This window comes from Ranitomeya variabilis, chromosome 3, assembly GCF_051348905.1.
Source record: "Ranitomeya variabilis isolate aRanVar5 chromosome 3, aRanVar5.hap1, whole genome shotgun sequence".
In the NCBI taxonomy this organism is placed as follows: Eukaryota; Metazoa; Chordata; class Amphibia; order Anura; family Dendrobatidae; genus Ranitomeya; species Ranitomeya variabilis.
Window position 1 is genome coordinate 512,003,243 of NC_135234.1, and position 144,179 is coordinate 512,147,421.

The 144,179-nt window shown below is 44.6% G+C and overlaps 4 protein-coding genes across 14 annotated transcripts in view; 3 read left to right on the forward strand and 1 right to left on the reverse strand.

Annotated features, from left to right (window-relative positions):
- Window positions 1-2,434: 2,434 nt before the first annotated feature.
- GTPBP6 (GTP binding protein 6) lies at window positions 2,435-61,871 on the reverse strand. 3 transcript variants are annotated; one of them, XM_077296909.1, is made up of 10 exons: window positions 61,368-61,864; window positions 60,805-60,942; window positions 57,008-57,078; window positions 54,527-54,657; window positions 49,023-49,093; window positions 27,845-28,003; window positions 27,528-27,736; window positions 26,334-26,482; window positions 11,317-11,466; window positions 2,435-2,740 (listed from the first exon to the last, which is right to left on the reverse strand). In XM_077296909.1, the coding sequence occupies exons 1-10, from the start codon at window positions 61,816-61,818 to the stop codon at window positions 2,617-2,619; spliced, it is 1,653 nt and encodes a 550-aa protein (XP_077153024.1). In that variant the 5' UTR covers window positions 61,819-61,864; the 3' UTR covers window positions 2,435-2,616. The 3 variants fall into 3 exon arrangements, with proteins under 3 accessions (XP_077153024.1, XP_077153025.1, XP_077153026.1); XM_077296910.1 differs by having other exon boundaries at window positions 2,571-2,775; window positions 61,368-61,871; XM_077296911.1 differs by lacking the exon at window positions 2,435-2,740 and adding an exon at window positions 2,944-3,111 and having other exon boundaries at window positions 61,368-61,870.
- Window positions 61,803-68,390, forward strand: MRPL43 (mitochondrial ribosomal protein L43). 2 transcript variants are annotated; one of them, XM_077296914.1, is made up of 3 exons: window positions 61,803-61,956; window positions 66,052-66,158; window positions 68,026-68,390. In XM_077296914.1, exons 1-3 carry the CDS (start codon window positions 61,895-61,897, stop codon window positions 68,253-68,255), a joined length of 399 nt encoding a protein of 132 aa, XP_077153029.1. In that variant the 5' UTR covers window positions 61,803-61,894; the 3' UTR covers window positions 68,256-68,390. The 2 variants fall into 2 exon arrangements, with proteins under 2 accessions (XP_077153029.1, XP_077153028.1); XM_077296913.1 differs by having other exon boundaries at window positions 61,809-62,025.
- A 21,708-nt stretch (window positions 68,391-90,098) lies between these two features.
- On the forward strand, window positions 90,099-116,348 carry LOC143818347 (uncharacterized). 3 transcript variants are annotated; one of them, XM_077299689.1, is made up of 8 exons: window positions 90,099-90,269; window positions 93,659-93,799; window positions 101,139-101,199; window positions 101,402-101,469; window positions 101,760-101,862; window positions 111,214-111,332; window positions 114,282-114,427; window positions 114,960-116,348. In XM_077299689.1, exons 2-8 carry the CDS (start codon window positions 93,719-93,721, stop codon window positions 115,060-115,062), a joined length of 681 nt encoding a protein of 226 aa, XP_077155804.1. In that variant the 5' UTR covers window positions 90,099-90,269; window positions 93,659-93,718; the 3' UTR covers window positions 115,063-116,348. The 3 variants fall into 3 exon arrangements, with proteins under 3 accessions (XP_077155804.1, XP_077155802.1, XP_077155803.1); XM_077299687.1 differs by having other exon boundaries at window positions 90,104-90,269; window positions 93,681-93,799; XM_077299688.1 differs by having other exon boundaries at window positions 90,104-90,269; window positions 93,681-93,799; window positions 101,145-101,199.
- Window positions 116,349-124,913: 8,565 nt separating this feature from the next.
- Window positions 124,914-144,179, forward strand: part of LOC143816487 (cohesin subunit SA-2-like) — a 122,578-nt gene continuing 103,312 nt past the window's right edge. For 4 of the 6 annotated variants that reach the window (XM_077296915.1, XM_077296916.1, XM_077296917.1 and 1 more), the window contains exons 1-4: window positions 124,928-125,059; window positions 129,575-129,699; window positions 137,140-137,206; window positions 137,682-137,825. In XM_077296915.1, the coding sequence (XP_077153030.1) occupies window positions 129,659-129,699; window positions 137,140-137,206; window positions 137,682-137,825 (252 nt within the window). In that variant the 5' untranslated portion in view covers window positions 124,928-125,059; window positions 129,575-129,658. Of the gene's footprint in view, window positions 125,060-129,574; window positions 129,700-137,139; window positions 137,207-137,681; window positions 137,826-144,179 lie in introns of those variants that run through there. The other 2 variants (XM_077296919.1, XM_077296918.1) reach the window with 2 other exon arrangements.

Sequence of the window (144,179 nt, forward strand, 5' to 3'; positions counted from 1 at the left end):
TGAAACAATAAGTTTTCCCTTGCTAATGCAAATGTAACTGTATTAAAGATGGCTGCCAGTGTTCATTCTTCACTTCAGTTTAGAATCTGAAGGGTTAAGTTTCATTTCTTCTGAAATCGAAACTTGGAAATAGAAAGAAGAGGAGGAATCCACCAGAAGACGTCCGACGAATCAGAGAGAGAGACTAAGCACTAGACGTATACTGCTTAAACCCCGCCTATTGCATTCCTTTTTAGTACCGTGTATTTGGAAAATAAAGTTCAGTTGCTATGACCGTGGCTGACACATATAGTCACATGAGCATGCACTGAGATTGAACCAGCTACCTGTCTGACTCATTCTTACCCGGTACCACATGCTTATAGTTTAATTTGGAATGACTGGTGAATGAGGATTTATTGTCGTTACGACCCCGACACCAGCGACCTGTGCAGTGGATCTGGTCTTCAACCTCTTGATAATCCAGGCTTTGGTCGCAGGGTGGATTTTTGGCATGTTGTCAGAGCTCAAGTTGCAATTCAAGTGAAGGTCTGGGGTACTGGGTTTCTTTTTAAACATACACTAATTAACTGATCATTTACTGAGCACAGGTGAGGATGTAAACTAGGATTGGGTGCATTACATGACCAGGCGACAAAACTTTTGTCTTGCCAAAATCTGACCAGTCTGTGTCCATTAACTGATCAATATTTCTGCATTGATGCCAATTTACTTTCTTAACCTAAACCACATTTTGGAGGGTTTCAGCTTTCAAAAGAATAATTTATACAACCAATGGATGTATTTAACGTCAGGTTATGCTTTTATTTACATAAAATGGCTAAGCAACATACACTCCCTGACAGAAGTTATCACAGCATAATACTGAAGTTCTATTCACTTTTGGCATACTTTCTTCATAGATCAGGTTACTTTAGTGTTGTGAAATAAAATTCTTAATTTTTTTTTTTTGAGGTGGGGGGGGGGGGGGGGGGTATTAAATCATAACCAGAAAATCTGTGTAATTATAGTCATATGAAGTGCCATTAATATGATTTTTGGACATTATTGGTAATTTATCCATCTGTATACAATATTGCTTTATTAGTTTGAAAACTAGCTTTAAATTACAGTATTTTTCAGATAATATGCACTTTTTTCCCCTAAAATTTTTGATGAGCTAAAGTGGGGGTGCATCTTATAATTCAAATATACCTTACCGGGTGTAGTGGACCGGGTCCCAGGGACACTGCTTGGGGGAGTCAAGAGTGGGGTGATGCTGCTTGGCCGCAGACTGGGAGAAAGGGGTGTTCAATGGTGCGGGGGCCCCACCGACATTTTGTGAAAGTCAGGAGTCCCAGCACTTCCATGGTGGATTCTGGGAAAATGGCCTCTGGGGGCATCACAGATGGAGATCTCAGCGCAGAGATCTTGTCTCCCAAGATCTTGTTACCGAGATCTCCATCTGCGCATGCGTCAACCACGGTGGCCATTTTCCCGGAGTCCATCGCAAACCATGGATGTGAGGGGCTCCAGGCTTTCACAAAATTAAACACCTACAGTGTCGCAGCTCCGCTCCAAACACCCCTTCCTTCCAGAATGGGATCCGCAGCATTACCCCACTCCTGTCTCCACCAGCAGCATCCCGGGGCCCCGCTTCACTGCAGTCACCACCCCCGGCTAGCAATAAGGCGCAATGATTATAAGAAGCACCACCATTTTACGAAAGTTTTTTTTCCTATTTTGCTCCCCAAAATTTGTCGTGCGTCTTATAAACTACAAAATACAGTACATACAGAATTACAGTATCTAAAAGATGTTAAAAGCGCATTGTATACACATGCCATACCCATGCTAGGTTGTACTTGCACGACACTCGTCCTAGTTTTCTGGATCAGACTGATTTTTTAATACACTAGTGTGCCTCCAGCCTAAAAGGAACACTCCAGCATTTTTTATTATTGTTTTCTGTTAGCAATCAATTCAACAATGTGTTTGTGCAGAGTGTATTGCCAGTCGCCATCTTCTGCAGTTTCCAATGCCGCTCCAGCACCAGATAAAATCATTTGTGACCTGCAGAGTCCCACAGCGTCTTTTGGGTGAAATGGAAGTCACTTTCTCAGCATAAGTCTATGAGACTCAGAATGAGGTTGGGAGAGCCTAACTGAGCTCGGGATCTTCTGCCCTCCACAACAGTACCAGTTCCATATGTGGCTCTTTTTATAAATGATTTGCCCACCCATGCTTTACAGACATTGTCAAAGTGAGTGATGACCATCTACATTGTCTATCAGTAGGTCTTTGTATGTTCTCCCCAAGTTTTGTATGTCTATCCAAACTCCGTGCAGATGTCATTGCTGGATTTCAAACACAAAGTCAGCGCTGCAAGGCTCCAGTGCTAACCCCACTGTAAAAACCATTCAGATACTTGCATGCAAAAATGAATAACATTCAGTAGTATGAAAATATTTTATTTATGGCAATGATGATAATTATCTCAGATATCATACAGCGTCCCATATTCCTGAATCTTCAGGGATCCATGCGGTGTTGGCTGCAGCTCATCAATAAATAGGATACTCCCTCTCGTTGTAGCCACGCTGTACTTGACTAATGTAAAATCCCATTACTCAGAGTTCATTTACAAAACAGTTTTTTGTATTTTCCATACATAGCACTGGTTATCATGACTAGCACATCCGCTGATCCGTCTTCTGGTAACACCTTCACTTCTTGTACTGAAGCCTCCTTGTACAGCCAGCTGTCAGACATATGCAAGACAGGTTACGTATTATTCTAGGAAGGTCTCCATGAGAATATGATAATCAGCATGTATCTTGAGGCGTACAATAAAACAACTACATTACTTACCACTTCTTATTATCACTGTGGAACTAAACATCCCAGAATTCCTTTTTTTGACCCTGACGAACTTCTGACAGCTCCACATAGAAGGGGCAACAGCACTCCAGGAGCAATAGTCAAAACAGGCACACGCATTCAGGCAGATCGGTCACGAAAGGTCACCCAAAGCCCAATTCATATGTAAATGATATATTATAATAAATAGATTGTCGAGACATTTCGGCCTGTCTTGGACTTTCTCAAGCATACCTATATAGGCACGGCAACCTGTGGATTACAATATATCATCACACTGAAAAAAAAGAAGGGCACACTCAAAATGGTTACACTTATGCTTGAATGACCTATCTGGTCTCCTATAACAATTTATTTAATCTAAGTAATAGCAAAACCTAGACGTCATAAATCCCCTTTTTCAAGACTGCATACGTCCTGAAGGCATTGCTCCCTTCACATACAGTGTCCCAGCTCTGTACATGAACCGCACCACACACCCTCAATATAGCGATCTCCTCGATGAATGTACTCACCAAGAGCCTAAGGCCTCTTTCACACTTACATCTTTCAGCTCCCGTCACAATCCGTCGGTTTTCGAAAATGCAGGATCCGGCATTTTCTCATAGACTTGTATTAGCGACGGATTGTGACGGACGGCCATCTGTTTCATCCGTCGTACACTGGATCCTGCGTAAAAAAACGGTCCGTCGGGCAGAGAAAACGTTCAGAGGAACGTTTTTTCTGCACGTTGGAAAATCAGTCAGCGACGCATCCTGCGCTGCCCGTCACTGGCTACAATAGTAGCCTATGGGCGCAGGATGCGTCGCTGACTGTGAAAAGCAGGAATCCAGTGATGGGTCCCGTCTTTTCAAAGAGAGCATGCGTGGAAGAATTTCCCGTCAGGGAAATTCTCTCTCGCTCTCTCTCTTTTTACTAATGATCCTGCCTATGCAGCATCAATAGTAACAAGATATGTTAAAAATAATTAAAAAAAAAATAAAAAAAAATCGCAATATCCTCACCTACCGGTGTTCCCACGTAGCGATGCTCCGGGCAGCTAGTGTTACTTCCTAGTAATACATTGCGAAATCTCACGAGATTTCGCAATGTATTACAAGGAACACTAGCTGCCGGGAGCATCGCTGCGCGGGAACGCCGGTAGGTGAGAATACTGCGATTTTTAATTTTTTTTAACCTGGTTTGTGTTGTGCATGCGTTTTGCGGAAAACCGCTGCGAAGACGCATACACAACAGGTGCACATAGCCTCGACGGGTCCGTCAGAAAGACGGGCCCAGTGCACACGTTTTCCACAATCTGCACAGGATCCATCATTTCAACGTCTTGACGGATCCTGTGCAGATTTGGAAGACGGAAGTGTGAAAGAAGCCTTAGTGATACCCCAGAGTGCCTACAGTTCCACAATAAGGAGCTATAAGTATTTTGTGTGTGTTGTAAAATGCCTTTTTGGGTTTTACATTCTGCCCTAGCTACAATGATTGTAAGAGAGAAAAAGCCCTTAGAGCAGATATAGCATTATATTGCACAATATAAACTGCATTCCCGGTTACAGAAAGTGGGGAAAATAAGTATTTGATACACTGACGATTTTATAAGTTTTCCCACATACAAAGAATGGATCTGTAATTTTTATTGTAGATACACTTCCAACTGTGAGAGACAGAATCTTATGTAAAAATCGTAAAATGTGATTTTCTGGATTTTTTTTAACCCCTTTACCCCCAAGGGTGGTTTGCACATTAATGAGCGGGCCAATTTTTGCAATTCTGACCACTGTCCCTTTATGAGGTTTTAACTCTGAAACGCTTCAACGGATCCTGATGATTCTGACATTGTTTTCTCGTGACATATTGTACTTCATGATAGTCGTAAAATTTCTTCGATAAGACTTGCGTTTATTTGTGAAAAAAAGGAAATTTGGCGAAAATGTGATGTGCCTAAACAGTGGAAACCCCCAATTGTAACTGAAACCCTAACCCTAGCCCCAACCCTGACCCTAGCCCTAACCCTAGCCTTAACCCTAATAAGAAAATGGAAATAAATACATTTTTTTAATTTTATTATTTTTCCCTAACTAAGGGGGTGATGAAGGGGGGTTTGATTTACTATTTATAGCGTTTTTTTAGCGGATTTTTATGATTGGCAGCTGTCACACACTAAAAGACGCTTTTTATTGCAAAAAATAGTTTTTGCGTCTCCACATCTTGAGAGCTATAATTTTTCCATATTTTGGTCCACAGAGTCATGTGAGGTCTTGTTTTATGCGGGACGAGTTGACGTTTTTATATAAATGTCTCATATTTGAACTACAGTTAGAATTCAGTAGGTGCATGTGCATCATTTGTATTGCGTTCGGACCATAAGCAGTGCTGGCTTCTTTTTTTTTCTTTTACATTGGTAAGTGGCTGACCACCACTGTTGCCGCGCACGCTGGGTTACGTACGCCATTCTTTGTGTTCTCTGTGATTGATAGGCTGCTGTTCACACACACACAGCAGCCCTGCCCTGCCTCAGGCTCTAGTTAATTTTGCAGCTGTGTCTGAGCCTGTCTCACCCTTTAACCTTGGTGCTGGTTTGGAGGTGTGGAAGCCAGATCTGATATGTCCGTACAGGACCTGATCGGCCTTCACCTACGCTTTTCCTTCCTGGCACCAAGGGAGTGATTCTGAAAATGCTCTAGGTACAGCTTGCATGTCATAGTAAAGTAATGGTGTCTTTCTTTTTATGCTTTTTTTATACATCTAGGAGGCCGTAATGGCACAATGTTAATAAAATACGTAGCGTAGGACTGCCCCATTATGAGATTGCCGTGAAGTGGCGGGGTAGCTCAAAAAATTGATCAATTATTTGCTAAATGTCTCATATTTGAACTACAGTTAGAATTCAGTAGGTGCATGTGCATCATTTGTATTGCGTTCGGACCATAAGCAGTGCTGGCTTCTCCTTTTTTTTTTCTTTGACGTTTTTATTGGTACCATTTTCGGGCACGTGACATTTTTTGATCGCTTTTTATTCCGATTTTTGTGAGGCAGAATGACCAAAAACCAGCTATTCATAAAATTCTTTTGGGGGGGCGTTTATACCGTTCCACGTTTGGTAACATTGATAAAGCAGTTTTATTCTTCGGGTCAGTACGATTACAGCGATACCTCATTTATATCATTTTTTTTATGTTTTGGCGCTTTTATACGATAAAAACTATTTTATGGAAAAAATAATTATTTTTGCATCGCTTTATTCTGAGAACTTGCTCTGAGCTGGCGCTGGCAAGCCACCTCCCTGCAGGACCCGGATGTAGCCCTGCGGCCATTTTGGATCCGAGGCCTGCAGGGAGGAGACGCTCGGTACAAGGTGAGCACATCTCCTTGTACCGAGGGTCTCAGGGAAGCACGCAGGGAGCCCCCTCCCTGTGCGATGCTTCCCTGTACCGCCGGAACGCTGTGATCATGTTTGATTGCAGTGTTCCGGGGGTTAATGTGCCAGATGTCAGCTGCGATAGTACTATCCCGTCGGTGGTCATACGGGCCCACCCCACCTCGACGGGATAATACGTCATATGTCAGAAAGGGGTTAATACACGTTTTATTGCATGAAATAAGCATTTGATACAATAGAAAACCGAACCTAATATTTGGTACAGAAACCTTTATTTGTAATTACAGAGGTCAGATGCTTCCTGTAGTTCCTGACCTTACAGAGCTCCTGATCTTTCAGGTTTTGGGGCTGTTGCTGGGCAACGATGAGTTTCTGCTCCCTCCAAAGATTTTTTTATTAGGTTTAGGTCTAGAGACTGGCTAGGCTACTCCAGGACCTTGCAATGCTTCTTACAGAGCCACTACTTAGTTGCCCTGGATGTGTGTTTTGGGTCATTGTCTTGCTGGAAGACCCAGCCACAACCCATCTTCAATGCTCTTAGGCTGCCGTCACACTAGCAGCATTTGGTCAGTATTTTATCTCAGTATCTGTAAGCCAAAACCAGGAGTGGAACAATTAGAGGAAAAGCATAATAGAAACATATGCACCACTTCTGCATTTATCACCCACTCCTGGTTTTGGCTTACAAATACAGATGTAAAATACTGCTTGTGTGACGGCAGCCCTACTGGGGGAAGCAGTTTGTTGGCTAAAATCTTGCGATATATTACCCCATCCATCCTCCCTTCAAAACGGTGCAGTCGTCCTGCCTAGGGTTGAGCGACCTTTAGTTTTTTAGGGTCGAGTCGGGTTTTGTGAAACCCGACTGTCTTAAAAGTCGAGTCGAGTGAAATCGGCCGACCACCGTGAAAAGTCGGGTTACGGCCAAAACACGAAACCCAATGAAGGATTTTTTTTTTCTTTTTTCTCTCTCTCTCTTCGTTTTGCACATTCCAAATCCCTACTGCGCACAAGCAATAACATGACGATAGGCGTTCACTCCCCTAAGACCTATGTCATCACTCTGCCCACGCTCATTCATTGGCTGTAAAAATGGCGCTAAACGCGTCATACGAAACGCGACTTTGGCGCCAAGATCGCGTACCGCATGGCCGACCCCGCACAGGGATCGGGTCGGGTTTCATGAGACGCCGACTTTGCCAAAAGTCGGCGACTTATGAAAATGAACGACCCGTTTCGCTCAACCCTAGTCCTGTCCCCTTTACAGAAAAGCAAGCCAAAGTATGAGGTTCCCCCACCAAGCTTCACAGTTGGGTCGGTTTTCCTGGAGTTGTATCCTTCTTTCTCCAAACATGGCGAGTGGAGTCGAAACCAAAAAGTTCTATTTTCGTCTCATCTGGATCCTTCAGATGGTCATTGGTGAACTTCAAACAGGCCTGGACATGTGCTGGCGTGAGCAGGGGGTCCTTGTGTGCCCTGCAGGATTTTAATCCATGATGGGGTAGTGTGGTACTAACGGTAATGTTTGAGACTGTGGTCCTAGCTGTCTTTAGGTCATTGACCGGGTCCTCTCGTGTAGTTCTGAGCCAATTCCTGACCTTACTCAGAATCATCCTTACCCCACGAGGAGAGATCTTGCATGAAGCTCCAGACCGAGGAAGATTGTCATCTTTTGTTTTTTCCATTTTCTAATAATTGAGCCAACAGTTATTGCCTTCTCACCAAGCTGTTTGCCTATTGTTCTGTACCTCATCCCAGCCTTGTGCAGGTCTACAATTTTGTCCCTGGTGTCCTAAGACAGCTCCTTTGGTCTTTGGCCATGGTGGAGAGGTTGGAGTGTGATTGAGTGTGTGGACAGGTGTCTTTCATACAGGTGCAATTAATACAGGCAATGAGTGAAGAGTAGGAGGGTTTCTTAAAGAAAATCTAACAGGTCTGTGAGCCAGAATTCTTGCTGGGTGGTAGGTGATCAAATACTTATTTCATGCAATAAAATGCAATTTAATTATTTTAAAATCATACAATGTGAGTTTCTGGTTTTATTTTTAGATTCTGTCTCTCACAGTTGAAGTGTACCTACGATAAAAATTATAGACCTCTTTATTCTTTGCAGGTGGGAAAACTTGCAAAATCAGCAGTGTATCAAATACTTATTTTCCCCCACTTTAGAACTTGATATTGGAATAGCTGTATAATCCTTTATGAAAGTTGCCCAGGCCAATATTAACATTAATATGATCACTTTATAAGTCTAATTGTAGCTGAATTCATAAAATGATCATTTTATCTACTCTGACAACCCTTTCCTAAATACGCTCCTTCCCCACAATATGGAATATATGGAATATAGTATCTGTTTTCGTTTTACAGACACCATTCCAGCGATGTCGGCACTGGGTTCGCGTTGGATTGTTATGCCATGTGAGCACTGCAACCAATCAATGGCCGCTAATGAGCTACTTCACTCATACTTCCTTTGCATGTATCTAAGATGAGAACTGCAGCCCATTATAAGTAAAAATGGCATGTGTGTAAAAACGCCGTACAAAAGGAGAGCCATTGAGATAATGCAGTTTCATATGGACATTACTAGTCCGCACCAAGACTATGCGATTTTCCCAGCAGAAAACAGAGCGAAGTTTTCTAATATGTTACTTACAATCTGCTCCAAAATTGAAGCAACAGGGAATCTGAGTAGGAATAACCCAGTCTGTAAGGTCTGCAAGTCATAGAAAGTTGAATAAAATGATACCTTGATATCGGAGATCAGATGTCTTATTCCTGAGAAATCCCCGTTTTTCTCAATATGTAAGTTAGCTGCTAAGATCTATGGGCCGGACATGGAGCTACCTGAAAATCTGCTTACAGCAGATTAGTTGTCAGTGGAATGTGGAGCTTGTAAAATCAGATGAGCTTTAAAAGTGTGTTTTGTTTTGTTTTTTTTTACTTACTTTCTGAAGACTTTTCACCATTTTGAGCATATTAAACAAGCCACATCATGGAATGGTGGCCACAGACCTGAGTAAAATGCGGTTTTTACTTTTTAGCTTCTCCTCTGAGAGATTAACTTGTAAAGTTTAGGTGATATTTTATGTTCTAGTTCTACTGGGCGTTACCAGAAATGTGTGTCTGGGGGCGAGTACTTCTTCCCCTGCATGAGGTTGACCTATCATAAACAGGTAGCGTTATGCAGAGGGAAACAGAAAGATTCATCCTCTCCTCACTGAACCCTGCAGCAATTGTGTAGAGATACACAACTCAGCTCTGCTGTACCATTACAAACACTTCCAGATTTCATCTTAAGCTACTTGGTGTTGGGGAGGATGAGAGCTGACAGCACAGTGAAAGGAGATCTTAAAAGGGTTGTCCACTATTAGGAAAACCCCTTCTAGATCTAAAGGTTTGGCCCAGATAAGAAAAAAAAAGCCTATACTCATCTCCTGTGCTGGCCCTGTTCCAGCAGTGTCGGCACTTGCGTTCCTGGGGCTCTCATGCGGTTGTTGTGACAAAAAGGGGTTGTTCTAATTGTGGACAACCCCTTTAAAATATATATTTTATACAGATATGCAGTCACCATTTCATGATGTGGTCAGTTTAATATGCTAAAAACTTGTGAAAGGTCTGTTTCTGGTGCATGTATTTGCGGCTAAAAATTGTCAGGTAGGTTTCTTCAAACATTTTGCAACATTTAGCTTTTACATGCTCTACAGGATGGGCCATTTATATTGATACACCTAAATAAATTGGGAATGGTTGGTGATATCAACTTCCTGTTTGTGGCACATTAGTACATGGGAGGGGAAAACTTTTCAAGATGGGTGGTGACCATGGCGGCCATTTAGAAGTCGGCCATTTTGGATCCAACTTTATTTTTTTTCAATGGGAAGAGGGTCATGTGACACATCAAACTTATTGAGAATTTCACAAGAAAAACAATGGTGTGCTTGGTAACTATTCTTTCATGAGTTATTTACAAGTTTATGACCACTTATAAAATGTGTTGAAAGTGCTGCTCATTGTGTTGGATTGTCAATGCAACCCTCCTCTCCCACTCTTGACACACTGATGGCAACACCGCAGAAGAAATGCTATCACATGCTTCCAGTATCTGTTATTCCAAAAGTCTAAGGGGGTCAAATCGGGAGACCTTGGTGGCCATTCAACTGGTCCACGACGACCATCATGATGATGCGTTGCCCTCATCATGTTGATATCACCAACCATTCCCATTTTATTTAGGTGTATCCATATAAATGGCCCACCCTGTATTTCCCTGCACATTTAAATTTGGTGTGGTCATAAATCAGCAAAGAAGAGCTTAGAAAAAGACAGATAAAAGTTAAAAACTCTGCGTCAGTCAGTCATTGTGGGCTAAATGACGGATTCTCGGTTAAAGGGGTTGTCCAGGCAAAATTAATTCACCAGTTGCTTGGTATGATAAAAAATAACAAATTAAGCTACACTCTCCTACCGACACTTATCGGGATCCAGCAAAGGTCACTGTGGTTTACATTTACACCGGAAGGAAGTAGCCTCCATTCTATGTGGCAGCAGGACTGCTGGGACCTGTTGATTGGCTGCCGTGTTCACGTGTCCTTAGCAGATTATTATCAACTCGCAAAGTCACCTGGCCACAACAGCCAATGACAGGTTCCAGCCGTACTGCTGCCACAGAGAATGGAGACTACTTCCTTCCTGTGTAAATGTAATCCACGAAGTGATGGACGAAGAGTATAGCTTAATTTCTCAATTTTTATTATCTCAAGCCACTGTTACATTTTAATTTTGCCTGTCCACCACTAACTCATTTTGCAGCCAACAATAGAGTGCAACACAGTGGCTATAAAAGGCAAACGGTGAAAAATAGTAATCAAACTCAACTGCAAAAATGCATTTACAGGCATTTAAGCAGTTTATTAAAAATGTCCCCTAAATGTGGACAGCTTCCAACACTAGATTTAAGCTCCTCAAAAATAATATGCAAGAATGTGATACAGAAATCTGAAATGAATGAGGTGCTAAATTTTGTGACCAGGCTTAGTCATGCTGGACCTACCATCTACTGGGATAGTAGAACATACCTTAATTGAGGACTTTCCAGGTTCACTCTAATCGTCACTATCAACCTCTCCGTATTGGTCATCACTATGCTTTGTACGCGTTGTTTCAGTTCATCTAAGCCAACACCAAAAAGAGCAGACACAGGTATGGCAGTATCACCGGGGTCATGGCTAATAGACACAAAAGAAAAGCTTTCGATTTTAGAATAATTCAATAATACTTATGGCAACAATAAGGGTTTGTTCACATGTTGTATATTTTCAGTGTTTCTTTTCTGCATTAACAGACCAGAGTGATGGCAGGAAAAACGCACGTTGTGGACGTGGTTTACAAGACATTTTTGCAGCGTCTTCTTTCATTCATTTTAACAAGTGAACAGCGCTGAAAGAATGGACACCATGCCTTGGCAAAAACACAGCTGGGCTCAAAATATGCATAGAAATAATATGCAGTGTGTACATGAGATTTCAGAAATCTCACTGGTTACGCTGCTGATGCAAAAGCTCCGTATTTTATGCAACAAAGAAACACACAGCAAAAACGCAACGTGTGAATTTACCACTACAATGTACTTACATTACGTGTGATAGTACTGAAATACATTGGACAAAAGCGTCACAAATGACTCAGGATAGATTTACTCAGTGCAGCATAAAGAGTAGTTTAAAAAAAAGTGAAAGTCAACATTTGTATTACTGTAATCAAATTCCAGATATGCCAGTAAGGATTAGTAAGAGAACTGTGAAATATATGGTCATGCCAGTCACCAAAGCAGCAGGGACCAAACCCCCATATGGGACTGGAAACTTGAGAACCCAAATTATAGTGCATCCATTATCTTACACCATTAAAGTAGGTACGTTTTTTTTTTGTTCCTGTAAACTGTCAATACTTATTTTCTAAGTATTAACAATGCATAATACACCAGGAAAAAAAAACATACCACACAGGCACAAGAACATGCGCTCAGATACACAGCATCAGTTAGTACAATTAGATGAAAGTTGTCCAAGCCAACGTCTTTTAGCAAGATTGGTATGTATGGAGGCCTCCTACCCCCTCACCTGACATCAATTGGGAAACCATCTGGTATGTATGGAGGCCTCCTAACCCTCACCTGACATCTATTGGGAAACCATCTGGTATGTATGGAGGCCTCCTACCCTCACCTGACATCAATTGGGAAACCATCTGGTATGTATGGAGGCCTCCTAACCCTCACATGACATCTATTGGGAAACCATCTGGTATGTATGGAGGCCACCTAACCCTCACCTGATATCTATTGGGAAACCATCTGGTATGTATGGAGGCCACCTAACCCTCACCTGATATCTATTGGGAAACCATCTGGTATGTATGGAGGCCTCCTACCCTCACCTGACATCAATTGGGAAACCATCTGGTATGTATGGAAGCCTCCTACCCTCACCTAACATCTATTGGGAAACCATCTGGTATGTATGGAGGCCTCCTAACCCTCACCTGACATCTATTGGGAAACCATCTGGTATGTATGGAGGCCTCCTAACCCTCACCTGACATCTATTGGGAAACCATCTTGTATGTATGGAGGCCTCATAACACTCACCTGACATCAATTGGGAAACCATCTGGTATGTATGGAGGCCTCCTAACCCTCACCTGACATCTATTGGGAAACCATATGGTATGTATGGAGGTCTCCTAACCCTCACCTGACATCTACTGGGAAACCATCTGGTATGTAGGGATGCCTCCTAACCCTCACCTGACATCTATTTGGAAACCATCTGGTACGTAGGGAGGCCTCCTAACCCTCACATGACATCTACTGGGAAACCATTTGGTATGTATGGAGGCCTCCTAACCATCACCTACCATCTATTGGGAAACCATCCGGTATGTATGGAGGCCTCCTAACCATCACCTGACATCTATTGGGAAACCATCTGGTATGTATGGAGGCCACCTAACCCTCACCTGATATCTATTGGGAAACCATCTGGTATGTATGGAGGCCTCCTAACCCTCACCTGACATCTATTGGGAAACCATCTGGTATGTATGGAGGCCTCCTAACCCTCACCTGACATCTACTGGGAAACCATTTGGTATGTATAGAGGCCTCCTAACCCTCACCTAACATCTATTGGGAAACCATTTGGTATGTATGGAGGCCTCCTAACCCTCACCTAACATCTATTGGGAAACCATCTGGTATGTATGGAGGCCACCTAACCCTCACCTGATATCTATTGGGAAACCATCTGGTATGTATGGAGGCCTCCTAACCCTCACCTGACATCTATTGGGAAACCATCTGGTATGTATGGAGGCCTCCTAACCCTCACCTGACATCTACTGGGAAACCATTTGGTATGTATAGAGGCCTCCTAACCCTCACCTAACATCTATTGGGAAACCGTTTGGTATGTATGGAGGCCTCCTAACCCTCACCTAACATCTATTGGGAAACCATCTGGTATGTATGGAGGCCACCTAACCCTCACCTGATATCTATTGGGAAACCATCTGGTATGTATGGTGGCCTCCTAACCCTCACCTGACAGCTATTGGGAAACCATCTGGTATGTATGGAGGCCCTCTAACCCTCACCTGACATCTAAACCTGCCTATGTGATTATATAGATTTGCATCACACGGTTAATGTTTCAATTATAGTCAGATTTCACATCTATGATGTAGGGGCACTCTGTATATGGATGTGTAATATATGTATGATGTTTATACATGCGTTTATATAGATTTGCATCAGGTTTTTTTTTTGTTATGTTTTATTTATGGTCAAATTTTTATAAACATTTTTGTTGCAAATTGAGTTTTGGTGTGGATTGGTTGTTCTTGGCAGGAGAGGTCAAGTCCTCTTCCACCTTAAAGAGGCTATTCACATTTAAGTTCCTACAATAGCACTGCACCGACTAAATGTTACTCCTTACGCCACCTGTCAGAGGCCTCTAAGGCCATGTTCACACTTTGCGGGTTTTACCGCGGATCCGCGGCGATTTTGATGCTGCGGGTCCGCAGCAGTTGCCATAGCGTTTACATTTACATGTAAACCCTATGGAAACAGCAATCCGCTGTGCACATGCTGCGGGAAAAACCGCGCAGAAACGCAGCGGTTTACAACCCGCAGCATGTCATTTCTTTGTGCAGAATCGCTGCGATTCTGCACCCATAGGAATGCACTGATCCGCTTACTTCCCGCATGGGGCTGTGCCCACGATGCGGGAAGTAAGCGGATCATGTGCAGATGGTACCCGGGGTGGAGGAGAGGAGACTCTCCTCCAGGCCCTGGGAACCATATTTCTGTAAAAAAAAAAAAGAATTAAAATAACAAATGATATACTCACCTCTCAGCGCTGCACGCGGCCGTCCGGTTGCAGGGTTGCTGTGCGAGCAGGGCCTGAGATGACGTCGCGGTCACATGACCGTGATGTCACGAAGGTCCTTCTCGCACAGCATCTTTGGAACCGGAGCGCCGCGTGCAGCGCCGAGGAGATCGGTACGTCAGAGGGTGAGTATATAACCATGTTTTATTATTTTTAACATTACTATTGATGCTGCATATTGCTGCATATGCAGCATCAATAGTATAGGAGTAAACCCGCAGCGGAAAATCGCAAAACAAACCACGATAAATCTGCAGGGATAACCGCAGCGGTTTTGCGCTGCAGATTTATCAAATCCGCTGCGGGAGAACCCGCAGAGGACGCCGCAAAGTGTGCACATAGCCTTACCCAGCCAAATCACACCTATGGCTTTTCACTGATGAGGGGCAAGCAATGGTGATGAATAACGTGCTGGGATAAGGAGTTATTCGAGCATGCTCGAGTGTCTTCAGCGTGCTCGAAAAATATATGTTTAATTCCCGACGGTTGAATGTCTCTTGGCTGTTCGACAGCCGCAACACATGCACAGATTGCCTGTTTGCTGACTGCTGCATGCGTTGCGGCTGTCGAACAGCCATGAGATATGCAACCGCGTGGACTAGAACATATTATTCAAGCACGCCAAAGTCACTGGGTTAGCACACAAGCATGCTCGGATAACACCTTATCCCAGCACGCTCGCTTTTCACTAGTAAGCAACTCAAAACACCCTATTATATTATCACCTTTTCACCCCAACAATGATTTCACATGCCATAAGGTAGGGGCACCCCATTACAAAAAGGAGATTTTTGTGTACTCACCGTAAAATCTTTCTCTTAGCCTCTAATTGGGGGACACAGGACCATGGGTGTTATGCTGCTGTCCACTAGGAGGCGACACTATGCATAATCTGAAAAAGATTAACTGTGGCTCCTCCTGTGCAGTATACACCCCTGGACGGCATCAGCCTTCTCCAGTTTTGTGCAAAAGCAGTAGGAGGAACATAACATGAATAACATAATTATGCCTGTAAGAAGGCAACTATGTACGAGCTCAAGAAACAATATGAGAACTCAACAGTTACAACAGCCCGGAAAGGGCAACAGGGTGGGAGCTGTGTCCCCCAATTAAAGGCTAAGAGAAAGAGATTTTACGGTGAGTACACAAAAATCTCCTTTACTCTGTCGCCTCATTGGGGGACACAGGACCATGGGACGTCCTAAAGCAGTCCCTGGGTGGGAAGCAATGGACGAATATTGTGCAGACAGGCCCGTACACTTAGGGCACCGCCGCCTGCAGGACACGTCTACCCAGGCTCGCGTCCGCTGAGGACTGGGTATGAACCCTGTAGTATTTAGTAAACGTGTGTAAGCTAGTCCAAGTGGCCGCCTTACACACTTGTTGTGCCGAAGCCTGGTGCCGAATGGCCCAGGAGGCCCCTACCGCCCGTGTAGAGTGTGCCGTAATACCGGCTGGAAGAGGAGAATTCTTAAGGCGGTACGCCTCTTGTATGGTGGATTTGATCCACCTGGCAAGAGTAGCTTTGGAAGCTGGCATACCCTTGTGGCCGCCTTCCGGAAGGAGGAGAAGGGAATCAGACCTCCGGAAGGACGCAGTCCTAGACACGTATATACGCAAAGCCCTGACAAGGTCAAGCGTATGCAGAGCCTTCTCCACTCTATGAACCGGAACCGGACAAAGGGATGGTAGTGAAATTTCCTCATTGAGGTGGAAGTCGGACACAACCTTCGGGAGGAAGGATGGGACCGTACGAAGAACTACCTTGTCCTGGTGAAATGCCAGGAAAGGCCGTCTGCAGGAGAGTGCTGTCAGTTCAGACACCCTGCGTAGCGAGGTGATTGCCACCAGGAAAACCACCTTCTGGGAAAGAAGGCGGAGCGGGACCTCCTTAAGAGGTTCGAAGGGTGGTTCCTGCAATGCTGTCAGGACCAGGTTGAGGTCCCACGTTTCTAGTGGTCGTCTGTAGGGGGGAACCAATCGGGAAACCCCCTGAAGGAAAGTCCTTACTTGCGGCTTGGTAGCAATGCGCTTTTGGAAAAGCACTGAGAGGGCTGACACCTGGCTCTTAAGCGAGCCCAATGACAGCCTGGCCTCCAGACCCGATTGGAGAAAACCAAGTACTTTGGGTATGGAATAAGGGAGTGGGATCTGGCCACGAGATTCGCACCAGGTAAAGAAAGCTTTCCAGGTACGGTAATAAATCTTGGCAGAGGCTGGTTTCCGTGCTCTGATCATGGTTCCAATGACATCTGCCGAGAGCCCTGCCTGGGTTAGAACCCAGGTCTCAAGGGCCACGCCGTTAAATTGAGAGCCCCTGAGTTCTGGTGGTAGAACGGCCCTTGTGATAGAAGATCGTGGCGGTCGGGGAGACGCCAAGGGGCGTCTGCTGTGAGTTGTACGATGTCGGCGTACCATGTGCGTCTGGGCCAGTCCGGTGCAATGAGGATGGTTGGAACTCCCTCTTGTTTGATCTTCCTCACCACTCTGGATATCAGGGGGAGAGGTGGAAAAATGTACAGAAGCTGGAACTGGGTCCAGTCCTGAACCAGAGCGTCTGCTCCGAGCGACCGCGGATCGTGTGTTCTGGCAATGAAGTTGGAGACCTTGGCATTGAAATGGGATGCCATTAGGTCCACATCCGGGGTCCCCCAGCGGAGACAGATCTGTTGAAAAATTTCAGGATGGAGAGACCACTCTCCCGAGTCTATTCCTTGTCGGCTGAGGAAGTCTGCTTCCCAGTTGTCCACACCCGGAATGTGGACCGCCGAAAGAACCGACCCTGTGTCCTCCGCCCAGCGGAGGATATGTGACACTTCCCGCATCGCCTGGGTACTGCGGGTCCCCCCTTGATGATTCACATATGCCACAGCCGTGGCATTGTCTGACTGTATCCTGATGTGAGAGGCTGCCAGTAAGTGATAGAAGGCCCTCAATGCCAGTAGGATGGCACGAATTTCCAGGATGTTGATGGGCATGGTCGCTTCCGCTGGGGACCACTTGCCCTGTGCCCTGTGGTGTAGGTGCACCGCACCCCAACCCGTCAGGCTCGCGTCGGTGGTCAGGACCTTCCATTGACCTGAGAGAAAGGATTTCCCCTTTGCTAGCGAGGTTGGCTTGAGCCACCAGTGCAGGGACCTCCTGGTTGACGACGTTAGCTGGAACTCCCTGTCGAGAGAAAAGGGATTCCTGTCCCAGGACTTGAGAATGGCTAGTTGGAGAGGTCTGAGGTGAAACTGGGCAAATGGGACAGCTTCTATTGCCGCTGCCATCTTGCCGAGGACTCTCATGGCAAACCGGAGATCGAGGGGGTTTGCGGAGGAGGGTGCGAACTGCAAGTCGGAGAGCCAGTGCCTTGTCCTTGGGAAGGAGCACTAGACCCCTGGAGGTGTTGAATAACATTCCCAGGAAGGTCAGGGACTGACTCGGGGTTGGTGATGACTTTTGTAGGTTGATTAACCAGCCCATGCGACTGAGAGTATTGGTTGTGATTGAGACGCTGAGCTTGCAGTCCTTGAAGGTGGGAGCCTTGATGAGTAGATCGTCCAGGTATGGAACGACTACTATGCCTCTGGAGTGCAGGACGTCCATGGTGGCTGCCATGACCTTGGTGAACACTCTGGGAGCCGTGGTGAGTCCAAAGGGGAGAGCCACGAATTGGTAGTGGTCCTGGCCTATTGCGAACCTGAGAAACCTCTGATGGGCAGGTATGCGTCTTGTATGTCTATGGAGGCGAGATATTCTCCCTTCTCCATGGACGCAATGATGGACCGAAGGGACTCCATGCGGAAATGACGGACCCGTACATATTTGTTGAGCTGTTTTAGGTCTAGTATGGGCCGTACGCTGCCTCCTTTCTTGGGAACTACGAACAGATTGGAGTAGAACCCTCGGAAGCGGTCGGTCGTGGGTACCGGTACTATGACTCCTGATTGACAAAGCGAGGAGACCGCTTGGTGGTAGGCTCGAGCCTTGGCTGGCGGTTTTGGGGGGACAGAGAGGAAGAACCGGTCCGGCGGGTTGGAGGTGAAGTCTATTTTGTATCCGGAAGACACTAGTTCCGTGACCCACCTGTCTTCTGTAATAGGCAGCCAGACTTGATGAAAGAGCAAAAGTCGGCCGCCTACTGGTGTGGTGTCTTCCGGAGTCCGTGAGTCATGAGGAGGAGAAAGTCTGAGATTTTCCTCCTCTGGGCTTAGACTGGCCTGCTTTTGACTGCCAGGTCTTGTCCGACCTTTGCGTCGATCGTGAGTTGTCCCTGCGTGGGGAACGGTTACGATTTTGTACTGGACGTGAGACGGACCAGCCGGAGGAATTCCGAAAGGATCGGAATCGAGTTTGGTTACGCTTCTTGTAAGTGCGTTTAGGTTTCAGTTGGGGAAGAGAAGTACTCTTACCCCCTGTGGCGTTGGATATCATAGTGTCCAACTGTTCACCGAAAAGTCTCCCACTGAGGTAGGGGAGGTGCGTGAGGGACTTCTTTGAGGCTGCGTCCGCTTTCCATTCCTGCAGCCAGAGGATACGCCGAATCGTGATGGCGTTTGATGCTATCCCCGCGACTCCCCTTGCTGAATCCAGAGCTGCATGGAGCATGTAATCTGCTACAACAGCAATTTGAACCGCTTGGTCCGACAGTTCAGGAGCGGATGCTTGGAAGGCTTGTAAATTCTTTGCCCAGGCCAGGATGGCCTTGGCAGCCCAAACTGAGGCGAACGCGGGAGCCAGGGATGCCCCTGCTGCCTCGAAAATTGAACGAGCCATGCGTTCTACCTGCCGGTCTGCTGCGTCCCTTAGGGTTGAGCTATCTGGCAGTGAAAGGAGGGTCTGTGCTGCTAGCCTGGAGACTGGGGGATCCACTTCAGGTGGATCTGTCCATTCCTTGGTGTCCTTCTGTGGGAAGGGGTACCTCGCCTCCAGATATTTGCGATTAGCGAATTTTTTCTCAGGCTGTGAAAGCTGTTTTTTAAGGATCGCCTTAAACTCTGGGTGGTTAGAGAAAACCTTAGGCGGCTTCAGAGGTCCTTCAAAGGAAATCTGATGTTCTGGGGCCTCTGGTGGCGGATCAGAAATGTCCAGCACCCAATGGATGGACGATATTATGTCCTCAACTAGCGCTGTATTGCTAGGAGGGATTGGGATCAGGGACCCCTCCGTTTCTCTGTCTGAGTCAGAGTCGCAGATGCCTTCTGAATCCTGTGTATCACTGAGGCGTCCCCTGCTGGGTGAGCTGGGGAGGAGGCCTTCTCTGGTTGGGGATTGCGGAGATCTGCATTGTCTGTCCCTGGAATGGGACGGTCTAGATGACCTGGAGCAACGGTGTCTCTCCCTAGAGGGGGATGACCATGTGCTATGGGATGACGCAGATGGACTTGATCTATGGATCCGCTTGCGTCATGACCTAGACGTGGATGTGCCAGGGTCATCTTGTTCCTGAGTCAAGCTCTCCCTTTGCTGGGTAACGGTCATAGCCGGGGCATGACCCTGCAGAGCCTGAAGCAATGTGGAAGTTAGGTTATCTATAGACTGCGTCATAGATTGCGATATCTGAGTAGCCCATTCCGGTGTGGCATTAGACACCGAGGCATTGGCAGGGGCTTCTTGAGGCTGTGACACAGTAGTTTGTATACAGTTCTGACAATGCGGGTACGTGCTACTACTGGGGAGAGCGGTCCCGCAGGCTGTGCAGAATGCATAATAGCAGTTCTGCCTGGTTCTCTTAGACCTTGAGCCCGGCATAGTGCACAGAGTGCAGAAGTGCTGCCAGCAGATGGACCTTACAGGGGTAGAGAACCTACAGGGGAGCCTTATAGGTAATATGGATTCACAGCTGAGTAAAGATAACCCAGCTGTGATCTTACCCCACCAGTGTACCCCTAGGTCCAGCGCCGAAAATCCACAGTCCTGTGCCCCCCGGAGACTGGCTGCCTGGTCCTGCAGACCGGGAGATGCAGGGTTAATCTGCAGCCGAAAATGGCTGCAGAGACAGAGGAGAGAGGAGGAGAAGGGGGCGGAGAGCTGGAAAAAGGCGGCAAGGCTATAAAAACCCCGCCCTTTCTGTCTCGATCCGCCCCTTGTATGACACTGTAGAGTGTCATATTTGTCATCCGGGGGGCGGGCCGGGGGGCGGAGAGGAGGCTGCTGCTTCAGCTAGGCCGAAGCCGGGGCCTAAATTAGATGCCTGAGGCCCAGAAGGGCTCCAGGCCGGCGCGAAAGTCCGGGAGGGGGTCGGATCTGAACCGGACCCCTCCGGATTTGAAGGCAGGATGGCGGTGGGGCTATAAGCGGAAGCCCGGCTGGGGTCCCCCTGAGGCAGTATAGAGCTGGTGCTGCCGCAGAGACAGGGACACAGGGAGCCCTGTGTCTGTATGTGCCATGCCTGCCTGCACTCCCCCCGGCCCCAACAGGAGCCCGCAGCTGGGCTGGGGTCCCTGGATGCAGGCGCAGTGTGCTGGCCCATTGCTGGGAGCTGTAGGATGCTGCCTGTACAGGCCCTACCTGAGGTGTCTCAACCTAATACCCCCAGAGGGGGATAGGGAGGGTGCTTTTGTCACACCTTCAGGGGCCTTTATCCTCGCCTCGACCTCAACCCAGAAACCAAAAGGAATTGGGGAAGGAGGGGGGTCTCGACTTCGAACCAACACCCGAGGGGTTGGGGAAGGAGCAGCATGGGGAATAGCCATCTCAACTTCAACTGGGCACCCCATAATAGGGGGCCGAGGAAGGAGCCATGCCGGGGGTCTCACAGGAGACCCTCTTTTCTTCATCTGTAATCCCGTCGGAAAACGGGAAACGGAGTAAAACGGAGTAAAAATCTTTAGGTGTGCCTTCCTTTGCGACACTAAGCAAAAATTGGAGAAGGCTGATGCCGTCCAGGGTTGTATACTGCACAGGAGGAGCCACAGTTAATCTTTTTCAGATTATGCATAGTGTCGCCTCCTAGTGGACAGCAGCATAACACCCATGGTCCTGTGTCCCCCAATGAGGCGACAGAGTAATATACTAGACATCTACTCTTATATTTTACTTTTTATCTAAATCCATCAGTGTTGTCAAGAGGTAACGCCATCTGTTTTTATTTAAGTGATTTTCAGTTCAGTTCTTTGTGAGCATTACTCCGGTACGCATTTGCACGCTGTTTTGTTTTTTTTAATTACGGTACATAAACTAAATGTTTGCTGCTCACTTATTTCAAGAGGTCATCAGTATTCAAAACTATTTGCACAGACACCTGAGGATTTTCTTCAGGGACATCACCAGTAGTGACAACAATCTGCCGGTATTTCTATATCAAGTTGGAACCATAAGGTGGTGATGAGCGAGACGCACTCCACGCTTTCCTTCTCTGAATATAAGGCGGTAAACCACAGTGCTTTTTGTTTGCTGTTTTCATGGGAGAGAAACTGCTGCCAGAAGAGTCGGCCGAGCTAAGTAGCTTGATGGTTTTTGCAACTGCACTTGGGGACACTTTCAAAGTTTTCCCAATTTTTCGGACTGACGGACCTTCATTTCTTAACCCCTTCATGCCGCAGCCCGTTTTTGTGTTTTCGTTTTTTGCTCCCCTCCTTCCCAGAGCCATAACTTTTTTATTTTTCCGTCAATATGGCCATGTGAGGGCTTATTTTTTGCGGGACGTGTTGTACTTTTGAACAACACCATTGGTTTTACCATGTCTTGTACTAGAAAAAGGGAAAAAAATTCCAAGTGTGGTGAAATTGCAAAAAAAGTGTAATCCCACACTTGCTTTTTGTTTGGCTTTTTTGCTAGGTTCACTAAATGCTAAAACTGACCTGCCACTGTGATTCTCTAGGTCATTACGAGTTCATGGACACCAAACATGTGTAGGTTATTTTTTATCTAAGTAATGAAAAAAAATTCAAAATTTTGCTTTAAAAAAAAAAACAAAAAAAAAAACTTGCGCCATTTTCCGATACCCGTAGCGTTTCCATTTTTCGGGATCTTGGGTCAGGTGAGGGCTTATTTTTTGTGTGCCAAGCTGGGGTTTTTAATGATCCCACTTTTGTGCAGATACGTACTTTTGATCGCCCATTATTGCATTTTAATGCAATGTCGCGGCGACAAAATAAAAAACGTAATTCTGGAGTTTTTAATTTTTTTCTCGCTACGCCGTTTAACGATCAGGTTAATGCTTTTTATTGATAAATCGGGCGATTCTGAACACGGCGATACAAATATGTGTAGGTTTGATTTTATTTTTATTGTTTTATTTTGGATGGGGCGAAAGGGGGGTGATTTAAACTTTTATATTTTTTTTCATATTTTTTAAAACCTTTTTTTTTTTCAAACTTTTGCCATGCTTCAATAGCCTCCATGGGAGGCTAGAACCAGGCACAACTGGATTGGCTCAGCTACATAGTTTGTAAGCTTGCGAGCAGGGCCCTCATTCCTACTGGTATCTGTTTTGAACTGTGATTTCTGTTATGCTGTAATGTCTATTGTCTGTACAAGTCCCCTCTATAATTTGTAAAGCGCTGCGGAATATGTTGGCGCTATATAAATAAAAATTATTATTATTATTATAGCAGCGATCATCAGATCGCTGCTATGTAGCTGAATTGCAGGCTTGCTATGAGCGCCGACCACAGGGTGGCGCTCACAGCAGGCTGGCATCAGTAACCATAGAGATCTCAAGGACCTCTATGGTTACTATCCTGACGCATTGCTGACCCCCGATCATGTGACGGGGCTCAGCGATGTGATCATTTCTGGCTGCTCGGCCGGAAGCGCCGGTTAAATTGCGCTGTCAGCGTTTGACAGCGGCATTTAACTGGTTAATAGCAGCGGGTGAATCGCGCTTTCACCCGCCGCTATTGCGCGCACATGTCAGCTGTTCAAAACAGCTGACATGTCGCGACTTTGATGTGGACTCATCGCCGGAGCCTGCATTAAAGGGGGAGACACGACATGCGCTGTACTAGTACGGCGCATGTCGTGAATGGGTTAAAGTAATGGTGGCCACTCGTTTTCCTTTAGGGTATCAGAGCATCAGGATTTGGTCAGGATTTTTCATCAGTATTTGTAAGCAAAAACCAAGAGTGGGTGATAAATGCAGAAGTGGTGCATATGTTTCTATTATACTTTTCCTCTAATTGTTCCACTCCTGGTTTTGGCTTACAAATACTGATGAAAAATCCTGACCAAATCCTGATGCAATCCTGAACGTGGACACATACGCTTACTTAGCTGCTTTTTTTCTTGCCATAATACAAATTCTAGCAGTCTATTCAGTAGGACTATCAGCTGTGTATCCACCAGACTTCTGCACAACACAACTGATGGTCCCAACCCCATTTATAAGGCAAGAAATCCCACTTATTAAACCTGACAGGGCACACCTGTGAAGTGAAAACCATTCCCGGTGACTACCTCTTGAAGCTCATCAAGAGAATGCCAAGAGTGTGCCAAGCAGTCATCAAAGCAAAAGGTGACTACTTTGAAGAACCTAGAATATAAGACATAATTTCAGTTGCTTCACACTTTTTTGTTAAGTATATAATTCCACATGTGTTAATTCATAGTTTTGATGCCTTCAGTGTGAATGTACAATTTTCATAGTCATGAAAATACAGGAAAATCTTTAAATGAGAAGGTGTGTCCGAACTTTTGGTCTGTACTGTAGGTCTTATTATATCTTCCAGATGACCACCATCTCAAGCAGGTAAGGACAATACATATGCGGGCGCTTAATATGTACAGGAGCATGAATGCATGCTTACATGTGTATAAGAATTTGTCTAAAAATGTGTATTTGTATATAGATGTGTGTGCCAATGCAAGACTAAAGTCTAAAAAAACATTCCTGTGTGTGGAAACATGTAAGATCATGCAAGCTTTCAAAGTGTATGTGTGTGATAAAATGTGCTTGTCTGCACAGAATTTGCGTAAGAAAAGGCATGTCTGCATGTGAAGAAGTAGGGGTGTAAACCATGCTGTCCTATACAGAAAGAGTTGCCCATGAAATGCTTGAGATTGGAGTCCTACGTGGCATCTGGAGCACGTGATTGAACTGCGGCTGCTAAAAACAATTACATTGAAATTTGATTTTAGTTAAAGTGCGTCTATTAAACAAATTGCTTATTGATGAATGGATCTTGTTTTTTTCTAAGGAGTTGGTCCCATGTTGTCTGTTGAGTGCAGCGCTCCCCAGTCAGACTTCCTGTGTGCTGGGGAACGCTGCATTCCTACTTTTTCAATCAGATCGTTTTTATTGAACAAAAACTAAAGATTTACCGACAATTTGTTTTGATGATGTCATACAAATGGATAACTAGCCATTTACTACGCACTTGTTCCTATCACATGCTTCACTATGCCATGCCCTTCAGAAAACATTGTTCAAAGAGCCATATGTGTACAAAGGGAGAGACCTGTTCGTCACCTTGAGAAGTGCGGAAAGAAGCTTTAACTCTGGCGTTTCTGAGAAAAACATGGCAGGCTGCAGCCAGATTCCAATTCCTGCTGCCATGGTTTGGGCAGCATGAATACAGCTACATGTTCCCTTTAAGTTTACTGAGCCATGTTCCATGAGCCATGCACACACACACACAACCTGTCCCCAAAAATATACAATGAAGGAAGGAAGCATTTGATCCCTTGCTGATTTTGTAAGTTTGCCCACTGACAAAGACATGAACAGTCTGCAAAATGCAAATAAATTCATATACCGGTAATTAATACAATGTGATTTTCTGGATTTTATTTTTGATATTGTGTTCAAATTAACCTACCCTTAAAATTATAGATTGTTCATGTTTTTGTCAGTGGGCAAACATACAAAATCAGCAAGGGATCAAATAATTATTGCCTTCACTAATATATATCTATCTATTTACAAACCCTATCATGTCAATGGTAAAAGTTACAGTTCTAAGAATGTTGTTCCCTAGAGATTAAACTGGACATATGTGCTTATAAATTTTAGGGTGGGTCCTTCTAGTTATACTTCTTCTGGTGGGCATTGGGCACCCCAGTCCAATAAATGGGAGTCATTCAAGCTTCAAATGTTTTTGATGACAAGAGTAGCGATTCAGAATACTATCTGGCAAGAATAGTGATTGCGTCTACAATATGGCGGAAGTAGCAATTCAATCTACAATATTCTTGGTGTCAAATATACCAGGATCCCCGATGTAATGGAGGGAAAACAATAAAATCACTGAAAGGGCTTTTCCATTGAAAACAAGTTAGCACCTATCCAAAGGATGGGTGATAACTAACCGATCGGTGGCGGTTTGATTCGAGACTGATTTTTGATCCACATTACAAAATAAGAGTGGCAGGTTGGATACCCGGCCACGACTCCATTCTTTTTCTATGGGGCTGCTGTAAAAAGCTGACTGCAGAGCTAAGAAGTCCTATAGAGAATGAATAGACCAGCAGTCGAGCATGAACACTGTTGCTTCAGTCTAAGATAAATGTGTCTCATTCTGCTGGTTGGTGCAGGTTCCAGTGGCCAGACTCCCACCAATCAACAAGTTATCATCTCTTGGATATGGAAGAACTTGTTTTAACAAGACAACCCTTTAAATATAAGTGCACAGAGGCAAACAAAAGCTTTGATATTTTACAAACATAAAAAATAAAATTACTTTTTAATTTCCTATTTTATATGAAAACAGTGAACTTACATTTCAACTAAATCAATTTTGTTATGCACCTCTATCATGGTTTCAAGGAGCTTCTGTGGAACCTTCAAGTTCTGGAGAACGGAAAGCACACTTTTCTTCTGATTGTCAGCTTCCGGGTGGCTAATATCTCTTACATGAATTAATAAATCCTAATATGCAAAAAAACAAAACAAAACACCAAGACATGATGAAAACAGAGCAAGTATGGACCATCTAGATGAGATCATGAAAATGGTCAATTACTACCGTGAATGTCAGTCTGTTTATAACCCTTGTAATTACAAATATATGAAAGATGGTATTCCAAATGATAGCATGTTGTAATATTGTGATTCATTAGATGTTTTGATTAATGGAAATTTATGAGGAGCAATTCCTGATAATTTATACATTATAAATGTATGGCAGTCCTAGAGCTGATCCAAAAGTTTTGAAGGACCTGCAGGTGGGAGGTTCACAACAGCTCAGATACAGCAGCCATAGACTACCAACATGGCTGCTAGACCAGACCGCTGCGAATCTCCTACCTACATGAATCTTGGGCACCGCTTCTAATTCGTAGGCCGGCACAAAGAACGTATGGCATTGCACAGGACCTACTATTTAGAAGAGACGCTGGGAATTCCTGCAGGTAGGATGATCACTGGGCTTCCCATGTGGCCACTGGACCAGGGTCCCGCTAATCTTTTTCATTATCTATAGCTCGTCCAATGGCTGAAACAACTACTCAAAGCCATTTTAATAAACTTCATATTATTGCTAATAAAAAAAAAACATTAAAAATAAGACTAAGCCATGGCTTTTAGCCTAGTGTTCAAAGGGTTGTCCACTTTTCTAAATAATTTTTATAAAAAGGCTTTTCGAAGATAAATGGATGTCCTTTGTGACTGGTTTATCAGCTGTAGTTTGTGCAGATTGCCAGTAACAAATTCTCTATTCTTTGCAGTGCAACTGCAAAAAAGAAGCAACATGGTGTTCATTACTACCAAAGTATACTTCCAAGTTTTTCACTGCTAAAGGCCATCCTTCTCCAGGGGCTAATAGATACAAGTCCTGACTGGGAGACCCACTTCCATGAACACAATAGAAATACTAACAAAAAGTTATACTAATGCTAAGACTTTCCAGAAGACAGTGGTGCCCAATGTTAAGAGTTTCCGATGCTGGACTAAGATCTACAAATACAAGACTTACTGAATGGATAACATCCTCCAGTGTGGCAGAAAAGGACTCTATCAAATTGTGAGGGAGCTGAGACAGAAATCCAATAGTGTCCACATAAATCACTGGCATACGGCAAGGAAGTAATCCACCATGTGCGGTGACATCAAGAGTGGCAAAGAGCTGGTTTCGTGGATGTAAGTTTGAATCTCCTGTAAGTGCTTGGATTAATGTTGTTTTTCCTGTAATTACACACAATCAGGATTTAAAAGCCTTTTTTAAATGCATACATCATCGGAACTGACCAAGAGGCCTATGCCAGCATTGGAGAGTACAATTACTACACTGACCGGAGTTCGTGTAGCCCATTACAGAGATAATTGGAAACTCTCGTCGTCTGCGCTGGGTTCTTAGTAATTTTCTCTTATTCCTCAACTTATCCAAAGCTTTTTTAATCCTCATTTCTCTTTCTTTTAAAAGCCTCTGCTGGACCTCAATGAAGGTTTCACCTGAACAGAAAAAAAATATCAACACTGAAATAATACAGTTAAATTAAGAAGTATTTCAATTACACGTGTTTTGCTATACACACACAAAGGAAATAAGTGAGAGAGTGAGTGTGTGTGTGTGTGTGTGTGCGTGCGCGCTTGCGTGCGTGTCAGAACAAAAGAAAAAAAAAAGTAGCAAATTGGACATCATTTCATACAAATTTCCGGACAAAATTGTTTTAACCGTCCCTAAATTGTGGATAAACAGCTTTGTTTCAAGCATGTGATGCTAGTTCAGATGCACCTGTGGCAAATAGTGAAGAGTACCTTGGGCATGCTCGGATAATATTTTCTAATCCCTGTGGCTTCATGTTTTGCGGCAGAAGACAGCCGCAACACATGCAGCGATTACCTGTTTGTTAGGCAATGCCTGAATATGTAGCGTCTGCCTACCACAGCGAAACATGCAGCCGCAGGTATTAGAAAGTAAAACCAGAGCACACCCAAGATACTCTGATAACAGCCGAGCGTGCTGGGATAATGAGCACGCTCATCACTAGTGGCAAGTAACAGATGAGGGCAATTATGAAAATCACACCTGAAACCACAAAAAAAAATAGGAAATGTTGCCTCAATCTTTGCATTGTGTGTCTGTGTGTGCCACACTAAACATGGAGAACAGAAACTGAAGTGAACAGTCTGAGGACTTGAGAACCAAAATTGTTGAACAATGTCAAGGTTACAAGTCCATCTCCATCTTGATGTTCCTTTGTACACTGTGCACAACACATATTTCACTGTTGTTAGTGGTCCTTTGTGGTTGGTAAGAAAAAGTGAAAAATATACTTTATATTTTTCCTTACATTGTTCCCTGATGGCAGCACAAAATTTTTTTTTTTTAAAAATATTAAGCACCATGCATTACAAAAGAAGGCAAAAATGAAGTGATAGAGAAAACAGGATTTTTGGTTGCTAACCGTAAAATTTGTTTCTCGGAGCCTTCATTGGGGGACACAGGAAACCATGGGTGTATGCTGCTGCTGCTAGGAAGTTGACACTATGTTCAAAAAAGTTAGCTCCTCCTCCGCTGTGTACACCCCACCGAACGGCACTGGGATAATCAGTTAGTGAGAAAGCACTAGCAGAAGCAAACATGTAAAAGAGAATAAAACACACAAACTCAAACTGTAATGGTAACTTCACACTGAACAACTTAACAACGATAACGATAGCGATCCGTGACGTTGCAGCGTCCTGGATAGCGATATCGTTGTGTTTGACACGCAGCAGCGATCAGGATCCTGCTGTGACATCGTTGGTCGGAGCTAGAAGGCTAGCACCTTATTTCGTCGCTGGATCACCCGCTGACATCGTTGAATCGGCGTGTGTGACGTGGATTCAGCGATGTCTTCACTGGTAACCAGGGTAAACATTGGGTACTAAGCACAGGGCCGCGCTTAGTAACCCAATATTTACCCTGGTTACCATTGTAAATGTAAAAAAAACCAAACACTACATACTTACATTCCGGTGTCTTTCGCGTCCCCCGGCGTCCGCTTCCCTGCACTGTGTCAGCGCCGGCCGGCCGTAAAGCAGAGCACAGCGGTGACGTCAGCGCTCTGCTTTAGGGCCGGCGCTGACACAGTGCAGGGAAGCGGACGCCGGGGGACGCGACAGACACCGGAATGTAAGTATGTAGTGTTTGTTTTTTTTTACATTTACACTGGTAACCAGGGTAAACATCGGGTTACTAAGTGCGGCCCTGCGCTTAGTAACCCGATGTTTACCCTGGTTACCCGGGGACTTCGGCATCGTTGGTCGCTGGAGAGCTGTCTGTGTGACAGCTCTCCAGCGACCACACAACGATGAAACAGCGACGCTGCAGCGATCGGCATCGTTGTCTATATCGCTGCAGCGTCGCTTAATGTGACGGTACCGTAACAGTAAAATACAGTAAACAGAGCTGTTCAACATGGGAGGGTGCTATGTCCCCCAATGAAGGCTCCCTGAAACAGATTTTACGTCAAGCAACCAAAAATCCTGTTTTCTCTATTGCTTCATTGGGGGACACAGGAAACCGTGGGACATCCCAAAGCAGTACCCAAGGGGAGGGAACAGTAGACAACTCCAAACAGGTCAGAGAACTCACCACCACCGCCTGCAAGGTCTTTCTACCCAAGCTGGCATCCGCCAAAGCGTAGGCATGGACCCTGAAAAAAAAAAAAAATTTGCAAACATGTGGACAACCGATTACCGCTCTGCAGAGCTGCAGGGCAGAGGTCCTATGTGTACCGCCAGGAGGCGCCCACTGCCCGGGTAGAGTGTGCCTTAAACCCAGAAGAAGGCGCTCTGCTCTGACCCGGTAAGCCTACAATTGCATCCAGATCCAACGAGCAATAGTCGACCTGTAGACCAGAAGGCCTCTAACGCACAAGCCCATGTTCTGAAAAGGGGGGGCAGCCTTAGCCGGAAGACGCACGTCGCCCTGACCAGGTAATCTGATGAGAGAGAGTGCTACGGAGGATGAGTCTGAGACGCATGAAAGGAAGGGAATCAAGAATGACGGACAGAGCCATGATGAGAACGTCGGCGAGCTACGGGAAGAGCACTGAACCTGTGATGCACAGATTGTGCAAAACCACTGTCACAGATTCTGCGAGACTCTGGGAGTGGTCGAGGGCCCGAAAAAGAAGACGATAAAATGAAAATGGACCCGCACCTTCCAAAACGCAGGAATCTCTAATGCCCTGAAGAAAAAGGGACATGGATAAAGGCTTCCATGGAACAAAAAAACTCCTGCGGTTCCCAGGAGGCAATTACTGAACGAAGAGACTCCATCCTGAAAAGTCAAAGACGGACTCTTCGGTTCAGCAGTCTTCGATCCACGTTCAGCCATGCGGAGTAAAATCCACCAGGACTGTTCCTGGGAGATCTACCCCTTGCGTCATGGAAAAGCTCAGAGGAGGATTTAAAGGAGACCTTTTTCCTAACTTGGCTTCTCTTGAAGGGAAACGAAAGGGAACGTTGAAAGTGCCGAAAATCACGTGACAAAGGAGAACGACACGGTTTAGCCTTAGGAAGGGGAGAAGGAGAGAGCTTGTCTCTCCGGTGGCCTCCTTAATAAATTTGGTCCAACTTGGGGCCAAACAGACGGAAACCCTGGAAAGGCAAGTTGGTAAGGGACTAGGATAAGTCTGCCTGCCACGCCTTAAGCTACATGGTCCTTTGGATGGCCACGATATTGCTGGGTGCCCAAGCAGCGGCGTCCAAGGAGGCGGATACCATGTTCTTCCCTGCAAGAGAAATCTGGTCTGCGGGGTTGGCCAATTCCTCCGGTCGCGCTCTAGAAAGAATGCCCCGACGGAGCAGCTAGCCCATGCGGCTGTAGACTATGCCACCCAGGTGGAGGCAAAGGCAGGGCAAAGTGCAGAGGCGGCCGCTTCAAAGGCTGACCTTGCCAAGGACAATGAGCCTGTCATTGGTATCCTTGAGGGATGCTCCATCTGGGAGAGGAAGGACCGTACTGATGGAAAGTCTGGAAACCGGAGGGTCCACAGTCAGAGAAGTGGTCCAGTTCTCAGCGAGGTCAGGAGAGAAGGGATACGACACCGAGGCGCTTCCCTGTTTAGAAGCAGCTGGTTTGGTTGTCCCATTCCTTGGAAAGTAGCTCCTCAAATTCAGTATGAAGGGCAAAGACCTTAGGAGTTGATTTCTACTGTCTAAACGAAACCACCTTTTCTGCGGGATTCATAGCGGTATCCTTAATGTTAAAGGTCTAGTTGACTGCCACGATGAAGCTCTGGACCATGTCTCTGCTATTAGAGGTGCGGTGAGAATCTGAGTAATCCTCAGACGATACATCCAAAACCACCATGGCTGACTCTGGGGAAGAGGACCGGGAAAAATGTCTGCTGGAGGAGGCCAGAGAGAGAAAGGGAGTGGGAGGAAGAAGTAGAACGGCCCTTGCTGGTAGGCACAGCCGGAGAGGCCTGCGATCCGCTAGTAATGGCGGAGGTAGGAAGAGACATACTATCAAGAGGGGACACCAGGGTCTGGGACACCCTGGTGAGGTCCATGACAGATTGGGACAGAGAGGTAGCCCACACTGGGATAGGGGCACCACTCTCTCCTGGGGCAGAAGGACTCCTGGGAAGCGGGCACAGGGGGGCAGCTGCAGTGCTGACAGAAGGGAGACGACTGACCTGAAGGGAGTTTACATTTATGTGAGCAGGTTGCGGGATGCAGTGACGGGACAGGAGGCAGAGAAAGGGTTAACAACTTTACGTAACAGGAGATACTCCACGCAGGGAGGTAATGGGTTAAACAGGGGAATAAACAGTACAGTTTGTAAAGAAAATTCAGGGATAAAGAGCAACAGATAGAGCAACGGCAGTTCTGTTGAATTCTGGCTGAATTCAGTAGCTCCTCAGACTATGAAGTCAATAGCGCCGGCAACGGCAGGCGCGGTGTCCTTTCCAGTGGTGTCCTGTAAACAACAATGCCTCGTCTTTTGGCGACAGCGGTTGGTCTCCGGTACCTTCCGCTGCCCCTAGTCCATATGCTAAAGTGGCTGGCAAGGGTACAGGCCACAGTCCAGTAGAACAGTATTGAAGCCAGCATATTAGGTATGTGGTAACAATTTATCGTGGCGAACCTCAGAATAATTCAATATGCTAAACGGACAAATAGGGGCCAGCTGCCAAAATACATACAAAAAAAGAAAAGAGAAAACAAGCAGCCATATGGTCCCATAAAAGATAAATATTTATTAATGAACATTAAAACACCAAGCAGGATACAGAGATGCAGTACAGGGAATAAATATACATTTCCTAGTGGCCATAGATAACGGGCCAGAAGAGCCAACCCACAGTCCGTGCTAATATAATTATAGAATATTTGGAGACAATACCCATACCTAATACCAGATATACATATATTCACAAGGCAAGTGCCTACGCATGGGAAGCATTACATGTCATGTTATAAAAATTAACATACAAAGGCACCACGGACAAAATGGGCAGGCAGTCAGGCCCGACCCCGACGCGCGTTTCGGAGCGGGCAGCTCCTTCATCAGGGGTCGGGCCTGACTGCCTGCCCATTTTGTCCGTGGTGCCTTTGTTGGGTATGTTAATTTTTATAACATGACATGTAATGCTTCCCATGAGTAGGCACTTGCCTTGTGAATATATGTATATCTGGTATTAGGTATGGGTATTGTCTCCAAATATTCTATAATTATATTAGCACGGACTGTGGGTTGGCTCTTCTGGCCCGTTATCTATGGCCACTAGGAAACGTATATTTATTCCCTGTACTGCATCTCTGTATCCTGCTTGGTGTTTTAATGTTCATTAATAAATATTTATCTTTTATGGGACCATATGGCTGATTGTTTTCTCTTTTCTTTTTTTCACAGTCCAGTAGAGCCCAACGTGGCTCGGCAAATATACACTGGCAAAATCAGGGTCTCCCGTGAGCGGAAAAGTATATGCTGGTAAGGTGGGTTACACAAGTCTATCCAGTACTCGGTTCTCTCTTTGCGGCACGTGCGCTGTACTCACGGTCATGAAGCACATGGCACCTCGATCTCTGTCAGATACTGGGCGTGCTGCAGTTTCCTCTCTATGCTGCGCGCTGCCTGTTCCCGCCAAGACTGAAGTGCTGACAAGCACTGGCGCGCTGCTTCTCCGGCGGGGTGCTGCACCCAATCTCCCTCTGGCAGTACGCACACAGTACTCACTAGCCCGGGACGTTCAACACCTCGCTCCGTGGTGACCAACCGGGCACACTGCACGTCTCTCCTCACAGTCTCTGTCAGTGGTGGCGGGGGAGCTCGAGCACAGGCCTGCACGATGCTGGTGCTCCCAGGACGGAGCACTCCTCTCCCTGGCTGCTGCTGATGCTCCCAGGATGGAGCACTTCTCTCCCTGGCGGCTGCTGCCCCCGGCGCAGCGGTCCCTCTGCAGACGGCGGGGCAGCCTCTCCGTGCGGCCTGTCCCGGGTTGCTGCCAAACTGCCCTCTGCTGTACACGCTTTCTGCTTTATCTCTCCCCGTCCCCCTAGGTCAGGAGGAAGGTCCAGCTTGTTTTTGCTTCCCTCCAGAAACAGTAGATCCAGCCTCGACAGTTCCGGCCCCGGCAAGCAGGTACCCGCGCTTCCTGTCTTAGCAGTGGACACTGCAGACTCCCACACAGCACGCTGCCACACCGATCTCCTCTATCCAGATGACTGATGAAGGTCATGTGTTGACCGAAATGTCTCATTTATTTCTGGAATTTCTTCACTCAAATTAGTTCTTGAACACACCTATACGAGTGCCAAGTACTTCTACATCACAAAGTGCCTGACAAGAGCAGAAGAAGAGGAAGTAGGAGAGCGAGAGCGCTCTCCTTTAGAGATATGCATGACAAGAAGCAGTCCCACTAACTGATGGTCCCAGAAGGTTAGGGGACAGAGAGCTGAGGAGAGTGTCAGTCTGCAGAGCAGAGATACTCACAGGAAAAAGCAGGTCCTGAAGAACTGCTCCCAGGCTTTAGTCCAGGAGAAACAAAGAAGGCTGCAGGGCGATTGCCGGAAAAGGGGGGCGTGGGCTAAAAAGCCTGCTTACTGAGTAAAGAGGCAGAGAAAACCTCTCAATGGAGCAGGGAGGAGTGGGCGGAGTTAACCGCCAGAGTCAGGAAGAGGTGGTGTCATCAACAGGCGGGAGAAAAACCCGCCCGAAGACACTGCGGAGGAGGCGGGGCCAAATGCCGGGACTAGGCCACGCTGAAGCCAGGGCCTAAATTAGTGGCAGAGGCCCAGGGAGCAGGGGAGGGCGGTGCCATGGCTCGGAAGCGAAGATCCAGTACTGAAGACCGTGTCAAACATTACACCGTCAGGTAACCACTAGAATAAAGGCAGAAACAGGCCCCATATACTGTAGAAACCCCTGAATAAAAATTTTTGGGAAGAGGGAAAGGGAGGGGGGGTGAGACTCATCCATCTTCTTCAATGTCTTATCTTCATCTTTCTTTATCCTCTTCTTTCTTCATTACTCGGATCTTCTCCTCTGACACCTCTGGACTGGAATCTGGCGGAGAGAGAGAAATAGAGATGTACTTTTCCTGAAGACGTCCAAGAATCTGAGTATGAGGGACGTCCATGCCTCTACACTACACGATAGGCTCTGGTGGCCGAGTGGGTAGGAGATGTGGGCCAGGACCAAAAACGGGTCATCTAAACACTTTTCTGTTTTAGGGGGTGGGGTCCTGACGACTAGACATATTAGAATACGGGGTGGCAGTACATGCCGTACTCCTAGTCTCTACGTGGGAGTACAGTTGTGACTGTTCATACTGTAGCCCTCCAGAGGTAAAGGAGAAGATCCATCTGAAAAGAAACAACGAACACTGAGGTAGATATGGGTCTAATAAAAAGACCGGTGTCCACCTCCTACTGACACGAAGCTAAACTGATTATCCCAGTGCCAGTCAGTGGGGGCGGAGGAGGAGCTAACTTTTTTTTGTGCATAGTTTCAGCCTCCTAGTGGCAGCAGCATACACCCATGGTTTCCTGTGTCCCCCCTATGAAGCGAAAGAGAAAAGTATTTTAACATTGCAACAAGAAAAACATTATGAAGCTGTTAATAGAGCATGTAAGTTAACACTAGAAAATGTGATTGGTCAGGATGAAAAGGGGGTTATAAGGGAGACTGGTCTGGTCATGAATTAACTGATCAAAAACTTGGTATCACTAATTAGACTGACTCAAAAGAATAAAGTTATTTATTCACATTGTTTCAAGTTATATAATGCATTATGGAAAAAATGTATGTGTGTCTGCTGTCGCTTGGAGATTGATAGTACAGCACAGGCACAGAAGGAATGTCATGTGCAAAATAAATATAGCCTCATTCCTTTTATAAGAGTGTATTTTGAGCCCTTTTCATGGTGTTTAGTCTGTGATGCTGATTGTAATGTCAGCACTACATGGTGATACCTAATAGAATTCGGTATCTGACAAATTAGCGGGTTAGTGTGCAATCTATATATATAATTGTCTAAGGGGTACTTCCGTCTTTCTGTCTGTCGGCAACTTCCGTCACGGAAATCCCGCGTTACTGATTGGTCGCGCCAGCTGCCTGTCATGGCTGCCGCGACCAATCAGCGACGGCCACAGTCCTATTAGTCCCTCCCTACTCCCCTGCAGTCAGTGCCTGGCGCTCGCTCCATACTCCCCGCAGTCACCGCTCACACAGGGTTAATGCCAGCGGTAACGGACCACGTTATGCCTCGGGTAACTTACTCCGTTATCGCCGCTATTAACCCTGTGTGACCAAGTTTTTACTATTGATGCTGCCTATGCGGCGTCAATAGTAAAAACATCTAATGTTAAAAATAATTAAAAAAAATAAAAAATCATTATATACTCACCTTCTGCCGCCTTTCCGGCTTCTCGCGACGTTCCGGTGCCAAGGATGGTATGCCAGAAGGACCTTCCATGACGTCACGGTCATGTGACCGCGACGTCATCACAGGCCCTGCGCGAGAAGGACCTGCCGTGACGTCACGGTCATGTGACCGCGACGTCATCACACCCCGGGACCGGAAGCTGCCGCCTGCACCGAACACAGGCGACAGAACTACAAGGGGCCCCTCGGAAGGTGAGTATATGTTTATTTTTTATTTTTTAACCTGTGACATACAGTACATGGCTGGGCAATATACAAAGTGGCTCTGTGCTGTATACTACGTGGCTGGGCAATATACTACGTCGCTGGGCAATATACTACGTGACTGGCCAATATACTACATCGCTGGGCAATATACTACGTCGCTGTGCAATATACTACGTCGCTGTGCAATATACTACGTGACTGGGCAATATACTACGTGGCTGGGCAATATACTACGTCACTGGGCAATATACTACGTGGGCTGTGCAATATACTATGTGGACATGCATATTCTAGAATACCCGATGAGTTAGAATCGGGCCACAATCTAGTCTATTATATATACCTCTACTGAGGACTGATATATTAACCCAGCAGAGGTTGGATGTTAGGCTATTTACACTAACCCTGAGTAGGGAAATTTGAGGTATTGATATAGGGTTCTAGTGTAATAGAGTAATTTACTTAGGGCTAGAGTGCAATAAGTGTCACTTTCCCTTTTCCTTTTTTGTTTTCAGTGTTTATTTATCAGTGTCCACTATCTAAATCAAAAGTGGATAGACTGCACATAATTTATAGTGGCCGTTTAAATTTATGTATTATATTAAAAGTTATGTTTTAGGTATTAGTTGTCCACCGCAGTCAGTGAATTTTTTATATAATGCATTATGGGCCAGATTCAAAATAACATTTGCGCCTGTTTTTTAACCCCTTCGTGACCTTGAGATTTTCCGTGTTCGTTTTTCGATCCCCTCCTTCCCAGAGCCATAACTTTTTTATTTTTCCGTCAATATGGCCATGTGAGGGCTTATTTTTTGTGAAGCGAGTTGTACTTTTCAACAATATCATTGGTTTTAACATGTCGTGTACTAGAAAACGGGAAAAAAATTCCAAGTGCGGTGAAATTGCAAAAAAAGTGCAATCCCACACTGGTTTTTTGTTTGGCTTTTTTACTAGTTTCATTAAATGCTAAAACATGTATAGGTTCTCTTTTATCTAAGTGGTGAAAAAAAATTCCAAACTTTGCTAAAAAAAAAAAAAAAAAAAAGCGCTATTTTCCGATACCTGTAGCGTCTCCATTTTTCGTGATCTGTGGTCGGTTGAGGGCTTATTTTTTGCATTCCAAGCTGACGTTTTTAATGATACCACTTTTGTGCAGATACATTCTTTTGATCGCCCATTATTGCATTTTAATGCAATGTGGCGGGACCAAAGAAACGTAATTCTGGCGTTTCAAATTTTTTTCTCGCTACGCCATTTAGCGATCAGGTTAATCCTTTTTTTATTGATAGATCGGGCGATTCTGAACACGGCGATACTAAATGTGTAGGTTTTTTTATTGTTTTATTTTGAATGGGGCGAAAGGGGGGTGATTTAAACGTTTATATATTTATTTATTTTTTCACTTTTTTTTTTTTACTTTTGCCATGCTTCGATAGCCTCCATGGGAGGCGAGAAGCTGGCACAACGTGATCGGCTCAGCTACATGAGAGTGATCATCAGATTGCTGCTATGCAGCAGAAATGCAGGTGTGAAATGCAGGTGTGCTACGAGAGCGCCGACCAAAGGGTGGTGCTCACAGCAATCTGGCATCAGTAACCATAGAGGTCTCAAGGACCTCTATGGTTACTATCCTGATGCATCGCTGACCCCCCCGATCATGTGACGGGGGTCGGTGATGCGCTCATTTCTGGCCCGAAGGCCGGAAGCGCCGGTTAAATGTCGCTGTCAGCGTTTGACAGCGGCATTTAACTAGTTAATAGCGGCAGGTGGATCGCGATTCCACCCGTCGCTATTGCGGGCACACGTCAGCTGTTCAAAACCGCCAGAGCCCGCATCAAAGCGGGGGTTCTGACCTTGGACGTACTATCCCGTCCGAGGTCAGAAAGGGGTTAATTGAATTTTACACCTTTACTATACTATACTATTTTTTTTTATTGGTTTTATTTTATGCTCACCACTATGGGCTGAGCTTTGAGTTTTCAGATGATTCAGTTGCAAATATACTCCAGTCCCCCCGAAATGATTTTTTTAATGTATACCAGTTATTTTGGTGAGATTTTTGCATTCAAAACATGCAACTGAAACACAAAGGGAAAAAAATAAAATATCGCATGCGCCATTTTTTAAGAATTTGCCGCCGAACACCAACAATAAATACCACCAGGCAGGTAAAAAAGAAAAGTGACTTGGGAAAAAAAGAGGGATTTTTGGTTCTTACAGTAAAATCTCTTTCTTGGAGCCTTCATTGGGGGACACAGGTAACCATGGGTGTATGCTGCTGTCACTAGGAGGCTGACACTATGCAAATAAAGAAGAAGTAACTCCTCCTCGGCAGTATACACCCTCTGACAGGCACCAGGCAACTCAGTTGGTGCAAAAGCAGTAGTAGGAACAGGTAATATAAACACTCAACCTATGTACCAACCCACAACAACGGCACGTTAGCCAACACGGTACAACTTCAAGGGAGGGTGCTGTGTCCCCCAATGAAGGCTCCAAGAAAGAGATTTTAAGGTAAGAACCAAAAATCCCTCTTTCTTTCTCACCTCATTGGGGGACACAGGTAACCATGGGATGTCCAAAAGCAGTCCCTAGGGCAGGTATTCTGCAGAAAAATAGGGATTTTTGTGTACTCACCGTAAAATCCTTTTCTCCAAGCCATTCATTGGGGGACACAGACCATGGGGTGTATGCTGCTGCCACCAGGAGGCTGACACTAAGTATTACAAAGAAAGTTAGCTCCTCCCCTGCAGTATACACCCCCTCTGCTGGCTCCCAGCTAACCAGTTCGGTGCAAAAGCAGTAGGAGATCAATAACAACATATAAGCGTATAGCATGTCACATTATATATGAGAGTATAACATATCAAATGATAAAAACAAATACAACTAATAATAGGGAGGGAGCTGTGTCCCCCAATGAATGGCTCGGAGAAAAGGATTTTACGGTGAGTACACAAAAATCCCTATTTCTCCTTCGCCTCATTGGGGGACACAGACCATGGGACGTCCCAAAGCAGTCCCTGGGTGGGGACAACATCAGATCAGGCCGTGTAACCGCTACTTACAAGTGCGCCAAGGCGGCCTGCAAAGTCCGCCTGCCCAGACTCACATCTGTGGAAGTGTGTGAATTATAGTGCTTCAAGAATGCATGCGGACTGGAGGAATTCGCAAGCTTGCGGTCGTGCTTGCCGACGCCTAGAGCCCTGAGACAGGGAGATAGGCTGACATCTAGCACGGAAGGACTCCTGGATGGTGAAAAGAATCCACCAGGCTAACGTGGCCGATGAACACGGCTAAACCCTTCCTGTGACCGTCGGGAAGCCTACTTACCATCGAGAAGCCCAAGCAAAGTGTCCAACCTTCGGAAGGACGCCGTCCTCAATATGTACTCACTTGGAGCACTCACTTCTTCCAGATTATGGAGAACCCATTCCGTTGTGTGGACTGGAGCCGAAAGAGATGAGAGGACGATGCCCCTGCAACAGTGGGAATACAAAACCACCTTGGCAACGAGGGAAGGGGATGGCTTGAGGGCAACGATGCATTGATGGTAATAAGGAAAAAAGACTGAAAGGAACAGAGTGGCAAGCTCTGAAGACTCATCAGGATGACAAGAACGCAGAGAAAAAAGGGGAGTGACGTTCCCTGATAGTAAAGTCTTTCTGGATCGAAAAAGGAGTCTACTGTAAGATCCCCAGGACCATTAAGGTCCCCCAGATCTAACGGTACGCGGTAGGGAAGAACTACAGGTGAAGGCTCCCTGCGAGAAGGTCCATATTTCCAGTTTTGACGAAATAAGACGGAGAAATACTAGTACCGCAAGCGAGAAAACCTGACATGGTCAGTGCGGGTCTCCCGGGATCACTGGGGGCCTTTTCTGCTTCCAAAAAGATCTCAAGACGTAGTGGAAGAGGAGTTATGGAAATTGGTACCGTGGAAGAAACGGAGCATGCACTGCGATGGACTTGGATCTTGAAGCCAAACCATGAACTGGAGTACATAGGCGTTCAGCTTGGACGCCATCCGACCTACATCTGGAGTACTCCAGTGAAGGCAGATGTGAAGGAAGACTTCCGAGTGAAGTTCCCACTCACTTGAGGAGAAAACCCTGACGGCTGAATATGTCAGCCGCCCAGTGTTCTACTCCAGGGACATGTACTGTTGAGATCACCGAATGATAGATCTCGGCCCATCAGAGAGTGCGAGGTACCTCGGCCATGGCGCTTGACTGTGGGTACCTGCGAGATGATTGATGTATGGCACAGCCGTGGCATTATCCAAATTGAAGACGGATGGTTGACCCGCCTAAGGGCAGTGGACCTGCTGTAGGATTAGCCGTACTGTTCGGATCCCCAGAGAAATGATCGGGAGAAGAAGACGGGCATTGGTATCCCTAATAACCATTGGACCAGAAGAAGGCTCTGGATGAGGAAGGAGCTTAGAGACTACCTTTTGAAAGCCTGATTGACTTGCTGAAAACGAGTGGAGCAAAAGAAAACTACTTCCGTTTTCGTCTTATTGCTCAGAACCCTCCTAGCTAATTGAATGAACCGAGGGAATGAGTGATCAAGTGCACAAGCTCCGTGTTGAAGGGCCACGACCTTGACTCGAGAGAGAGAATTACCATCCTTCTTGTGCAGGATCATCGTCAAAGAGGATCTGCTGGGCTGGGAATGAGGAAAAAACTTGTCTAAGTTTAGCTGCTAGCCCAAGTGAGAGGGTATTGCAAGTGATATAGACGACTTAGCGTAGTCCTTGTAGAGCGGCTAGAAAGTCGACCGAGTAGGGCAGGACGACCATGTTTCTAGGGTGCAAGAAGCACATGACAACTGCTATGAGCGTTGCGACCACTGTGGTGCGGTAGCCAGGCTGAAGGGCAAGGTCGTGACTTGAAAATGCTGTTCGCGAATGGAAAGGAGAAGAGATAATTGTAGAGGGGAAAAAAGTAGGCATGTGAGGGTAAGAAAACCGAATGTCGATGGATGCCAGAAAACTCCACTTTTTTTTTTTGTTTTTTTTGTTGAAGTAATGGCTGAGCGGAGGAACTGCATCTGAAAAAGGAGGGCCTTGTCAAAGGTTGTTAGAAGTTTGAGGTCCAGGAATGATCATACTTTTCATTTTCTCCTTCGTGAAACCAAGATCTCTTAGATCTAGACTGTCCAGGACAATGCTTCTACTGCTGGATGGGTCTGTAGAAAAAATACCATCCCTTGTTAGTCTCCCGCTCAGAAGATTTGATTTGAATTGAAGTAGATAAGGTCTCTGACCAGGAGACTATTGGTCAAGCAACATCATGTGGCGCTAAAGAAGGGTAGAGCGCTGAACCCGAAGCCACAAGACGGAACGAACCAGATTTGCTATCCGACCGTCTGTGGTTTTTTTAATTGATGATACATCGGGCAGGGATACTGGTAGGTATACCACAAGAAATTCCACCCGGTTAGACTGCCAAGTGGCAGAATGCGGGGCTGCAACCAGCAGGCCTCTTGCCATCTTCGTGCAGAGTAGAAAATTAGGAACCTTCGATCCACCATTCTGTTAACAGGGACGTGGAGAGGAATCGTCCGCTTTCTTGCATCATCCCCTAAATTGATACAAAGGGGGGTGCTCGGACGCCAAAGATGTGTGCCTCTGTACATCCCCAGAGTTGAGGTCCCCGGGTGGACAGGGCAGGTTGTTTGGCATTAGGCCTGGATGCAGAAGAGGATACATGGAGGCGACGCTGCATGTGTTCGTCTGTTGAAGATGTGGGGGGAATCGGTGCCCTTAAAAGGACCCGTCGCCCATAAAAATCAGACCAGGTATGGCAACCTACTTAGCGGCTTCTGCCCAGTGAATTGCTCGTCGATTTGTTGATGGTATAAATAGGAGAGTCCCTCCTTTTCTGAAGCTCTTGCAATCCAAGGCAATATGCGATCCATATTCAGCGTTGTTCTCAACAAATCATGGGGGAGAGATTAGGAAATGAAAAACTTCCGTTTTGCAGACGCCTGTACGTTTTTCTAGAACACTTGCGGCCCCTGCTAGCGGACGCTCCCATGTAGGAGAGGGACCATGTATCTGGGTCCTGCGAGCACTCCGAGCCACAGAGGGTTCACAGAGGGATTCAATCTCTTGGTCCGAGAAAACCATGGGTTGCGGTTAGGGGATGAGTGGCGAAGGCTCCAGAGCTCAGTTAGGGTGACCAGCTTCGGATTGATGATGTGCCCTTAAGACCAGTAAATACTGGTCATGCGCCTTTAAGACTAGGGAATACTGGTCGTGCGTCTTTAAGACCAGGGTATACTGGTCTTGTGCCTTTAGGAGGAGGGCATGCTGGTCATGTGCCTTTAAGAACCAGGACATACTTGTCATATGCTTTGAAGACCAGGGCATACTGGTTATGTGTCTTTAAGTCCAGGGCATATTGGTCACGTGCCTTTAAGACCAGGGCATACTGGTCATGTTCCTTTAAGACCAGGGCATACTGGTCATGTGCCTTTAAAACCAGGTCATACTGGTCATGTGCCCTTAAAAACCAGGTCGTACTGGTCATGTGCCCTTAAGACCAGGGCATACTGGTCATGTGCCCTTAAAAACCAGGTCGTACTGGTCATGTGCCTTTAAGACCAGGTAATACTGGACATGTGCCCTTAAAACCAAGAAGTACTGGTCATGCGTCTTTAAGACCAGGGAATACTGGTTACGTGTTGTTAAGACCAGGAATACTGGTCATGCGCCTTTAAGACCAGGGCATACTGGCCATGTGCGTAAGACCAGGGTATGCTGGCCATGCGCCTTTAAGACCAGGGAAAACTGGTCACGTGCCTTTAAGACCAGACAATACTAGACATGCGCCTTTAAGACCAGACAATACTGGACATGCGCCCTTAAGAACAGACAATATTGGACCTGCGCCTTTACGACCAGCCAATACTGGACATGCGCCTTTAAGAACAGAGAATACTGGACATGCGCCTTTAAGAACAGAGAATACTGGTCATGCGCCTTTAAGACCAGACAATACTGGACCTGCGCCTTTAAGAACAGACAATACGGGACATGCGACTTTAAGACCAGCCAAAACAGGACATGCGCCTTTAAGACCAGACAATACTGGACATGCGCCTTTAAGAACAGAGAATACTGGACATGCGCCTTTAAGAACAGAGAATACTGGTCATGCGCCTTTAAGACCAGCCAAAACAGGACATGCGCCTTTAAGACCAGACAATACTGGACATGCGCCTTTAAGAACAGAGAATACTGGACATGCGCCTTTAAGAACAGAGAATACTGGTCATGCGCCTTTAAGACCAGACAATACTGGACCTGCGCCTTTAAGAACAGACAATACTGGATATGCGCCTTTAAAACCAGACAATACTACATGTGCCTTTAAGAAGGGAGAATACTTGCGCGTTTAATGCCTTGAAATAGAGTGGTTGTGCCCCCTTAATGCTAAAAATCGTTGCCTCAGTGTGAGCCGGCCGGGTGGACCAAGATGGCCACTGTGAGCTGCAGAGTAGATAAAATCTCGCAGAGAGCGAGAAGCGCCAACTCGGGGGGGCGGAGCGACGGACACGATGCTGAATAGGCCCAAGCCGGGGCCTAAATTTCTGTAGCAGGCGGGCGACACCAGCGGGGCGTTACAGGAGACTTCCGGGATGCGGCCTACACATCGGCCGAAGCCAGGGGCTAAATTTTTGTAGCCGGCCAGAGCGTTACCTCAGAGAGGTGGGCCACAGGAAAGTGGCTGAGGCTGCCTGCGCCTTTATGGATATCCCTCTGAAGATGGATCCACTCACCATCGTTGCGCGTCCCGACATGGAGCCGCCGCGGATGTGGGTTTCAGCGCTGTTCTGTGCAGCGTGGACGGTGTAGGGATAAACCTCAATCCATCATCCGTTTGTTAGGGAGGAGGAGAGGAACCGCCCGCCTCCTTGTACCATCCGCTCTTAATAGTGGTGGTGCAGTGGGGGCTGCTCGGACGCCACACTGGATTGTGCCTCTGAACAGCCGAGGGTAAAACCTGGTGGGCAGGGCTGAATGTCCGGCAATAGGCCTGGCTGCAGAAGAGGATACTGGAGGTGACACTCCAGTGCTCGTCTGATAAGGGAGGGGGGAGATCGGTCCCATGAAAGGGCCCGTCGCCCCTAGAATCAGCTCAGGCAGTGGCTTCCCACGTCGCAGGAGAGGATACGGAGAGGTGAAACTCCCGTGCTCGCCTGTTGTTGGTTCGGGGGAGATCGGAACATGAAAGAATCCGTCGCCCCCTTCGTCCGGTAAAAGGTAAAAGTAAAAAGATTCTTTGGGTCTGAATAACAGACCAGTCCGTGTGCCTCCTACGGACACTAAGCAAGAACTGGTTAGCTGGGAGCCAGCAGAGGGGGTGTATACTGCAGGGGAGGAGCTAACTTTCTTTGTAATACTTAGTGTCAGCCTCCTGGTGGCAGCAGCATACACCCCATGGTCTGTGTCCCCCAATGAGGCGAAGGAGAAAGAGGAGTTAGGTCGGCCGGTGAGAAACCGCCGCCTGCAGTATCCTCCTACCCAGGCTTGCGTCCGCGGAAGCCTGAGTATGCACCTTGTAGAATTTGACAAAGGTGTGAATGGATGACCACGTTGCGGCCTTGCAAACCTGAGAGGCCGAAGCTTGGTGACGAACTGCCCAGGAAGCTCCCACAGCCCGGGTAGAGTGAGCCTTCACCCCTGAAGGGGGCTGTTTGTCTTGGACATGGTATGCCTCCAGAACCGCCGAACGGATCCAACGAGCAATTGGAGGCTGGCGTCGGTGGTGATAACCTGCCAGCGGGGAGGAAGAAATGACCTCCCGCGTAGAATGGAGGTGGACAGCGTCCACCAAGAGAGAGACTGTTTCACTCTGGGAGAGAGGCAAAACGGGCGGTCTAGGGAAAGTGGATTCCTGTCCCAGGCCGACAGAAGGGCCAGCTGGAGGGGACGAGAGTGAAACTGGGCATAGGGGACCGCTTCCATGGAAGCGACCATTTCTCCCAGAACTCTCATGGCGAGGCGGAGAGACGGAGGATTCGTGCTCTGACCCGACGAAGAGCAAGGAACTTCTCCTTGGGGAGAAAGACCTGAGCCTGAGAGGTGTCGAACACCATGCCCAGGAACTCCAGAGGCTGAGTTGGACTCAAGGAAGACTTCTGGTAATTGATTATCCAGCCGAGGCGAAGAAGCGTGTCCAGAGTAAGCTGGAGGCTCTGGCTGCAATCCCGATGGGACAGACCCTTGATCAGGAGGTCGTCGAGGTATGGGATTACCAAAATCCCTTTTGAACGCAGAGTGGTCATGACAGCTGCCATAACCTTCGTAAAGACCCTGGGAGCAGACGCCAGCCCGAAAGGGAGGGCCGTGAACTGGTAATGACGATCCTGGATCGCAAACCGCAGGAATCTCTGATGCCTTACGCAAATAGGAACGTGAACGTACGCATCTCGGATGTCCACGGAACACAGAAACTCCCCCGATTCCAAGGACGCGACCACCGAGTGTAGAGATTCCATCCTGAAGCGCCGAATCCGGAGATGGCGGTTCAACCGCTTGAGGTCCAAAATTGGACGGAGAGAGCCGTCCTTTTTTGGAACCACGAACAGGTTTGAGTAAAAACCCGAAAACCGCTCTGGATAAGGCACCGGAACTACGACTCCTGAGGCGAGGAGCGAATCGACAGCCTGGAGAAGTCCTGGGAGATGAGAGGGCTGTTTGAGAGGACGAGAGAGTAGGAAACGACTTCCCGCGGGTGAAGAAAATTCTATTTTGTAGCCGGACGTGACGATCTCCCTGACCCCGGCGTTGTCGACTACCGATAGCCAAACTTCTGAGAACAGAAGAAGCCGGCCTCCCACCCTGGAGGGATTTCCAGGTGGGGGCGACCCATCATTTATTAGAAAACCTGTGGCCCCGAGATCCAGATGATTTTGCGGGGTGGCTCTTGGCTCTCCAGCGCGGAGGAGGCCTGAAAGAAGGCTTCCTCCGGTCTCCTTGTGAGGAAGAGCGGTCCTGATTGAGGTTTCCTGCGGAGGAAAAGGACCGAAAGGACTGGGGGCTCCTCCTGTTGAAGGTACATTTTGGCTTGGACTGGGGTAAGGAGGTACTCTTACCATCCGTAGCGTCTGAGATCACTTGATCCAGCTGCGTGCCGAAGAGTCTAGAACCCTGGAAGGGTAGACCAGTGAGGGATTTTTTAGAAGCGGGATCAGCGTTCCACGCTTTCAGCCAGAGAATCCGGCGAATGGCCACAATGTTGCTGTTAGCCCTGGTGGAGCAGGCCGCTGCATCAAGGGAGGCATTCATGAGGTATTTTCCTGCAAGAGAAATCTGATCCGCCAAATCAGACAGTTCCTCAGCAGGAGCAGAGGCCAAAATACCCCTTTTAGCCCAGGCTGACACAGCCTTGGCTACCCAGGACGAGGCGAAACTAGGGCAAAGGGAGGCTCCGGAAGCCTCAAATGCCGATTTTGCTAATGCCTCGATTTGCCTGTCCGTGGGGTCCTTAAGGGAAGCCGCGTCCGGGATAGACAGAACCGTCTGCGAGGATAACCTGGATACGGGCGGGTCGACCTTAGGAGACTCGGACCATTTGGAGACAAGGTTGGAGTGAAAAGGGTATAACACGTCTGAACCACGTCTTACCAGGGTTTTTCCAGTATGTAGAGGTAGTGTTGTCAAACTCCCTGTGATTAGGAAAAACTCTAGAGGGACGTTTAATCCGTTTAAACGCAACGGAGATGTCCTGAGAGCTTGCCTCATCCTCCTTAAGTTCCAGCGTCTGAATAATAGCTGAAATAAGGCTATCGACCATCTACTGTGTTCCGGAAGTCTGATCTGCGTCAGAGTCCGACTGAGAGGATAGGTCAGACCCGACGTCCGCCTGCGAGGAGGGAGAACGGGCAGATAGGGGAAACCCGATGTGTTCCAGGGAACTGAAAGAGGATCTAGATAAGGTCCTTTTTCTGTCTCTTTTGTCCGGTCGGCCTCTGTGAGGGTCTTGGACAGGTGCGAGCGAATTGCCGTGGGAGGCGTTCGTGGCACTGGTGGCATTAGACAGAAGCGGGATACGTTCAAGTGCCTGGACCAGGGACTGAGACACCTTAGTCAGGTCTGACACTGATTGAGACATAGCAACAGCCCACTCCGGGGGAGGGGGGGGGTGCACTCATCCCGAGACCTAGGAGCTTCCTGAGGGACAGACATGGTGGGAGGAACGCAGGACGGGCAGAAAGGAGAAGGCTGACCTGAGGCCCACTTTTTCTTACAGTGAGCGCAGGCGTAATGGATGGCCGTAATGGCAAAGGCCGGAGTGGGGTCAGACATAGGTAGAGATATTACCTTGTCCAGGAGCGGAGAAGTACTGCCGGGAGGAGTAAGTAGTAGCGCTGACCCTGCTGAAGGACAGCGACAGTGGTAGCCGCAGGAGTCTGCCTGTGTGCCCCCGAGATTCCTCTGTCCACGCGGTGAGCAGACGCTGACAGGGAGCAGGAAGTAGCCGAAAAGAGCGCTGAGACAGTGCGACGCTGTGGGCGTGCACAAGCGCCGAAGGGGGAATGCATAAGAAACGCCCCCACGATCGCTGAACTTCTGGCCGCTTTAATGCCGGGCGCCACCAGGGGGCGTGTGCTGAGCGCAGGAGAAGAAAAAAGCTGGGAAGGAAAAAATGGCGGCGCGCGCGCCCGCAGTTTAAGTGAAAAGGAGGGAAAGGTAAAGCCAGCCTGCAGCGATAGCATATCCCGGCGCCTGAAAACAGCGGTGCTGCAGCCCACTCCCCTATCAAAATGAGGAGGGGAAACGGGCAGGACTGGCCACGGAGGAAGAAAGTCACCCTGAACACCCGAATGGGTGACGGGGGACGAAGTCCTGCCCAGCGGGTCCGAGAGGGTGTGATGTGGGTAATACCACACTGCTCTCTCGGTCGCTCAAAGTGGGGAAAACAGGGTGAGAAAACTGCACCCTGTTACCCTGAGGAAAAGTATCTGAAAGAGTAAGGGGAAAAGGTTAAAAAACACAACAAATCCCTGTAAAAGAAATACGGATCTGGGGTTAGATCTAGGTCCGCCTCCTACAGACACTAAGCAAAAACTGAGTTGCCTGGTGCCTGTCGGAGGGTGTACACTGCTGGGGAGGAGTTACTTCTTCTTTATTTGCATAGTGTCAGCCTCCTAGTGACAGCAGCATACACCCATGGTTACCCGTGTCCCCCAATGAGGCGAGAAAGAAAAGCAAATTATGAATCAGGGCCATGTTCTCCAAAATGGTGGCTACTTTTGGATGTTAAGAGAAAAAATAAAAAGTTCTAGCTTTCAGAATGCAAAGTTAGAAAAACACCACTACAACCTTGAGCAGAATAATTTACATGATTTAGGGTGTGCATACCTGATCCCATGATATATCGAGATCCACCACCCTGCTGGTCTAAGTGAGCCGTTTCATTCTTAAGTCTAGTCCTGTGGGAGATATTCCACAATAAACTTTTTCAAGAAATAAAAAAGAAGGGCATAATAAATTAATTTAGATTCAAAACAGTTTTTGTAAGTGGTAAGTACGAATATCAAACTTATTGTGCATCAAAAAAATACAAAAAGGAAATAGAATTTTTACTATTAAATATATAAGCTAAGATAAGGCTAAACATGGCTAATCAGAGTGTCACCTTCAAAATACATATTAAACAAGTTGCAAGTTGATAAGGGGACTTACCAGTCCTTTACATTTTAACTGTACAGTGTCTAATTCATGTGCTTCAGTGGGTCCGTGGCATGGCCGGGGGCTCAGTGCACAGTTATTCCCACCTCAGTTAGCATTTCCTTCACTTCGGATTGACAGTGCACGCTTGCCTAGAGTGAGCGCTGCCTGAATTCCTAAATTTAGCTTGCATGTCTTTTTTTTTTTTAAATTGTACTTTATTGAAAACATTTTTTCAATTTTCAAGAAAACTAAAAAATTTAAAATTTTCAACCAATATTGTTCTATAATAATACTTCAACTTTTCAGTTAAACATTTTCAAGTATATAAATAATATAAAGTGGAAAAGCTCATGAATGAACAAACAAACAAACTCTTGACAAGGGAAAAATAGAGGGGAGAATGATATAGAACGTCTGACCCATTGTTATCCATCTCATAGAGGTCATATTTAACATGGCCCAAAATAAATCCCAAGGAAACCAAATAAGGTTAAATCTCTCTACATTATAGCCATTAAGGGCTGCCCGGTACTCAAAATTCCTGACATCCTTCATGCGAGAATATAGATCTAGTTGGGAAGGTGGAGAGGTTTGCTTCCAGTGGTGGGCAGTACAACAGCACGCTGCTGGATTGCAGTCTAACGGATCTCTTGGATATGGACTCAGAAAATATTTAATAGAAAGAGCTGAGGATCTAGAGACATCTACTTTGAAAACTTGCTTAGTGAGGAGTTGGACTTTCACCCAAAACGGTTTATAGGGCAGTCCCAAAAAATAAGAAAAATAGAACCTCTACAAATGGCGCACCACCAGCAAAGGGGAGGAATAGAAGGGTTCATTTTATGTAAAAATTCAGGCATGTGTTACCAGAGATAATGAAAACCAGTACAAAATCCTTTGTGTGAAATACAAGATGCAGTCTTGGCTACTCTGGCCCAATTATTTCTCCACTCTACTGTTTTACCCAGGTATTCCTCCCATTTGAGCATATAGGAGTGTCTAAGGAATCTGTGTCTGGAGTCTGTACAATATTGTAAATACTAGATATTAAACCTTTTGTTGTTGAAGTATTATTGCATAGTCTCTCTAAGGAAGTAGGAATGGAGGTCTGCAGACCATGGAGTAATGCCTAATCTTAATGAATTGGAATAACGAAAGAATGGAGAGAGAACTTTTTTTTTCAGCTCATCATAGGAAAGTAAAATTTGGGTTTTATAGTTGGCTGTCAGCAAAGTTAAACAAACCAGTCCATACCCCGGTCATTGAGTGGCTCAGACTTTCAGGGAAATTCGAATGAAAAAAGAAGAGCGGAGTTCGGTGATGCCAGATTGAATTTTTTTTTTAAAGGCAACCCTCCATATATTTCTAGTGTGCACCATTGGAAGTAATAGGTCTATTGAAGGAAGACTGTAAGCCTCATTCCAGATCAGGGAATTGGGGCGAGCTGGGGATAACCATAACTTTTCAATCTCCATTTATTTCGTATAGGCAGGTGTAGATGACCACAATGAGATCGGGCGGAGGTGCGATGCCCAATAATAATAAACAACATAACCGACTTCGGAATTCTATGACGCCTTCCTGCCCATATGAAATTTAAAATGACTGCCTGAAAAGCACATAAATCCTGGGAGTGAGACCGATATGGGTAAAGTCTCAAAAAGATATAAAAGTTTTGGGAGAGGTCATTTTTAATGCCGAGATGCATCCAAATAGTGAGAGGGGGTAATTTCCATAATGTCAATAAGGATAGCATTTCTTTATATAGTGGAGGGAAATTGTTCTCGTATAGAGTGGAGTACGAGGTTGTGCGATTGATTCTTAGATATTTGAGAGGTGGTGCGCCAGTGGTATTTAAAGTTACTCTGGAGATTATCTACATGGGAGTCATTTATGTCAAGTGGAAGGGATTCAGTTTTAGTTGTATTTGTTTTATGCTCTGATAATTGGCTGAATTTTAAAAGCAATGAATAGAGGTTGGGGAGCGAGGTATGGGGTTTCATGAGTGTTAGGAGGATATCATTTATAACCCATTTTGTTACACCACAACCTGTGTTTAAATGTTTTTGTAAATCAGATTTGTGTGCAAGGCATCAGCAAAAGAATAGTGTAATTAAGTGAAGAAAAATATAGGCATAAATGAAATGTATGGGATCAAATAATTAAAAATTGGCATGTGCATATGTATTCATCCCGCTTGCTATGAAGCTGCTAAAAATTTGTGGTGCAAGCAAATACCTTCATAAGTCACATGCTTAGTAAAAGGAAGACCACCTGTTTGCAAACTAAGTGTCACATGGTCTGTCAGTATATATACACCTTTTCTGAAAGGCCACAGAGGCTGCAACACCACTAATCAAGAAGCACCAGTAACCAAACACCATGAAGACCAAAGAGATCTCCAAACAAGTCAGGGACAAAGTTGTTGAGAAGTACAAGTCAGGGTTGGGTTATAAAACAATAATCTCAATCTCTGACAATCCCCCAAAGCACCATCAAATCTATTATCATCAAATGGAAAGAACACGGTGCTACAACAAATCTGCCAAGAGAGGGCTGCCCACCAAAACTCTCAGCCCGTGCAAGAAAGGCATTAATCAGAGAGCACAAAGACCAAAAGGTAACACTGAAAAAGTTGCAGTTCCGAAGCAGAGACTGGAATATCTTTCCATACGACCACAATAAGCCATACACTCCATAGAGGTGCCCATTATGGAAACGTGGGCAGAAAAAGTCTGTACATACACAAAATTTGTAAGGCTCATTTTGAGTTTGTCAAAAGACAAGTGGGAGACCAAACCGATGGAGGAAGGTGCTGTGTTCAGATGAGAACAAATTTGAACTTTTTGGCCACCAAAATAAACGCTATGTCTGGCGCCAAACCAACACAGCTTATGACTCCAAGAACACCATCCTCACAGTGTAACATGGTGGTGGCAGCATCATGCTGAGGATGTTTTTCATCAGCAGGGACAGGGAAAATGGTCTGAGTTGAGGGGGAACATTGATGATGCAAAATACAGGATAGACAAACAAGTTTTGATCAAGAATGTCAGCGATTTGAGACTGGGACGGAGATTCACCTTCCAACAACGCAATGACCCAAAGCATACTGCTAAAGCCACATTCGAGTACTTTAAAGGGGAAACATGTAAATGTTTTGGAGTGGCCTAGTCAAAGACCTGAATCCAACTGAGAATCTGTGGTCAGACTTGAAGATTGCTGTTCACCAGCAAAGAACATCTAACTGAAGGAGCTGGAGCAGTTTTGCCTCGTGAAATTGGCAAAAATCCCAGTGGAAAGCTCATAGAGATTTACCTCAAACGACTTGCAGAAATTATTGCCGCAAAAGGAGGCTCTACAAAGTACTAATTTTAGGGGGTGTGAATAGTTATGCACACTGACGTTTTCAGTTATTTTGCCTACTTTGTTGTTTGCTTCACAATAAAAAGAAAAGTAAGTGCTCACAGTTGCAGGCATTTTCTTTACAAGGTCGGATGCAAACCCTCAAAAAAAAAAAAAAAAAAAAAAAAAATAGATAAAATTCCTGGTTATGAGGTAGAAAAACACAAAAAATGTCAAGGAAGTGTAGGTTGGGTTGAATACTTTTGCAAGCCACTGTATACACCAGGATGGGGCTCAGGCAGGACAGGGGACATATTACACATACACAAGTCTAAATTTGCAGCATGCCTAGTGCTGGAGCCTATACAGTATAAATGGGCTTGTTGGCCTTCTCTGACTCCTCTATGAAACAGCTGGCTAACTACACTTTCTGGTAGAACTAACAAATAAAATTGCACTCTGTAAAAGCTATAGCATGTAAAACATGAAATATCTAAAACTGGAATTGCATTACTGCTCTAGAAAATAGGAACAAATGAAGATACTGAGCACATAAATTGGCCAATCCTTGTAAGCCCAGCATGCTATAGCATTACAGAGTGCAATTGTGTTAGTTATGTATGCAGATGGCTACAATTAGTATGCATCTGTTCAGACCAGTATTCTATTTCGAAGGGAGGGTCAGTCTTTTGATATTTGTACACATAAGCTCTCTGACTTAGCACTCCACCCATCAGCCTATTTTAATCACAGAAGGATCCTACCTACCCATATAAATGTAGGCTAGCTGCCCAGGAGAAGAAACACATTAGGTTAGGTCCCCAGCAAAGAAGATCGCCTTGTCGTTGTTGCTGGGCATACATGAATCGGCCAATTTATGAGTCAAGTATCTTTGTTTTTTTCTATTTTCTAGAGCAGTAATGCTATTCCAATTTTATGTTTACATGCTATAGCGCTACAGAGTGCATCTTTGTTAGTTATTTATGGAGAAGGCTACTCTTAGTTTGAACCTGTTCAGACCAGTATTCTGTTTAGAAGTGATGTTCAGTCCTTTGATAGGTGTATACACTTTCAAGAATATCAGAGTAGCAAGCTGCAACCGCAAAGAGGAAGTCAGGAGGAACGTATCCACCCACACAGACATGTCGGTTGAATTCAAGCAGTACTTTAGCAGGGCAAGCAAATGCTGTCAATCGAAAATGGAGTGAAGTAAGTCCACAAAATGCTAATTAACGGGATATAACAGTATACTGAGCCATTGATCACACCAAGAGAACACCAAAGTTCTCTTAATGGCATTAAAAGTAATATTCTCAAGCATTGTACCAATAAAATGCACAGTGCTGGTATGGATTTTTATAGGGGCCAAGTTCCCCGTTTCACTGTACAGCTAGTTTAAAATGCATTTTGGGGCTGACAGATTTTCATTAGAGGGGTTCTGCGCTCAGTAGGTGGCTCTCCCTGTGAATAGTCATGGGGTTAAAACAATAAAAGATGGCATACATACCCCTAGACTCCAATCCCTGCTTTAGCACTGTGGCTTTGAGGGTCTATCAGCCTAGAAGTACCGATCATCAGTCAAGTCAATGCTGGAGGGGGACATCACTGCTTCCAACCCAGAAGAGACCATCGGAGCAGTGTGCAGAAGTGAGTATGCTGGTGTTTTTTTACTGGTTTAACCCCATGACTGACTACAGCAGAGAGTCCATTTAACAGCATAAGGATAGGATATTGACTGGTAAATATTTGTATCTTATTGTAAAATATCACTAAGAAATTATATAACCTTATCAAAATATGAAACAACAAAACAAAGAGAAAAGGGAATACATATAGTGTCTCCATACCTCAGCAGCGGAAGCTCGGCTAGGGCAATCTGTAACTTGGCTTCTTTTGTGCGTGCATTGTAACGAAAAATACTTAAGACCACACTATATCTGTCATATACCTTCACTCCCCAGCCGGCTTCCAACTCTTTCTGTTTAGAGAAAATACAAGAAAAATAACATTGTCAGAATCAAGCCTGGCATTAACAAAAGAAGAATTTAAAAACGGTTTGTTCAAAATTCTTACAAAAAAGCCTAATGGCTGAAAAACAGTGTGAATGATAAGACTTGATGTTATTGATCCATGATCAGTGTGTGAACCATTACAGCAGGGAATTGAATAGCTATGAAAACCTTATTCTATTATTTAGACATTTATTATTTAACATACAGTGGGGCAAAAAAGTATTTAGTCAGTCAGCAATAGTGCAAGTTCCACCACTTAAAAAGATGAGAGGCGTCTGTAATTTACATCATAGATAGACCTCAACTATGGGAGACAAACTGAGAAAAAAAAATCCAGAAAATCACATTGTCTGTTTTTTTATCATTTTATTTGCATATTATGGTGGAAAATAAGTATTTGTGATCTTAGAGCTTTTTTCAAAAATATTAGATGATCCATGCAAGTAAGGGCTCAAGCACATAAATGCCACAACTGGGATGTCATAGATGGACATTTCTCAATTTATGAAGGCATAATTAGTGATTTTCTATAGGATTCCTTAAATTGGTTGTCCCAACAATAAAGTACATATTAATTAATAGATCTGAGAATTAAAAGTTACACAATTGGATGTGTTAAAAAAATGTTCCCGTGCTGAGAAAATCTTATAAAATGTGCACCTGCTGTGTACTGTGTAATGGCTGCATCCGACCATGTAGAGCTGCTCCAGTTCATGGTCAGCACGTAGCACAGCTCCTGGCTGAGCGGGAAAAATAAGAGTGTACAGACAACACAGCAGGGGCTTGCAGTTGCTTCTTTCTGTGAGGTAACACATTTCAATGACCAATTTATCACTGCAGGGTCTCCAGCTCAGCATAATTCAAGTCAGAGGCTTAGGAGCTCCTATGGCTACTGAGCTCCAACCTCACCGTCTTTATTTAGAGAAGATCAGAGAACTGGACACTGCAAATAGTACAGTACACTGCAGGGACACATTTATAAAATTAAGATCACATTTATTAAAATAAGATCTCAGTACGGGAACATTTTTTTTAAACACATCCAATTATGGAACCTGTTATTCCAGGATCTATTGATTTAAATGTACTTTGTTTGTGGGGAAAACCCCTTTAAGTATCTAGAAATTTAAAAAAATCCATAAGGCTCCTTATGAACAGGTGCATTCACCTCTAAAAGTATTGTTTGCTGGGGAAAAAAATCTCTATATGCACAAAGTCTGTTTATATGACTCCATATGAAGGAGTGTCACAGGACCTGTGCACAGCTGGTGAGAGACTATGCACAGAACATGAGCTCTCAAAGCAAGGAAAAAAAGAAATAGTTCAATTAAGCATAAAATAAACAGCAACATACATCACACTATACATTTACAATTGAATGGAAGGGGTTGTCTAAACTTATGAATAAGTACAATTTGCAAAGTCCTTGTACAAAACAAACCACTTTGCAATTTCCCTTTTATTAAAAATCCTCTCAGTTCTCAAGATCGGAGAGACTGTTGATTCTATTATGTACTGCTCTTTTCTTAGGTTATGGGCCATCTCGGCAGTGGCCACTTCCTAGACCAAGCCATTTCCTAGACCAGGAGCACATGCTTTCAAGCTCTAAGCTGCTCTGAAGCCGGCCAGATCACCAGATCTGACCACCTTCAGTGTCCATGCTGTAGAGACTAAGCTGCCCCTGCTATCAGAATGGGAGAGCAATGAGCTCGAACCAGTGCCACGACCAAGATGTCCGTCTAAACGGTCAATCTTCAGAAGCGGTCCCTTCCCCTCCATCCCCAGCAAGCAGCGAGTTTTGAAGTGGTGCAGCCATGGAGAGAGATGATACAATCCTTGTAAGGCTGGGGTCACACTTGTGAGTGCAATGTGAGAAACTTGGGCAAGTCTCTCGCATCAATACCGGGCATTGCCACCGGCACTCGGGACCTGGGTGTGCAGCTGCATGTATTTCTATGCAGCCGCACGCTCTGGTCCCGAGTGCCGGCGGCAGTGCCGGGTATTGATGCGCAAGTTTGTCGCATTGCACTCGCAAGTGTGACCCCGGCCTAAGAGTCCTTATTCTCCGATGAGAATAGAAATGAGGTAATTCCCACAGTTTCCCTGGTGAAAACAGCAGATTATGGGAGGTCTCAGAAGTGTTACAAGGGCTTGTCCAGACTGGGCATCCTTATTTGAACAATCCTTTGCTATACTCAGAGAATGTAGTCATCACTGCGGCAAGGAGGATGAGGTTGAGAACCTACATGCCGCCATGTTTATTGGTTTCAGTAAGACATCTTTTACAACAGTCACGATCATACAATTCAGCAGTACCTCACTCAATGACGAAAGTCTTTCAACATTCAAGAAAACTGCTGTGAGCTGCGGGAGGCCTTTAATTGTTTCTGTAAGACAGTAAATGTAATATATATAATAGAGAACATTTAGCGATATCATGCTGTAGATTTACCACCAGACTGTGATATGGAAACCCCCTTTTTTGCCTCTGATGACAACTTCTGGCTTTCAGTCGCACTATTTCGCTTGCGCTTTTAGCCCCCTTGGAGTAGAACAGAAGTGATTGGGAAACCTTGGCTAGGTATATGGTTTCTATTCAGCTCTCCTGGAGTGCAATTTGACAAAAATGTTAGCACTGCTTAAAATAAACGTGAATTAAAGGCGTTCTATCAGGAGTGGGGAACCTCCGAGCAGTGGGCTGTTCATGGCCCACTATGTCGTACCCCCCCAGCCCCTAGCTAGATTCCCAGGGACAGCAGTGCTTGAGCCGGCAGCCCCATATAGTCAGCAGTCAGTCTGTTCATTTGTCCTTACACTATGAGCATGTACATGTAGCGTTCACTACCGAACGTTCTGGTCAATGCAATATGCTTAAAAGTTGAACAAAAAAAATTGCAGAACCTTGGTGCAGCAGCGAAGTTGGTAATCCTTGGCCACTGGACCACAGCACTGTGAACCTTTCTATCTGTGGCATCCCCGGTCCTCTAACAGCTGAATTGTAGGATTGCTGAGATCCGGCCTCCTGCAGTCTGATATAGGTGGCTTATCCCAAAGATGGGCCATTAATATGGTGATCCATAAAAGCCTCGGAATTTTAAAGTAGACCTGTCAGAGGATTCATGCAGCTCAAACTGTGGGAAGTATGAATCAGAGCCTGGTTGTACAAACACAGCCGAGCTTTATCTTTATCTGAAATGTTCAGGCATTTCAGAGACTATATATACGATAAAAATCTCGGCAGGAACCATAGCCAGAGACGAGACTAGTCCGACCCTACGCAGAGCTGCTAAAGGAGATTTAGGCCTCACTCACACGTACGATTTTTATGTACAAGTGCTATCCGTTGTTTTCATGTATAGCACCATTCACATGTCTGATTTTTTCCTTGGACCAAGTGGTCCATAGCAAGTATCAGAGACATGTTGGATTTTCACCTGAGGGTCAGATCAAAATCAGCAAAGCATGTCATTGGGTTGGTGAAAATAATGGGACCACACATGGAGGATATCCAAGTGCAGACTGATTTCTACGTACTCTCAGAATAGAGAACTTGGAGAAAACAGGATTTTTGGTTGCTTACCGTAAAATCTGTTTCTTGGAGCCTTCATTGGGGGACACAGGAGCCATGGGTGTATGCTGCTGCCACTAGGAGGCTGACACTATGCAAATAAAAGTTAGCTCCTCCTCTGCAGTGTACACCCCACCGACAGGAAGTAGGATATTCAGTTAGTGAGAAAGCAGTAGGAGAAAAAAATAAATATTAGAAAAATTACACAGAAACTCAAACTGTAACAGTATAATACAACAGAGCTGTTCAACATGGGAGGGTGCTGTGTCCCCCAATGAAGGCTTCGAGAAATAGATTTTACGGTAAGCAACCAAAAATCCTGTTTTCTTTATCACTTCATTGGGGGACACAGGAATCCATGGGACGTCCCAAAGCAGTCCCTGGGGCGGGAACAGCGGTCGACTCCAATCAGGTCGGAGAAGGTATTTCTAGCTAAGCAGGCATCCGCCGAAGAAAGACATGGACTCTGAAGGATTTTGCAAATCGCTCTGTCAAGGTGCAGGGCGGAATCCCTATGAGTACCGCCAGGAAGCGCCCCTGCCCAGGTAGAGTGTACCTTAACCCAGAAGAAGACGCTCTGATCTGACCTAGTAAATCTACCAATGTCAACCGGATTCAGCGAGCATTCGCTGACCTGGAGGCCAGAGGGCCTCTATACGCCGAGCCCGTGTTCTGAAAAGGGGGGGAGGGGCGGCAGGCGCACGTTGCCCTGGCCAGGTAACATAATGAAAGCGCTACGAAGGAAGAGCCCGAGCCAGGCAAAGGAAAGAATAAAAAATGATGTACAGGGCCATGGAGAACACCGGCGGGATATGGGACGAGTACCGAAGCTGTGATCCACAGAATATGCAAACTGCTGCCACACACTCTGTGAGACTCAGAGTGGTTGGGAGCCCTAAAGGGAAAAGGTACAAAAAGAAACAAAGGGTGCGCCTCTCGCAAAACGCAGAAATGTCCGATGCCCTGAGAGATCAAGACCTGGATAAGGGCTTCCATGGGACAAAGTAAAAACTCATGCGGTTCCCAGGCAGTAATTACTGAACGATGAGATTTCATGCTGAAAAGACAAGGATGGACCCTTCCGTTCAGCAATCTAGGATCCCCGACGAAACACGCTGAGGAAACAAAGCCCCAGGAGAACAACGAGATTTAGCCAGAGGAAGGAGAGAGCTCGACCCTCCGGTGATCACCTTAATAATGTGGATCAACTTGGAGCCAAACTGATGGGAACCCTGGACAGGCAAGTCGGAAAGGGACTCTTTGAGGATAAGTTCGCCTGCCACGCTGTAAGCCAAATGGTCCTTCGGAAGGTCACGATATTGCTGGATGCCTGAGCAGCACCTGCAGCGGCGTCTGGGGAAGGGGATACTTCCCTGCCAGGGTAATTTGGTCCGTGATGGCGGCCTCTGCGACTATAACCTTGCTACCCATGTGGAAGCAAAGGCAGGGCACAATGCAGCGACAAACGCTAAGGCTTCTTTCACATTTCCGTCGGTACGGGGCCGTCACGAAGCGTCGGTGCGACATACCGACGGAAGTGTGTGCTTTCACATTTCGGTCTGCGTTGCCGGGCAGGAAAGAGTCAGAGAGAGATATTTCCTGCCGTGCATGCGCAGACAAGAAAACTGGATGCGACGTACAGAAAAACATTCCCTTGAAAGTTTTTCCGAGACGACAGGCCGCCAAAACACAACGCATCCAGTGCACGACGGACACAACGTGTGGCCATACGTCGCGATCCGTTGGCAATACAAGTCTATGGGAAAAAAAACGCATCCTGCGGGCAAATTTGCAGGATGCGTTTTTTTTCCCAAAACGATGCATTGTGACGGATATAAATAAACAGAAGTGTGAAAGTAGCCTAAGCTAAACTGAATGTCCGACTTCCTGTCGGTGGGGTGTACACTGCAGAGGAGGAGCTAACTTTTTTATTTGCATCGTGTCACCCCCCTAGTGGCAGCAGCATACACCCAAGGTTCCTGTGTCCCCCAATGTGGCGATAGAGAAATTGTTTTGTTTTTTTGTTTGTCCACATTTGAGAAAAATCAGACTTGTGAAAGAGACCGGTGGCCACTTTCATGTTTTCAGTATTTGGTCAGTATTTTCCCTCAGTATGTGTAAGCCAGAACCAGGAGCGGGTGATAAATGCAGAAGTGGTGCATATGTTTCTATTATACTTTTCCTCCATTTGTTCCACTCCTGGTTTTGGCTTACAAATACTGATGTAAAATACTGACCGAATACTGAATGTGTGACCGTGGCTTACGATTCTCTTGCTATGGAAGCGACCTGTCAATCACCTGCATGGGTGCTGGGAGAAGCCAGACGTTGCGTCCTATGGACTTTGGTAGGATCTTTACCATATTGCTTTGCTGCTGGCGCATCAGAGAACCTTACAAGGCGGCAATCCTGCAGCTGGCGGTGATCCCTGCTGCCCGCGGTTGGGCGCATGGATCAGGTGACGGCTCACCTGTAATATCCTGCTGACTGCAAATATGGCACAATATATCAAGGAGGCAAAGTAACGCTACAGTATAGACTGTACCTGCAAGAAGCTGAAAATTCCCTTTGCCGAAAATGTGTTTACTATCCGGAGTTTTTGTAGACATGATAATCTGATCCACCACCATCCAGTTAGGAATGCTCTGTACAAGAGCAACAGCCTCGGCGACCTGCAAGTCAGCTAGGAGAAAGCAGAAACCATGAGAAAAACTAGAGCAAACAGGTCCCGTCCACACCGCTCTCGAGAACCATCTGCATACGACACAGGAAACATTCCACATTGCTTCCCCCAAGCACTGAGTGGGAAACTGCAGCTGCATCCCCCCTTCTCCGCCTAGTACTCACCGATTTACAGCTGTGAGAAATGTATTCAGTGCGAAAACCCCTCTGACCCCCTGAAAGTGGAAAACTGCGCCTTAGGGTAGGCCATCAATATCTAAGTCATCAATATCAGATTACTGGGGTTCGCACACTTGTAGTGCAATTTTTCCAAATAAAAAATGGGTTAGAAATTAACCCTTAAAACAAAACATATTTGGTATCACTGTCCATAATGCTGTACTATAACATCTCATTGCTGCAGGCCACCACCAGGGGGCGCATTACCTGTGGTGCTGCGCGGCTTCTTGGCCCCCCACTTCACATCAGGGTGCACGATTAGGATCCGTTGAGCCCCTTGAAGGGGCGTGGCATACGAGACTAAGAGATCGCCATCCTCATCTTCCTCGTCGTCCGTGTCCTCCTCTGTGGAGCTCCAGCCTCCGTCCCCTCCTCGCTGCCGGCCCCCGGGCCTCTTGGCACTGCAGTGGTGTGTGCCGCTCCACAGGCACCGCGGCCTCGGCGCACGGAGCACGTCTCTGCTGCAGGGCAGCTGGAGGCGCCCGCCATACACTCGCTGCTTGGCGGCGACGCTGCGAGAATGACATCTGACAAGACTCCAGAACGTCCGCGGGAGCAGCATGCTTTCTGGTGCCGGGTCACATGACCCCAAAGCAAAGCACAACAACTTGCAACTATGGGCGTGTCCGACCAATGGCCTCCCCTTTCCGCCGGTCATGTGACCGTGACGTCACGTCTTCTGGCTGGCGTGCTTCAGGTCACCCTGGGAGGCCGGAGGTCCGCGGCAGCTGAAGATGACAGCACGGGGCTCCCCCAGCCGCTTCCTGCAGAGCGTGCTGCAGAATGGAGTCGGGAGGTACGTGTGCCAGCTCAAGAGGCTCACCCTGGTCTTCAGCAAGGACGCGCAGCCCTCCCGGGGAGCCAGGTAGCTATGGCCGCCATGGGATTCTGTGTACCGAGGACGCCTGCTTTATTCAGCCATTAATATTTGTGTCCAGTTCATGACCAGCGTCTGGCTGTTATAACCTGCTGTGGACATGCTGCATAGTCATAGGCCAGCGTGTGGCAGCATTTCTAAGGCAGCTTAGCCTCAGTTCTCTTCATAGTCTGGGGTTTGCATACTGCAACTTCCTTCTTTGAATCCCACCAAAGATTTTCTTTGGGGTTCATGTCATGAGACTGTGATGACCACTCCAGAATCTTCCAGGACTTATATAACCAAGCCTGGGTGGACAATGAGATATGCTTGAGATCATTGTCCTGTTGGACAATTTCCTGATGATTGAGAGGAAGCAACGTCATCACTGAGCCGCCATCATGCTTCACTGTAGGCCTGGTGTTCTATTCAGCATATGCTTCATTCTTCCTCTCCCAGACTGATCCATAGGTGCAAAAAAGTCCCACTTGTGCTTCACCACACCCCATACTGAAATCCCCAAACTTCTGTGGCTTACTTATATAGTTTTCAGCGTATTTACGAAACTTTGCTTATGCTTTTGGGTCATTAGAAGCATACGTCTTTGAGCTCAGGCACATAGACGTTAAGCGTTTTAGTATGTGACGTACTTTGCAAACTAAAACCTTCTTGCCTGCTGCCACCAAATCTTGCTGCAGGTATTTTGCAGTCATTTGAGGGTAACATTATAAACAGGAGTTCTGTATATAGTGTCAGTGTACAGGTAATACAGTGGGCATCAGTGACATTATAAACGGGAGCTCTGTATATACTGTCAGTGTACAGGTAATACAGAGATCACCAATGACATTATACACAGGAGCTCTGTATATAGCTCTGTATATAGTGTCAGTGTACAGGTAATACAGAGATCACCAGTGACATTATACACAGGAGCTCTGTATATACTGTCAGTGTACAGGTAATACAGTGGGCATCAGTGACATTATAAACGGGAGCTCTGTATATACTGTCAGTGTACAGGTAATACAGAGATCACCAATGACATTATACACAGGAGCTCTGTATATAGCTCTGTATATAGTGTCAGTGTACAGGTAATACAGAGATCACCAGTGACATTATACACAGGAGCTCTGTATATACTGTCAGTTTACAGGTAATACAGTGGGCACCAGTGACATTATGTAACAACTCTGCTGGCATCATGGCATGGCCTCTCATCTCTCACATTATCTTACCCACTGCTCCAGGCCATGATGTGGTTTCTGTTTCTTGCCAGCTCCATATTCTGTTCCTCTGCTCTCTGCATGTTTTCTGGCTGTGTGTATAGGGGGGAGGCACCGGAACACTCTGGTTCTTATAGGAATCAGGTGCACCTGTCTAATCTGTTCCTGACCAATTACCAAGAGGCCTCCACTATTTAGTGCAGCTCCACCCAGTGGACTGGGCCTGTGCAATGTGTTAGCTCAGTTTGTGTTTAGCTTCTGAGTTTGCCAGGCCTTGCTCTGTTACTCCCTCTCTAGAGGCTTTTCTCCTTGCCTTGCCTTGATCTTGTTTTCCGCCCTCCAGGAGGCAGAATATCCTGGTCCCGGTGTCTTTGTTCTTGTTTCTTGTCTTGTTCCATTTCCTTGTCTGAACTTAGTCTTATCTCGGTCTCCTTGTCTGTGGCTTCCTTCCCTGTTGTCTTTCCTTGTGTTCTCAGTCTGCTAATGCTCCGCTCTGCTTAGCTTCCGCTGCTGCAGTAATCTCTGGCTGCAGCTCCTCTCCACATTCCTTGTGGCTCCGCTCTGCTTGGCTTATGCAGAAATCTCTTGCTGCAGCTCCTCTCCACATTCCTTGCGGTTCTGCTCTGCTTAGCTTTTGTTGCTACGCTATCTCTTGCTGCTCTACCACTCCTATCTGAAGCCTTGCGGTTCTCTTCCTGTGTGAACAGGTCCCTACCTGTTCCTTCATACTTCATATCCGTTCCTGCATCTCCTGTGAACAGGTCCCTACCTGTTCCTCCATACTACATATCCGTACCTGCACCTCCAGTGTGAACAGGTCCCTACCTGTTCCTTCATACACCTCATCAACCAGCCCTGTGTTCTCTGCCGTGCCTGCCAGCCCTGTGTTCTCTGCCGTGCCTGCCAGCCCTGTGTTCTCTGCCGTGCCTGAAAGCCCTGTGTTCTCTGCCGTGCCTGCCAGCCCTGTGTTCTCTGCCGTGCCTGCCAGCCCTGTGTTCTCTGCCGTGCCTGCCAGCCCTGTGTTCTCTGCCGTGCCTGCCAGCCCTGTGTTCTCTGCCGTGCCTGCCAGCCCTGTGTTCTCTGCCGTGTCTCTGCCAGCCCTGTGTCTCAGCCGTGACAGCCTACTCGTCTGAGTTTCAGCCGTGCTCTTCTGCCAGTCCTGCCTGATGCCCACACCAATCCTGGTGTTCCTGTCTCCCAAGTGGGATCAGCAGCCACAGCCAGACACCACCCTGGAGTAGCACCTGGCAGCTGCCTGCTGCACAAGCCTGACCTCACCATCAGAGGCTCCAGTGAAAACCCAGGCAGCTGTCATAGTTACGCCCCTTCCAGGGTAGTCTGGTTTGTGGCACAGTGGGGCCACAAACCCCCCAAGCTCACACCCACCAGTCAGGGCGTGAGTGTGACACATTATAAACTGGGGCTCTGTATATAGTGTCAGTGTACAGGCAATACAGTGATCACCAGTGACATTATGCACAGGAGCTCTGTATATAGTGTCAGTGTACAGGTAATACTGTGGTCACCAGTGACATTATACACAGGAGCTCTGTATATAGTGTCAGTGTACAGGTAATACAGTGATCACCAGTGACATTATGCACAGGAGCTCTGTATATAGTGTCAGTGTACAGGTAATACAGTGATCACCAGTGACATACACAGGAGCTCTGTATATAGTGTCAGTGTACAGGTAATACAGTGATCACCGGTGGCATACATAGGAGCTCTGTATATAGTCAGTGTACAGGTTATACAGTGATGACCAGTGACATTATACACAGGAGCTCTGTATATAGTGTCAGTGTACAGGTAATACAGTGATCACCAGTGACATTATGCACAGGAGCTCTATATAGCTCTGTATATAATGTCAGTGTACAGGTAATACAGTGATCATCGGTGACATACATAGGAGCTCTGTATATAGTCAGTGTACAGGTTATACAGTGATCACCAGTGACATTATACACATGACCTCTGTATATAGTGTCAGTGTACAGGTAATACAGTGATCAACAGTGACATACACAGGAGCTCTGTATATTGTGTCAGTGTACAGGTAATACAGTGATCACCAGTGACATTATACACAGGAGCTCTGTATATAGTGTCAGTGTACAGGTAAAGCAGGGATCACCAGTGACATCTCTAGCTGAAGTCCTCACTCACCGCCATCACTTCTTCCATCCAGAACTCTCCTCTGCATAAAATAAGTTACCTACAGCACGGCTTCCAGAGCACATTCCCCACTTTTTCCCTTTCTTCTACTCTACACAGCTAAATACAGACATGTACACACCATTAATATATAATTAGTAGTGATGAGCGAATGTACTCGTTGCTCGGGTTTTCCCGAGCACGCTCGGGTGACGTCTGAGTATTTGACTGCTCAGAGATTTAGTTTACATTGCGGCAGCTGAGTAATTTACAGCTAGTAGCCAGCCTAAGTACATGCGGGGGTTGCTAAGGAATCCCCACATGTAATCAAGCAGGTTAGTAGCTGTAAATCATTCAGCTGCCGGGAGAGATTAAAGTCCAAAATACAAATTATTTTAATTGTGTATAGCTGCAAAAACAATCATTCCCCATCATGCAAATCTGGCACATCTGAAGGATAAAATATGTTCAGATGTGGGTAAAAAGTGAATGTACAATTATTCATGTCTTCCATATCTGGTTATGCTCTCATTATAAGAAGCCAGTCCCCTTTTGTCAATTAATCAACAGTGAGGGGCTGGCTTACTTTATGAAAATAAATTTGGGAAAGACAATGACATATTTTGTCCATTTTATTTCTTTTCAGGGAATATATAGAAGAAAAAGTAGTTGACTTCGCCAATCAGAATCCTGGTATTGTTGTGTATGTTAGTCCCAAGCCATGCAGAGTACCCAAACTGGTGGCAGAATATTGTAAGTGCCTGTACATTGCTCTCTTAGATTTTATTTCGTAGAAGACTGACCACAATTTAGTAAATGAAGCAACATGTTTTTAGGTTGTATTTGCCTTATATGTCTCACCAGTGGCGTAACTTGAAACTCATGGGCCCCGATGCGAAAGCTTCAACGGGGCCCCCAATTATTTTAAATCTTTAATAGCAATAGTCTTTCTCTATAGGCCAAAGGGACTTTTAGGGCCCCCTAGGCTCCAGAGCCCAGGTGCGATTGCAACCCCTGCATCTGTCGTAGTTACACCCCTGTGTCTCACATTTTGGCGTGTGTATCCGTAGTCCTGAATTTTCTCACTTTGCTGGCCTCTTTAACTTTACTTAAATTCTCTCTTTCTCGTTCTCTCTTTCTCGTCAGGGTGGATAAAAATCAATGTTTTTTTAAAAAAATAAAAAAAATCGGATTTTTTTGATTTAAATCAGATTTTTTTGATTTAAATCGGATTTTTTTGATTTAAATCGGATTTTTTTCAATAAACTGCTTTTTGAGGAAAATATTTTACCATCCAAAGGTTCTTCCATCATGAGATAAAGCTGAGTTGTTTAACTCAGTAGAATAAAGGCTGTATATGTGTAACATTCACAATGCCATGCTCTTCCAGAGGTTTCTGTAGGATGCTGACTATCCAACAAGTTTGGGCATGTCAACTGAATGGAAAAAGAAACTAAACCAAAAGTGAAACCAAGCTAGAAGTGTGGAATTAAAGGGGCAGTATGAACAAAATGTGGAGGCTATTAATAGTTTATACAATTAAGACATGCTGCTTTTAAACACCTACCTATTGCCATATAGTAAAACAAAAAAGATTTTTACTTACTTTGGGGTCCCCCCCTCACCCTGGCGTTAGATCGTTGCCCCTAGTTTCGTCCGTGTAACTATGGGCGCACATGCGCACTGCTCTCACTTCTCATTTTAATCGTGATTTATATTAAAAAAAACCTTTTGATTTAAATCAGTGATTTAAATCATGATTAAAATCATGATTTAAATCGATCCGATTTAAATAGAAAAAAATCTTTTGATTTAAATCGTGATTTAAATCATGATTTAAATCGGCGTGATTTAAATCAATCCACCCTGTTTCTCGTTCTCTCTTTCTCGTTCTCTCTTTCTCGTTCTCTCTTTCTCGTTCTCTCTTTCTCGTTCTCTCTTTCTCGTTCTCTCTTTCTCGTGCGAGAGAGAGCGCGAGAGAGAGCGCGAGAGAGAGAGAGCGCGCTCTCGCTACAAGTGGGCATATCCGTGGCTCTGTTGTAGGCCAGCAGCGTTGGGTCTTGATCATCCGGCTGGTGATTTCTAGGTTGCTGTCTTCACTTAAAGCAAGAGTGTGTATTCCCAGGCTTGTACAGGCCCACAGAAGAATCCTCAATTGGGCCCTTATGCAAACATGTGCCAAAACCCTCTTCTATGAGCAGTACTTGGCACAGTATCCTTGAATCACTATGTACAGACAAAGGCAGCAGCTTATTCATTTATTAATCTACCCAGTTGGTTGTTACATTATCCTCAATCACAAATTTATATAACATTTGCATGTAGCTGAAAAGTAGGGCCTGAGTTGGTTACTGGTGGGCCCTTGGCACCCCAGTCCGACACTGCGTATACCCCATTCATCATTACTCTAGGCTGTGTTGGTGCACTCTACTTGATGTTTGTGAAATGTTGCCGACAACAGACAAAAAAATAGCTACCAATCCTGTATACACCATCAGGTAGAATACATTGCCGTCGTACCCTCTTTGAGCATGTACCATTACAAAAAAGATTGCCTTCATCAATGTCTTTACTAATTTGGAAATATCTCACTTACTATATTTCTGTCCTGTGTCTCCAGTGAATGGGAGCATCAGAGAAGAGCCCATCAACAGCAAGACCGCTGAGGAAATAGCACAGCTCATACAGAAAATGGCCAACCAGTCTGGTTTGGATATCATCCGTATCCGCAAACCCTACCACACAGACAGTCCAAGCATTCAGGGACAGTGGCACCCTTTTACCAACAAGCCAACCTCTATGAACCTCCGGTCTTTTGAAGCCATCAGCCAACAGACAGACTCTCCATGAGAGACCGAGTGCCAGAATTTGGTGCTTTCTTTTTGCCTGCGCCAGACAGAGGATTTATTACGAGATTGGGAGTTTTCTGGATCAACTACTTAATGAATGGAAAATGTCTCAATTAAATTGCTTTTGATAAATGTTTCCTTGGCTTTTCTTGATAATTTGCTAGTCCTAAATGTAAATTAAAAAAAATCGGTGAAAAAAATTCTGCAGACAAAACCTGCTCTCTTGACCGTGAAAATTCTGCATTCAATTTGTCCATTTTTTAGTTGTTTTTTTGTGTGCATATTACAGGTGTGATTTATCTACAGTACATGTTCAATAAACTTAGTTTAATTTCCCAAAAACACTGCAAAAATGCAGCAAAACCTTTATCTCTGCGTCTTTTCTGCGTTTTTGCACTTTCTTATTGCTTTTTATGGGTGAAAAAATGCTGCAAAAGCTCTGAAATAATTGACCTGCTGCAGATTTTAAAAAAATGCTGCCGTTCTCAAATTCAGTTAGGAGAAAAAAAGCATGTGCATGAGGTTTCTGAAATCTCAGCTTCTGCTGGCACTGTAAAATGTAGCTTCTGATTTGTGCAGAAAAAGCTGCGTGGGAGCATAACTTTACTGTCCACATAAAGGAAAGTGCTGCTGCTGTGTATTGTGTATAAACGTTTTAATTTACTAATTTAGACACACAGAAAAACAGTGGGCAAATGTGCTACTGCGTGCCCAATTTTTTAATAAATTGTCCATCTAGTTTTAGATGATTATGGTTTCAAAACCCAGGATTAGTAAGTCTCTCGTAATGATCTAGTAGTAAGTCAGAAATGTGTAATAAGAAGAGGGAAAAGAAAGAACTACATAATGATGTGCACACTCATTAATATACAAAATTATATTCAATGTTTCTTGGCAGAAAATACATATGACCAGGCCGAATGTTCCCTGCTATCCACCCCTACACGGTGTCCGCAGCCGAAGGAATTATGACCCACACCGGTCTCGGGGATAACAGTTGGTTTTACTTCAGCAGGAATGGGAATTATAACTTGGAACAAATAAGGAACAGTCTCTCATGGATAGTCCACGGCAATTACAGTTCACACTTAGATGCTGAGATGTGATTGGGGTCTGGAGCGTTAACCCCTTCATGACCCAGCCTATTTTGGCCTTCATGACCTTGCCGTTTTTTGCAATTCTGACCAGTGTCCCTTTATGAGGTAATAACTCCGGAACGCTTCAACGGATCCTAGCGATTGTGAGTTTGTTTTTTCGTGACGTATTGGGCTTCATGTTAGTGGTAAATTTAGGTCGATAATTTCTGAGTTTATTTGTGAAAAAACGGAAATTTGGCGAAAATTTTGAACATTTCGCAATTTTCACATTTTTAATTTTTATTCTGTTAAACCAGAGAGTTATGTGACACAAAATAGTTAATAAGTAACATTTCCCACATGTCTACTTTACATCAGCACAATTTTGGAAACAAATTTTTTTTTTTGCTAGGAAGTTATAAGGGTTAAAATTTGACCAGTGATTTCTCATTTTTACAACAAAATTTACAAAACCATTTTTTTTAGGGACCACCTCATATTTGAAGTCAGTTTGAGGGTTCTATATGGCTGAAAATACCCAAAAGTGACACCATTCTAAAAACTGCACCCCTCAAGGTGCTCAAAACCACATTCAAGAACTTTATTAACCCTTCAGGTGTTTCACAGCAGCAGAAGCAACATGGAAATAAAAAATGAACATTTAACTTTTTAGTCACAAAAATGATCTTTTAGCAACAATTTTTTTATTTTCCCAAGGGTAAAAGGAGAAACTGGACCATGGACGTTGTTGTCCAATTTGTCCTGAGTACGCTGATACCTCATATGTGGGGGTAAACCACTGTTTGGGCGCACGGCAGGGCTCGGAAGGGAAGGAGTGCCATTTGACTCTTTGAATGAAAAATTGGCTCCAATCTTTAGCGGACACCATGTCGCGTTTGGAGAGCCCCCGTGTGCCCAAACATTGGAGCTCTGTTGTGAATTTGCTTTTTGCTCCCTCTAGTGGTTACTAGTTTTTTGACTCTGGTTTTTCTGTCATTCCTTTTATCCGCACCTGGGTCGTTAGTTAGGGGTGTTGCTATATAAGCTCCCTGGACCTTCAGTTCAATGCCTGGCAACGTAGTTATCAGAGCTAGTCTGCTGTGCTCTTGTCTACTGATCCTGGTTCCAGTTATATCAGCTAAGTCTGCCTTTTGCTTTTTGCTATTTGTTTTGGTTTTGTATTTTTGTCCAGCTTGTTCCAAATCTATATCCTGACCTTTGCTGGAAGCTCTAGGGGGGCTGGTGTTCTCCCCCCGGACCGTTAGACGGTTCGGGGGTTCTTGAATTTCCAGTGTGGATTTTGATAGGGTTTTTGTTGACCATATAAGTTACCTTTCTTTATTCTGCTATCAGTAAGCGGGCCTCTCTGTGCTAAACCTGGTTCATTTCTGTGTTTGTCATTTCCTCTTACCTCACCGTCATTATTTGTGGGGGGCTTCTATCCAGCTTTGGGGTCCCCTTCTCTGGAGGCAAGAAAGGTCTTTGTTTTCCTCTACTAGGGGTAGCTAGATTCTCCGGCTGGCGCGTGTCATCTAGAATCAACGTAGGAATGATCCCCGGCTACTTCTAGTGTTGGCGTTAGGAGTAGATATATGGTCAACCCAGTTACCACTGCCCTATGAGCTGGATTTTTGTATTCTGCAGACTTCCACGTTCCTCTGAGACCCTCGCCATTGGGGTCATAACAGTTTGCCAGGCCCGTATTAAATGTTTAATGCATTGCAGAAGAGGGATTATAAGAAAGAAGATTCTGAGTTGTTTTTTTTTCTCTTCTTCCCCTTTACCTCAGAGTGGCTATGCTTGCTGCAGACATGAATGTCCAGACCTTGATTACAAGTGTGGACCAGCTGGCTACTCGTGTGCAGGGCATACAAGACTATGTTATCAGAAATCCTAGGTCAGAACCTAAAATACCGATTCCTGAACTGTTTTCCGGAGACAGGTTTAAGTTTAGGAATTTCGTGAATAATTGTAAATTGTTTTTGTCCCTGAGACCCGGTTCATCTGGAGATTCTGCTCAGCAAGTAAAAATTGTTATTTCGTTCTTACGGGGCGACCCTCAGGATTGGGCTTTTTCGCTGGCGCCAGGAGATCCGGCATTGGCTGATCTTGATGCGTTTTTTCTGGCGCTCGGTTTACTTTGAGGAACCCAATCTTGAGATTCAGGCAGAAAAGGCCTTGCTGGCTATGTCTCAGGGGCAGGACGAGGCTGAAGTGTATTGCCAAAAATTTCGGAAATGGTCCGTGCTGACACATTGGAACGAGTGTGCACTGGCCGCTAATTTTAGAAATGGCCTTTCTGAAGCCATTAAGAATGTTATGGTGGGTTTTCCCATTCCCACAGGTCTGAATGATACTATGGCACTGGCTATTCAAATTGACCGGCGGTTGCGGGAGCGCAAAACCGCAAATTCCCTCATGGTGTTGTCTGAACAGACACCTAATTCGGTGCAATGTGATAGAAAAACCGCAAATTCCCTCATGGTGTTGTCTGAACAGACACCTGATTTAATGCAATGTGATAGAATCCTGACTAGAAATGAGCGGAAAATTCATAGACGCCGGAATGGCTTGTGCTACTACTGTGGTGATTCTACACATGTTATCTCAGCATGCTCTAAACGTATAGCTAAGGTTGTTAGTCCTGTCACCGTTGGTAATTTGCAACCTAAATTTATTCTGTCTGTAACTTTGATTTGCTCACTGTCATCTTATCCTGTCATGGCATTTGTAGATTCAGGTGCTGCCCTGAGTCTCATGGATCTCTCATTTGCTAAGAGCTGTGGTTTTACTCTTGAACCATTAGAAAATCCTATTCCTCTTAGGGGTATTGATGCTACACCATTGGCAGCAAATAAACCGCAGTATTGGACACAGGTTACCATGTGCATGACTCCTGAACACCGCGAGGTGATACGTTTCCTGGTTTTACATAAAATGCATGATTTGGTTGTTTTAGGGCTGCCATGGTTACAGACCCATAATCCAGTCCTGGACTGGAAGGCTATGTCAGTCTCAAGTTGGGGCTGTCGTGGTATTCATGGGGATTCCCTGCCTGTGTCTATTGCTTCTTCTACGCCTTCGGAAGTTCCGGAGTATTTGTCTGATTATCAGGATGTCTTCAGTGAGTCTGAGTCCAGTGCACTGCCTCCTCATAGGGACTGTGACTGTGCTATAGATTTGATCCCAGGCAGTAAATTTCCTAAGGGAAGACTGTTTAATCTGTCGGTACCTGAACATACCGCTATGCGTTCATATATCAAGGAGTCTTTGGAGAAAGGACATATTCGTCCGTCTTCTTCCCCTCTTGGTGCGGGATTCTTTTTTGTGGCAAAAAAGGACGGATCTTTGAGACCTTGTATTGATTATCGGCTTTTAAATAAGATCACTGTCAAATTTCAGTATCCTTTACCGCTGTTGTCTGACTTGTTTGCCCGGATTAAGGGTGCCAAGTGGTTCACCAAGATAGACCTTCGTGGTGCGTACAACCTTGTGCGCATTAAGCAAGGTGATGAATGGAAAACCGCATTCAATACCCCCGAAGTCATTTTGAGTACTTGGTGATGCCTTTTGGGCTCTCCAATGCGCCTTCAGTTTTTCAGTCCTTTATGCATGACATTTTCCGGAAGTATCTGGATAAATTTTTGATTGTTTATCTGGATGATATTTTGGTTTTTTCTGATAATTGGGATTCGCATGTGGAGCAGGTCAGGTTGGTCTTTAAAATTTTGCGTGAAAATTCTTTGTTTGTCAAGGGCTCAAAGTGTCTCTTTGGTGTACAGAAGGTTCCCTTTTTGGGGTTCATTTTTTCCCCTTCTGCTGTGGAGATGGACCCAGTCAAGGTCCGAGCTATTCTTGATTGGACTCAGCCCTCGTCAGTTAAGAGTCTTCAGAAGTTCTTGGGCTTCGCTAACTTCTACCGTCGTTTTATCGCTAATTTTTCTAGCATTGTGAAACCTTTGACGGATATGACCAAGAAGGGCTCCGATGTAGCTAACTGGGCTCCTGCTGCCGTGGAGGCTTTCCAGGAGTTGAAACGCCGGTTTACTTCGGCGCCTGTTTTGTGCCAGCCTGACGTCTCACTTCCCTTTCAGGTTGAGGTGGATGCTTCGGAGATTGGGGCCGGGGCCGTTTTGTCGCAGAGAGGCCCTGGTTGCTCTGTTATGAAACCTTGTGCCTTTTTCTCTAGGAAGTTTTCGCCTGCCGAGCGAAATTATGATGTGGGCAATCGGGAGTTGTTGGCCATGAAATGGGCATTTGAGGAGTGGCGTCATTGGCTCGAGGGTGCTAAGCATCGTGTGGTGGTCTTGACTGATCACAAAAATCTGATGTATCTCGAGTCTGCTAAACGCCTTAATCCGAGACAGGCCCGCTGGTCATTGTTTTTCTCCCGCTTTGATTTTGTTGTCTCGTATTTACCAGGTTCAAAGAATGTGAAGGCCGATGCTCTTTCTAGGAGCTTTGTGCCTGATGCTCCTGGAGTCGCTGATCCTGTTGGTATTCTTAAAGATGGAGTTATCTTGTCAGCTATTTCTCCGGATCTGCGACGTGTGTTGCAGAGATTTCAGGCTGATAGGCCTGAGTCTTGTCCACCTGACAGACTGTTTGTCCCGGATAAGTGGACCAGCAGAGTCATTTCCGAGGTTCATTCCTCGGTGTTGGCAGGTCACCCGGGAATTTTTGGCACCAGAGATCTGGTGGCCAGGTCCTTTTGGTGGCCTTCCTTGTCAAGGGATGTGCGGTCATTTGTGCAGTCCTGTGGGACTTGTGCTCGAGCTAAGCCTTGCTGTTCTCGTGCCAGCGGTTTGCTCTTGCCCTTGCCTGTCCCGAAGAGACCTTGGACACATATCTCCATGGATTTCATTTCTGATCTTCCGCTATCTCAGGGCATGTCCGTTATCTGGGTGATATGTGATCGCTTCTCCAAGATGGTCCATTTGGTTCCTTTGCCTAAGCTGCCTTCCTCTTCCGATCTGGTTCCTGTGTTTTTCCAGAACGTGGTTCGTTTGCACGGCATCCCTGAGAATATTGTGTCAGACAGAGGATCCCAGTTCGTTTCCAGGTTCTGGCGATCCTTTTGTAGTAGGATGGGCATTGATTTGTCGTTTTCGTCTGCTTTCCATCCTCAGACTAATGGACAGACGGAGCGAACCAATCAGACTTTGGAGGCTTATTTGAGGTGTTTTGTCTCTGCTGATCAGGACGATTGGGTTACATTCTTGCCGTTGGCTGAGTTTGCCCTTAATAATCGGGCTAGTTCCGTCACCTTGGTTTCGCCTTTTTTCTGCAACTCTGGTTTCCATCCTCGCTTTTCTTCGGGTCATGTGGAGCCTTCTGACTGTCCTGGGGTGGATTCTGTGGTGGATAGGTTGCAGCAGATCTGGAATCATGTGGTGGACAACTTGAAGTTGTCACAGGAGAAGGCTCAGCGCTTTGCCAACCGCCGCCGCGGTGTGGGTCCCCGACTACGCGTTGGGGATTTGGTATGGCTTTCTTCCCGCTTTGTTCCTATGAAGGTCTCCTCTCCCAAATTTAAACCTCGTTTTATTGGGCCTTACAAGATATTGGAAATCCTTAATCCTGTATCTTTTCGTCTGGATCTTCCTGTGTCGTTTGCTATTCACAATGTATTTCATAGGTCCTTGTTGCGGCGGTACATTGTGCCTGTAGTTCCTTCTGCTGAGCCTTCTGCTCCGGTGTTGGTTGAGGGCGAGTTGGAGTACGTGGTGGAGAAGATCTTGGATTCTCGCCTCTCCAGGCGGAGGCTTCAGTACCTGGTCAAGTGGAAGGGCTATGGTCAGGAGGATAATTCCTGGGTGGTCGCCTCTGATGTTCATGCGGCCGATTTAGTTCGTGCCTTTCATGCCGCTCATCCTGATCGCCCTGGTGGTCGTGGTGAGGGTTCGGTGACCCCTCACTAAGGGGGGGGTACTGTTGTGAATTTGCTTTTTGCTCCCTCTAGTGGTTACTAGTTTTTTGACTCTGGTTTTTCTGTCATTCCTTTTATCCGCACCTGGGTCGTTAGTTAGGGGTGTTGCTATATAAGCTCCCTGGACCTTCAGTTCAATGCCTGGCAACGTAGTTATCAGAGCTAGTCTGCTGTGCTCTTGTCTACTGATCCTGGTTCCAGTTATATCAGCTAAGTCTGCCTTTTGCTTTTTGCTATTTGTTTTGGTTTTGTATTTTTGTCCAGCTTGTTCCAAATCTATATCCTGACCTTTGCTGGAAGCTCTAGGGGGGCTGGTGTTCTCCCCCCGGACCGTTAGACGGTTCGGGGGTTCTTGAATTTCCAGTGTGGATTTTGATAGGGTTTTTGTTGACCATATAAGTTACCTTTCTTTATTCTGCTATCAGTAAGCGGGCCTCTCTGTGCTAAACCTGGTTCATTTCTGTGTTTGTCATTTCCTCTTACCTCACCGTCATTATTTGTGGGGGGCTTCTATCCAGCTTTGGGGTCCCCTTCTCTGGAGGCAAGAAAGGTCTTTGTTTTCCTCCACTAGGGGTAGCTAGATTCTCCGGCTGGCGCGTGTCATCTAGAATCAACGTAGGAATGATCCCCGGCTACTTCTAGTGTTGGCGTTAGGAGTAGATATATGGTCAACCCAGTTACCACTGCCCTATGAGCTGGATTTTTGTATTCTGCAGACTTCCACGTTCCTCTGAGACCCTCGCCATTGGGGTCATAACAGAGCTCCCCCACAAGTGACCCCATTTTGGAAACTAGACCCCCAAAGGAACTTATCTAGAAGCATAGTGAGCACTTTAAACCCCCAGGTGCTTCACAAATTGTTCCGTAAAAATGAAAAAGTACTTTTTTTTCACAAAAAAATTATTTTAGCCTCAATTTTTTCATTTTCACATGGGCAACAGGATAAAATGGATCCTAAAATTTGTTGGACAATTTCTCCTGAGTACACCAATACCTCACATGTGGGGGTAAACCACTGTTTGGGCACATGGTAAGGCTCGGAAGGGAAGGAGCGCCATTTGACTTTTTGAATGAAAAATTATCTCCATCGTTAGCGGACACCATGTCGCGTTTGGAAAGCCCCTGTGTGCCTAAACATTGGAGCTCCTCCACAAGTGACCCCATTTTGGAAACTAGACCCCACAAGGAACTTATCTAGAGGCATAGTGAGCACTTTAAACCCCCAGGTACTTCACAAATTGATCCGCAAAAATGAAAAAGTACTTTTTTTTCACACAAAATTTCTTTTAGCCTCAATTCTTTCATTTTCACATGGGCAACAGGATAAAATGGATCCTAAAATTTGTTGGTCAATTTCTCCTGAGTACGCCGATACCTCATATGTGGGGGTAAACCACTGTTTGGGTGCACGGCAAGGCTCGGAAGGGGAGGCGTGCCATTTGACTTTTTGAATGGAAAATTAGCTCCAATCGTTAGCGGACACCATGTCGCGTTTGGAGAGCCCCTGTGTGCCTAAACATTGGAGCTCCCCTACAAGTGACCCCATTTTGGAAACTAGACCCCCCAAGGAACTTATCTAGATGCATAGTGAGCACTTATAACCCCCAGGTGCTTCACAGAAGTTTATAACGCAGAGCCGTGAAAATAAAAAATAATTTTTCTTTCCTCAAAAATTATTTTTAGCCCAGAATTTTTTATTTTCCCAAGGGTAATAGGAGAAATTGGACCCCAAATGTTGTTGTCCAGTTTGTCCTGAGTACGATGATACCCCATATGTGGGGGTAAACCACTGTTTGGGCGCACGGCAGGGCTCGGAAGGGAAGGCACGCCATTTGGCTTTTTGAATGGAAAATTAGCTCCAATCATTAGCGGACACCATGTCGCGTTTGGAGAGCCCCTGTGTGCCTAAACATTGGAGCTCCCACACAAGTGACCCCATTTTGGAAACTAGACCTCCCAAGGAACTAATCTAGATGTGTGGTGAGCACTTTGAACCCCCAAGTGCTTCACAGAAGTTTATAACGCAGAGCCATGAAAATAAATAATTTTTCTTTTCTCAAAAATGATTTTTTAGCCCACAATTTTTTATTTTCCCAAGGGTAACAGGAGAAATTGGACCCCAAAATTTGTTGTCCAGTTTCTCCTGAGTATGCTGATACCCCATATGTGGGGGTAAACCACTGTTTTGGCACATGTCGGGGTTCGTAAGGGAAGTAGTGACGTTTTGAAATGCAGACTTTGATGGAATGCTCTGCGGGCGTCAGGTTGCGTTTGCAGAGCCCCTGATGTGCCTAAACAGTAGGAACTCCCCACAAGTGACTCCACTTTGGAAACTAGACCCCCAAGGGAACTTATCTAGATGTGTGGTGAGCACTTTGAACCCCCAAGTGCTTCACAGAAGTTTATAACGCAGAGCCGTGAAAATAATAAATGTGTTTCCTTTCCTCAAAAATATTTTTTAGCCCAGAATTTTTTATTTTTGCAAGAGTAACAGGAGAAATTGGACCCCAAAAGTTGTTGTCCAGTTTCTCCTGAGTACGCTGATACCCCATATGTGGGGGTAAACCACTGTTTGGGCATATGCCGGGGCTCGGAAGGGAAGTAGTGACGTTTTGGAATGCAGACTTTGATGGAATGGTCTGCGGGCATCATGTTACGTTTGCAGAGCCCCTGATATGCCTAAACAGTAGAAACCCCCCACAATTGACCCTATTTTGGAAACTAGACCCCCCAAGGAACTTATCTAGATGTGTGGTGAGCACGTTCAACCCCCAAGTGCTTCACAGAAGTTTACAATGCAGAGCCGTGAAAATAAAAAATCATTTTTCTTTCCTCAAAAAAGATGTTTTAGCAAGCAATTTTTTATTTTCACAAGGGTAACAGGAGAAATTGGACCCCAATATTTGTTGCCCAGTTTGTTGTGAGTGTGCTGGTACCCCATATGTGGGGATAAACCACTGTTTGGGCGCATGTCAGGGCTCGGAAGGGAAGTAGTGACATTTGAAATGCAGACTTTGATGGAATGGTCTGCGGGCATCACATTGCATTTGCAGAGCCCCTGATGTGCCTAAACAGTAGAAACACCCCACAAGTGACCCCATTTTGGAAACTAGACCCCCCAAGGAACTTATCTAGATGTGTGGTGAGCACTTTCATCCCCCAAGTGCTTCACAGAAGTTTATAACGCAGAGCCGTGAAAATAAAAAATAATTGTTCTTTCCTCAAAAATTATGTTTTAGCGAGTAATTTTTTATTTTTGCAAGGGTAACAGGAGAAATTGGACCCCAACAGTTGTTGCCCAGTTTGTCCTGAGTACGTTGGTACCCCAAATGTGGGGGTAAACCACTGTTTGGGCGCACGTTGGGGCTTGGAAGGGAGGGAGCACCATTTGACTTTTTGAACGCAAGATTGGCTGGAATCAATGGTGGCGCCATGTTGCGTTTGGAGACCCCTGATGTGCCTAAACAGTGGAAACCCCTCAATTCTAACTTCAACACTAACCCCAACACACCCCTAATCCTAATCCCAACTGTAGCCATAACCCTAATCACAACCCTAACCCCAACACACCCCTAACCACAACCCTAACCGCAACACACCCGTAACCCTAATTCCAACCCTAATCCCAACCCTAATCCCAACCCTAACCACAACTGTAACCCCAACACACCCCTAACCCTATCCGTAACCCTAACCACAAGCCTAATCTTAACCCTATTTCCAACCCTAGCCCTATTTCCAATCCTAACTCTAATTCCAACCCTAACCCTAAGGCTATGTGCCCACGTTGCGGATTCGTGTGAGATTTTTCCGCACGATTTTTGAAAAATCTGCAGGTAAAAGGCACTGCGTTTTATCTGCAGATTTACAGCAGATTTCCAGTGTTTTTTTGTGCGGATTTCACCTGCGGATTCCTATTGAGGAACAGGTGTAAAACGCTGCGGAATCCGCACAAAGAATTGACATGCTGCGGAAAATACAATGCAGCGTTTCTGCACGGAATTTTCCGCACCATGGGCACAGTGGATTTGGTTTTCTATAGGTGTACATGGTACTGTAAACCTGATGGAAAACTGCTACGAATTCGCAGCGGCCAATCAGCTGCGGATCCGCAGCCAAATCCGCTGCGGATCCGCGGCCAATCCGCTGCGGATCCGCGGCCAATCCGCTGCGGATCCGCAGCCAAATCCGCACTGTGTGCACATGCCATAACCCTACCCCTAACCCTACCCGTAACCCTAACCCTACCCCTAGTTCTAACCCTAACCCTAGTGGAAAATGAACAAAAAATATATTTATATATTTTCTTTATTTTATTATTGTCCCTACCTATGGGGGTGATAAAGGGGGGGGTTTATTTATTATTTTTTTTATTTTGATCGCTGTGATAGAACCTACCACAGCGATCAAAATGTACTTGTAAGGAATCTGCCGGCTGGCAGATTCGGCGAGCGCACTGAGCATGCGCCCGCCATTTTGGAAGATGGCGGCGCCCAGCGAGGAGACGTACGGACACCGGGAGGATCGGTAAGTATGAAGGGGTGGTGGGGGGGGGTGGATCGGAGCACAGGGGGGGTAATCGGACCACAGGGGGGGTGAATCCAAACAAGGAGGGAGCGGACAGGAGGACGGGGGAGCCGGCAGGCGGACGGAGGGGACCGGACCCCATAACGGAGGACTGGGGGGGCGATCGGTGGGTGTGGGGGGGGTCACTTCAGTATTTCCAGCCATGGCCGATGATATTGCAGCATCGGCCATGGCTGGATTGTAATATTTCACCAGTTTTTTAGGTGAAATATTACAAATCGCTCTGATTGGCAGTTTCACTTTCAACAGCCAATCAGAGCGATCGTAGCCACGGGGGGGTGAAGCCACCCCCCCTGGGCTGAAGCACCACTCCCCCTGTCTCTGCAGATCGGGTAAAATGGGAGTTAACCCCTTCACCCGATCTGCAGGGACGCGATCATTCTGTGACACAGCATATGCGTCACAGGTCGGATTGGCACCGACTTTCATGACGCATACGCTGTGTCACAGGTCGGGAAGGGGTTAAGAGCACTGGACAGTGTCTTGGTATTTTACAGAAGGAGGTAGATGCAGCAATTAGAGGTGCAGACCTGTACTTGGGGTTAACTCCACAGTGTGTTAGGGCATGTGCACAAGTACTTATAGGTGAATGAAAAAGCTGAGGTGATTCCAGTCAGAAAGACTTTAGAATGATGTCTGTACAGGTTAGAGAGTGAACCCAGGCTCTTAGGCCTGCAGGAGATCTTGTAGTGAAAACACCCTCCACATGTGTTCTGCTCTCCCTGAGGGCATCCCTCAGACTAGAGAACATTCTAGACTTGCCTGGAAAACAGCTCCTCCTATTGACCATGTGATTAGGAGCTAACCAATAGTACACCGAATTCACATCTCAGATCCTTAGAAAACAATAATTGAGTCATTGTACACTTTCACCATTAGGTGGCGCCAGAACACAGCAAATGAGAAAAGCATTGCCTCTAAAATGGGGGTGACTAGAAAAGGAGAATTACAGCTCACAAATGCAGGGGATAATGTAGAGGGGCAGTTAGAGAGTGAGCTGTAGTGTACAGAAGCTACTCACAATCCAGGATTACTTAAAGGGAAGGACACACTCTCGACTTGGTCACTACACATACAATATAAAACAAAACCATACAGATGATCCAAGTCCTAATCCTCTACATAATTCTGTTGTGCAAATTAACCAATATGCTCCATTATCAGAGATAACCCAGGGCTTATAAGAAGCTAAAAGTGTAGATCTAATGGTATATCCAATCCAATCATTGCAGACTATAGCCCAATCCAGATCCCAGATAGACATAGATATCAAGCAAGTATCTCAATAAAGTTAGAGATCACATTTACTCCAGTCCCACACAAAGGACTAATGCAAGGAAGTTCACCAACATGTGAAAAATACCAATATCTCTCCTACTGATTATATGGTAAGAGTCAAAGTGCAAGATATAAGATGGCGCAAGCCTGTAGAAAAGATTATTGGACCTAGTGAAAATATTGTGAGCATATAAAAAAGGGGCTGGAAGTGAAATATACGTATGTCTTATAGCACTAGAGAAAGGAAGAAGCCGTGCTTGACACAGCGATACAAGTGCGCCATGTCCCTGGTCCTATATGCTCTCTTGTTCCATGTGTCCTTATTGCTGTCTGAGGACTCTCCTATTCCGGGTGCCAGTAGGTATATCCTTCCTTGTGCCTAGTCCACTTTCATCATCTCACTAGGGGCTAAGCCAATACTTCACAGGCTTTATCGCACTTTATTCCACGAGCCTGCATATTCCTCCTATCTCTAGTGCTGTCAGACGTATGGATATTTTGCTACCAGCCCCTTTTTGATATGCTCACAATATTTTCACTGAGGCCAATATTTTCTCTATGGGCTTGCACTTCATCTCTCACCGTACGATCCGCTATGGCACCAATGTGTATTAAAATTACAAAACTGACCTGGAGATATGTGGCAAAAACAATCCAGCTCCACTTTGAAGAGGAGATGTATTTCTATGCAGCAAAGTTCTTGAATTCAATAGTGATAGGTGGTGACTACTAGCTCATAATGGATGTCTGTCCAGAAGCACATGGTCAGCTCTTCTGTGTATAATGAGTTGCTGTAGTTCTTATCCCACTATGTCAGAAATGCCAAGTCATGAAATATTGTTTGTCTATATATGGAGCAATCCCATGTGAGAGGGCGCGTTGGAGATGAAAAATTAGATTTATAGCCATAGTTTACACCACACTATCTGTATTCGTAAATAAAGCTCCAAGATCGTGGCGCTAGAGCAGTTGTGGGTAACGTCCGGCCCGCGGCCACGTTGCCCGTTTTTTGGCCCCGGGCCATTTAATTCTTCAGAGGTGTTCGTGGTATTGTGTCCGATGTGCTCTAGTGCCAGGGCCTGAGCGTTCTGTGTGGGAGGAGCTGCTGCGCCGTGCTTTCCATCTCCCCTCAAGCCACTGAAGCACCTAATCAACTCGCCACTCTACTCTCAAGATCGCATCTCACCACCTGTGCACTTGACCCACTCCCATCCCACCTCATCCCAAACCTCACCACAATCTTCATCCCAACCCTAACCCATCTCTTCAACCTATCACTAACAACTGGTGTTTTCCCCTCAAGCTTTAAACATGCCTCCATCACACCTATCCTCAAAAAGCCCTCTCTTGACCCATCCTCTGTATCTAGCTATCGCCCTATATCACTTCTCCCCTATGCCTCAAAACTACTGGAACAACACGTCTACCTTGAACTGTCCTCCCATCTCTCTTCTTGCTCCCTCTTTGACCGCTTACAATCTGGCTTCCGGTCACACCATTCCACTGAAACTGCCCTAACTAAGGTCATCAATGACCTCTTAACCGCCAAGAGCAAGCGACACTACTCTGTTCTCCTCCTCCTCGACCTGTCGGCTGCCTTTGACACAGTGGACCATTCCCTATTATTACAGACCCTCTCATCCCTTGGCATCACAGACTTGGCCCTATCCTGGATCTCATCATACCTAACAGACCGGACATTCAGCGTCTCCCACTCACACACCACCTCCTCACCTCGCCCCCTATCTGTCGGAGTCCCACAAGGTTCAGTCCTTGGGCCCCTGCTCTTCTCCATTTACACCTTTGGCCTGGGACAGCTCATAGAATCTCATGGCTTTCAGTATCACCTCTATGCTGATGACACACAGATCTACATCTCTGGACCAGATATCACCTCCCTACTAACCAGAATCCCTCAATGTCTGTCCACTATTTCATCCTTCTTCTCCGCTAGATTTCTGAAACTTAACATGGACAAAACCGAATTCATCATCTTTCCCCCATCTCACGTGACCCCCCCAACGAACCTATCCATTACAGTAAATGGCTGCCCACTCTCCCCAGTCCCACAAGCTCGCTGCCTCGGGGTTATCCTTGACGCTGATCTCTCCTTCAAACCACATATCCAAGCCCTTTCCACTTCCTGCCGACTTCAACTCAAAAATATTGCACGAATCCGTTCATTCCTCAACCAAGAATCTGCAAAAACCCTAGTCCATGCACTCATCATCTCTCGCCTTGACTACTGCAACCTCCTGCTCTGTGGCCTCCCCTCAAACACTCTCGCACCCCTCCAATCTATTCTAAACTCTGCTGCCCGACTAATCCACCTGTCCCCCCGCTATTCTCCGGCCTCTCCCCTCTGTCAATCCCTTCACTGGCTCCCCATTGCCCAGAGACTCCAGTACAAAACCCTAACCATGACATACAAAGCCATCCACAACCTGTCTCCTCCTTACATCTGTGACCTCATCTCCCGGTACTTTCCTACACGCAACCTCCGATCCTCACAAGATCTCCTTCTCTACTCCCCTCTTATCTCCTCTTCCCACAATCGTATACAAGATTTCTCTCGCATATCACCCCTACTCTGGAACCCTCTACCACAACACATCAGACTCTCACCCACCATCGAAACCTTCAAAAAGAATCTGAAGACCCACCTCTTCCGACAAGCCTACAACCTGCAGTAACCACCGATCGACCAAACCGCTGCATGACCAGCTCTACCCTCACCTACTGTATCCTCACCCATCCCTTGTAGATTGTGAGCCTTCGCGGGCAGGGTCCTCTCTCCTACTGTACCAGTTATGACTTGTATTGTTCAAGATTATTGTACTTGTTTTTATTATGTATACCCCTCCTCACATGTAAAGCGCCATGGAATAAATGGCGCTATAACAATAAATAATAATAATAATAATAATAATCAGCTCCTGTGGTCACAATACCTTCCACCACCTCAGTATGAGGCTGGAGTCACACTGCCATATTTCTCCTGCGAGAATCGCATTGTAAAACTTGTACTGGCTGTTGGCTCTCCTGACCTGAGCTTGACAGCTGCATAGTAATCCATCATGCTGTCATGCTCGGGTCAGGAGAGGTGTCGGCCAGTCCATGCAGTGCGATGCGATTATCGCATGAGAAATACAGCAGTGTGACTCCAGCCTATGTGTGAGTAAAAAAAAAACTATTTGTTCTCTGCTGAATTACTATGGTGCATGGATGAGGTCAGTGTTAGCAGCAAAAAGGAGATTCAGCAACACATCCAAAGGAGGGAGATAAAAATCTATAAAAACAAACCATGTTGAATCATATATGACCATATTGATTTTTATCTGCCTTCCCTTCGATGTGTTGCTGGATACATCTCGTTTTTGCTCAGGCCCCGTATACCTCAGACTCCGTGTACTACCCATGTGCTGTATACCTCAGACTCCGTGTACCACCCATGTGCTGTATACCTCAGATTCTGTGTACCACCATGTGCTGTGTACCTCAAACTCTGTGTACCACCCATGTGCTGTACACCTCAGGCCCAGTGTAAACCCATGTGCTGCATACCTCAGACTCCATGTACCACCCATGTGCTGAATACCTCAGACTCCATGTACCACCCATGTGCTGTGTACCTCACACTCCGTGTACCACCCATGTGCTGTACACCTCAGGCCCAGTGTACCACCCATGTGCTGTACACCTCAGGCCCAGTGTAAAACCCATGTGCTGTATACCTCAGACTCCATGTACCACCCATGTGCTGAATACCTCAGACTCCATGTACCACATATGTGCTGTGTATCTCAGACTCCGTGTACCACCCATGTGATCTACACCTCAGGCCCAGTGTACCACCCATGTGCTGAATATCTCAGATTCTGTGTACCACCATGTGCTGTATACCTCAGGCCCCGTGTACCACCCATGTGCTGTATACCTCAGACTCTGTGTACCACCATGTGCTGTATACCTCAGGCCCATGTACTCCCCATGTGCTGTATACCTCAGACCCCGTGGACTCCCCATGTGCTGTATACCTCAGGCCCAGTGTACCGCCCATGTGCTGTATACCTCAGGCCCAGTGTACCACTCATGTGCTGTATACCTCAGACTCCGTGTACCACCCATGTGCTGTATACCTAAGGCTCCATGTACCACCCATGTGCTGTATACCTCAGGCCCAGTGTACCACCCATGTGCTGTATACCTCAGACTCCGTGTACCACCCATGTGCTGTATACCTCAGGCCCAGTGTACCACCCATTTGCTGTATACCTCAGGCCCCGTGGACTCCTCATGTGCTGTATACCTCAGGCCCCATGTACCACCCATGTACTGTATACCTCAGACCCCAGAAATGGGGTTAATCTGCAGGTTAGTAGTGTTCTGATCCTGCCTGGCTCCTGCACATAAAATCCCACTGCTGGGAGGAAATTAACTCTAAGGCCGGCGTCACACTGGTGACTTAAACGGACGCGTGCAATGCAATAAAACATCGCATTGCACTCGGACCAATGCACTCGGACCAATGTTACACTATGGGGCAGCTCCCAGCAGCCGATTTTTTGTCGGCTGTTTTCCTCGGAACGAGACAAGTGCAGCATGCTGCGATTGTCGCGGACACTCGGCCGACTCTCGGCTCACTCGCACCCATATAAGCCTATGGGTGCGAGTGAGACAGCGCACATCACTCGGATATCATCTGAGTGCTGTGCGCTAAACGCGGACCCCGGCAATGGAGGAGATGGAGAAATTAGTTTCTCTGCCTCCTCCACAGCTGTGCTCCGATCCGCTCTGTGCGAGAGGCTCGGTGCACAGGCGCATGACACTCGGCTCCTGCTCGTAGCATAGCTCTCGCAATACGCTAGTGTGACGCCGGCCTAATCCTCCCGGCAGTGTTCAGTCACGGCTTTGTCAATCTAGAGCAGCGGCTGTATCTGCAGCCCCCACACGGTTTCCAATGCAGAGCAGCTGTCAGTCAGTGTGGGAGGCTGTGGTTACAGCCGCTGCTCTCCATACACAGAGCGGTGACTCAACCCGCAACGGCGCCATCTCCATGACAGAAACCATAACGCTGCTGGGAGAATTCAAGTTCAGTGGGGTTTAATGTGTAGGCGCCAGGCGAGATTCAACCGCTATTATTAACCTGCAGATTAACTCCATATCTGCAGGTTAATATCATTTTTACAGGTGACAGGGTCCCTTGAAATTATTTTGCTTAGTCATGCTTTTTATTTTTCAAATACAGTATGTTTGTTCAGGTAGTGGTGAGATACCATATAAATGGCCACTGCAAAGAAAAGTTGATGCAGAGTGTCGAGGTTTTCAAGATAAATGGACAAATTATTATTTTTGTTGAAGTCAAAAGCAAACCTGTGTGCCTGGTCTTTGGTGATGCATTAGCAGTAATGAAAAAAGCCAATATGGGGCATAATTACAGCGTAAAACATGCAAAGCTCAATGAACTCCCCTTCTACGGAGTTTGACATCGCAACAATCCGCTTTTACTAGATCGTATTGTGACAGAGGCAATGTTTTTCAGACGAGCTATGTAGTGAGGGAGCTAGCCGCAAAGAAGCTGAGACCTCATGTAGAGGGAGAGTTTGTGAAAGAGCGCATGGTGGCTGCTGCAGAGTTGTTAGCACCAAAGTAAAATTGCTTCAGAACGTTAGTTTGTCTTGGAGAACCGTCTCAGATCGGATTACTGATTTAACACAAGACATTGAAAAAATGCTAAAGAATTCAGCAGATTTCCAGTTTTTCCCTCTGACTTGAGATGAGACAACAGATATAACAAATACTGCCCAACTGCCTATTTTAATTTGTGGAATCACTGCAGAGTTTGAGACACGAGGCCATGCATGGCAGTACAAAAGGTGAAGATTTGTTTGAGAGACTTGGTTCATCAATGATAAAAACTTCAACTATCATTTGAAAAGTTAACTGGCCTTACTACAGATGGAGCTCCAGCCATGGTTGGCTCGCAAAAAGGGTTAATTGCATTTGTCAAGAAAGAAATGAATCGTCTTCGTCTTGATCCAAGTGATTTAATTATATGTCACTGCATCATACACCAAGAAAGTCTCTGTGCATAGTCATTGCGGCTCAACAATGCAATGTCAACAGTTGTGTCATGCATAACCTTTCTCAAAAGCAGCGAACTGAACAGTCGCCAGTTTAAGGAGTTAGGCTACTTTCACACTTCCGTCGGTACGGGGCCGTCGCAAACCATTTGCAAAAGCACATTTGCAGGATTCGTTTTTTGCCCATAACGACGGATTGCGACGGAGGACAAAAGATGGAAGTGTGAAAGTAGCCTTACTGAATGGTCTTGAATCTGAGTATGGTGATCTTGTTTATCACTGTGAAGTGTGGTGGTTGAGTCGCGGGAACATGCTCATGAGGTTTCACGAATTGTGGGAAGAAGTCAAGCAGTTCATGGAGATGAAGGGGGAACCAGTGGCGTAACTACAAAGTTATGCCCCCCCCCCCTGCAGCCCTGCCATACAATTTAAAGTAACCCCCATAGAATACAATGCAGCCCCCCTCATAGTATAATGCAGCCCCTCCATAGAGGGGCAGTGAGAAAGACACAAGCAAATGGTGACGAGGGGGCAGGGGAGAGGGCACAAGGGGGCTAGGGGAGACAGGCACAAGGGTAACATAGGGGGGCTAGGGAGCAAGGAAGACAGGCACAAGGGGTCACATTGGGGCTAGGAGGCATGGGAGAAGGTTACAAGGGGACTAGTGGGCAAGGGAGACTGACACAAGGGGACAAGGGAGACTGACACAAGGGGACTAGTGGGCAAGGGAGCCTGACACAAGGGGCACACGAGGACAAGTGGGCAAGGGAGACTGACACAAGGGGCACACGGGGACTAGTGGACAAGGGAGACTGACACAAGCACAAGGGGACAAAGGAGACTGACACAAGCACAAGGGGACAAAGGAGACAGGCACATGGGTACACAGGGACTAATGGGCAAGGGAGACTGGCACATGGGGACAAGGGACACAAGCATAAGGGGGCAAGGGAGACAGGCTCAAGGGGACACACGGGCCCCTGACCTGCCAGAGCCGCTTGCAGCGGCGACCGCTGCGACCATGGTAGTTACGCCCCTGCCTCTCTCACACACACACACTACAGATATAACACACACGCATACTACAGATATCACACACACACTACAGATATCACACACACACTACAGATATCACACACACTACAGATATCACACACACACTACAGATATCACACACACACATACTACAGATATCACACACACACACACACTACAGATATCACACACACACATACTACAGATATCACACACACTACAGATATCACACACACACTACAGATATCACACACACACTACAGATATCACACACACACACACACTACAGATATCACACACACACACATACTACAGATATCACACACACACTACAGATATCACACACACACATGCTACAGATATCACACACATACTACAGATATCTCTCACACACACACACACACACACTACAGATATCAGACACGCACACCAGATACCAGCTCATATACACAACTCATAATCTCCTCTCTGGTACAGGGGTGGCTGATGTAAACCGGCTGCACCTCCCCCCTGCTCTCGCCTTCTGTCCCGGGGCTGCAGAGCAGGAGAAGCTGTCTCACCGTGATGACTGGAGCTGCTTCTTTTCTCTCACGTGCCCCGGCTGCCCCCTCCCCCTAGATACGCCTCGGACTGTTGCCGTGCAGGAGGAATCTCCTGCACTGCAACATGGTGTTAGGTGCCTCTGACCTGCCGGGCCCCTGACCCGCCGGGGCTGGTCGCACTGGCGACCGCTGTGACCGCGGTAGTTACGCCCCTGGGGGGAACCTATCAGTGAACTCAATGATAGCAAGTGGCAGTGTGATCTAGACATTACCAAGTACCTCTAAGAGCTGAACGTTAAGCTGCAAGGCACCAATCAGCTTCTTGGACTTCGCTCAAGACTGACTGATGCAAACTTAGAAAACCAGGTGCGAGTAGCAACAGCATCAATACCTCCCCAAATCACACGGGTCACCACAGAGAAGTCATTCCAGGCATCACATTAGGTGGGCGTTATTTAAATGTTTGAATAAATATAGTTGGCTAATGTTTAAGTTAATAATTTTATACGGCCCCCGAATGCTATTATAAAATTACATATGGCCAATGGCAGAAAAAAGATTCCCCACCCTGTGCTAGAGCAACGCTGCGTGCCGGCCGTTTAGGCTGATCCAGGCTACCCACTAAGAAAACACTGCCCTATACTGTAGTGACATCACCAGCTGTGTGCTTTCCAAAAAAGAAAAAGTCTGTATCTATCTACCTATCTAGCTATCTATCTATCTATCTATCTATCTATCTATCTATCTATCTATCTATCTATCTATGTATCTATCTTTTTCCATCCATCCCATCTTCCCTATCTATCTATCTCCATCCATTAATCCCTCCTTCCCTATCTATCTATCTATCTATCTATCTATCTATCTATCTATCTATCTATCTATCTATCTATCTATCTATCTATCTACCTATCCATCGATCGATCTCTCCATATCCATCCATCCCTCCTTTCCTCTTTATCTCATATCTGTCTATCTATCTATTACATATCTATGTCTCTATATCTATCTATTACATATTTAAGTCTATCTATCACATATCTATCTATCCCATATCTATCTATCTATCTATCTATCCCATATCTATCTATCACATTATCTATCTATCTATCTATCTATCTATCTATCTATCTATCTATCTATCTATCTAGCTCAAGGTTGAAAAAAGCTACAGTGTTAGAAGCTGATGTGCTTCTCTTCCTACTTCATCCTTTGTTCTGAGGCCGATGTATCTGAGCACAGAGCATGTCTCTGTAGATGAGCAGCCATTGGCCGACCGGACCGGCGTTCATCTCAGCATCATCATCCCCCAGCACACAATACGCTCAGCATTCCTGGTGATGAGCTGCACAAACCCCATGGCTTCTGTGCCCTTCTTGGAAGAATTGTCCTCCACACTGTAATTTGTGCCTGGTTTAAGGATGGCAGCGGTAAGCCAGTCTCAGCCCCTGCGCCAGCCCTGCCTCTACCACTCCAGTAGCAAAGGTAGATAATCTGCTAATTCAGCATTTTGCCTTTTCTGCATTTCGTGTGTCTTATTGCATCTTTGTTTTTGATGGTGCACAATGTTATAATGTGTAGAACCGTGATATACCCAGAAACAGTAAAGATTGCCATAGAAGTATAGACTAGATTTAGTAGCACAGTCGCTTCCTAGCCCTAATTTCTTTCAATGTGCCAACATATTCTTTGAGCAAGTATCTAATATTGGCCATTTCACACGTTGAGGATTTCTTTTGGTACCTGATGTGCAGTTAGTGCTTATAATCAATTACGATCCCAAAAATGTTCTTGACGTGTCGTGATTTTGTAACTTCTGTAAAGTACCGTATGTCTTTATGCATCACGTGTTTTAGGCAATATGTGCCCATGAAGAACTTACCTAGATGTGACTATACCCTAATTCTGAAAATTGAAGATATTCTGCTCTAGTTCTTTATGGTCCCGATTGATTTACGTTTTTTTTTTAGTTACTTTTTTATTTTTCTGATATTCATTGCTCTTTTTGTTGGTTTAAGAATTTTATCCAAAAATGATCTTTGTTTGCCTTTTTGCTTCTTTTTAGAGTAAAAAGTGGCATGATGCTTTAACATACTATATATTCATCAGTAACAAATAATGAATTAGGCTAAAACATCTGGATAAGGAAAACAATAACACAGGCACAATAACATAAAGCTAAAGGGGCTGCCTGGGGAAAACCGTTATCACCTATTCACAGGACAGGTGATGACTTATTGATCGTGGGGGTTGAACTGCTAGGACCTGCACCGATTGGCAGAACAGGGAACTCCTGTCCCTGTAAGAATGCGCGAGCTGCACTCTATTCATTCTCTATGGGTGGCCGAGCAATGGGCATCCGACCTGCTGCTCCATTTTATCTGTGATAAAAGTTCCTCATGATGAAGATTATTATTATTATTTATTATTATAGTGCCATTTATTCCATCAGTCTGGGTGTCCGTGGTTAGACCATCGTGATCTGTAAGTTACAGTGATAACTTGTCTTCACTGGGCAATTCCTTTAGCTGAAAAACGAAGTAAATAATGAATAAGGTGCAAAAGTCACTATGAGGCTATGGTCCCACCAGCGTATCAAGAATTGGTCCTATTCTCATCCAGATAAATGGTATTTTTTTTCTTTCTCACTTGTCATCTATCGGCGGTCCTGTTTTTTACTCAACAGCTATTAATCGTTTACAGGACCATTTACAGTTTCCTATGCTGCAGAATTGTAATGTGTCAGTAAAAATCAGATGGCATGCTGATGGTCCGTATGGGATGTGATTGTTTTCTCACACCCAGCAGATTTCGGAGTGAAATTGCAGCAGGTTGCGATTTTGTTCTCATGCCGAATACAGCTAAGAAAAAATATGCAGATCTCCACTGCCCCATTGAATAATATTGGTCTACGTGCTATCCCTTTTTTTTTCTCGCATTGCTCTCGTCCAACTTATACTCCAGTGTGAGCGAGCCCTTACAATCAAAAGGCCCAAAAACTGGAGCATCCTGAAAGGGACAGAACAGAGGGGGGCCTAACTATTCCAATGCTTGGAGTTATTATCTAGCTGCCCAAATCCAACAGTTGAAAGGATGGGATCAGGGGAATGACCAGGTGAAAAGTGGACAATTAGTCAAACAGATATCTCCTTGGGTAGTGGATGCACAGTAGTCATGCCACTCTGGCACAATCCCTCATTGTTGGAGTTCATGAAGCTGGAAGGTTGCTCCGAGTGGGAAGAGAGCGGAATTCATACTCTGGCCCAAATCCAGTCTGGGAATATTTTGAGCAATTCCAGTTCTATAGATTTCTGCATCTCAGATGTGTCTGCACAGCTCAGCTTAAGACTAAAGACCTGGCCGTATGGCATAAACATATGGTTGAATGGGCGTCAGGGGAAGGGCAACGAGAGGCCTTATTTCTAACCTATATAAACTTCTGTTAACTGCATACCTAAATAAGTTCTCTCTTACTATTAAACCTCAATGGGAAGCCAATGTGGGAGCGATATTGGAGGATTAGTGGGACTTCATATTAGGCTAAAGAGCGCAATGTGGGAAGTCACTATCATACACACCATGGGTAAGCTTGCTGCTTGACATTGTGCTTTGACTATCTTTGTCCCTGTCTGATACGTTTTACTATGGGTATATTCTGTCATATTGGAAGCATATATAATTCTTGAAATTTTGTTTATTCATAGCCTGTGTAGTTTCTATATTGTAAACGGGTACAACAGACAGGATTTCCCTGGGTGACATCTTTCAATGCTACTCCATTTTTTGCACTTTCTTATATCCTTACTCCACCACTTTTCATCAAATTTTGTCTTTATTATTTTGGAGGAACTTGGTAATTATTTTGGTTCCTAGCCCACTGGTGTATGCTTTGCTATATGAATATGTTGTCTATTAAAAAACTTCAGCTAACTGCATCCCTAAATAAGTGCCCTTTTACTATTAAACCTCAATGGGAAGCCGATGTGGGAGCGATACTGGAGGATCAGTGGTACTCCATATTAGGCTGGACACCTCTACTTTCCGAATCTCAAAAGTTGTTGCAATTATATTTGATTCACAGAAAATACAGAACTCTAAAATTTTCACATCAGATTGGCGTAACAGAATTAATGGTATAGTAATAAACCCAAAATATGTAAATTAGGAGTCATACCAGATCTCCCTGAGGAGGATCCGGTGGCAGTTGGTATGGCCAGTATACTGTATATTGCAAGAAAAACTGGATACAATCTACTCCACCATCCACTGGTGAATTTATTAATAGAGTAAATGGGTTTATACGTTTTGAAAAAGGAATTTAAAAAAAAATATTTTTAATTATTGTTGTAATTTAAAAAAAAAGTTCAATAAAAAGAATCTGATTTCAACAAGGCACAGAGCCAATGATGAATCGGTGCCTATGCATCAGTCTTGTGATGCACATATTACTGTTTTTATTCGCCTGGATGTTCTAGAGAGCTAGCCTTAGATGCCCCGTAAATTAGTTTGGCTACCGTTAGAGATCATGGCGTATAAGGACTTGTCTAAACTTCTTGATTGAGGTCGTACCTGCATTGACTTTTACTAAACCTGAGAATAAATGATGTTTTGCGCAGTGTTGTTTCTGTCTCCCCCCGCTATTAGGGGGGAAGGTGCCACATGGCCCTTGACCTTGAGTGGAGCTAAATTGTAATTTTCTACAAGTTGAAGGAGATTGGTGAGGTCAACACAATTGCCTAATGTAGTACCAGTCAAAGATTTTACAAAGACTCCCTAATTCCAGCATCAGTTGTCACCCATAGGGATCAAGCATGTGTTTATCTCCGACTCATATGTATGTAATAAGTGGAAATGAACTGACTTTGTCTTAACAGTCAATTTCTGCTTGTCTTGAAGTCATTGTCAATGTGAAGAAACCTCTGCAGCCCGTTCAGATGAGTTGTAAGCAAGTGGCGCTGGAAATGTTCTCTCTGTGTTCAGAGCTTGATATTTTGATCAGAGGAGAAGTCCAGCAGGTGAGTACAGGCCAAACACATTGCAATGTTCCAAATGTAAGGTTGTTTTCTTGACCAATGTGCTTTTTAGGCTATTTTCAAATGTTTGTAGTAGATCGTATTTATTCTTTTTCTATTGAAAAGAGCATTGCTGATTTGCTGTTATTTATTATGCTCACCCAGGGCCGTATTTAGAGTTTCTGCTGCCCTAGGCACTTTTAGTGCTGCCCCCCCCCCATCGGTGAGTATGACACTATTGGCAGGGACTTTGGCAAGAATCGCTGATGTGAAAGTTGCCTTTTGCAGCAGATGGGGCAGTTTTTCTGCATCTGCCACGTAATGGATCACTTACGGCAACACTGCGGTCGGCCTCATTCATTCCCTATGGTATCTGCGGCACTTTGCCATGATCTGGCAAATGTGGTACCATACCTCCCAACTTTTGAAGAAGGGAAGGAGGCACAAAGTGTGCAGCGCGCGTAGCGCGCCGAGGCAAATTTTAGGCCACGCCTCTGACCACACCCATTTCACAACTAGTCACACCCATATCCACATCCCAACCACAGCCATATTAGCACTGCTGATCACAATGTTTTATATACAATAATTATAAACGAAAAAATATGGCCACACAGTGCTCCATACTGTATAATGGCCACACATGATGCTCCATACTGTATAATGATCCCACATGATGCTCAATACTGTATAACGGCCACACATGATGCTCCATACTGTATAACGGCCACACACAGTTCTCCATACTGTATAACGGCTACACATGATGCTCCATATTGTATAATTGCCATGGGCCACACATGATGCTCCATACTGTATAACGGCCACACATGATGCTCAATACTGTATAATGGCCACACACAGTTCTCCATGATACTGTATAATGACCCCCCTCCTGTATGCATGGCTCACACTCCCCCCCCTGTATGCATGGCTCACACTCCCCCCTGTATGCATGGCTCATATTCACACACCCCCCTGTATGCATGGCTCATATTCACACCCCCCCCTGTATGCATGGCTCATATTCACCCCCCCCTGTATGCATGGCTCATATTCACCCCCCCCCCTGTATGCATGGCTCATTCACCCCCCCTGTATGCATGGCTCATATTCACCCCCCCCCTGTATGCATGGCTCATATCGGGGGGGCGGGGCGGTCGGTCGCTTGTGACCTGGGGCTAAAAAAAAACAAAACAAAAAAAAAACCTTGCTCAGGTGCCGCCCCCCGCAATGTCGCCGCCCTAGGCACATGCCCTCGAGTGCCTAGTGGCAAATACGGCCCTGTGCTCACCTATATTGCACCACAGCACTTTAAAGACATCATCACTCACCCTTTTGGGGCTCACAACCTAAACTCCTTATTGGTATGTCTTTTGAGTGTGGGAGGAAAGCAGAGAAAACCCAGGGAGAACTCCTTGCAGATGTTGTCCTTGGTGGAACTAGAGCAAAGCAGCAGTGCTAACCCCTGATCCACCATACTGCCTATGTTCCTCGTAGTGTCCCCGTTCAGGGGTTTACTACTGGTCGGGGGCTTAGTAATGAAGTGGGATGTCTTGAGCTAAAAAAAGTCACTTTGCCTTAGAGACCTCATACATACTGTATGTCAGTAATATTTTTTGTTATGAGAATAAAAGACAATTTTTCATCATTCTGCAGGATCTGATTTTCCTCTACAGTGACTTGCAAAAGTATTCAACTGCATTTTTCGTGTTTTCCTACTTCTAATCTTGAATTTCCAGCTCCTCTAAGTTGGATGGTTTACTCTGTTGCAATCTTCAAGCCTGTCCACAGAATATCATTTTTCCAACAAAATTTACAAAACCATTTTTTGGGACCACATCACATGACTTTGGGTGGGCTATATGAATGTATCTAGATGTGTGGTGAGCACCTTGAACCTCCAGGTGCTTCACGGAAGTTTATAATGTAGAGCCGTAAAAAACAAAATCCCATTTTTCCCATAAAATTGTTTTAGCACCCAATTTTTTGTTTTCACAAGGGTAACAGGAGAAAATGGACCTCAAAATATGTTGTACAGTTTCTCCTGAGTACTCCGATACCTGACATGTTGACGAAAACTACTGTTTGGGTGCATGCCAGGGCTCGGAAAGGAATGAACACCGTTTGACCAAAAAAAATTGCTGGAATCTAGAATTGACGCCATGTCGCATTTGGAGAGTCCCTGATATGCCTAAACAGTGGAAACCCTCCACAAGTGACCCTATTTTGGAAACTAGACCTCTCAAGTAATGTATCTAGATGTGTGGTGAGCACCTAAAATCCCCTGGTGCTTCACAGAAGTTTATAATGTAGAGCCGTGAAAATAAAAAAAATAAAAAATTTTCCAAAAATTTTTTATTGCAGCCCCAGTTTTTATATTTTCACAAAGGTAACAGGAAAAAATGCATCATACAATGTATTATATCATACAATTTGTTGTGCTATTTCTCCTGAGAACGTCCATACCCCATATGTGGTCGAAAACTACTTTTGAGGAACAGTGCAAAGCTCAGATTAGAAGAAGCACCATATTGGAGTTCAGATTTTGCTGGAATGGTTTGAGGGTGCCATGTCACATTGGCAGTGCCAGAACAGCAGAAATCACCCATAAGTGATGTAATAACTACATTTTTACTGCTAAAATATTGTTTTAGCCTAACATTTTTTATTTTTAGAAGCGCTCATAGGAAAAAATGATTGTTGTGCAATTTCTCCTGATTGTACCAAGACCCTACATGTAATCGGGAAATATTTTTGAGGCACAGTACAAAGCTCAGAAGGGATGGAGCACCATATTATAGTGCAGATTTTACTGTTATGGTTTACGGGTCCCATGACACACTGGGTGAGCTGCGGAGGTGCCAGAACAGCAGAATCCCCCATAACTGACCCCATTTTACAAACTACACCTCTTAATGAATTCATCTAGGGGTGCAAAGATCGTATTGGCACCATGGGTGTATCACAGAATGTTACACCATTTGGCAATGAAGACAAAATTATAAAATTTTTACCACAAAAACTTGTCACACAATTTCTGCCTAACGTTGCCTATATATGGCTGTACAGTACTGCTTAGTCACGCGGTGAGACTAAGGAGAGATGGAGCGCAATTTGCCTACTTGTGCACAGATTTTCCTAGAATAATTTGCGGACTCCATATACAGAGCCCACAAGTGCTAGAAGAACAGAATACCCCCTCAAGTGACCCCATTTTGGAAATTATACCACTTTGGGAATTTATTTACAGGTGTAGTGATGATTTGACTCCATGGGTGTTTTCCAGAAACAAGCAGCAGTGGATGTTGCTGAGTGAAAATCTGTTATTGTGGTGCCCATACATTGTAATGCCTAGTATGTTATGCCCAGCTTGTGCTTCTAGATACAAGTACTAGTGATGAGCGAATATACTCGTTACTCGAGATTTCCCGAGCACGCTCTTGTGACCTCCGAGTATTTTTTAGTGCTCGGAGATTTCGTTTTCATCGTCGCACCTGAATGATTTACATCTGTTAGCCAGCATAAGTACATGTGGGGGTTGCCTGGTTGCTAGGGAATCCCCACATGTAATCAAGCTGGCTAACAGATGTAAATCATTCAGCTGCGGCAATAAAAACTAAATCTTCGAGTACTAAAAAATACTTGGAGGTCACCCGAGCGTGCTCGGGAAATCTCGAGTAACGAGTATATTCGCTCATCACTAACAAGTACCCATAAATTAGGCCGACTTTCATTGCTACAGAAATGCCAAACGTGGGCACTAAATGTGGATTAGGCCCAATGTGGGGTATTTGGATTTGGGAGCGCAGAATTAGTTGAATTTCTTTTGGCAGGTGAGGAGCCATAGCACTTTTCCAGAGCCTTTGTACTACCAGTAATGTGTAAGCCCCCTATATTTCTGTTAACAGATGACAGACCTGAGTTGAGACTTGCTTTTTTTGTGGATTGAATTGACGCTTTTATTGGGAACATTTTACATAACATTTTGGATCACATTTATCCAGCATTCAGATTAAACCCCTGAGGAATCCATTAAATATTATGAGGCGGAAGAGTTACTCTGGGCTCTATCTGGCCTCTAATAAGCAATGTCCTTCTTTTCAGAAGTGCTCAAAATTGTAGCCGAAGGCACTTTTATGCACGCCTAGAAACACGGATACCATCGGATCACAGGCCAGACGGCGTCCACAGTGCCTCCATCTGCCTCATTATAGAGAATCTTCCGCCAGGGGTTCTGTCTGAATCACGTTTTTCAGATATTTACACAGAAACCCCGATGTAAACGCTCAGCGTTGAGTGTAGGATATATGTGAGCCGAGCCTTACTGCGATTTTTGGAAGGTAGAATGAACAAATCAATAGTAGGTCAATAATTGGATTTATTTATTTTTTACGTTATTCCTTGTGTGGTATAAGTGATTAGATGACTTTATTCTTTGGGTCGGAGCGATTACAGCTATACCAGATTTATATAGTTTTTTATGTTTGGCTGCTGTCACACACTAAAATACACTTTTTTTTGCAAAAACAAGTTTTTGCATCACCATATTTTGAGAGGTATAATTTTTCAATATTTCTGCCGACTGGGTCATATTAGGACTTGTTTTCTGCAGGACAAGATGACGCTTTGAGTGACATCATTTTTATTTACAATCGTCTTTTTGAATGCGTTTTATTCCACTTTTTTTTTCCAGTGGTATGATGAAAAAGCATAGTTTGCCATGCTTTTTTTTGACGTTCACTGAAGGGGTTAACTAGTGTGAAAGTTTTATTGCAATGCATTATACCTATGTGGAAACATCTAGACCATGCTCTGATCCTGAGTCATAATGGCAACGATCCAGGGAGCCGATTTGTAGGGAGAGGGAGCTCACGTTCCTCTCCCTGCCTCCCATATGTTGCAGTATTTAGGAGGTTACACAATGAGGGGCGGTGCTAGCACTGTCTCTGGTTGTCACAGCAGGAGCTCAGTAACTAGCAGCGCTGAGCTCCTGCTGTGATCGTGCCTGAGATGCTGATATTTCAGAGATCATATTGAGATCGATCAGTCAGATTGATGGGCTGTTTTGCCTCCTTGTAGTGCTCAGAAAGAGTAATGACATATTGATATATTATATATTTCTTAATCTAAAGAGAAGTGTAGAAATCAAAAAGTATAGCATGAACCCTTAACAGACTATAGGTGTCACGGTTTACTGAGACAGAGAGAGGCCAGACGACCATGGTGTCTGATTTATCGCACTCCTGCACAGATTAGAAGCACCTCACCTTCATAATAAACAGTGCAGGTTCCTGCTAGCAGTGCAGGGGTTAATCTGTACAGTTGAGAGCTCCTGGAAGCTTTCTTGCTTTGATGGTTTCAGCTGTTCAGTGCAGTGCTGGCCACTCCCCTCTACTATATATACTGGCCTCTGGCAAGCAGGGATTGCCAGTGTTAGTTTTATGCTGCTTGGTTCTGGAGTGAGAGGTGTTGGTTGATAGGAGACGTTTGAAGTGCTGTTCTAAATACTGTTGCTTGGTCGTTTGTCTGTATGTATATCCTCATCCTCTCCTTTATTTTCCTTCCTTTACTTCCTGGTGTTCCACTTTGTAATTTGTGAGTGCATATTTGTATGATTGCTTCATTTATCCCTATACATCTTCCCCTGTTAGTCTGGCTTATGTATTGGTATATACAAACCAGACTAGAAAGTTTTACCAATCATTCAAAAAGGTAAAAAGTGTTATGGGATCATATAAAACATAACCTTTAATTATTAAATATACTAAAATTACAACAATTCCCAAAAGAAAATTAAACAAACAAATAATTAACACCACGCAGTTTTATATGCTAATTCTTATTGCAATGTGCTGAATACGATAGAGCACTATTTCAGAACTTGGCACTTTTGCCACAAATGCTCACTAACAGATAGAGTGAACCTCACCAGGGTTCACACAATAATCCAGCCCAAATATAAATATAGCCCATTGGCTAGCACACTGCCAGTATCACCATAGGCTAAAACAATCCATTGTTCCCAGTATGATCAAGAGAAACCTGAGGGAAAGCATAACCAATCATGATAGAATCACTCCAATATTTGTATGCTTATTGCCCAGGTGTATACAGTAATAAAGGAACGATCTCACCCGTTTTTGTTCCTTCCACAGTTGAAACGGTTAGATTAATCCACAGATGTCCATTGGTTCAGGGGGAGGCCTCACATCTTCCATATATTACCCCTTACTCAGATCACTTCCGGGACCATAACCTAAACTTCCCCATGTATACACATCCCCGACGCATTTCTTCCGGCTTAGTCATCAGGGGAGAAGCCGTTGGATATAGAACGGGGATAGAGTGTGCAGTCACTCGCCGCACATTATCATAAAAAAGCGGTATTGGTATACACTGCTACTTCCCACTTCCCTGATTTAGGATCTCAGTAAGACACGTGGCACCATCAGAAGTAATCCGGGCAGCAGGGATAGCTAGGGTGCCCCTAGCTTTAGGGATAGGGAAGGAGCCACTAGCCCGGGATCTCTGACAACTGTTCCATGTCAATAGGTCTTGTACTACAGGTATATACAACTCACTGCAAGAAGAATAAGACTGTATGTATCATAACCTGAAGATGAATACACTTTGAAATGCACATGATGCAAATTGCCACTATTTTGAGACCACTGAAGTATGAAGGATGAAACTCTTCTATACAGTCAGCCTTATGGACTAGCATAAAGGAATTACGACATGACTTCCATACAGCTGTGCTCCTTTAAGTTCTCAGTTTTATATAAAAGACATTGTAAAGTTCTGCATTATTTTTAGAATACATTAACATTGAAGTAATAAAATCATTTGCGGGCATCCAGAGTTGAAACTTTACAAAATCTGTAATAGTGTCCCCAACATGGGCTGACATACAATTGGTGCAATCTGTGCAGCTGCACACGGGCCCGTGAGGTAAAAGGGCCACTTCTACCTCCAAAGTAAATGTAATTGTGCATTATGATGAGAATTTGGACTGCATAGAGCCCATAAACTGTTCTTGCATAGGAGCCCCTTTCTGCCGGTATTTGCCAGTGGCCCCTAAATACCACATTTTATTTATAGGGCTGTTTTCAGAATGTTGGACCTTTTGAGCCTAGCATTCGGGTGTTCTACATTTATTCTGCGATCTCAGCCTATTTGCAGTATATACACTTCATGTTATAAAATGACAGATGGCCCAGGGCTGTGTGGATCTGGAATATACAGAATCACCGCTCTATTGTATGTAATGTTTGGTATATTCAAGATGTTTAATTGCTGCTCAAATTTTTACTTTAATTTAAACTAACTTTTTCAATAGTTACAGGAGCAAATTGTGGACGGTATGGTGTTAGGGGAATCTGACATATTTCACATATTAGGTGAGTGTAATACAAATATTTAATTGGGTAAATGGCTTTCACTTGTCTACAAATAATATTTGTATGATGACATTTGGTGAAATTTGTTGATAATAAAATGTAATATTTACTGCTATTTTACAGATCTATATATAAGATGTTAAAATATAACCAAAACAAAATAATGTTAAAATGACACTAAATTGTTTTCTCTTCAATCTAGGATCTGAACTTGTTGAGAGAATGAAGGAGTGTTTAAGCCTCTTACCTGAACCTGCACCAGGCCTAGAGGTGGGTATCACTACAATATCAAGTACCTTGGTCCTCAAGATGAGGCCACAATGAACTTACAATGTCAGAGATAATGTCTGGAGGTGGCACATGCGATTTACAGGAATACCCAGGCATTTCAATAGTAAAACTACCTTGAATGAGGTGTATCGATTGGGGAAATCTCTTAAAGGTGGAAGTGCTTTAAATATTTCTTGTAAGATATTTATCTCTAAGCATACAGAATACTATACAGTGAATATACACATCGATGATAGTGAATATTCAGTATACATTTGTTTTTCCTTCAGGACTACCTTGACACTTCAGGGTTATCTGTACTGTTCCCAAGGGTTGAGATATACATTATACACGAGAGACCTGTTGATATTCTAGAGAGACCTCCAATGGATGGTAAGTTTTTAAGAGCCAGAATGTCTGAATAATCGCCATTTACTATGTGCCACTTAATATACTGTTATCTTTCTTTTGTGTCAGGGAAGACTATGTGCCACCTTGTGCAGAAAGACCCAAGTGCTACCTTTGATAACATTTTTACTTTTTTTTTGTTGGTACTAAAGATGAACTAATGGATTCACAGGACACTAGTCCAGCAGCCACGTCTGTCATGTTAAGTCCTTCTCAGTCCCTGGCTTACTAGAGGTAGGGATCCCAGTGAAATGACACGCAGCACAAAAGGTTGTGTGATCATATACAGGGAAAGCCCAGGAGCGCGTCTGACTCACTGAGCTCTACCCCTCCTTTATAAAAAGAGTTATACTTTTACAGACATGCGCACAAGCGCTCATATTTCACATCCTTAAAAAAACAGTCTATACTAGAGATAAGGCACGGCTTCTGGTATTTAGGTAGGAGGTTACAATTACAAGAAGAAATGCACCCGTGATTAGTTCCATAAAAGGAAATGTCAACTTTGCTCTAGTTTCTTGCTGCAAGCCAGATGTCTCAGGAGAAAGACACAATGGATTCTTTCAGTCTGATCTCCACAATTCCCCCCTTTGACATATTCCTTTTATTTATTACCATAGGGCCAAAGACAAAGCCTTTATTTTTGGTATTACACATACACACACTTATATTATTAATAAGAGAATCAAATCTAGTATTAATTCTTCTATTGCAAATTATTTTCTTCTTTAGCAGTATACTAAAATATAAAAACAAAAATTAGTACAGTAATATTAATTAGAATCACTAGAGGATAACATAAGAAGGAAGAAAAAAAAAAACAAAAAAAAAACTTTATACTCTTGCATCTATTACACAAAGTTTATCTGTGCATACTGAGATACCCTTGAGCACAATCTGGAATAGTACGTATATGACTACAATAATCATAACTATATGTATTATGCTCTGCATAATCCCAGCAACCCACCCACCGATTCCTCTGAACCAGTTGGCTGGGTTAAGAAAAGAAAAGGTATCTGACCACCAGCTATACTTATTCTGGTCATTATCTTTGTCATACTGATCTCTGAGTCGTTGTACGTCCTTTAATTTAAATGTCATACTCATCAGATTCATTACAAACCAGGTTCCCCGGTTTGCTTGTACAACTGTTTACATCACCTTGGGGGAACAACTCAGAATGTTCCCATTTTCTATTATGTATGTATCTTTCCAATACTACAGGTTTGAAGGCATCAGAGGAAGGGACGGTTGTACTGAAACTGAGCTGTAGATTTTCAGTGGGGACCTGTCCTAGATCAGTTAATCCAGTCTTATTCCTAGGTACCCATTTTCCTCCCCTGAATGCTAAATATTGTAGATGTGTATTACTCCCTGAGAGATTACCCTGCCACCAAGGAAATTCTACCCATCCCACAATTGGTATGGCGATTGTAGTATTCCACAGCCTAGCATTACCAGTTTGGTTGTTGGCCAGGTTGTCTGAACAATTAGGCCAAGCGAATATTTCTTCTGCTGATACGGGAACTGCTAGAAAAGGTATACTTGTGGCTGATACCGGTGAATGGGTACAGATCCAACAATCTGTCAGGGTTTGTGTATTGTTTAACAAGTCATGCACTAATTTTCTATGATGTTGTACGAATCTATTGTTCAAAGGGGTTAGAGAATTTAGTCTTTCCCATGCCTTCGTCGTGGTTAATACTATTAACATCAATATCATGAGTTTATACTGCTTTTTTTGCAATGGCTTGCATGTATCCATGATGCCTTTCCTTCAAGCTTGACTGATGTAGGTGTTGTCAACAGGACTTGGAAGGGTCCGTCAAATCTTGGTTCAAGAGCCTTTCTGGTGTGTCTTTTTACATAGACTTGATCACCTGGTTCCAACTTGTGACTTCCTTCAATGTTGTCAGGATCTGGAAGGGAAGCAAAAACTTGTGCATGCACCTTAGTTAATTGTTTCTGAAGATTCTGCACATAAGAAGTCAATGACTCAATATTTAACACAAGTTGCTGTGGAAAATAACATCCTAAATTGGCAGTCCTACCAAACAAAATTTCATATGGAGACAGTTTAGTCTTACCCCTTGGGGTATTGCGTATTGAGTAAAGGGCCAGTGGAAGGCATTCTGTCCAAGGCTTTCCTGTTTCAGCCATGGCTTTCTGTATTTTTAATTTTAAAGTTCCATTCATGCGTTCCACCTTACCAGAACTTTGAGGATGGTACGGAGTGTGTAACTGACTTTCAACACCCAACATTTTCAGTACATTTTGAAATATTTCTCCAGTGAAATGAGTACCCCTATCTGACTCGATCACTTCAGGGAGACCGTAACGGGGTATCAGTTCGGCAACTAGCTTTACAGCAGTGTTTTTAGCTGAAGCCTTCCGAACTGGATAGGCCTCTGGCCACCCTGAGAACATGTCCACACACACCAACACATACTCATACCCATTACTTTTTGGCAGCTGGATAAAGTCTATTTGTAATCGCTGAAACGGATAGAGAGGTCGGACGTGGTGCTTCATAGGGGTCTTTGTCGTCTGTCCGGGATTATGTGCCAGGCATATAACGCATGCAGCACAATAGTCTCTTGCGTAGTTGCCAAAACCTGGAGCCAACCAGACTTGCTTTGCCAGTAGTGTCATTGCATTTGCAGACACATGCGTAGGGTGGTGCAATCCACCAACTACAATCGGGTACCAGGCTCTAGGTAGACATATTAGTCCATCTTTCTTCCAAATTCCTGCTTGTTCTTCTGCCCCTTCCTTTTTCCATCTATCCCTCTCCTCTTCTCCTGCATCTTCCTGTGCTTGTCTCAGTCTATCTTCAGTATTTTCTGTGAGGTTTACAGTATGAACCTGTCGTAAGGGTTTGACTGCCGCTGCTTTGGCTGCTTTATCAGCCCTATCATTTCCCCTAGATTCCCTAGTGTCGAGTCTCACATGTGCAGCTACCTTAATTACTGCTACTTCTTTTGTTTCTTGTGCAGCCTCTAAGATCTGTTTGATCAGAGAAGCATGTTTTACAGGTTGGCCTGACGCTGTCATGTAACCTCTAGCTCTCCAGATTACTCCAAAGTCAAACACAATACCATGTGCATACCTAGAATCAGTGTATATATTAGCTGTCTGATTCTCAGCTATTTTTAGCGCTTCAATCAATGCTGTTAGTTCTGCTTCTTGTGCAGACTGTTTTGGTGGAAGTGGTTCTGCTTTGAGAGTTTCAGATTCTGACACAACTGCATACCCTGTATGGAAGTTACCTGTGTCATCTGCAAACCTACTACCGTCTATAAACAGCTCTAAATCTGGATTTTGAAGTGGTGTTTCGGATACATTGGGTAAGCCTGCTGTTTCTTGTAAAATGAGCTCTGTACAATCATGTGTGTCTGTAGGGAAAAAATTTGCGTGTGGATCAGTGTCCTTATTCCCCCCTTCAGACTCGAGAGGTAGCAGTGTAGCTAAATTGAGAGTCTGAAGCCTAGCAAATGTGATAGTAGAGGGAAGCAGCAAAGAACACTGTAGCCGCAAATGTCTGGCCATGGAAATGTGTTTTGGTTGGACCTGGTTTAATATCCCATAAACATCATGCGTAGTTTGAACTGTGAGTGGATACTCTAGGACAATTTCTGATGCTTTGTCCAACAATAGTGAGACAGCAACAACTACACGTACACAGGTTGGCGCTGCTCTAGCTACGGGATCTAACCTTGCTGAAAGATATGCAATTGGTCTTTGTTTCCCTGCATGCTTCTGGGTAAGAACTCCTGTAGCATGAGAATCAACTTCTGCAGCCATAAGCTGAAATGGTTTGGTGTAGTCTGGTAGCCCTAACGCTGGAGCTGAAACAAGGGCATCTTTTAATTGTTGGAACGAAATCTGACCTTCTTTTGTCAACAAATAAGGTTCACTTTTTACACAGTCATACAGTGGTTGCATTAGTTGACTGGCATGTATAATCCATTGTCTACAATGAGACACTATTCCTAAAAATGCTCGTAGCTGTTTATGATTTCTAGGCTCATTCATCTGTCTTATTGCTTCAGTTCTTTGAGGTGTAAGATGCTTTTTACCTTGAGGAATGCAATGACCTAGAAAGACCACTTTGATCTGACAAACTTGTAGCTTTTGTCTATTCACTTTACACCCTTCTTTTTCTAGAAAACATAGTAAACTCACAGTGGACCTTTCTGCAGTTTCTAAATCTGGGCAGCAAAGTAGTAGGTCATCCACATACTGCAAAATTACTACCTGTGATTCAGGTTCAAACCTTTGAAGAACTGTTTGTAGGGCATTTGAATAAAGAGTAGGGGAGTGTATCATTCCCTGTGGAAGGCGTGTCCACGCCAACTGTTTGCCCTTAAATGTAAATGCAAACAAATGCCAACTATCTTGGTGTAAAGGAACCGAGAAAAATGCATTTGAAAGATCTATTACAGTAAACACTTGAGAACTGGCTGGTATCTGTGATAGTAACGTATGAGGATTGGGTACAACTGGGGTGATTGGATCTAGAACTTTGTTTATTTCTCTTAGATCATGTACCATACGATATTTGGGCATAGAACCCTTATCAAGAGTTCTCTTCTTGACTGGATACAGAGGAGTGTTAGCAGGTGATTGTATCTCTACCAAAACTCCTTTCTCTCTATATCCCTCTATCTGTTTTGTAATCGCTAATTCCTGCTGGGCACTCACAGGGTATTGTCTGAGCTGTGGGAGAACAGCTCCTGGTTGCACAGATAATTTTACAGGAGAAATATGCAATAATCCCACATCAGTGTCACCCTGTGCCCACAGTGTTTCTGGGATCATTGAGAGGTCTAGATCTGTGTTGTACTCTTTTTCTTCAGTATAATCCTCAAAAGCCTGAATTCTGACATATTGTTCTAATGATTCTGCATCATCAGGGATAGTCAGCATAACTATGCCATCTTCCCTAAAATTGATGTTAGCTTCTAATTTCTTTAGTACATCAGTTCCTAACAGACATGTTGGGGCACCTCTGGCATACAAAAATCTGGATGCAAAACATTTAGGTCCTAATGAGACCTCTAGGGGCACAGTATATGGCAGTGTTCGAATTACCCCATCATAACCCTCAGCAAAAGTTGTTTGTTCTGAAATATCTTCCGGATTCGGAAGAAAATCTTGATTCAAAATTGAGGAAGTTGCACCTGTATCTATCAAAAATGGAATCTCTCTCCCCCCCACATTCACCTGTATCATAGGTCTTCTAGCTGGTAGGGAAGTTTGTAACACATCGAGTCAATCTGAATCTGGTATGGAACCATCTATGATGGTAGATTTCTGCTGGTTGTCCGTTTGGGGAGGGTTATTTCTGGGAACAAATTTGCCTGACTTTATATCTGCCAACTTTTTCCTGCACTCTCTTTGGAAATGACCTGGCTTTTTACAGTAATGGCAAGGAAAATTGTGTCTCACTCTTCCTCCTGTATTAGCTTGTGCTATTCTAACAGGCTTACGATTCTCTCTCATATCCATGGCTATTCCTAAACATCGTTGTTTCACAATATTTGGTTGTTCAATTGTTCTCCAATCTGGAGTAGAGGATTTAAATTTTTCTCTGATTTTCAGATCTAGCCCCTCTATTAATTGTTTTGTAAAAAGTCTCCTTACTGAAGCATCAGTCAAATCCAATCCTTCATCCCTAAAGCTATTTTCTAGTTCTTGACTATATTCTTCAATACTTTGCCCAAATTTCTGCATAATCACACCTGTAGATCCCCTTTCCCTCTGTTTTCCTCTCATGAAAATTATTAATGCCTCTGTGAACTGGGTACCTGATGCTTCTGTCTGTAAGGCACCCCCTTCTGCCACTGGTCTATTGGGCTGTAGGTGTGTCAATAATTCCTGAAAAAGTCCGGGGGACATTTTCATTCTACATAATTCTTCCCCGTCCGCCCAGACCCCAGCATGAGTCTGCATGATTTGTTGTATATACTGCGCAAACCTTATGGGGTATTGAGTGGGATCCGGTGCATTATGCAAGAGTGACATACCCTCAGCAGGGGACCAAGGAAAGTATTGTCTGGTCTGATGATATCTGGTGTTCATTACCCCGTCAGCACCAGCTTCTCTAAAAGGTCTTGGTACTACCCTAACAGGGGCAAGTACAGCGCCATATCTAGGTGTACCACAGGCTAGGCAATCATTTCTCCAATCTGGATTTTGTTGTCCACAGTGTGAACATTCCCATCCTCCTACCCCACCAAGATTGGGATACAAGGCTGGAAATTGTTTTCCTCCTTCTGCTCTTCCAGATGGTACAAATGATTGGGCTTTTGGATCTAGGTAAGGTGGCGGGATTATGTCACAACTTTTTCCCTTCCCCATGATCCATTTGGAAGTGTCTGGATCGTACTTCCAATTCTCCTCTTTAGCTGTTTTTGAGACCTCTATCATACAGTGTATGATTTCTTCCCACCCATTGTCTTTGATAATTCCACCTCGTTCTTTACTCAGTTTTTCCCATTCTGTACTGAACATAAGTGCTTCTGAAATTCCCAATTTTTCTCTTACCCTTCTAATCTGCCTTCTGACTGTCTTTCCACATCTTTCCTGTATGATATCTGCTGCTTCCACTTGTCCTAAGACGGTTTTTGTCTGTTTATTTCCCATTTTTCTTTTCAATATTAGCTATGACTACCCTAGGTGACGTTTGGACAACCACTTCCTCTATTGGTGGCGTCTCGTTGCCTTCTCTCCTAGGGAGCTAAAATATTGAAGGGCTTGTCTGCTCCGTTTCTTCTAATATGCAGGACGTACTTAAGTGCTATTATGCACGCAAACAGACCCAGCAACACCATACAGATCACAAAACTTTCTGTGTCAGTTAGCATACTTGTCCCAGGCTCATGAAAACCGCGTCCTGGGCTCATTCTATCAAACCTTATCCAGAAATGAAGAAGGTTAAGCACTTAATGAGAGTCAAGCATGGGCGGAGAAGAAGAACGCAACCACATGACCCAGTTAGGCTGACTTCCGTGTATAAGGCTTATACCCCAACTATTTCGGCTTATTTTCTACGCACTTTTGCTCTTCTTTCACAACATACCACAACCTTCACACTGTTCACACGCTGCCAGGGACAGGACTCATAAATCTATACAATATGGTAACCCGAGTTTTATAGGTATCTACTCACTACTAGACTAACCCAGCGTGACACGGCTCATAGAGATCTTTCGGATAATACAGGGCAGATAAAAGAGAACTAATAATGTCTCTTACCTGGCCAGGTTTTTCAGTTCATTTGCCGTCCATTATCCCAGATCTCCGTTGTCCGTATCCGCAGGTAAATCTCGAGCAAATACTCTCACCTCAGGTCCCTGTTCGGTGCGCCAAAGTAATGTTAAGTCCTTCTCAGTCCCTGGCTTACTAGAGGTAGGGATGCCAGTGAAATGACACGCAGCACAAAAGGTTGTGTGATCATATACAGGGAAAGCCCAGGAGCGCGTCTGACTCACTGAGCTCTACCCCTCCTTTATAAAAAGAGTTATACTTTTACAGACATGCGCACAAGCGCTCATATTTCACATCCTTAAAAAAACAGTCTATACTAGAGATAAGGCACGGCTTCTGGTATTTAGGTAAGAGGTTACAATTACAAGAAGAAATGCACCCGTGATTAGTTCCATAAAAGGAAATGTCAACTTTGCTCTAGTTTCTTGCTGCAAGCCAGATGTCTCAGGAGAAAGACACAATGGATTCTTTCAGTCTGATCTCCACAGTCATCTGTGGCCACTGGACGAGATCTATGCAAACCACCTTCTATCTGCATTCCTGGTGGATCGCATGATCAGGCTGACTGGCGCGACGCCATACATGCGTCATGCTGCAACAACGTAGTTGAATCTGGCCTACAAATCAGAACACATTTTAGAGATTCTGACAGATAGGAGGCAGTCGCGGAGCTCCCATCTGGTGGCCACGGACTACTGACATCGCTGATGGACCAGAGTTCTGTAAATTGATTGATTCATCTCTGCTTGACAGCTTTTCAAGATAATTTGGCTAGTTTCTTTGTTTTTATCATTGATTTGGTTATTTAAGGAATTTGATATACTTTTAAATAGTGTATAAGAATGAGATATGTTACGAACCTTCAGACAATTGAATGATACAACATCAGAAGCATTGGTTTAAGAAGGAAGCAAGCAAGGTCATTTTCTCTGCTGATTATTGTTTTTGCTGAAATGTACAGTGGACACTTTTGTTTGAATTTAACTTTTGAATTTGAGGACATAATAAAGGCAAATACCCTGTGTCTAGAGGTTTACTAACCTCCCCAGACCCCAATGCTGTCTGGTGCCCCAAACACCAGACCACCAGGCTTGAAGGAGCTGAGCTACAGGGACCCCAATATACAGACATCAAGGGACAGACATACGAGTGTCTAGCAGTCAAGGACATGCATACTTTTGCAACAATCACACACACACAAACACACACACACACACACACACACACCTCTCATAAAATATACTTGCCTACCTTTTTAGTGGTTCTGAGCTGTAATAAGCATTATCCAAAATTGTTTTAAAAAATGCCTGCCATTTATGAAGGTCATGCTCCCAAACACCTCTAGCTATACGTTTTACATCATACCACCAAATTAATAAAAACCATAGATCATATCACATAGTAAAAACAGACCTGTGACTAAATTCTGAAATAAAGGTTCATATAGGCTTAATAAATACAGACACAAGACCTAAAAATTAAAATGCACACCCCAGGATAAAAACATGTTCCCTAAATAAGTACAGACTCAGATCAATAACCCTACAAAATGTAGGCACCATACCAGACCCTTAAAATATACAAACCTCAGATATCTCCTTTGTGGAATCTTGCTGCTTGGCCATGGCTCCAGGATCCTCTGCATAAATTTGGGCTATAGCATCATTGCACAGTGCAATGGATGGATTTTTTTCCCCACAGTTTGTAGGAAACATATGACAAAAACTCAATGACCATCAGATTCCTATAATTATTTTGTCTTTCTAAAATTGCTCTCTGCAATTCCTGTTACCAGGTGGGACCCCCAATGTGTTTCTACCATATGTTCAGCATGGCTCATTTCCATGACACTTTTGTGTACTTAACAAGCTAACACTGATAACGACTGGAATTTAAGTAACAAATCTGCCACTTGTGAGTTCACCTTTATAACCCAGGTAGTACGAGATAAATCCAATACTATGGGAATACCATTGGGTGTGTTGTAAACTATAAACCATGCAGCAATCTCTTTTTTTATGGCTTACTTATGCTACTATTGCGCTTGTTTTGTTTTCACAGACTACTATGCTCATATAGGCAAACTTAATCAGCTGTTGGTTTTGAGCCAACAACTCGAAGACGACGTCAAGCACTTAGGAAGCCATAAATATGTAGCTCATCAGCTGTCGGTGCTGTATGTGAGTTATTTTCTATATTCTTTATTAACATACTTCATATTTATCAGAGAGCGTGCTATTTTGTTTGATTTGCTTCTATTGTGCTTAGAGAATTACTGTTTTCTTTTGTTGAAGCATCCAAGGAAATCAGTAGAACGGCATTGACTATAATAGTCATCTGGACAAAAAAAAAGGAAATAGAAATGATGGCAAGTGCTCTTTAAAAATACAAATCCAATGAAGTACTGTGAAGTTATCTCATCACTTTGGGGAGATTATCTTGTCATCTTGTTAACTGATGCCAGTTTTTTCTAGTATTGATAAATCCACCCCTCAATATTTCATGTTTTACCTCCTGCACCATATAGTATAAGTATTATTGCACTACAGAATTACCCCATGCATGCACGATAGAAGATATGTCTGCCAATCTATGAAAACATCAAACTTGACACTGCTTGTTTGCTTTCAACTTGTCTAGGGAATAAATAAATGCAGTATTGTGCAAAAGTTTTAGGCAGGTGTGGAAAAATGCTACAATGCAAGAATACTTTTTAATATAGAAGAATTATTAGTTCATTTTTATCAATTAACAAAAATGCAACAATAAGTGAATGAACATAAGAGATCTAAATCAAATCAATATTTGCTGCGACTGTCCTTTGCCTCTTTGCCTGCACAACAGCATCAAAGTATCAATTCTTCTAGATACATTTTCATTCAGATTTTTAAGGAACTGGGCAGGGAGGTTGTTCCAATAGTCTTATAGAACTAACCACAAATCGTCTGGGGATGTAGGCACAAATCCTTATGCCTCTTCATGTAATCCCATACAGACTCAATGATGTTGAGATCAGAACTCTGTGGGGGCCAAGTCATCACTTCCAGGATTCCTTGTTCTTTTAAACTTTGAAAATAGTTCTTAATGGTATTGGTTGTATGTTTGGGGTCGTTGTCCTGTGTCAGAATTAATTTGGAACCAATCAGATGCTTCCCTCATAACATTGCATGATGGATAATCATCTGTTTGTATTTGTCAGAAATGAGAATTCCGAGAAATAGGCAACGTTGAGTACCGTAAACTCAGTGGTCATCCAAGGAATCTTAGCGCAGCAGATGAAAGACACATCATGCTTACTTCACTTTGAAATTGGAATAACATCAGCTCAGAACTGGCAGCAGCCAGAGGGAGCCAGCTATATTGATCTGCTAGCCAGAAGTCGTCTTTATGGAAGAATTGTTTCCAAAAACTATACCTTTGTCATGTAAACAAGGCCAACTATCGTCGAAAACATAGGAACTGGGGTGCAGAAAAATGGCCGCACATGCTCTGGACAGGTGAGACAAAATTTGAAATTTTTGGCAAGAACAGAAGACAGTTTGTTCACCCAATAGTTGAAGAGTGGTACAATAATGAGTGTCAGCAGGCAACAGTGGAGGGTGGTGGAGGTTCATTGCAAGTTTGCATTTTCATTTCAGCAAATGAAGTTGGGTATTTCATCAGCAAGAATGGTTTACTCAGTCCTGAGAAATACAGGCAGATTCATATCCATCAAATAATATCATCAGGAAGGCATCTGATTGGCTCCAAATGTATTCTGCAGGAGGACAACATACAGCCAATGTCTTTAAGAACAACGTAAAGAAAAACAAGGTGTCCTGGAATGATGATATGGCCCCCACAGATCCCTGATCTCAACATTATTGAGTGTGTGTGGGATTACATGAAGGGACAAGATGATGTGCCCTAGCCTTGATCCACAGAAGATTTGTGGTTGGACTAACATGTTTGGGACAACCTCCCTTCTAAGTTCCTTCAAAAACTGTCTGCAAGTGTACCAAGAAGAATGTATGATGTTTTCAAGGTAACGGATGCCAAATATTGATTTGATTTAGATTTCTTTTGCTAATTCATTTTGTTAATTGATAAAAATTAACATTTCTATTTTTAAAAGCATTCTTACTTTGCAGCATTTTTTTCATACATGCCTAAAACATTTGCACAAGACTTTTTAGCTAGAATATTTCCTAGGGTCCAGACAGGTAAATTATGTAGAAATATTAGGCATAGATAAGCAACGGTCTGAAAAAGTTGGGTGACAAGTAAGTTGGCAGCATAATCAGTTACTATACATTATTTCCAGAAAAAAAAATTAAGAAACAGCTAAAATTAAAATTTACTTAGGCTATACAGCTCTGGCAAAAATTAAGAGACCACCACATCAAAACCCAGTCATGGGCAGCCCAATCTCCAGACCTGAACCCCATTGAAAACCTCTGGAATGTAATCAAGAGGATGATGGATAGTCACAAGCCATCAAACAAAGAACTTCTTAAATTTTTGCACCAGAAGCAGTGTGAAAGACTGGTGGAAAGCTTGCCAAGACGCATGAAAGCTGTGATTAAAAATCATGGTTATTCCACAAAATATTGATTTCTGAACTCTTCCCGAGTCACAACATTAGTATTGTTGTTTCTAAATGGTTATGAACTTGTTTTCTTTGCATTATTTGAGGTCTGAAAGCACTGTGGTTTTTTTTTACATTTTGACCATTTATTCTTTTTCAGAAAAAAAAAAATATAAAATTTATTGCTTGGAAATTCAGAGAATTTTATAGAATAAAAGAATAATTTACATTTTACTCAAAAAATATACCTATAAAGAGGCAAACTGAACATTTTGCAGTGGTCTCTTAATTTTTGCCAGAGCTGTATACACACATCTTTTAAATGCCAGCGTACTGGCTGAGTCTTTGATGCTGAAAATGCTTCAAAAAATTGCCAGTGATGTTTTTCCTGAAGTATCTTCTTTGGTGTCTTTTGATGTGCTTTTTTAGGTGTATTTCGGGTGTAATCTGCCTGAAAAAAACGCTGTGTGCACATAAGGTTACTAGACTGAAAGAGATGGCAAAATATTTCTTCTCCAAGGAGGAAATGTTCTTTAATAATTTTCTTTGTTCTTGCTCCCAGAAAGTTCTCAGTTATTTTAATGGATGCCTATACTTGGATGTTCTAAAGAGAGATATTGAAACCAACTTTAAGTCTGTGAAAACCGCACTGACTACTTGTGAGGGGACAAGACAGGAACCCCTCTTACCAGGACATCTTCTTGCATGGTAATATAATCTGAATATGTCATTTCCAAAACTGTACAAAGATCACGAAGAGGAGAATGTTGACCATCACTAGGCTGTGAAGACAATGCCATTTACAGTTCCAATACTCATTGTCCCAGTCACTGGGCTGTCTTCATTGCAGCATGTTACAGGGCCAGTTTATTACACATATAAGTGATAATCCATATTATAGAAGAATAGAGGATTGCTGTAAATGGAACTCCCTAAGGTGTAAGCAAAGATTTGCCATCTGTCAAAACAGTTTAACATTGATAAATGAATATCAGAACCAGACTGAGAGTGATCTTTGCACTTGGCCACTGAAGGTCATGGGCCACTAAACCAAAAGTTCTAGTCATAATAAACCTAAACTTTAAAGAGGTATTGAAGCCTTACAGTCCTTGGCCCATGGGCACTGCCTAATGCCCAAACTTTGTCCATTCAAAATATTCAAAACTTTTTTATTGTATATTTTGAATACAGTAAGTTTAAATATCTATGAATTGACCAACTTTGTATTCTTTCTTTCCAGGTTGCTAGGTCTAACTCAAACAATTATTACAACAGTCTCCTTACTTCCTGAAGAACTTACTGGTGAAATAATGTCTGTTCTGGCGTTCTCTTTGTCATACTGATTTTCTGTAATTATTGAAGCCAGTTTCATGTATGATGAACTATCATAGGATTCTCCACATAAGAAGACTTGTTTGTTCAAAATTAACAACTCTGCAGAATCTAGTCAGATAGCCCAAACTGACAGTATAAAGTAAGCACACAGTCTTGTAGGGAATGAAACCCCTATAAAAAATTACACCTTCAGTGTTCTTATCCCTGTCTCCGTTTTGCAGAAATTGAAGATTAAACAATTATGTAGATTATGGTGCTCGATGCACCCTTGGTGTGGCCAAGAAGCTCAGCGCACCTTTCTACCCACTGGTGGGGCATGCCCCCGTTTCACTCAATGGTGGTTGAGGGCACTGGCTTGCCGCAGCTTTCTTTTGCAGACAGTTCTTGCTCACCAGTAAGTGAGTGGGGACATACAAAATCAGTTTGTGGAAAGATGCATTCAGCCTCTTGGCCACACCTAGGGTGCACTGAGCGACATTATTAGCATATTCAATTAGACTTTAGTTTCTGCAGGATGGTGGCAGCAATTAGAGCACTAGAGGTGCGATTTTTGTAGGGACTGTATCCCTTTCAAGGCTATGTGCTTAGTTTATAGTGTCAGTTTGGACTGACTGACTCCATTTAAAAGTTGATCAGTTCTGTGTTCAAATGTAAGAAGAAAAAATAATAAAATGTGTTTAAAGTGACTAAATGTATTGTAACAGCTCAGACATGCTGGATGTCTGAAGAAGTACATAGTGCGCCTTATAGTGTAACCAGTTTAGATAAAACATCTGGGAACAAGATAGGAACCATTTAGCATGACCTGCATGAACTAGAAGAAGACATCAGCAAGTTGGGAGGAGAGAGGGCATCCTTCCAGCCTTCTCCTTTGACTTTTATTCTAAAATATAGCATGTCTTTTGAGTGGACAACACTTGAAGAATGGTCTGCTCACTTCTATAAACCTTGGTGTCTTTGGTAACCCAAAGCAGTTAATAAATGCATATGTTCAGTCTCTTGAGAGTTTAGATAGAGCTTTCTCTAGGACGTTTTTCGGAGCTGAATCTGCTGGAAAGAAACGTTGTGTGCACATGCCCCTACTCTGGAAAATTGCAGATTTTCAGCTTGAAAAAGAACCAGAAAGGAAGAAAAGTGTCAGGTGCTTGGCACCCCCTCTGGCTTCTTTCTGTTGGGCTTAGCATGATTAACTTGTTTTTCCTTATTTGTGTGTAACGATACTTTACGATCGGTTTACTTAAATTTTCATAAAAACAAACATAAATAAATGAACAGGAAGAAAATTTGCCTCGGCTACTATGAATTCTCTTGCTGTGGCAGTCTGCTCCATAGACATTGGTTTGTTGTAATATCTGTGAGGAGGGAAGAAAATAATGGGACACATTTTTCCTCCTAAATGGTACATACCGTATATACTCGAGTATAAGCCGACCCGAGTATAAGCCAAGGCCCCTAATTTTGCCACAAAAAACTGGGAAAACTTAATGACTCAAGTATAAGCCTAGGGTGGAAAATGCAGCAGCTACTGGTAAATTTCAAAAATAAAAATAGATACCAATAAAAGTAAAATTAATTGAGACATCAGTAGTTTAAGTGTTTTTCAATATCCATATTGAATCAGGAGCCCCATATAATACTCAATACAGTTTATGATGGGCTCCATAAGATGCTCTATATTAAAATATGCCCCATATTATGCTGCACAAATGTTGATTATGACCCCATAAGATGCTCCATACAGACATTTGCCCCATACAATGCTGCACAAATGCTGATTATGGCCCCATAAGATGCTCCATAGACACATTTGCCCTGTATAATGCTCCACAAATGCTGATTATGGCCCCATAAGATGCTCCATACAGATATTTGCCCCATATAATGCTGTACATGGCCCCATACAGATATTTGCCCCATATAATGCTGCACATGGCCCCATTCAGATATTTGCCCCATATAATGCTGCACATGGCCCCATACAGATATTTGCCCCATTTAATGCTGCACATGGCCCCATACAGATATTTGCCCCATATAATGCTGCACATGGCCCCATACAAATATTTGCCCCATATAATGCTGCACATGGCCCCATACAGATATTTGCACCATATAATGCTGCACATGGCCCCATACAGATATTTGCCCCATGTAATGCTACACATGGCCCCATACAGATATTTGCCCCATGTAATGCTACACATGGCCCCATACAGATATTTGCCCCATATGCTGTTGCTGTGATATAAAAAAAAATGACATACTCACCTCTCAGGCCCCCGGCACTTGCTATATTCACCGGTCCGCGTTCCACCGACGGCCGCTGCTGTGTCTTCCCCGTCCTCTGCACTGACGTTCAGGCAGAGGGCGGCGCGCACTAATCGCGTCACCACACCCTCTGACCTGAGCGTCACTGCAGAGGACGGGGAAGACGCAGCGGCGGCCGTCGGTGGAACGGGGAACAGGTGAATATCGCGCACTGCGTTATACTCACCTGCTCCTGGCGCGGTCCCTGCATGTCTTTTGTCCGGCGCCGGCAGCTTCTTCCTGTAGTGAGCGGTCACATGATACCGCTCATTACAGTAATGAATATGCGGCTCCACCCCTATGGGAGTGGAGTCGGGTCCATATTCATTACTGTAATGAGCGGTACCATGTGACTGCTCAATACAGGAAGAAGCTGTCAGCATCCGGAGAACCAGGGATGTGCAGGGACCGTGCCAGGAGCAGGTGAGTATTATTAGACAGCTGCCGCTCCCCCTCCCCTGCCGACCCCTGGGAATGACTCGAGTATAAGCCGAGAGGGGCAATTTCAGCCTAATAAATGGGCTGAAATTCTCGGCTTATACTCGAGTATATACGGTAGGTTTGTTGGTAACATTACCTGAAAATTATTGGAATTATTTGTTGATCTACTTGGTATGAGAGCAGCCCAAACTGTACAATATGATCAACCATTGGGGGAAAAAGGGGATATTAGCCATGATCTCTGAAGGTTGCCATTTTGGAAAACAATGCCACAAGTTAAAAAAGTAAATTATGGATCAATTTCTGATGATGGAATTTAGATGGGTTACGGAACAACTTCCCAACAATCGCATATCGAAAAACGCTGAAGAAAAAGGCAAATCACATTTCATATACAGGTGCATCTCACAAAATTAGAATATAATCAAAAAGTTAATTTATTTCAGTTCTTCAATACAAAAAGTGAAACTCAGATATTATATAGAGTCATTACAAACAGAGTGATTTCAAGTGTTTATTTCTGTTAATGTTGATGATTACGGCTTATAGCCAATGAAAACCCAAAAGTCATTATCTCAGTTACTTAGAATACTTTATATCAGCAGCTTGAAAAAATTATTTTAAAATTTGAAATGTTGGCCTACTGAAATGTATGTTCAGTAAATGCACTCAATACTTGGTCGGGGCTCCTTTTGCATCAATTACTGCATCAATGTGGCGTGGCATGGAGGCGATCAGCCTGTGGCACTGCTGAGGTGTTATGGAAGCCCAGGTTGCTTTGATAGCAGCTCGTCTGCATTGTTGGGTCTGGTGTCTCTCATCTTCCTCTTGACAATATCCCATAGATTCTCTATTGGGTTAAGGTCAGACGAGTTTGCTGGCCAATCAAGCACAGTGATACTGTTGTTTTTAAACCAGGAATTGGTACTTTTGGCAGTGTGGACAAGTGCCAAGTCTTGCTGGAGAATATTTCCATCTCCAATAAGCTTTTTGGCAGAGGGAAGCATGAAGTGCTCTAATATTTCCTCGTAGATAGCTGTGCTGACTTTGGTCTTGATAAAACATAGTGGACCTACACCACCATCATTGATTGTGGATACTTCACACTAGGCCTTGGAAATCAAGGTCCCAGAGTCTGGAGGAAGAGTAGAGAGACACACAATCCAAGCTGCTTGAGGTCTAGTATGAAGTTTCCACAATCAGTGATGGTTTGAGGAGCCATGTCATCTGCTGGTATAGGTACACTGTGTTTTATCAAGACCAAAGTCAGCGCAGCCATCTACCAGAAAACTTTAGAGCACTTCATGCTTCCCTCTGCCGACAAGCTTTTTGGAGTTGGAAATTTCATTCTCCAGCAGGATTTGGCACCTGTCCACACTGCCAAAAGTACCAATACCTGGTTTAAAAACAACAGTATCACTGTGCTTGATTAGCCAGCAAACTCGCCTGACCTTAACCTCATAGAGAATCTATAGGGTATTGTCAAGAGGAAGATGAGACACCAGACCCAACAATGCAGACGAGCTGAAGGCTGCTATCAAAGCAACCTGGGCTTCTATAACACCTCAGCAGTGTAACAGACTGATAGCCTTCATACCACACTTATGATTGCCTTCATACCACATTATTGATGCAATAATTGATGCCAAAGGAGCCCCCGGCCAAGTATTGAGTGCATTTACTGAATATACATTTCAGTAGGCCAACATTTTGGATTTTAAAATCATTTTTTCAAGCTGGTGTTATAAAGTATTCTAATTTACTGAGATAATGACATTTGTTTTTCATTGGCTGTAAGCCATAATCATCAACATTAACAGAAATAAACACTTGAAATAGATCACTCTGTTTGTAATGACTCTATATAATATCTGAGTTTAACTTTTTGAGTTTCACATTTTGTATTGAAGAATTGAAATAAATTATTATTTTTTATCATATTCTAATTTTGTGAGATGCACCTGTCACACTCATTCATGTTGTGAAAAGACACTGACGATGGCAGAAGATTGTCTTAATTGGCTTTTTTGGATGTCCAAAATCTCTATTGTATAGATAGCCCTTGACATGTTGGATTTCATCATCTTTTGATCTTATGCCATCTTGTTTACACTAATCTGAACTATGCAAAAAAAAGCCTACGAAGCTGTTCAGCAAAAATGTGCACTAATGACCCTTGCCCTTCATAACAATGATTGCATTTTGCCAAACTTGCTGAAATTGGCGGGTTCAGATGAGAGTCTAATGTGTATCGGGGCCCTCCCGACAAAGGATATTGGGGGAGATAAGTATTCGTCATGTCCTATTTTGGAATGGTGACCATTCTGTTCTCGGTGAGATAAGCTGCCACCAGAATAGTCTAGCAGCGCTCCTTCAGAGAACCAGGATCTATCTGCAGACTGTTCCTGTGTATGGAAGAGTCGGGAGAGATGGCTGCTGGACAAACCTTCATTTGTCCAACAGCTATTGTGTATGGCACCCTTTAGCTTCTTGGATGTGTTAATTACCTGATGAAAATGCAAATTACCTCTTCAGAGAAGAAGGGGAATTTAACTCTACAGCGCCGCCTGTTGTAAGCAGCTTTCCTATAAATCACTAACAACCCTTTAACGAGCCTTGAAATGTGACTTAGGATAAAAGCCAAATCAGAATCTCAACTTCCAGATACGGTGTTTCAGGGTATTGCCCCTCATCAGTGCAAAGTATGAGAACTGATTTGGCTAGGTGAGAGGTTCTGGACTGAAGTCTAGGGGGTAACGTTTCTACTTGCAGGGTTACATACCGGCTCTGGCATGCCAGAGACCTCCATCCACAGACAAAAAGCTGCTTGTGCTGTGAACCTTCATATATCTACCAATAAAGAAGTGTTTTGTTTAAGTTATGTTCACACGTTCAGTATGTAGTTGGTATTTTACCTTAGTATTTGTAAGCCAAAATCAGGAGGGGAACAATCAGAGGAAGAGTATAATAGAAACACGTCACCGCTTCTGTATTTATCACCCACTCCTGGTTCTGGCTTACAAATACTAATTATATATTCACACACAATTGCTCTATATTCTTCAAAAACAAATCCCTCCCAAACGAAGGGTATGTGTACCATCCAACAAGACTTCCACATGTAGTGGGATCTATTAAATGAATGATCTCCACTATGGTACTTATATAAATTTAATTTTATTGAACACAATGTTAAAAGCACAAATACAGTAAAATTACTACATGTAAGAAAAGGTGCACAATCCAATAAAGGGACTATACGCGCGCCTCCAGAAGAAGCAAACGCGAAACGCGCGTCGGGGCAGAGGGACGCCGGGGAAATTGCAGCAGGCGATTAGCAAGGTAATATTCTACTACTACCTCGAGTGTATGCCATTTATCTTTTGTGGGGTCTGATTCAGGACATTATATCATGAAGTTTGGTTTTTCTGACTAAGATAGCAGTCTATTCATGGACTTCCATATCATGGCATAAGGTATTTTGCACTTTATATATATTATATCTCGCCTAGATAATACTGCAATCTCCTATGGCAATATAGTCCCTTTATTGGATTGTGCACCTTTTCTTACATGTAGTAATTTTACTGTATTTGTGCTTTTAACATTGTGTTCAATAAAATTAAATTTATATAAGTACCATAGTGGAGATCATTCATTTAATAGATCCCACTACATGTGGAAGTCTTACAAATACTAATGTAAGATACTGACCGAATACTCAATGTGTGAATTTGGCCTAACACCAAAATCTGGAAGGATCATGTGTTTTTCCCTTTTGAATTATCTTAGTCTCTGGCACTCCTGTACCAATTACTACTGTGTAGGTTTAGCAGATATTAGGTGTTTTACTTTGGGACAGCAATCATCATTTGTGTAGAAACACTATTCCCTTAGCCCATCAGTAATACCTACGTGGTAGGTCATTTTATCAATGTCTGCGTGAAGGACTCACATGGAATACACATCACCCTCTGCAGCCATGACTGAATATTGCACTGGGACCTCGACAAGAATCCAAGACAAGAAATAGTTCAACATGGATTTATTTACGGGCGTCCAACATATGGGCACTTTCCACATATACTGTCACTGGTCTTTCCAATTTCAGTTGTGCCTGAGCGTTTAACCACTATACAAGCCTCTCTGACCCCTGCTTAATGCAATTGGTTTTTTAATGTTCGCAGTGGTGGTCCAACATCCCAAACACCAGACTCTTCTGCCATTCTTAGGTCCCTTCCCCAGTATGTCTGTGAAATTTATTGTCACACAGGTCATCACGGTTGTACTCCACTTCAAAACTGTCTCTCTTGAGGCCTCGCCCTCATAGTGCTCACTTACAGGCGTAGACGAGTCCCCTCTTGACATGCAGTCCAGGCCCTCTCTCTCAAAGCGCCCTCTTGTACAATGGATGGTCCCCTCCAGACATGCACGACGGGCGCTTGCTCTTACAGTGTCCATTTGCACAGTGCCCTTCTGGACTTTAATCTGCACCAAGGACCCTCGTCCTTACTTTTGTCACTCTCTTCGGGGCCTTTGGTTTGGAACCATACGGGAACCAGTATGGATGTATACTTTACCTGATGAAGGCTTTTTTTCAAGCTGAAACGCATTGTTTTTACTTGGTACATTTAGAATAATTTTTTTTTTACCGTAAGCCGATCTATCAGATGTTACAATTTTTGGTATAGCTGGCACCAGACTGGATTACTGCTTCCTTTCACTGCTATAAGAAAGTGTGACTGACACTGCCATAGGGCACTGCCATGGGACAGTGTGACTGGCACTGCTGTAGGAAAGTGTGACTGGCACTATTATAGGACAGTGTGACTGGCACTACTATAGGACAATGTGACTGGCACTGCCATGGCACAGTGTGACTGGCACTGCAGTAGGACAGTGTGACAGGCACTGCTGTAGGACAGTGTGACAGGCACTGCCATGGGACAGTGTGACTGGCACTGCTGTAGGAAAGCGTGACTGGCACTATTATAGGACAGTGTGACTGGCACTACTATAGGACAATGTGACTGGCACTGCCATGGCACAGTGTGACTGGCACTGCAGTAGGACAGTGTGACAGGCACTGCTGTAGGACAGTGTGACAGGCACTGCCATGGGACAGTGTGACTGGCACTGCTGTAGGACAGTGTGACTGGCACTACCATAGGACAGTGTGACTGGTACTGCCATGGGAAAGTGTGACTGGCACTGCTGTAGGACATTGTGACTGGCACTGCCATGGGACAGTGTGACTGGCACTGCTGTGGGACAGTGTGACTGGCACTGTAGAACAGTGTGACTGACGCTGTTATAGGACAGTGTGACTAGTGCTGCTATAGGACAGTGTGAATGGCACTGTAGGACAGTGTGACTGGCACTACCATAGGACAGTGTGACTGGCACTGCCATGGGACAGTGTGACTGGCCCTGCTATAGGACAGTGTGACTGGCACTGCTGTAGGACAGTGTGACAGGCACTGCCATGGGACAGTGTGACTGGCACTGCTGTAGGAAAGCGTGACTGGCACTATTATAGGACAGTGTGACTGGCACTACTATAGGACAATGTGACTGGCACTGCCATGGGACAGTGTGACTGGCACTGCTGTAGGAAAGCGTGACTGGCACTATTATAGGACAGTGTGATTGGCACTATAGGACAATGTGACTGGCACTGCCATGGCACAGTGTGACTGGCACTGCAGTAGGACAGTGTGACAGGCACTGCTGTAGGACAGTGTGACAGGCACTGCCATGGGACAGTGTGACTGGCACTGCTGTAGGACAGTGTGACTGGCACTACCATAGGACAGTGTGACTGGTACTCTGCCATGGGAAAGTGTGACTGGCACTGCTGTAGGACAGTGTGACTGGCACTGCCATGGGACAGTGTGACTCGCACTGCTGTGGGACAGTGTGACTGGCACTGTAGAACAGTGTGACTGGCGCTGTTATAGGACAGTGTGACTAGTGCTGCTATAGGACAGTGTGACTGGCACTGCCATAGGACAGTGTGACTGGCACTGCTGTAGGGCAGTGTGACTGGCACTGTAGGACAGTGTGACTGGCGCTGTTATAGGACAGTGTGACTGGTGCTGCTATAGGACAGTGTGAATGGCACTGTAGGACAGTGTGACTGGCACTACCATAGGACAGTGTGACTGGCACTGCCATGGGACAGTGTGACTGGCACTGCTATAGGACAGTGTGACTGGCACTGCTGTAGGACAGTGTGACAGGCACTGCCATGGGACAGTGTGACTGGCACTGCTGTAGGAAAGCGTGCCTGGCACTATTATAGGACAGTGTGACTGGCACTACTATAGGACAATGTGACTGGCACTGTCATGGGACAGTGTGACTGGCACTGCTGTAGGAAAGCGTGACTGGCACTATTATAGGACAGTGTGACTGGCACTATAGGACAATGTGACTGGCACTGCCATGGCAGAGTGTGACTGGCACTGCAGTAGGACAGTGTGACAGGCACTGCTGTAGGACAGTGTGACAGGCACTGCCATGGGACAGTGTGACTGGCACTGCTGTAGGACAGTGTGACTGGCACTACCATAGGACAGTGTGACTGGTACTGCCATGGGAAAGTGTGACTGGCACTGCTGTTGGACAGTCTGGCTTGCATTGTTGTAGGACAATGTGACTGGCACTGTTATAGGACGGTGTGACTGGCACTGTTGTAGGACAGTGTGACTGGCACTGTTATCGGACAATGTGACTGGCACTGCTATAGGACAATGTGACTGGCACTGTTATAGGACAATGTGACTGGCACTGTTGTAGGACAATGTGACTGGCACTGCTATAGGACAGTGTGACTGGCACTGTTATAGGACAATGTGACTGGCACTGTTATCGGACAGTGTGACTGGCACTGCTGGGCACATTGTGGTTGGCACTTCCTCCATTTTCCCTGGAAGCTGCAGTAATGCTAGGGAGACCTGCAGTGTAGAGACATGGCTTCCTCCTGCTCTGCTGCCAGGCACAGCCTTGTACTGCCGCCATGTCGCACACTCTCCCGCTGGCCTAGCCGCAGACATTACAGCTGTGATCTGGTCCATGGTGGAGGAGGAAGCAGGAAGAATGAGGGGCGGGCAGAGCACCAATCACAGCCCGTCACACGGGAGGCTCCAGGGAGGAGGCGGACAGGTACCGGGGCCGGAGGAGGAGCCGGAGACCTGCTTGTAAACACCGCGCTGTGGGGGAGAGGCCCCGGTTGGCATGGTACCACTTCCCCGGGTATGTATAGCAGCTATGACCTCCCACAGGCCGCCATGTTGTCTCGTCTGCAGGGTTCTCTAGTGCCTGTGTGCAGCATTTCCAGGGGTCTACAGGGCAGTGTCTGCTGACTGCAGGGACATGAGGGGCTCACCTCCCCTGTACCCAGCTGTTGGGGGGCACTGATACATTCACCACGGCTGTGGTCTGAGTGCACAGAGAATGGGCAGCCATCGGCGGGATTAACCCTTAATATTAACCCTTACTGACCACACCGAGTTCCATTTTACGCTTTTGGTTTTTCTTTCATCTGGGACACCATTAGGGTATGTGTCCACGTTCAGGATGGCATCAGGATTTGGTCAGGATTTTTCATCAGTATTTGTAAGCCAAAACCAGGAGTGGGTGATAAATGCAAAAGTGGAGCATATGTTTCTATTATACTTTTCCTCTAATTGTTCCACTCCTGGTTTTGGCTTACAAATACTGATGTAAAATCCTGACCAAATCCTGATGCAATCCTGAACGTGGACACATACCCTTAGGGTGCGTGTCCACGATCAGGATGGCAGGCGGTATCGCCGGAGCGCTAAGCCCCGCCCCCTTTCTGGGACGCGATGATGCCGGATGTGTACTGTACACATCCGGGATCATCGCACCCCTCGCCATAGGGCCACGGACATGCTGCGATCTGACAAGACGCGCAGCATGTCCGGAGTCGCAGGCCCGCCGCGTGCGGGTTTCCATGCATAGTGGACACGGGATTTCAAAAAATTCCCTCCACTATGCTGGAACATCTGGACGCTGCGTGTTTGACGCTGCAGCGTCAAACACGCAGCGTTTACCGACCGTGGACACACATCCTTATTGTCCCGCCGTGCGATTACAGCGATGTCAGTCTGTGCGAGCTGTAGTTATTATTGGGACCATTTGGTGACATATAGTGTCTTGGTTTTGCAATTTTTTTATTTTTGGGGGGGGCAGAAGGAGAATTCTGTTGACCGAAAACCGGTATTTAGTTATTGTTTTTTCTTAATAGAGTACAGGTTGAATAACTTCTTGTTTTACAGCTAGTATAAAAAAAAAATATATTTTTAATTTTTGTTTTCAGAATAAAATATTTCCGACCTCTTTTTCATATTAAACTTTTTTTTAGGGTTGTTTTCAGTCCCGCTAGGGGACGTGACTGTGCAGTTGTTTGATCTTTATACCTTCAGGATAGAGTGAAATCATTATGTGACTCACTTATATGGCGCCACTAATTCCACGGCACGTTACAGAGATGATCACTGCCCCCACTGGGGCTCACAGTCTACATTTCCTCCCACTATGTCTTTGGAGTGTGGGGGGAAACCTACACAAACACGGAGAGAACAGGAGTCGAGCCCAGGACCCCAGCACGGCAAAGCAACAGTGCTAACCACTGAGCCACTGTTCTATGAAAGTACGCACTGACACAGTCTGGGCTTCATTGGCATACAAATGTGGTGATTATAGGGGCCTTAAGTAGGCTCCAGGCTGCCATGGCAACCCGCATTACAGCACCTACTACCCAAGGCACGTTTTAAGTGCTTCTTTGGCGCTAAAGGTACCGTCACACTCAGCGACACTGCGGCGATATAGACAACGAGCCGACCTAAACTAGATCGCTGGAGCGTCGCTGTTTAGGTCGCTGTAGAGACGTCAAACACAGCAACTCCAGAACGACGCAGGAGCGATCCAGTGACGTAACGGCGATTCACTTCTCGTTCTCGCTGGTTGTTAGCTCCATGTCAAACAGCCGGAGTGTACCGACTGGCTAGAAGGAGACGCTGCGACGCCCCCTATGCTCGTTGCTGGCGTCGTTGCTTTTGATGTCAAACATGACGATACACGCCGACCTGGCGACGAAATAAAGTTCTGGACTTCTAGCTCCGACCAGCGATGGCACAGCGGGATCCAGATCGCTGCTGCGTGTCAAACACCATGAGATCGCTATCCAGGATGCTGCAACGTCACGGATTGTTGTCGTTCTCTTTGCAAAGTTTCTGAGTGTGACGGTACCTTTAGTCTGGGGGGGGGGGGGGGGTTGATAAAAGCAATTCGAGCAATGAACCTTTTGTTGTGGGAGGCTGCCTGATTTTTTTTTCATCCTTTGTTCTTAGATTACATAGAAAAAAACCTGCTCACGGATTCCCCACCTCAGTTGCCTTTGGTAGCACACAATGATTAGGTGTGAACAAGCTGAATACAAATACAATATTAAAGGGTTTGTTCAGCATCGCTCATTTCCATACTGGACAGGTACACTACCGTTAAGTTCAGGGTCACTTAGAAATTTCCTTATTTTTGAAAGAAAAGCACTGTTTTTTTCCAATGAAGCTAACATTAAATGATTCAGAAATACACTATACATTGTTAATGTGGTAAATGACTATTCTAGCTGCAAACGTCTGTCTTGTAATGCATAATGCAATATCTTTATAGGTGTATAGAGGCCCATCTCCAACAACCATTACTCCAGTGTTCTTATGGTATTTTGTGTTTGCTGTGTTAGAAGGCTAATGGATGGTTAGAATACCCTTGAAAACCCTTGTGGAAGTATGTTAGCACAGCTGAAAACAGTTGGGCTGATTAGAGAACCCATAAACCTGACCTTCCTTTGAGCTAGTTGAGAATCTGGAGCATTACATTTGTTGGTTCCACTAAACTCTCAAAATGGCCAGAAAAAAAGTACTTTCATGTGAAACTCGACAGTCTATTCTTGTTCTTAGAAATGAAGGCTATTCCATGCGAGAAATTGCCAAGAAACTGGAGATTTCCTACAACGCTGTGTACTACTCCCTTCAGAGGAGAGCACAAACAGGCTCTAACCAGAGTAGGAAATGAAGTGGGAGGCCCCGCTGCACAACTGAGCAACAAGACAAGTACATTAGAGTCTGTAGTTTGAGAAATCGACACCTCACAGGTCCTCAACTGGCAGCTTCATTAAATAGTACACGCAAAACGCCAGTGTCAACGTCTACAGAGAAGAGGTGATTCCGGGATGCTGGCCTTCAGGGCAGAGTGAGACTGGCTAATATAAGGAAAAGATTAATATGGGCAAAAGAACACAGACATTGGACAGAGGAAGATTGGAGAAAAGTGTTATGGACAGATGAATCCAAGTTTGAGGTGTTTGGATCACACAGAAGAACATTTGTGAGACGCAGAGCTACTGAAAAGATGCTGGAAGAGTGCATGACACCATCTGTCAAGCATGGTGGAGGGAATGTGATGGTCTGGGGTTGCTTTGGTGCTGGTAAAGTGGGAGATTTGTACAAGGTAAAAAGGATATTGAATAAGGAAGGCCATCACTCCATTTTGCAACGCCATGCGATAGCCTGTGGACAGCGCTTGATTGGAGCCAATTTCATCCTAAAACAGGACAATGACCCAAAGCACACCTCCAAATTATGCAAGAACTATTTAGGGAAGAAGCAGGCAGCTGGTATTCTATCTGTAATGGAGCAGCCAGCGCAGTCACCAGATCTCAACCCCATTGAGCTGTTGTGGGAGCAGCTTGACTGTATGGTAAGCAAAAAGTGCCCATCAAGCCAAACCAACTTGTGGAAGGGACTTCTGGAAGCATCGGGTGAAATTTCTCCAGATTACCTCAGCAAATTTACTGCTAGAATGCCAAAGGTCTGCAATGCTGTAATTTCTGCAAAGGGAGCATTCTTTGACGAAAGCAAAGTTTGAAGGAAAAAATTATTATTTCAAATAAAAATATTTTTTTCGAACCTTGTCAATGTCTGGACTAGATTTTCAATTCATTTGGCAACTCATTTGATTAATAAAAGTATGAGTTTTCATGGAAAACACAATTGTCTGGGTGACCCTTAACTTTGGAACTGCAGTGTATAACGAACAGGTGCACGATACGCTCCAATCTGAAAAATGCAAACATTTCTGTAAGTAAGACCACCATGCTGGACAAAGGTTAGGTAGCTACAGTTAACTTCTGCAATCCCATAGAGAGTGAGTGGAGCAGCAGTTCACATAATTATCCGCCATTCAAATGAATGATAGAAGTCCCCAAATCTGGCAATGCCAGTAGCCAGACCCCCACAGATCTAGTAGATATTACCTATGCTTTCCTATAATATATGCCATGCAGTATAGGGAATGCCTGTGGAGGCCCAATGTATAAGTGGCACTGAGAATGTACAAATGCCCTGGCATGTACCCATACGTATCATTTAACTTATTTATGACACTTATATAGCGCTATCATATTCCACAGCGCTTTAAATACATCATCATCGCTGTCCCCATCGGGGCTCACAATCTAAATTCCCTATCAGGATGTCTCTTTGTGTGAGGAACCCGGAGGAAACCCACGCAAACGGGGGAGAACATAAAAACTCCTTGCAGATGTTGTCCTTGGTGGGATTTGGACCCAGGACCCCTGCGCTGCAAGGCTACAGTGCTAACCACTGAGCCACCCATGTTGGACATAGTGTGTTTTTTTGTGTAAGGGAAATACTATCCTAACCATCATGTACAATTCCACAGGTGTTTTTTTTTTTTTACAAGACTGCAACTGGAGAGCAAGACTAAGACGTGTTGGCTGTATCCTGAAGGCAAAATGCAGAAGATATGATAGCTGTGTCTAATTCATCAGCAGATCTCTGCCAAAAGTAAGATGTCATACTGGCGATACCGATTTTTAGGATGCCAGAAATGTCTATAGAAAATATGTTTCTCATCATATGTCAGTATCTAGACACAGGAATGTTTCTGAAATGGTTTGAATTGATTTGGGTGAGCTTAGTGGCTGATGCCACCTACTTGGACAGGGCCATGGAGCTCATTTATTAGCTGCAGCGCTGTCGAGGTGATGCTGGCGCTGCAGACAATAACAGAAAGCATGAGCAGTGGCGGCGATTCATTGCTGGACCTGGAAAAGGTGAGTAATGGACAGGGCTCAGTATTTAGACAGGGCCGCAGAGAATCAGAGAAAACAATGATATTATCACAATTGCTTCACCCAATAAACTACTGTATTTTTTGGACTATAAAAAGCAATTTTTTCCAGAAAATTTGGGAGGAAATGGGGCTGCGTATTATAGTCAGAATGTAGCTTACCTGGGGTGTACTGCGGATCAGGGTCACAGGAGGCAGGGTCGCCACCGCAGGAAGCCGGGGGCTGCAGGAGTGGAGCTGTGCTGCAGTTCCTTGGCTGGGAGGAGGGGGTGTCCTGGCGGTGTGAGGCTGGAGCCATTGATCTCTTGGCGGTGGTCTACAGGAAAATGGCGCCGGTGTTGGCACATACTCAGATTTAGATCTCGGCTCAATGACATACTGAGATCTCAATCTGCGCATGCTACGCTTATGGTGCCATTTTCCTGTAGCCCACCGCCAGGAGATGTGCACAGCGGGGACTCCGCTCCTGCCTCGCACCACCGACATTTTCCTAAGGTCCACCGCCGGGAGATCAATGGCTCCTGCTTCGCACCGCCGGGACACTATCCTCTTCCAGCCCAAATCCTGCAGTATTGCCTTAGCGGCCATGCTCCTGCCTCCTGTGACCCCGCTCCACCACCACTGCCCCTCCCTAAGCTAAATTCAGACTATAAGACGGACCCCCATTTTCACATTAAAATTACTTTTATTCCCCATTTTCTCCCCTAAATTTGAGTTGCTTCTTATAGTCTGAAACACACTGTAAGTCATACATCACTGGCATAAGGGTCTCTGCTCCTTCATCATGCTGCTCTCAGATGAAATAGCAAAAACCTGATGACAGATTCCAAAGTACTTGTCCCATCAGACATCATAGATGTCATCTGTTAATCGACCTCCTTAATGATTTGGAATGGAATGATGTTTCCCTTGGGGACTTAATGCTGTTATGTATGACATGGACGCCCATTCGTTTTGTTTTTTTTTTAAACTGGAATTTAATTACTTTTTTTTTTTTAAAGGAAAATTACAGAAAAACAAAAAAATAGAATACTCTAATATTAGCAAACAATACAACATCGATCAACTTAGTAATCAATCAGAAACAATAAGTGAAGTCGACACTGAAGAGTACCCATCTTCTAATGACATTTACAGTATACCTGAGACAGGACAGTGACACATAGAGGGAGGATGGAACTAAAGAGCAGTTCTAGTTCACACCTGTTACAAAAACGACTTTTCAGACCCATGCTCAATAACTGTCTTCTTGTTACCAGTATGTGTCCCAAGGAGCCCGGACTGCTTCAAAGCGCTCGCCGTCACCTATTCCATGCTTCGTACATCTTGTATACCTGTGTAATTAATTATTAGATGGGGGTTCAATCAAGATTCACTTACCATCAAATGTTTCTCAGCAGTGGCCATGTGTAATAAAAGTTTTCGGCTTTTGCGGTTAATCTTGAATGGCTGAATGTTGAGTAAATAAAATTTAAGATTAAGGGGTACCTGAAGACCAGTTACCTTAAAAATGAGGACCTTAACAGATTCCCAAAAGCCTTGGATACCTGCACAGGACCAGAATACGTGGGGCAAATCCCCCACAATGTTACTATATCTCTAACAGCAGCCGGGAATACTAGGGTTAAGTTTAAGCAATAGGGAGTGGGTATGATAGCAAAACTTAAGTAGTTTATATTGATTTTCTCTATAGGTGAAGCACGTGGCAGTCTTAGCTGCACTCCCCATGCTCTTTGCCAAGTACTAGGCGAGAGGGATTCCCCCAGAAAACCTTCCCAAACTACTCATGTATGAATGTTGCAAGTGATCATGTATGTAAGGGTTAAGTAATAACCGATAAATGTCACATTATTATTATTATTATTATTTATATAGCACCATTAATTCCATGGTGCTGTACATGAGAAGGGGTAACATCAAAATACAAATATCACTTACAGTAAACAAAACTAACAATGACAGACTGATACAGAGGGAAGAGGACCCTGCCCTTGCGGGCTTACATTCTACAGGATTATGGGGAAGGGGACAGTAGGTCGAGGGTTGCAGTAGCTCCGATGGTGTTGAGGTGGCAGTGTGGTCATTACAGGCTGTAAGCTTCTTTAAAGAGGTGGGTTTTCAGGTTTCTTTTGGAGGATCCAAATGTGGTGGATAACCGGATGTGTGGGGGCACAGAATTTCAGAGGATGTGGGATATTCGGGAGAAGTCTTGGAGGCGATTGGGTGAGGAGCGAATAAGCGTGGAGGAGAGAAGGAGGTCTTGGGAGGACCGGAGATTACGTGAGGGAAGATATTGAGAGATTAGTTTGGAAATATATGGAGGAGAAAGGTTATGGATGGCTTTGTAGGTCAGTGTTGTAGTTTAAACTGGATACGCTGGGATATTGGGAGCCAGTGAAGGGATTTTCAAAGAGGGGAAGCAGGAGTGTAGCAAGGAGAGATTAATTAGTCGGGCAGCAGAGTTAAGGATGGACTGAAGGGGTGCGAGAGTGTTAGAAGGTAGGCCACAGAGGAGGATGTTGCAGTAGTCGAGGCGGGAGATGATTAGGGCATGCACAAGCATTTTGGTAGAGTGAGGGTTGAGGAAAGGACGGATTCTGAAAATATTTTTGAGCTGGAGGCGACAGGAGGTGGCGAGAGCTTGGATGTGTGGTTTGAAGGACAGAGCAGAGTCCAGGGTTACTCCGAGGCAGCTGATTTTGGGGACAGGGGAAAGTGTGGTTTCATTTATTTTGACAGATAGATCAGGTAGGGAAGATATGCGAGATGGAGGAAAGATAACTAGTTCAGATTTGTCCACATTGAGCTTGAGGAAGCGAGAGGAGAAGAAAGAGGATATGGCTGATAGACACTCCGGGATTCTGGAGAGCAGAGAGGTGACATCTGGGCCAGAGAGGTAGATCTGAGTGTCATCAGCATATAGATGGTACTGGAAGCCATAGGACCTTATGAGTTGTCCTAGGCCGAGTGTATAGATTGAGAAGAGTAAGGGCCCAAGGACAGAGCCTTGAGGGACAGCAACAGAGAGAGGGCGAGATGAAGATGTAGTATGGGAGTAGGAAACGCTGAATGTGCAGTTGGTAAGGTATGAGGAGATCCAGGATAGGGTGAGGTCTTTGACCCCAAAGGAAGAGGGGATCTGTAGTAGGAGGCAGTGGTCAACTGTGTCAAAGGTAGAGGACAGGTCTAGAAGGAGGAGTATAGAGAATTGTCTGTTAGCTTTGGCTGTAAGTCGTTAGTAATTTTGGTCAGGGCAGTCTCAGTGGAATGGTGGGGACGGAAGCAAGATTGTAGGTTGTCGAAGAGAGAGTTAGATGCAAAGTGAGAGGAAAGTTCAGCATGGACGTGCTGCTCAAGGAGTTTGGATGCAAATGGGAGCAAAGATATGGGGCGATAGCTGGACATAGCGCTTGGGTCAAGAGATGGCTTTTTGAGGATAGGTGTGATTGTGACATGTTTGAAAGCAGTGGGGAAGGTACCAGAAGTTAGTGATAGGTTGAAGAGATGGGTTAGGGATGGGATTAGTGTGGTGGTGAGGTTGGGGAGGAGGTGGGATGGGGTCAAGTGCTCAAGTGGTGAGGTGTGATTTGGAGAGAAGATGAGCAAGCTCCCCTTCAGTGATTTTGGAGAGGGAAGTTATGGGGTAAGACCTTTGTTTGAGACCCGAGCTCTGCATAACTTTTCAAAGTAAGTTGCTTTGGGGGACTTTGGAGGAGGAGAAAAGAGAGTGCATATAGTGCCTGATTTGCATATACTAATCTTAAGAATTTAACTCCTTCACAACCTTGAGATTTTCCATTTGTTCTTTTTGCTCTCCTTCTTACCAGAGCCATAACTTTTTTTATTTTTCTATCAATATGGCCGTGTGTGGGACAAGTTGTACTTTTGAACGACTCCATTGGTTTTACCATATGCTGTACTGGAAAACGGGAAGAAAATTCCAAGTGTGGTGAAATTGCTGAAAAAGTGCACCAGGTCATTATGAGTTCACAGATACCATACATGTATAGGTTCTTTTTTAATTTAAGCGATGAAAAAAAATTCCAAAGTTTAAAAAAAAGCAACAAACACCATTTTGCGAGACCTGTGGCATCTACAGTGTTCAGGATCTGGGGCCGAGTGAGGGCTTATTTTCTCATTTTTTGCGCGCCGAGCTGATGTTTTTATTGATACCATTGTGTGGTAGATGTTTTGATCGCTTGTTATTGCATTTTAATAAACAAAATTCTGACGTTTTGATTTATATTTTGATAGCTCAGGTGTTTCTGAGCGCAGCGATACCATATATTTGTATTTTTTATTTATTTTATTTTGTATGGGGTAAAAGGAGGTTAATTTTAACTTTTTATATTTTTATTTTTTTTTTTTATAGTTTTTAAAGCATTTTTTTTAAACTTTTTACAGACTTCAATAGTTCCCTTAGGAGACTCATCTGATCACTTGTGCAGAAATGATCATCTCCTATGATGACCTACATATGATGATCATACGAGATCTGCAATGACAAGCGCGGGGGGCTTCTGCAGACCCCGGCTGTAATGCCAACCCATCAGCGCACCACGATCATGTGACAGGGGTGCCGATAGGCAGGGTTTGTGATGCGCGAGTTAAATGCCGCTGTCAGAGATTGACAGCAGCATGTAACATGTTAATAGCCGCTCGTGGCTGTTTCCATTTATTCAGTAATCGTTTAAGTTCATTAAATAACTGAGGATAATTATGTTGGAACAAAGATTTGTGATTGGCGGTCAGTTGATCCTCCAAATATTTCAGAGAAGAGTCCTTCCATCTATAATTGTAGATTTCTATTATCAAACTTAATATGTTAATAACATTGAGGGGGGCTTCTGTCTTTCTATTAGTGACCTTATAGCCTGAGAGGTAACTAAATCGTCCTAAAAGGGCATGTAGGTTATTGGGTAATGTCAATAAAGCATCATCTGCAAATGAAGACAGTTTATATTCCTTTTCTCCTTCCATCCCTCTGTATGTTTGAGTTGGGGCGCAGCGAGTGGCCCCATACACATTATCTCCACCTTCTCTGCGGGGTATGAACCTTACCTGGTCCTTAGAAATTAAATGGGGGAGACGATTAGATAAACATGTTGCTGATATTTTAGTGGTAAGAAGTTCAAACTTTATTAAATACGTATTACCAATATAAAATCAATTAAAAGGTACTGCAAAGAGAAAATACTCTGATGGTATCAGAGAGATAAACAGTAATTAAAGCCTCTTAAATGTACAAAAAGGAGCCTAAAAATATTTCTAAGTGGTGTTTCTTGGTAAATTGATATCACAGTTCACATGAATAAATATATGGAATCAATCTATCACCAGATGAAAAAAAATCTGCAAAAATGGTAAGTATCAAGCCAAGTAAAGACAAAAAAAAAAGATGTCTCCCCCTAGTGGGTTGAATAGATATGGCAGACTCTCTTCATATTATACACATACAAGAATATGAATTAAGGCATTAGTCAAATATATTAGCCAGACACAAGTGAATGCAAGTAAGGATAAAATCAAAGTAGATTCAGGAATATTTGGAAAGGTATCTCAGACACTACCTGCTGGAAGACATAATCACACCATTTAAATTGCAATGCAATACATGGAAGTAACCACCTGATATTTGCCACCAGAGACCCCCTGATGCGTGTTTCACACAAAGGCTTTCTCAGAAAGGGTGTGCAGTAAGATGTATGCCGGATGCTTTTAAAAGGGAGAAAGCCAATGGGCTGCATCCTTTTAACTGGGCAGCTATATGTTGTGCTCTTATGGAGTGACTGTGCCATTGGATCTCCCGGTCCCGGCACTGGTAGCATGCGGGTGCGCCCACCAGCAACACTACCCAGCAGCAGGACCGCTACCTCAGCCTTTGTGCAAGGAGGAACAGGAGGAGCACTGCCAGACCCCTGCAAAATGACCTCCAGCAGGCCACAAATGTGCATGTGTCTGCACAAACGGTTAGAAACCGACTCCATGAGGATGGTCTGAGTGCTCGACGTATGTATGAAAAATATATTAATGGAGTATATAAAATAAAATAAGAATACACAATAAATAAATAAAATATGTTTGGATATTCTGTATGTATAGGTTTTAAAATATTAAAATCTTATAAATATTTGAATAAAGTGAATGATGAATAAATAGTGTGTAAAAACATCAGTGCTAAAAATACATGTTGAATAAACCAGAGTGTAAACATACTGGTGAATGGTCAATAAAATTTATGTATCTGGTACCATCATTATTTTCTCTTTGCAGTACCTTTTCATTGATTTTATATTTGTATTACGTATCTAATAAAGTTTGAACTTTTGATATCTTACCCTTAGGGAGTTTTCTCATTTATCGTTTCTTTTCTGTAAAGATAAATAAGTCCATCTGGACCAAGGAATTTACATTTGGGAAGTGATGCGAACACATCTGTTATTTCCTCCTGAGAAATCTCATTATTGAGAGAATCAATTGCTTCCCTACAAAGGGTTGGGGTTGGAGGAAGGTTTGGATGATTTTTCTCTACTTATTTGGACCAGTAGGTGGAGAGTCAGGGAGAGAGTATAGGTTAGATAAGGTCTCTTGAAAGATTTTAGCTATTTTAGTGGACCAATACAACACCGTCCCTTTATTATCCCCAAGGGTGTATATTGATGATTGGCCTCTTTCCTCTCTGAGTTGTCTCACTAAAAGCGAGTGGGATTTATTTCCATTTTCACAATTAGGGATGAGTGGACCCGTGGAAGTTCGGGTTATGGTAACCATCCCGAACTTTATTCCAAAGTTCGGTCTGCTTACCAGAACTGTACCTGAACTTGAACCAGAACCCAGAACTCTCTCTCTCTTCTCTCTCTCATCTTTCTATTCTCTCCTCTCTCTCTCTCTTTTCTCTCTCTCTCTCTGTGATTTTCCGGAAGTTAACTGATAATTTGCATTACAATCTGTTTGGCATGGTTTCATGTACTGATAACCTTTCCAGTGTGTCTGAAAAATTAACATAGAAATCCCCTTTAATGACCCAGGCAGTTTCGGACATCCGTTATTTTGATATAGTAAATATGAACAGTTGCCAGTGTTATGTGTAAAGAAATTGATCTTGGGTTTCTTGGTTTAATAATGAAGACATTTGTATTTTAATATCCCTGCAGGGAGAATGCCAACAGCAATTCCCTTGCTAGCATAAGCCATGGCAGCCTGGACTACCCGATGACCCCGGTAGGTTGTTATACTTGCCACATATTTAGTGCGGTATGGGCTACTGCACATAGTGAGAAAACTTCACTTCTGGAGATAACTATAGAAAATATCTATATAATATGGTATTGAGAATGTCAGTTTTATTACATGGTTAAGTTGTGTTTTTCCTTTCTCAGTGTCAGTTTGTGCGAATAATTTTTTTTCAGCGTATATTGTATATTGGACAAGTCACATTGTGCAGAAAATGATAATTCCATTTTATATCCTCAAGTGATAGAAAAGTAACAGAAACCTACTGTACATGTCACTTACCAGGTCACAAAACGTCAGGCTGTATTTTTAGTCACTGGCTTCTCCTTATCTCTCAGGCATTGATAATACTACATTCTTATGTAATCTGTCTTTTGCTTTTTGCTCTCTGTGTATCCGTATGCTTCACTGACTGCTGGATTTTACTTGCTTAACTTTCATTACTTTGATTATGACATGACAGGTAAAGCGAGGCCGAAGACAGTCCGAAAACCTCTCTCGTAGAAACTCTTCAAGGCGTAGCAGGGACAGCCGCATATCAGCTGGGGAAGTGACTGAAGCGGTCACTCTGTTTGAGGTTATCAGCATTGGAAAAAGAGCAATACAGGTACGTTCAGGAGGTCTATTGCCCAACCCCATATTTTTGTAATTGCGGCACTGAGATCATCTGTTAAGTGATGCACAGTTGTGTTGTGGAGCAATCATTCTGGCTGAAATAGAATTGTTACCAGACGCCACCTTCTACTATTCTTGACACTGCTCTGGTCCTGTTCTGCCAATTGGGACTAGATGGATGGCTCTAATGTTTGCTAGGTGATCCAGTGTTTGCTCACTTCTCAATGTAATGTTAATAGAATAGGTGGCATAACCGAAGAAGATGGTCTGAACTGCACGGGGTGCCAGTCCCCTTGGAGCTAACCACTGAGCTCCTGAAGAACCATAGGAGATAGGAGTGAGGAACTGCACACTGTAAGGAACTTACAGATGCCTAATTAAAATGTATTCAGAATAGCTCAAATCCATAAATCAGACTGTAGTCGGTATAGAAATAAGTAACGTTTTGGTATATGTTCTTCATCCGATGTGTAAGTAGTGAGCACTGTGTACACAAGAGACGCAATACTAAGTCCCGATTTGCATTATTTTGGGGGAAGGCCACCCCATACCCTTAATTTTTCTAATTTGTGAACAGTGACCACTGCCTACTCATCAGATGAAAGGTATTACCCAAAACATTGCATACTCCTATACCGACTACAGTATGAGTTATGGATATGAGATTTTCTGAATGCATAAGCATCTCTATGTGCCTTACGTTGTTCTGCTTCTTACTCCTGTCTACTGTACTTCTCCTTGTAAGTCTATGAGACCCAGAGCAAGGCCCTCTTTGATTTACATTGAGAGCTTGTGACTGTTACCTGTGATATGCGCTCACAAGATGGTGGAACAGAACCGAAGCGGTGCCGGGAAGAACAGAAGATGGCAGCTGGTAAGTATATTATTATAGGAAGGGAACAGACCTTAGGGACACCACTCCGGGAGTAAAGAAATAAAAACTAAGCACTGGAATGGGGCTTTAAGCCTTTAACGACCAATGACGTTTATAGTATGTCATGTGCAGGTATCAGTTCCCACATCATGACCTGCTATACACGTCATGTCATTGAGCTATCACTGTGTGAAAGCACACAATGACAGCTCCGTGCTGACAGCTAGAGATACAGGGACACATTTTACCAGTCCCTGCTCTCTGATTGCTGTGATCGGTCAGTTAATCTGACATATCAGCACTTCCCTGCATGATCACCGGCGGGAGCTCTGCTAAGCTGACCCCCGAGCTGTTGTGGTAACAGCCAGGGCCAGTGCCCACACCGCCCCTGGCTGATTAAACCTCCAGATGTCATGATCTATGGCGATTACAACATTTAGAAGATTGTGAGATGGGGGTGGGAGAGGGAGTCCCCCTATCGGCCCTCCCGTGACAAAATCATGGGAAGCTGATGTTTGTCATGGCACTCAGAGGTCAAACAATGACTTTCTGGTGTGCCAGGTATGGTGGCCTGTGAGACCCAGCCAGCCATGGTGTATTACAATGCATGAGATCAGTGATCAGAATAATAAAAGTTGAAGTCCCATAGAGGGACTGAGTAAAAAGTAGTAAAGGAAGTTAAGAAAAAGATTGAAAAATTGAAAAAAACAAACAAACAAAAAACTCCCCCCCAAAATTAAGAACAAAAAAACCAATAAATACACTGATTTATATAAAAACCAAAATAAAAAAGTACACATTTGGTATCGCTGCATCTGGAACAAGCCAATATACAGTGGGGAAAATAATAATTTGATACACTGCCGATTTTGCTAGTTTTGCCACCTACAAAGAATAGAGAGATTTGTAATTTTTATCGTAGGAACTCTCTCCAAAGACTTTCTATTGGGTTTAGGTCTGGAGATTGGCTAGGCCACTGCAGGACCTTGTAATGCTTCTTATGGAGCCACTCCTTAGCTGCCCTGGCTGTGTGTTTCTGGTCATTGTCATACTACAAGACCCAGCCACAGCTCATTGCTCTTACAAAAAGAAGAAGGTTGTTGGCCAAAATCTCGCAATCCATGACCCCCATCCATCCTCCTTTCAATACGGGGCAGTCATCCTGTCCCCTTTGCAGAAAAGCACCCCCAAAGTATGATGTTTCCCTCACCATGCTATACAGATGGGACAGTGTTCTTGTGATTGTACTCATCCTTCTTCCTGCAAACACATCAAGTGTTCTATTCTGGTCTCATCTGACCCCGTGACCTTCTCCCATGCCTCCTCTGGATCCTTTAGATGGTCATTGGCAAACTTCAAACGGGCCTGGACATGTGCTAGCGTGAGCAGGAGGATCTTGCGTGTCCTGCAGGATTTTAATCCATGATAGCATAGTGTGTTACTGACGGTAATGTTTGAGACTGTGGTCCCAGCTTTTTCCAGGTCGTTAACCAGGTCCTCCCGTATAGTTCTGGGCTGATTCCTGACTTTTCTCAGTATCATACTTACCCCTTGAGGCGAGATCTTGTGCTTCTTCCATTTTCTAATAATTGAGCCAAAAGTTGTTGCCTTCTCACCAAGCTGTTTGCCTATTGTCCTGTAGCCCATCCCAGCCTTGTGCAGGTCTACAATTTAGTCCTTAGACAGCTCTTTGTTCTTGGCCATGGTGGAGAGGTTGGAGTGTGATTTATTGAGTGTGTAGACAGGTGTCTTTTATACAGGTAACGAGTTCAAATAGGTGCAATTAATACAGGTAATGAGTGCAGAGTAGGAGGTCTTCTTAAAGAAACACTATCAGGTCTGTGAGAGGCAGAATTCTTGCTGGTTGGTAGGTGACCAAAAACTTATTTCCTGCAATAAAATGCAATTTAATGATTTAAAAATCATATAATGTGACTGTTTTTCATTTTAGATTCTGTCTCCATTTTCTGTAAGTGGGAAAACTTACAAAATTGGCAATGTATCAAATACTTATTGTCCCCACTGTATAAAACTGTCAAAATAATTAAACCCTACAGTGAATATCGCAAAAAAAAAAAAAAAGTGGCAAAAAACTATGGTTTTTCATTGTACCATTGGAAAAAAATGTGGAATAAAGCGTGATTACAAAGACAAAAATAAATAAAAATCGTATTTCTGAAAACGTTATCTTGTCCCACAAAAAACAAGCCCCAATGCAGCTCCATCGGTGGAAAAACAAAAAAGCTATAGCTCTCAGAATACAACAGTGCAAAAACAATATTTAAAAAAAAAGTTATTGTGTAGAAAGGACAAAACAAAAAAGTTATATAAATGTGGTATCGCTGTAATCGTACTGACCCGAAGAGTAAAGTTGTCTTATTACTTTTACCACGCAGTGAACGACCCTAAAAAACAATCTGAGTTGCTGGTTTTTGTTCATTCTTCCTCCCAAAATCGGAATAGAAAGTGATCAATAAATATAATGTGCCCAAAAACGGTGCTAATAAAAACTCCAGCTCAGCCCTCACATGACTGTCAGCAGAAATATAGAAAAATTGTAGCTTTCAAAATATGGCAATGCAAAAACTTGCATGGCATATTTGTATTTTCACTCTGCAACGTCCATTTCTGCCTGTTTTTGGGAAACACCTGGAGCGCCCCCAGACGCAGGGTACTCGGTACCGGGCCTCTCTGTCTCAGTCCTGGGGTTGTCACGGTGGCTAGACCCGGTCCGTGACCCTGCTAAGGGGCGACCAATGAAAGATGTGATGTTGATGTGTGGTGCAAGGTGCGATGAATAACGAGGACACAGGGTTGCAGTCTCTTTACCTCTTTACTGAAGGCTTCAGGATCCGCAATCCAGAGCACTGCTAACAGGGCTGGCTGAGACCGGCCGGTCCGAAGGCACATCCAGAGCTCCCTTTGCAGGTGGAAATCAGTGCCTACCTTCTAGCGCCTATGTGTTGTAGTACCTCCCTGCTGAGCACCACGGGATAGTCCTCACAACTATCGTTTCTGTTCTGATGTTCTTCTCCGTCCCCCAGATGATATGGCTAGGACGCACCCGTATGACGGGTAGGCCTGGAGTTCTTCTGGGACCCTAGCGTCGCCCCTCTCCCACAATTGCCTCCTATGTCTGCTTAGGTGATTTAGGTGAGACAGCCAACCTATAATTAACTGTCCTGCCGCTGTTTGAAGTAATGCTTGGAGCCCAATACTTCCTCGGCGTTCCGGCCACCGGCTACGCGCCTCAGTAGGATGTTGCCACGATCTTACAGCACGACTCCTACTGGTTCTATTCTCCTTTGTGCGGTGATCTCGTTTCTCACTTCTCCACAATAAACCTCGCTTTGTGTCCTTTCTTAGGATGCCACCGCAACGGGTGCAGGCGCGGCTCCGTAACGTTCTGTCCTTTTCGCTAGGCCGCTGTCAGGATCCCACCCCTGACAGAGACCCCCCTGAATCTTCCCCGCAACACCCTCTGCCACAGGATGTTGCCTGGGCAAAACCCAGTCAGCTTCTCTCTAACTTCCTATCCAACCCCCAGTTTTACCATATTGTGAGGAGTGGCCTAATACATAGAACCCTTTGCTCCCCCTGGTGGCCAGAGTGTGAAGTGTAATGTGTGACTGTGATACCTTGTCAGGTGAACTCCTTTAGTGCCATCAGATGTACCATCACTCCCCTTAGTGGCGGAGCGTCAGTACTGCAACGACCAGGACTCTGGGGCGCTGCACACCCAAAGAGTCAAAATAGTAGATGAATTCCCAGAGGGGTGTAATCTCTGAATTGGAGTCCATTGAGGGGGGAGTCTGCTCTTCTAGCAATTAGGGGCTCTGTGTATGGAGATCGCAAACTGTTCTATGAAAATCTGCTCTCCAGGAGGCAAATAGCGCTCCCTTGCTCCCGAGTCTCTCTGTATGGCCAAATAGTTCTGTACAACCACGTATGGGGTATTGCCTCGTTCACGAGAAATTGTATAACAAATTATGTGGTAATTTTTAAAATGATGTCATTATTTTTTCTTCACCGCTCAATGCTATGAAATGTTATGAAACACAGACCATCCACACGCTCACTGGACCGCTAGATGATTTCTACTGCGGTCCTGAGACCTCAGAGGCTCTGCCAATGTGACTTGGCAGCCGCAAGCCATTCCCAGGCAAATCTGTTTGTTTTAATTCCTAAAGCGTTAATATACTTCTCTGTTGTGAATTCTGCTCTTGGGCTCCCTCTGGTGGTTATAAGTGGTAGTGCTGCTGTCTCTGGATCGCAGCATTCATCAGGTGTGTCAAGTTTTTGCAATCCTGACTGGGCTATTTAGTCTTGCTTGACCCTTTAGTCAGTGCCAGTTGTCCATTGTTCTTGGAGGATTCACATCCCTGCCTGGTCTTTCCTGCTTTTCTGTTCATTTCAACAAAGATAAGTTCTGGCCTTGATTTTTGCAGTCCACATGCTGTGGGCCTTATTGTTCAGTTCTTTTCCATGTTTTGTCTTGTCCAGCTTGGTCTGTATAAGGATTTGTTTAGCCAAGCTGGTATCTCTGGAGATGCAGATATACCCTCCATATCTTTAGTTAGATGTGGAGATTTTGTATTTTCTGTGGTGGATATTTTCTAGTGTTTTAATACTGACCGCATAGTACTCTGTCCTATCCTTTCTATTTAGCTAGAAGTGGCCTCCTTTGCTAAATTCTGATTTCAGTCTGCGTATGTTATTTCCCTCTCCTCTCACAGTCAATATTTGTGGGGGGCTGTCTATCCTTTGGGGATTTTCTCTGAGGCAAGATAGTTTTCCCTTTTCTATCTCTAGGGGTAATTAGTCCTCCGGCTGTGTCGAGATGTCCAGGGAGTGTTAGGTACATTCCACGGCTACTTCTAGTTGCGGTGTTAAGTTCAGGGTCTGCGGTCAGTACAGGTACCACCTTCTCCAGAGTACGTCCCATGCTGCTCCTAGGCTACCAGATCATAACAGTACAACTGGCCAACAATGAGTTAACCGCATCTCAGAAGAAGGGAAGGAAAGTGCTGAGCCATTTTTTTTTCTGTAGTCTGTTGTGTTTTTTTTTCCCTCTTTACCTCTGGGTGGCTCAGGAGTTTGGCGCTGGCATGGATGTTCAGGGATTAGCTTCTCGTGTGGATCAACTTGCTGCTAGAGTACAGGGTATTTCCGATTATATCGTTCAGACTCCGGTCTTAAAGCCTAGAATTCCAACTCCTGATTTGTTTTTTGGGGACAGGTCCAAATTTTTGAGCTTTAAAAATAACTGTAAACTGTTTTTTGCTCTGAAACCCCGCTCCTCTGGTGATCCCATCCAGCAGGTTAAAATTGTTATATCTCTGCTGCGTGGTGACCCCCAGGATTGGACATTTGCCCTGGAACCTGGGAATCCGGCTTTGCTTAATGTAGACACCTTTTTCCAGGCGCTTGGGTTATTGTATGATGAACCTAATTCAGTGGATCATGCTGAGA

Excerpts from the sequence above, each read along its gene's own strand:
- MRPL43 (XM_077296913.1), top strand. The coding sequence starts at position 61,895 with ATGACAGCACGGGGCTCCCCCAGCCGCTTCCTGCAGAGCGTGCTGCAG. Across the intron at positions 62,026-66,051 it reads CAGCCCTCCCGGGGAGCCAG|GGAATATATAGAAGAAAAAG; the intron begins GTAGCTATGGCC and ends ATTTCTTTTCAG. Across the intron at positions 66,159-68,025 it reads CAAACTGGTGGCAGAATATT|TGAATGGGAGCATCAGAGAA; the intron begins GTAAGTGCCTGT and ends CTGTGTCTCCAG.
- GTPBP6 (XM_077296909.1), bottom strand. The coding sequence starts at position 61,818 with ATGACCGGCGGAAAGGGGAGGCCATTGGTCGGACACGCCCATAGTTGC. Across the intron at positions 57,079-60,804 it reads GAATTTTCAGCTTCTTGCAG|AAACAATTAAAGGCCTCCCG; the intron begins GTACAGTCTATA and ends ACTGTCTTACAG. Across the intron at positions 49,094-54,526 it reads GCCGAGCTTCCGCTGCTGAG|GACTAGACTTAAGAATGAAA; the intron begins GTATGGAGACAC and ends TATCTCCCACAG.
- LOC143818347 (XM_077299687.1), top strand. The coding sequence starts at position 90,206 with ATGGCAGCGGTAAGCCAGTCTCAGCCCCTGCGCCAGCCCTGCCTCTAC. Across the intron at positions 101,200-101,401 it reads TGACATATTTCACATATTAG|GATCTGAACTTGTTGAGAGA; the intron begins GTGAGTGTAATA and ends TCTTCAATCTAG. Across the intron at positions 114,428-114,959 it reads CCAGGACATCTTCTTGCATG|GTTGCTAGGTCTAACTCAAA; the intron begins GTAATATAATCT and ends CTTTCTTTCCAG.